At 48.4% G+C, this 143,805-nt stretch overlaps 2 protein-coding genes, 2 long non-coding RNA genes and 5 pseudogenes across 10 annotated transcripts; 8 read left to right on the top strand and 1 right to left on the bottom strand.

Annotated features, from left to right (window-relative positions):
• LOC123822886 overlaps positions 1-20,308 on the top strand; it is a 38,648-nt pseudogene extending 18,340 nt beyond the window's left edge.
• Positions 20,309-24,967: 4,659 nt separating this feature from the next.
• On the top strand, positions 24,968-47,032 carry LOC123822885 (annotated as a pseudogene).
• A 391-nt stretch (positions 47,033-47,423) lies between these two features.
• Positions 47,424-64,674, top strand: LOC123822884 (annotated as a pseudogene).
• Positions 64,675-79,466: 14,792 nt separating this feature from the next.
• LOC123822892 (leukocyte immunoglobulin-like receptor subfamily A member 6) lies at positions 79,467-85,777 on the top strand. The gene is made up of 9 exons (XM_045845055.1): positions 79,467-79,539; positions 79,661-79,696; positions 79,871-80,155; positions 80,298-80,600; positions 80,825-81,121; positions 81,384-81,689; positions 83,220-83,336; positions 83,944-83,996; positions 85,018-85,777. Exons 1-9 carry the CDS (start codon positions 79,506-79,508, stop codon positions 85,162-85,164), a joined length of 1,578 nt encoding a protein of 525 aa, XP_045701011.1. The 5' UTR covers positions 79,467-79,505; the 3' UTR covers positions 85,165-85,777.
• Positions 85,778-86,931: 1,154 nt separating this feature from the next.
• On the top strand, positions 86,932-89,153 carry LOC123822893. Its single transcript, XR_006786446.1, has 2 exons — positions 86,932-87,088; positions 87,982-89,153. It is a non-coding gene; the product is annotated as an uncharacterized LOC123822893 (long non-coding RNA).
• LOC123822894 lies at positions 88,424-93,575 on the bottom strand. The gene is made up of 2 exons (XR_006786447.1): positions 93,464-93,575; positions 88,424-90,136 (listed from the first exon to the last, which is right to left on the bottom strand). It is a non-coding gene; the product is annotated as an uncharacterized LOC123822894 (long non-coding RNA).
• Positions 93,576-112,890: 19,315 nt separating this feature from the next.
• Positions 112,891-120,491, top strand: LOC123822891 (leukocyte immunoglobulin-like receptor subfamily B member 3). 7 transcript variants are annotated; one of them, XM_045845051.1, is made up of 13 exons: positions 112,891-113,448; positions 113,664-113,699; positions 113,874-114,158; positions 114,302-114,607; positions 114,911-115,108; positions 115,400-115,699; positions 116,281-116,331; positions 117,315-117,437; positions 117,777-117,819; positions 117,899-117,936; positions 118,173-118,225; positions 119,016-119,180; positions 119,260-120,491. In XM_045845051.1, the coding sequence occupies exons 1-13, from the start codon at positions 113,340-113,342 to the stop codon at positions 119,404-119,406; spliced, it is 1,854 nt and encodes a 617-aa protein (XP_045701007.1). In that variant the 5' UTR covers positions 112,891-113,339; the 3' UTR covers positions 119,407-120,491. The 7 variants fall into 7 exon arrangements, with proteins under 7 accessions (XP_045701007.1, XP_045701005.1, XP_045701003.1 ...); XM_045845049.1 differs by having other exon boundaries at positions 114,827-115,108; positions 119,019-119,180; XM_045845047.1 differs by having other exon boundaries at positions 114,827-115,108.
• A 396-nt stretch (positions 120,492-120,887) lies between these two features.
• LOC123822889 lies at positions 120,888-129,802 on the top strand (annotated as a pseudogene).
• Positions 129,803-138,026: 8,224 nt separating this feature from the next.
• On the top strand, positions 138,027-142,734 carry LOC123822887 (annotated as a pseudogene).
• The last annotated feature ends 1,071 nt before the right edge of the window (positions 142,735-143,805 follow it).

The following is a 143,805-nucleotide window of genomic DNA, read 5'->3' as shown; positions in this document are numbered from 1 at the left end:
CAGGGTTGCAGGCCACAACCCCCAGCAACCGCACATTCATGTCTCTCTCTCTCTCTCTTTCTCCCTCCCTTCCCTCTCTAAAAAATAAATAAATAAATCTTTTTTTTAAGAGTCCAAACATGTAGAAACAGAGGGTGGAATGGTGGTGACCACAGGGAGTGGGGAGAAAGGAGAGAAGTTGATCAAAAAGCATCGACTTTCAGTTATGAGATTAATACATCCTGGAACCTCACGTACAGCCTGGTGAGTACAGTTAACCAGACTGTGTGATGGACCCGGAAGTTGCTAAGAGAATGTATCTTAAATGTTCTCATCACAAAAAAGTGACAATTATGTGACTCAGATATTTTTGCTCATACCTCTTTTTTTATATTTTATTGTTATTCTATTATGGTTGTTCCGATTTTCCCCCCTTTGCCCTCCTTCTCCCACCCCATGTACCCCCGACTCCCATTAAATCTATGAAGGTATCATATTACAATATTTAAATGTATCAAGTCAACATATTGTCACCTAACACTTTTCTCAATTATATGTCAGTAAAGCTGGAAAAAATTATCCACAGGCTTTATGTAAAAACAACTTACCTGAAAAGCTGGACAACTAATGGGGCTGACCAGAGCAAATGTTGAAAAGTTTAGAATGTATCTACATATGTCTCATTTATCTACTATCTGTGTGTGCTTATACATATAATATAATATATATTATACATAAACATTATATATTTCTATATAATATATAATAAAATATTTAATAAATATATAAATATATATTATATAATATATAAAATTAAAATATAAATATATATTTTATATATAAAATATAAATATGATATATAAATATGTGAGTGTGTAAACACATGAAATATGTTTTATATATAATATGTAAACATATATAATGTATGTGAATATATGAATATATAAATATATACATGCATGCTTATATGTAATATATAAATATATAAATATAACACACATAAATATATAAACATATTTTTATACATTATGAATATATAAATATATAATATATAATATAAATATTTAAATAATGTAGAAATTTATATGTAATATAATATATGATGTTTATAATATATAAATACTACATATTATATCATGTATACTATAGTATATAGTATATAACATATGATATATAGTGCACAATATAATCATATATTATATTATGTTTATTATATAATAGTGTGTAATATAATAAACATTACGTTATATGTTATATATTTATATTATATTATAATTTACATGTCATGGCATTGTACACATTATATATTTATATATTCATATTTTATATTGTACAGTTTTAATATATGATGTTATATTTATATCATATGTACAATATGTTAATATTATATTTATATTTTCATTATATAATTATATATAATGTAATTATATCTGTTATATTATTACATATTTATATATAATTATATAACTTTATTTATATGTGAAATGTATTTATATTTACTAATGTTATATATTTATAGTATATATAATATTCATCTGTCAATCAATTCATGTGAATTGGAATCTAATAAATCTAATTAGATTTATCTAATAAAACTAATAAATAAAACTAATCTGGAATCTAATAAAACTAATTTCTTCTGACCTAAGCCACCCACTTAGCTGTATTTTTATTGTGGCAAACTTACCAAACTAAAAAATTCTCTCTCTCTCTTTCCTTTTCTGTCCCCCTCTCTCTCTCATAGAAGAAAATGGGTTTTGACTCATAGGTAAAAACATGATTTCAACAACAAAAAACAGACTTCATAGGTTTTCTTCTCTTCTAGAAATGCAGAATCAAGCTGTTTACTTTGCTTTATGTTTGGCAATAGAATAAAAATATGCATCTGGTATAAAACCTAATAGATATTAGTAGAGAGAGACTTCATATTTCTCCTATAAATAAGTTGATATCCCTAACCTTTTCCTACATCAGCTTGACCCAGAAATATTAAATACTGTGAACTAAGTTGTAGTTATCACTTTCAAATGGCCACAAACTATGTTAAAATCTATCTCTGACTGTAGAGTTGAGGAAAGACAAACATCACGGCTTAGACACGAGGGGCACTGAGTGATGTGGCTCAGGGTCAGTCCCCTCAGCACCTGCTATGTTTTAGGGTGAGCAGAGCTGGTCCTCTTCCTGTGTGACTGGCACCTTGCACAGTACACACGGTGGTGTGGGGACCCTTCCCACCACATCCTGTCATTTTGATCTTGAGCTTCACCTTAACAACTGAAAAACAAATCATCAAAAGCTCTGCTATAGCATTGTCCACTGAGACTTTATCCTTTTTCCTAATGTAAGAACAGCACAAACCTGATACTGCAAAGTAAATCCACAAAAGTCATCACAGAATCCCCAAGTGAGGACAGCTCATCTACTGTCCAGAGGGTGTGCTGACCAAAACTGAGTCCAGCCTTGAAAAGGAGTGTGCATGTGTATCTAAGAGGCTTTCCTCAAAACCATGGGCCACCTACGTCTCCCCTGATTCTATCCTATTTTGAATATGAATCTCAAGAGGTGGTGAGATTTCAGCACTGGGTAATGGACAGCTACACCCCCTCATCTACAGCCCACCTAGCTATGTCTCATTTCTGTTTCTGTGTGTGTGTGTGCCTGTGTGTTTCAATGTTTTATTGTTGTTTTATTACAGTTGTCCCAATTTTTTCTTTGCCTTCCCCTGCCCATCCCATCCTCTCTTCCTATGGGAATAGACCTAAGAATTCCTATTCACCAACTCAAAAGAAATTATTCACCCCTATGTTCATAGCAGCACTATTTACAAGAGCCAAAGGCTGAAAACAACCCATGTGCAGATCAGCAAATGAGTGAATCAGAAAACTGTGGTACATTTACACAATGGAATACTACACAGCAGAAAGAAAGAAGGAGCTCCTGCCTTTCACAACAGCATGGATGGAACTGGAGAATAGTATGCTAATTAGGTGAAATAAGCCAGTTGGTGAAAGACAAATGTCATATGATCTCACCTATAAGAGGAATCTAATGAGCAAAATAAACTCATGAACAAAGTATAACCACAGGCATGGAATCATGGAACAGACTGACAGTGAAAAGAGCGGGGAGGAGAGGGATAATAGTGGGGAAAAGGGGAAGGGACTAGTCAAAGAACATGTATGAATGGTCAGTGGACATGGACAACAGTGTGGGAATTGACTGTGGGAGTGGGGGCCTGGCATGGGCAGAGGAGGGCAAAGGGGGGGAATTGGGATGACTGTAATAGGATAAAAAAAATTAAAATATTTTTTTAAACAAGCTTCTCTCAAAAGAAAAAAACAAAGACATCTCCTACATATTTTGCTAAAGAAAAAGTAATTAGTTTACTCTTCAGTCCATCGTGAATCTGGCATCCATTTTTTGTATGGAGTGAATTTCATTTGTGGAATGAAGTTCACCTTGTTCCACAGATCGTCCCCCAACTGGCCCAGCACCTGTGACAGAAAGACCAAGAGCTACCAACTGCACTACGAGGATCTCTGTCCTGACTACGTGACCTTGCTCTGTGGTCTGAGTCTGATCCTTTCCTCGGCTCCATTGGATGAGGTATCTCTGCTTTTCAGTTTCTCAAACTTCCAATGTCGCTAAATCTGAATTCCCTGGTTTCCTTTGCCCCCATATCTCAGGCAGCGTGAATTCTGATCACACTTGTGGTGGTGGTGCTGGTATCAGTGAGCTATGAGTGAGAAAAGTGAGAGCAGCAGAGCAAGCAGGCTGCTTAAGGGTCCTTCAGCCATTCAGGATGTAGTATTGAAGCAACCGACATTTAAAGTGTTGGGGGTGTTTTTCTGCCTCTAACAGAACTCACGAATGTCCATTGTTTTCCAAATCCTCAAAGTCTCAACAATTTCAATAAAAGAGTGACACCCAGCATCAACGGTGCTCTGAGGAGGCAGAAATAACCCAAAGGATTAACCCCAAGAAGAAGGAGAGAGAAAGAGACCACGTCTCACAGAGACAGAGTCATGTGGAAACAGTGTGAGATGCAACCCCTGTGTTCCAGGGGCTGGAGGGAGTGCTGAGCTCTCCTGTGGGAGCAGAGTGTGTGCACAGACCCCAGGCTTGTCCCTGCCCCTTCTCGTGGCTCTCTGTCATGAGGGCTCCTTGGGGTCTGCAATCAACAAAGTGGAGAGGGAAGGTCATCCTTCACATCCCGACAGCAATGGCCACATCCACCACCTGCCTGGATTCTGAGCTCTAAGTGCACACTCTCTTCTGCAGTTTACCCTCCTTATCAGTCTCTCCACCTCTTTTTCAGAATCTGTCCATTTCTGCTCAAATCCATCCATGGTCCTCAATGTCTTTAGGGTAAATTTAGACTATTCTGAACTCACAGCTGTTCATGATCATCCACCTGTGACCCTCCATCCTCAGCTCCCACTGCTGCTTCCCTCAACCACACAGGTGCAGTTACTCTGTGAACACACAGTCACACACACACATACACACACTCACACATATACACTCCCACACATATATACTTGCACTCAGAGACACACTCACACCACCTCCTATGGACCATCTGTTCTCCTCCATCTCTGCTTGCTTAGAGTTCTGTAGAATTAGCATATTCTTTCCAAGTTTCCAGCTAAAAGTACAGGATTAGAAGCAACACTGAGATTTCTTCTTCTTATTTCCCTTCTTTGCATGTGTTATGACAGCTAAAAATATGCATGGATTGTGTGGTGAATCCATGGAAGCCTTTCATCTAATATTGTTGGATACACAGGATTGGAGTTCAAGTACTGTTCACATTATACATTAAACACACAGATTACACTGCTCTAGTTCCTCTGTAACACACAGCAACTATGAGATTCATAACCCAGAGTGACTGTAACAGTTCATTCCTGTATATTCCTCTGCCTTACACACTTAATCCAACATCCTTGTGTGGCATAGAGCATTCCCATGACCATCCACCACCTCACCCTCCCTTACTGCTATCAGACAGTCTCTGTTTCTGAATTTCTTTATAATATTCTTTCCTCTCCAGAGTATTCTCAGTCCCACCTTCTAGGGTTCCACCTCATTCAACAGCTCTTCCCTCAGCCCTTGCCCAGTGGCTTACTTGCTTGGGGTGTCATCCCATACACCAAAAGATTGTGAGTTCAATCCCAGTCCAGACGTGTAGGGGAGGCAACTGATCAATGTTTCTCTCTCTCATCAATGCCTCTCTAACTGTCTCTCCCATCATCTCTCTACAAAATCAATAAACATATCCCTCAATGAAGATGAAAAAAAAACAGCTGTTTCCTCAACCACAGACTACTCATGGTCCCAGGAGTTCTCATATTTTTTCTCATTTCTCCTTTGTAAGTAAAGGTATTTCCACTTTAGACTTAGGATGCTTATTTTCTACTAAGAGTTCTCAAAATGCAGAAAATCAGTCTTTTGGATCATGGATGCATTTCTAGCTCTGACACACTCGGCTTTACTAGGTGATCAGTAAACAAGTATATCCTCTTTGTGGGAGGCTGAGACAATGAGTAGCAAAGTTCTATTTAGCATCAGCCTGTGGAGGGTGGATGGAGGACCAGAGCCTGGGTCCCACTCTCTCTGACAGGACCACACACCAGGCAGAGGGTCCTGGCAGTGAGAAGAGACCCCAGATCTGGACTGAGAAATTCCTGAGTGCCTCATGTCCTCCTGACCCCTCATCATAGAAAAACCCCAGAGCCAGGCCCAGGGTGCGGCTGTCCCTTTGCTGTGGGTCCACAGGTGTGGGAACCCGGAAGGGTGGCAACAGCCCCTGACTCACCACATCCTGTGCATCTCTGTCCTCCAGGCTCAGGATTGGAGCCTGGAGGACAGAGAAACACCTAGGGTCTCGTCTACCTGCAGAGCGGGAGCACTCAGAGCAGATGTGCATCCTCCCTGCTCTTCTCTGCCTCTGTCAGTTGTGGACATGGGGATGGGGCAGCAGGAAAGGATGTGGCAGCTTCATAGGCTGGTTCATGGGGAACCTCAGGGCTCAGGCAGCTGGAGCAGATGAGGCCCTAATAGCAGGGAATCAGCTGAGACATTTTGGTGAAAATCTGACAAGGGACTCTCTTCCAGGGCTGAATCTAGGCCAGAAAACCTGTGAGCACAATGGTGAGTCCTCCCCAATTTCCCTGTCCCTCCTCCTACTTCACCTCTGGGGCTCAGGAGGTGACACAGAGGTCCAGGGATTAGGTGATAAAAGAGGAGGGATGTGGGCTGAGCTGGGGGAATGAGGGAGTGGGGGAATGCAGCCTCTGATTCCTTCCAGGGACCCTCCCACAAACCCACCATCTGGCCTGAGCCAGGCTCTGTGATCCCCTTAGGGAACCCTGTGATGATCTGGTGTTCGGGGGACCCGGAGTGTTGTGTGTATGCAGAAGAAGTGGATACACCCTTGGACAGACAGAAACCTCTGGTTCCCGGGAACCAGGCCAAGTTCTTCATGGAAGACATCAATGCAGAGAAATATTTTGTTGTCCCTCTGACTTCTTGGACCACAGTGACCTCCTGGACCTGGTGGTGACAGGTGAGGGGACAACCAGGAGTCCCAGCCTCAGGGTCTTCCCTCAGGAAGGGAGATGCTCTCAGAGTGTCTCCCTTTCACAGCCCAGACCTGGGGGATGTGAGGAAGGTATAAGCCCCATTTAACACACTGCCTCCTTCTCTCCTAGGAGCCTATAGCACACCCAGGCTCTCAGCCCTACCCAGCCCTGTGGTGACCTCAGGAGGAACCTGAGGCACCAGTGTGGCACATGGGAGGAATTTGACAGGTTCATTCTGACTAAGGAAGGAGAAGACAGGCTCTCCTGGACCCTGAACTCACAGCCTCACCCCCAGTGGGACAGATGCTGGCCCAGTTCACTGTGAGTCCTGTGACCCCCAGCCACGGGTGGACATTCAGGTGCTATGGCTGTTATAGGAACACCTCTCCCCAGGTGAGGTCAGGGCCCAGAGACACCCTGGAGCTCCCCATTTCAGGTGAAGGGCCCTGACCCCATCCTCTCTGAGTGCACAGTCAGCTCAGAGTCCTGTCCCCAGGAGATGTCTGGAGTTGGATGAGAGTGAGGGGCTCTGAGTGGTGGTTGCCCAACAGAGATCTGCCCCCAGAGACCCTCCCAGTCCTGCCCACTCCTCCCCTTCATGTGGGTTCCAAAGATGACAGGTGGGCAGGAGGCATGTGTAGGGGGCCAAAGAGGAGATGTGGCAGAAGATCCTGGGTTACTGCTGACTCCAGGGTTAGTCCCCACCCACTTCTGTCTTCATTCCCAGGACCCTCTGGAGGCCCCTGCCCTCTACCCACAGAACCCATCCCCACAGCTGCTGAGTCCCTGAGAACTCTGCTCAGAGGGAGCACAGAACAGCCCAAGGAAGTTCTGAGCATCCATCAGGGGGTCTCATGTCCCCCAGACACTCAGGGATGTGCTTGTGTCCCAGGGACTGGGAGTCAAGCAGAGATGCTGGAACCACAGGGCCCCCAGGGCTCTGGGGCTAGCAGGTGATAGGAGGGGGTGGGCATGGCAGAGGGACATGCTGCATCCAGGCTGCCAGAGGCACAGTCAGATAAAATGGGGAGAAGGCAGCACCCACCTCTCACCCCCATCCTGAATTTCCAGAAGTCTCTGAGAATCGAGAAGCCCCAGTCACACAGTCAGGCCAACAGAGCAGAAAGTGAGAGTCTCTGTGAGGAGGTGGTGGGGGTGTCCATGGGGATAGGGGCTGAGTCCTGTGCAAGCTCAGACACCTCTGAAGGCTCTGACTTGGACACACCCTTCTCTTATGTGCCTCAGTGTCTCCAAGTATAAAAGGAGAGAATTGTGGCTCAGAGCTTCTTCTTCTTTTTTTTTTTTTAATTCTTTCAGTTGTGGCTCTGATATCCTTGAAGGGGGGGCACACAGGGAAGTCCCCTAGAACCTTATGTTTTGGAGACTGTCCTCTCTGTAGCAGTGACAGTGACAGTGCACAGGGAGGGATAAGAAGACAATGTCTGGGGTTTCAGGCTCTGTCCCTCAGCTCAGGTGCTCAGCTCAGAGGAGGGAACAAGGGCTGGAGTCAGGCCTGGTCCAGGTCCTGGCTCTACTGCTTCTGCTGTTAGGCTGGGGGGTCCCTTCTCCCTCTGAGTGTCAGGTTCATGTCTGTTCATCCCTGGTTCCCTCCTCCTCACAGGCCTGTGGTGACATAAGGGGTCTCACAGAGCTCAGGAAGGCAGAGCCCAGCCCAGCCTGAACCTCCTTTCTCTGTCATGGATCCCTCACAGACCATCCCTCTCAGTCCAGCCAGGCCCCACGGTGGTCTGAGGAGGGAACATGACCCTGCTGTGTCAGTCACAGAGCCCGAGGGCCACTTTCCTTCTTTCCATGGAGGGGTCAGCCCATTCCCACCTCACCCAACTCCTAATGAGTCCCTTGACCTCAGCCCATGGAGAGACCTACAGGTGCTTCAAGTCACACCACACCTTCCCATAGCTGTAGGGAACCCTGGAGATCCTGGTCTCAGGGGAGGGGATGCAAACCCTGTCTGTTCGGAGCTCACTCAGCTGAGGTCTCTGTCCCTTCAGTTTGAAACTGTATTACATGGGGGAATTTAAGGAGCTCCATAGAAAAGGATATTCAGGAGCCCGACACACCAACCCCTAATTCATAGAACCTGGCTCATCAGCTTTTTTTTTCTTAGTGGATCTCTCAGCTGTAGGGGAATGAGCTTTTGGGGTCTGCCTCTCAGACAGAACCCAGAACACCCCAACTTAACCATTTCCATATCCTGCCCATTTATTACTAATCCTGAGCTCTGAAGCACAGTAAACTCTAGTCCAAAGTGAATCTGTGCAGACTTCTGGGCCAAGATGGAGATGTAGATGGATACACTTTTGCCTCCTTGAATAACCAAAAGAAGGACAATATAATTTAAAAACAAAAAATAACAAGAACTTCCAGAAAATCAAACTGTGTGGAAGTCTGACAACCAAGGAGTTGAAGAAGAAACATCCATACAGACCACTAGAAGGGGCAGAGACAGGCAGATGGAGTGGAGAGGACTTGCACCAAGTCAGTGGCTGGAAGACCAAATGAGGTGACAGCTGGCAGAGTGAGCAGTCCCACAATTGTGTGCAAATAAACTAGGAGGGACAACTGGGGAGTGAGACAGACAGCACAACCCAGGGTTCCAGTGTGGGGAAATAAAGACTCAAAACCTCTAACTGAAAAAAACCTGTAGGGGGGAAGAGGGAGCAGAAGAAACTCCCAGCCTCATAGGAGAGTTCACTGGAGAGACCCATTGGATGCTAGAAATACACAAAACCACCCACCTAGGAATGAACATCAGAAGGGTCCCAATTTGCTTGTGGGTAGCAGAGGAAGTGATTGAAAGCCCACTGGGAGCACAGTTCCCTCTTGGACTCCCTCTGCCCACATACAGCACCACAACATAACAATATGGATTGCTGTGTCCAGGCAAATACCTAAGGCTCCATCCCTTACTACATAATAGGCACAATGAGACAAAAAAAAATAAATAAGGCCCAAATGAAAGAACAGATCAAAGCTCCAGAAAAGATACAACTAAGTGATGAAGAAGTAACCAACCTATTCAGATGCAGCGTTCAAAACACTGGTAATCAACATGCTCACAGAAATGGTTGAGTATGGTCATAAAATAGAGGAAGAAGTGAAGGCTATGCGAAAGCGAAATAAAAGAAAATGTACAGGGAGCCCAGAGTGATGGGAAGGAAACCAGTATTCAAATCAATGATTTGGAGCAGAAGTTAGAAATAAACATTCAACCAGGACAGAATGATGAAATAAGATTTCAAAAAAATGAGGACTGGATTAGGAACTACCAAGAAAACTTTAATTGATTCAACAACCAAATCATCAGAATGCCAGAAGGAGAAGAGGAAGAGCAATAAATTGAAAACTTATTTGAAAAAAAATATTGAAGGAGAACTTCCCTAATATGGTAAAAAAAATGGCTTCCAGGAACTCTAAGAAGCTCAGAGAGTCCCAAAGAAGTTGGACCCAAGGAAGCACACTCCAAGGCACATCATAATTCATTGCCCAAAATTAAAGATAAGGAGAGAATCTTAAAAGCAGCAAGAGAAAAAGAGACAGTTATATACAAAGGAGTTCCTATAAGACAATTAGCTGATTTTTCAAAAGAAACCCTGCTGGCAAGAAGGGGGGTGGAAAGGAGTATTTGTGGTCATGAAAGGCAAGGACCTACATCCAAGATTACTCTGTCCAGCAAAGCTTTCATTTTAATGGGAGGGCAGATAAAGTGCTTCTCAAATAAGGTCAAGTTAAAGGACTTCATCATCACCAAGCCCTTATTCTATGAAATGTTAAAGGGACTTCATCTAAGAAAAAGAAGATAATCAAAAAATATGAACAGTAAAAGGACAACAAACTCACAACTATCAACAACTGAACCTAAAAAAACAAAACCAAAAACGGACTAAAAATTCAACCTAGAATAGGAACAGATTCACAGAAACAGAGATCACGTGGAGGGTTGTAGGCAGGGAGAAGGAGGAAGAAAAATGAGGGGAAAAGATACAGAGAATAAGCATCAATGGTGGGTACAAAATAGACAGGGGGAAGGGTTAAGAATAGGATGGGAAATGGAGAAGCCAAAAAACTTACATGTATGACCCATGGACATGAACATAGGTGGAGTAATGCTGATGGGAGGGGGGCAACAAGATGTAGGGAAATAAAGGGAAGAAAAAATGAAACAACTGTAATAGCATAATTAATAAAATATATTTTTAAAAAAGAAAGTGAATCTGTGCAGGTTTAGAGACAACAAGGCTGAGATGATCCAAGGAAGAGACAGGAAGCTGGCAGAGTTGAGTCAGGGCTCATGACAAAACCGTGTGAAAGTTACACTCTGAGAAGTGGGGCATCGGGGAGCACAGACCCCAGGAGGGAAGCTGGAGTCTCCCCAGGTCCTCACTCACACCCCCATGTCATGATCCTCAGGGACAGCCGACAGCATCAGCCCATCACAGAACAAGTCAGAACACCTCAGGTCCTGCTGTTTCAGCCTCTGAACATTGAGAGGAGGGCCCACACTACAGCCAGGACGTGAGCACAGAGGGAACAGGGCACCATTCACAGTGGGGGGGAGCCATGGAGCCCACCTGATGACCCAGGAGGTGGTGAATGACAGCTTGACCACAGGTGGGGAAACTGTCTGCTGATGTGTCCGGGAGAACAGAGGTGGCAGATGAGGTTTGGGGACAGGAAACATGAGCCATGTTCCTGGGGAGACATCTCCTGCCTTCCACTGTGGGGCTGTCCCTCCTCATCCTCACTGACTCCCCTTGACAGTCCTGTTCTCACCCCTGTGACCTGAGGGGCTGCCCCACATGGTGGGTTTGGGTTCACATCTACACACCCCTTCATGCTGGATCCCACTCATATAAACAAAATCTTGTGTCTTCATAACCCTGGAGTTCTTTTCTTTAAAAAAAAATTTGTTTATTTTTAGAGAGAGGGGAAAGGAAGGAGCAAAAGAGGGAGAGAAATATCAGTGTGTGTTTCCATCTCACATACTCCACACTGGGGACCCGGCCTGCAACCCAGGCATGTGCCCTAGACTGGGAATCGAACCAGCAACCCCTTGGTTCACAGGCCTGTGCTCAATCCACTGTGCCACATCAGCCAAGGCTGGAGTTCTCTTTTTATGCCATAAAAACAATATACTCACACTTGCTACCTGCTGGGTGAACATCAACATTCTGCAGCTAAGTGACAGAAGCCAGAGAGAAAGGGTCACATTTTCTGTAACTCTGTTTGTATTAAGCGTCCAGGAGGAGGAAACCCACAGAGACAGAAGTCAGGTGGGCTTGTCGGGGGATAATGAGGAGGAGAGATGAGAGACTGACAGCTTTGTGTAATTTGGGGGCAGGATTAAGCAAATTCCTTATTAAAACAACATAAAAGTTGTGATTGAGACACTGTGCACTTACTACATTCCAGTGAATTCCACATTTTAAAAGGCTCAAATCTATGTTATGTGATTTTACCGCATTAATAACAAATGCAAGTCAATAGCCATGGCCCCCAATGGATCCTTTTTGCCTTACAAGTGACCCCATATCCCCAGGCATTTTCATGAGAGACAGGACTCCCTCCAGGTCAGAGGCTCCCAGTGCTCAGGCTCAGCCCATGGTGGGATTCCCACCCTCACTCCTGAGTGTGGTGAGTCCAAGATCCAGGATGAGCAGCGTCCTTCCTGTCTCCTCTCAGTCTGGGCTCATGTGTCAATCAACCAAGGATGCCTTGTAGCTTCTGATGCCCCCCGAGAGCTTAAGGGATTTGTATGTGGCTTCCAAGTAGCCTTTCCTCCCACAAGTCTCAAACCTGTGTCTTAATCAGGACCCAGAAATCACACAGAGGGAACCTGTTCAGGTCTCAGGCTCTACTGATCCTCACAACACCCATGAAAGCTGAGTTCTCACCCTTGTTTGCAATGAGGGAAAAAGGAGAGTGGAAGTGATTGGCTGAGCCGAACATCAAAAATGTTTCCCTTTGTCTTAGATTAAAACCTGTGAGTAGTGTTCAACTGCTACTTTTGCTCAGCTTATGGACACAGAGTGGCCAGTGTCAGATGCAGGGTTACCCCTCACAGAGCAGGGCAGTGAGGAGGCAGACATGCTCAGGGGCTTGGATGGGAGGGATAGAGAGAAGGTCTCCTGCTCACAGAGATGAGGAAGTCTGAGATGGGGGGTGTGAGGCAGAAACCAAATCACACACATGGCTGGGAGGGCAGGTGGCTCTCTCTGTGGATCAGGTGACCATGTTGTAATCCTCTCCCCATGCCTCTTGCCCTTCAGTGGGTGGTCAGTCTGGAGACAGTCCCATTGGCTGCCCAGGCCACCCAGGCAGAGAGCTGATGTGCCCTCAGCTCTTCCCTCTCTTCCCCCCACCCAATGAACACACCCACAGCTCTGACCCTGAGACCCTCTTTCTGTGACCCAGTTCCCCTCCACAGTCATACTCAGGTGAAGACCCAAGACATCGAGTGGGTGCAAACCCATCATCCTCTGCCTGGCCTCCTGTGGACCCTCACTCCCAGTTGAGGAGTTTACTCCCATGGACCTGAACTTACCTGTCACAGGTCCTCCCTGCACACAGTCTTTCCACAGGTCTCCACCTCACCCCAATACACCGAAGGAGCCCCACCTAATGGTCCATGTTGTTGGAGATCAGGCTGAGCTAAACTCTCCATCCCCAGCAGAGCCAAGTCTTTCCTACAAACCAGACCCTTCCCAGTGCCCACCTCCCCTCCCCCAGACTCACACACCTGGGTCGTGGCCACACTGGGTTTGTCATGGGCACCTTCTGAGCCAGTCTGCTCTGTGCAGACTCCACTGCACACCTCCTAGACCAAGAAACACAAGAAGACTTCCAGCACTTCTCACTCAACTCTACACACACTTTTATGTTAGGGATTGCTTAAGATTTCATAACAAATCCTCACAAACCACTTAGAACTCTGACTAACTCATCAACGGGTATCCTATAGTGTTGGAGTTTTATCACTGTTTATTATCCACAAATCTTACTACAGTCTATTCCCACACAATGGTAACTTCTGAAAATACCCATCTGCTCACATGTTTTTTTACTGAGTTCTTTTCTGTAACTTTTAAAGAACAAACCCAATAGTGCCTGTAGGGAGCAGAGGCCCCCATGTGAACAGGGCACCAAATACCTTGGTGACTCACAGCTCTTAGAATAATCACCCTCTTTCTGGTCTATAGTGATGTTCTCTCACCCCCCTGGTGCTGGTCCTGTGCTGGACAGGGCACCTGCTCAGTCAATATCAGCCAGATGCCTGAATGGAGAAAGGCCAGAAGAAACTTTGCATTTACGTTGTCTCAGGAAAGAAAATGAATGCCCATGGTTACCTGGGTTCTGGAAAAGGCAGAGTCAGAACTGCAACAAAAATTGGGCTGCTCCTGCATCCTACCCAGCATCCTCTGCCCCTCATGCTGAGGTGTTACCTACCCTCTGGACTTGAGTGTGACATGACATGGAGGCAGTACATATGGGCGCCTGCTGAGACTCAGTCTGCTGAATCTACTGAAAAGTCCCCAGAACCTGCTGTCTCCTCCACTATCTTTCAGGGAGGGCCAATTGCCACTGAGTAGGAAACTGAGACTTGTCACACGGAGCTACACCCCTGTGGGTCTGTCTGTCCTGCTGAGCTGTGGACATTGTACATCATCTGAACCACTGGGAACCCTGGGAGACAGAGTTATGACCCTGACCTTCATCACTCTTCTCGGGTCTTGCTGAGTTTTGGCAAAAAGAGAGGGATGGGGTGCCTTTCTCTCCCAGGTCCGATTCCCCTGAAGGGCCCTGGGACTGAGGAGGCTCAGTGTGGGACAGACATCCTGGTGGAAGAAGAAGTGACTCAGACCCATGTGTGACTCCCAGTGCTCAGGGGCCCAAGAACAGGCCTGGAGCTTGTGTGGGGGGGATGAAAAATAACTCACAGGAACTCTCTTCCAGGGCTGTGTCAGGGCCCGTGGGACCAGGTCCAGGCAGGTGAGTCCTCCCCCAGACCTCCTGCTTCAGCACAGTGATGTCCCCTAGGGCAGCTGAGGGACACACAGTGGGTCTGGGCTGATGGTGACCAGTGTGGGAGGGGTCTTGGGAATGAAAGCTGGGGAAACTGAGGGGACAAGGACACCCCCTGGCACTGCAGGACTGATTCCTTTCCAGGAATCCCCCCAAACCCTCCATCTGGGCTGACCCAGGCCCCATGGTCAGCAAGGGGAGCCCTGTGACCATCTGGTGTCAGCAGTGTCTGCAGGCAGATCACTACAATCTGTATAAAGACAGGGGCTCTCAGAACTTGGACACAAGGATCCCACAGGCTTCCAGCAACAAGACCAAGTTCCCCATTAAGTCCATGAGCCCCCAACAGTGTGGGGGAGATACCACTGTGCATATTCCAGCTCCAGACACTGGTCTGAGCAGAGTGACCCCCCTGTTGCTGGTGATGACAGGTGAGAGGGTGGAACTGAGTTCCCCTACTCACAGGCAAGGAAGATCAGAGTGTGGCTGCAGGGAGACATCACCCCTCACAGCCCACACCTGGGGAAGGTGCAGTGATTGTCCCACATTTAACACAGATCTTTCCTTCTCCCTCAGGAGAGTACAGTGCACCCTCCCACTCAGCCCAGGCAGGCCCAGTGGTGGCCTCAGGAGGGAGAGTGTCCTTCTTCTGTATCTCAAAGGACACATCAGGCCCTTTCCACCTGCTGAAGGAGGGAGGGGCTGAGCCGCTCCAACACAGGAAAATCTGAGCAGAGACCCTATGATGGGAGCTGGCAGGGCTGTCTTCCCTATGGGCCCCATGAGCTCCTCCCATGGGGGGGGACCTACAGATGCTATGGTTCCTCCAGCTCCAACCCCCAATGTGTGGTCTCAGCCCAGTGCCCCTCTGCACCTCGAGGTCACAGGTGAGGTGGCCCACACTTGGCTTCTATTCTTTCTTGTGCCCAAATAACTAATCTAAACCTTGTGATTAAAAGCCTTGGGGTCACTGGGGTCAGTGACATAGGCTTGTTGGGGAGAGAACCACAGGGAGGAGACTTAGAAAAGCACAAATGACAGCTCTCCCTGCAACCCCCATGGATAGTGTGTGTGTGTCCCCTGGGTGACAATGACCTTCTCCCCAGGTGTGTACAGGGAGCCCTTTCTGTCAGCCCAGCCAGGCCCCCTGCTGCTTCCTGGAGACAGCCTGACCCTCCAGTGTCACTCACAGCCTGGCTTTGACACATTCGCTCTGACCAAGGACGAGGGGACTACACTGCCCCAGAGTCTCCATGGGCAGAACAGCCCCGACTTCCCCCTGGGCCCTGTGAACTTCACCCACAGGGGCCAGTACAGGTGCTACAGCAGACACAACCTCTTCTATGTGTGGTCAGCCCTCAGCGCCTCCCTGGACATCATGATTGCAGGTTAGGAGCCCTGTCCTGCCCCCTGTCCTGACTGTCTTCCTTGGGGCTCTGGCCCAGGGTCACCACTGTGCTGATGGGATCCAGGTGAGGGTCCTGGAGCAGAGGCTGAGAGGGGCTTAGGTCTAAGGGGGAGGGACTGAGAAGCATAAAGATGAAAGGCACTGACTCAGAGGGACTGAGAGGAGCTGACAGAGGGAGTGAGCAGCCCTGCAGAAGGACATGGCCCATCAGCTCACAGTCAAGTGTGTGGGGGGTAGCAGTGACTCTGCACATCACAGCCCTCCTCTCCCCAGGAAATATACGAGAAACCCTCTCTCTCAGCACAGCCAGGGCCCTCAGTGCCCTGGGGAGCAAACGTGATCCTGCAGTGTGGATCTGAGGTCAGGGCTGATACCTTCCACCTGCACAGGGAGGGGTCCCTGGATCCTCCCCAGCAGCTTCATCTGAAGGACACGGCTGCCCCCTCTCAGGCCAACTTCACCATCAGCCCTGTGACCTGGGGCCACAATGGGACCTATAGGTGCTACAGCTCACACAGCTCCTCCCTCTTCCAGCTGTCACAGCCCAGTGACCCCCTGGAGCTCCTGATTTCAGGTGAGGATCCCCAGCTCCTCCACTGCATCCTCATGGTCATTTCAGACTCTGTCCCCACAGGACCTTTAGGCCAGATATGGAGTGAGGGAGTCACCGAAGGAACACCAGGATGAGGAGACTCTTACCTGCCAGGAGGATGGATAAACCAGCACCACCCCACCCCTGCCTCATTGTCCTCTGTATCCCTGGGGCCCAGACAGGGTCTGGGGACAAGGGAAGCTATAGAGGCCTTGGGCTGAGCAAAGAGGAAAGGCCAGGGGCCCCCCATCCTGATCCCACTCCCTCTGCAGCACCCATGGCCTCACCCAGAGACACCAGGATGAGCATGGGGGACTAGCAGAGGCCTTGCTCCCAGAGAGAACAAGACAACCTGTTCTGGAACCTTGTCTCCCTGGGGGTCTGCGAGCCTGGCAGTGATGCACGGGGGGGATCACGGGCCCTCCAGGGCTGTGTGGCAGCCAGATGATGGGTGGGAAGGGTCTTGGCAGAAGGACATGCTGTGATTCCCACCCAGGACAGGGGTAGCCAGGCTCAAGTGGGGGAGAAGGCAGCCCCCCACCCCTCACCCCCCAACCTGAATTTCCAGAACAGTCTGAGGATCTGCCCCTCTCTACCACGGAGTCAGGACCACAGAGTGGTAAGTGAGGGTCTCTGTGGGGAGGTGGTGGGTGTATCCTGGGGGACAGGGGCTGAGTTCTGAGGAAATTCAGGCTCCTCTGGAGGCTCTGACTTGGACAGGCTCTTCCCCTCTTTGTGCCTCAGTGTCTCCAAGTGTAAAATGAGAAAAATTGTGGCTCAGAGCTTCTTTTTTTTTTTTCAAATCATTCAGTTGTGGCTCTGACCCTCAGGGAGGGAGATCTGACAGGGAAGCACCCAAAGACGTGAAGTTATGGAGACTGTCCCCTCTGTAGCAGTGATGGTGACACTGTACAGGGAGGGACATGCAGGACAAGGGCCTGAGACATCCAGGTCCTTTTCTTCGGCTCCCAGACTCACCTCAGGGCAGGGAACAAAGGCTGGAGTCAGACCTAGTTCAGGTCCCAGCTCTGTTGCTCCTGCTGTGGGGCCAGGTGGTCCCTTCTCTTCTCTGAATGGCAGGTTCGTGTCTGTCCATCCCTGGTCCCCTCCTGCTCACAAGGCTGCAGTGACATTAGGTGATGTAAGGGAACTCACAGAGCTCAGGAAGTCAGAGTCCCAGCCCAGCCCCACCATCCCCAGCACGCATCAGGGTTCACCCCATGCCTGCCCACCTGTATCCCTGCTGTGCTGTGGGGCAGGTAATAAGAAGGACGTTCAGCTCCAGGTGAACAGGATGACCCCCACAGATGTGGAGCCCAGAGCTTGGTGCTGGTGTCCACCTGGGAGCAGCATGAGGACAGCAATGAGAGCCCACATCATGGGGTCCAGTCCCAGCCCTGCCCTGGCTAGGCTGGGTGGCCTGGGGAATGTGGCTAGCCTCTCTGAGACACAGTGGACTGGGTGGTCAGGCAGCCATTCCAGGTGCACAAGGGCTGTGAAGTTAGAGCAAATGAATGACAGATGCTAGCACGTGCCTTCCACACTGTAAGTGCTCATTAAATGGAACCATTGGCTCATTCATGATGTCACTCCAGCCCAAGGTCTCCAATGGACCCTGAACATGCTGATTGGGGTCTCAGTGACCCTCCTCCTCCTCCTCTCCCTCTTCCTCTTCTTCCTCCTCCAACACCAGCATCAGAGCAAAGACAGGACATCGGGTGAGTAGGGAATGGGGTGACCTGGGTCACAGGAGAAACGGGCTCAGAGCACCTGCTGCAGGAAGAACAAATAGATGGGGAAGGTCATCTGAGAAAACAGATTTCTCCAGAATCTCACATCAGAAATTCTGGAAAGATTACATTTAATGTCAGTACATATACATAAAATAAGGTAATTTTTCATACTTTTCAATCTCCTGAAATATGAAATGTATGCACAAGTGTGTTAAAGTTTCCTTCTTTCCCCTGCAATCACATGGGGAGAGGCCCCTACACTCCTTGGGCTGTGACTCTCCCTCTTGACTAGCCCAGGGAAAGTCTGATATCTGACCTCCTGCAGGGGCCACAGACCCAGAGCCCAAAGACGGGCCTGTGCACCAAGTAATTCCTGCCCCAAAGACTCCAGACCCCCACCCACACAGGACCTTCTCTACCCCTAACTCCCCTTACTCCTCCCCCAGATCCAACCCAGCTGTGGACACCCAGGAAGAGCCCCTCTGTGGGAGGAAGGGAAAGCTGCCCTGGGAATGGGGGACAAGGATTTTGGGAAGCAATGGGGGAGGGGACAGCCTGAAAGGTTGTGGGGGTCAGGGGTGAGAGAGGCTGAAAACCACACTGGGTGACCAGGCCCCTCACCTCACCCCTGGGTTAGTGACCCATCTGGGAGTTGTCAGGACTGCAGCCCTGAGATCTCAGGGACCATGACAGGAGAAACTCCCTGTTCTGCCCCAGCAGATGCTGCTGTGAAGGATCCACAGCCCAGGGAGAGGGTGGTGCTGGACCCACAGGTGAGACCCCTGCTCCTGTCCAAGACACCAAGGACCTTCGTTTTGCCCAGTTTACTCCAATGGTCATTTCCTGTCCACCTCACCTGTATCTCAGCAGCATCCACACTGACCTCTCCTTAAGGGCACCAGGTCATTCTGCTGTGACTCACTCCTGTACCTTCCCTGTGTCCTCATGACCCCTCCTGGGTGATCCTCTCTGCTGGCTACTCAATCTCTGTCTGACCTTGTGCAGACCCAGGTCTCAGGAGAAGGCATGAAGGAGGGAACCTCCTGCAGGTCCTAGGGTCCCATCACTCATTCACCCAGCATCTGTGACGGGAGATCACCGGTTACCGGTTCCATGTCGGTGCCACAGTGTAGGCCTGAGCAGCCTGTCCCCACACTCCTCAAGCTCACCTGTGGGTGAGCGAGAAACCTGCAAACACACACAGATGGCATCCTGGAGAGCTAGGTGTTGTGAAGGAGAATAACGCAAGAGCAGGGGGGAGGAGTGTGTGGTGAGGGGGAGAACAGAGGAGACAGCAGGTGCAAAGGCCATGAGGCAGGACCTGCTGCTTCAGCCAGATGGACCCTGTGGCTGGAGCCAAATGAGCAAGAGACAGAGCGTTAGGTTAAGAGTCAGATCCATGGAAGCACCAGGAGTCCCAAAGGCTCAGGGAGTCCCTGCAGACTCCATCAGGAGGATGACCTCATCTGATCTGAAGTTTAAGTCGTCACTTTGACACCATGTGGACATGTGACTGGAGGGTTTCAACTGTGGGGTCAAGGAGACTCTGGTTCTGTCTCACTGTCTCTCTGCAGCAGAAGAGGACTCATGACAACCCCCAGGGAGTGACCTATGCCCAGGTGACCCTCTCAACATCAAGGCAGATGCAGAGAATGACCCCTTCTCCTTCCCCCCTGTCAGAGGAATTGCTGGACAGGAAGGGCAGACAAGCAGAAGAAAACAGGCAGATGGACAGTCAGGTGGGTCCTGTCCTCCCCACACCCCAGGCTTCCCCAACCCAAACCACCTTTCACCCCTCTCACTCTCCCCCTGCTCCAGGCTGCTGCATCTGAAGACTCCCAGGATGTGACCTACGCCCAGCTGAACCTCTTGACCCTCAGATGGGAGACCACTGCACCCCCATCCTCCCCATCAGAGGAGCCCCCCAGATGAGCCCACTGTGTATGCTGCTCTGTCCTTCCACTAGCCCAGGGAGGACCCTGATCACACACTCCAGGGAGAGGGTCTGCAGGAACCCCAGAAGCCATGGGAGCTGGGGAAGGACACTCACTAGTGGCCCCCAGTCAGCCTGGGGACCTGACATGGGCCCCCCAGCAGCTTCTGGGACCCTCTGGGAGTCCCCTGATTCTGCAATCACAGATAAGTAATATATCTACACTTTGGAATCAAACAAACTAACTTCTCAAAAATCAATGTGTGAATTTAGATCCAAAACGGAAGTGAAAGAATGCTTTCAATGAATGATCATATAAATATTACACATCAGCCCTACAAAATGGAACATTAACAACCATGAATGAACATCTTAGAGAAGAAAAAAGTGAAGACATAGAAACCACTTAAGTGTCCTCCCACACATGCTGAGATGAAGGTGTGGCAACCTGTGCGATGAAGTGTCACTTGGCCACAGAGATTAAATCCTGTCAGTGCAGTGACACAGAGGCATCGTGAGCATGTCATGCTTCATGGGGTAAGTCAGACCCCACAGCACAAGGACCGTACAACTGCACTCGTATGTGGGTGAGATGTGAAACTCTGCACTGTCGTATGTATTAACTATATTGATCTTGTAATTAAAAATTTTCCTGCAAAGTGAACTCAGAGTCTGAATAGCTTCACCAGTAAGTGCTTCTGAACACATATGCATGTATGAAACACATACACACAGACAGGAACCTATACACAACAGCCTTACACAATCATCTCCTGAGAACAGAGAAGAAAGGCACATGCCCCAGCTGACTTTATCAGGCCAGAAATAAATTGATGACAAAACCAAACGAGGGAGGTACCAGGAGGGGACCTCACAGGAAGCCCTCTCACGTGAATTCAGGTGCAGAGTCCTAAACAAAGTATCACCAAGATACATCAAAGCATAAACTGTGTCATCCATCCCGACCAGGTAGGTATTGATTTCAGGAATGTGGGTTGGTTTCATATTTTTTTAAAAAATCAATCCATAGAATTCAAACATTAAAAGTAATAGCAAAAAAAAAAAAGAAAAGAAAAAAGAAATATCAACAGATGCAAAACTTTTGTTGAAATACGGCACCAATTTATAGTGAAATACTCTTCAGAAATAAAAGACATTTTGTATCATTTATCAAAGCACCTTTCAAAAAGCTTTATAAAGGAAATAATGCTTAAAGATAATAACTTGAAAACGTTTTGCCTGTAACTGAGCCTGGGACAAACACTGTCACCATGGATCTGAGCCTGCCCACAGCCTCGCCACACCCTTTGCCTCCCAGGTTTGCCAGCCCTGCCCTTTGCCCAGGTTTTGCGGGTGGAGGAGGAGCCCCTCTGCAAAAGAGAAATGACGCCCCCACCCCCACTGCCTTCCTCTGTGGGTCAGAGGAGCCCGCCCATCCCAGGACCCTGCCCAGCCACAGGCAGCGCCCAGCAGCCATGGTCCAGAGCAGTTTGCTCCTGCACAGCACCAGCTGTGGGGCAGGTCCCACCCCCACCCTTGCTTCAGATGCCACTCCCACACCTGCCCCTGCACCTGTGCCTCCAGCATCCACCACAGCATCTTCTGATCCTGCACCTGCTGGTGCAACCAAGCAGGAGAACTAGTGGGAACTCCCATCAACAGACAGGACTTCCAGACTTTCTTCCCCATCAAACTGTTTGAAGACACAACAAGTGCACTTGTGACAGGTCAGTTCTCTGAGAATATGGTCACAGAGATTCTGTCGATGGGCTATGAACCAGGGCAAGTGATGGCAGCCTGGACAATGACCCAGGCAGCTGCAATATATCTTTAAAGAGAACACCAGAGACAGAGAAAGTCAGGCTGTGCTTGCTCCCCCTCCAGCAGCTAGTTCTGGGGCTCCTCAGCCCAGGGCCCTGTCCCTGCAGAGTCTGAGACAGTAATAAATGAGGGACCAGGGGGTTTCCATGGACAGGACATTGAGGAGCCCCTGACAACCCCCACCCCCCATGCACCCTGGATCCCCAGCTGTTGAGTTGCTGGTGTCTCTCAGCTTTAGAAGAACAAGTTCATGAGTTCTGTGCCTCCCACTAAAAGCAGAGCACACAGCTCTTAATTATTTCTGGGTGGAGACCATTTTCATCCCTGCCACCTGGTGGGTGAACTTGAACATTCTGCAGCTAAGTGACAGAAGCCAGAGAGATAATATCATGATTTCTGTGACTGCATTTGTATGAAGCATCCAAGAGGAGGAAACCCACAGAGACAGGAGTCAGGTGGGCTTGTCAGGGGGCTGATGAGGAGGAGAGATGGGAGACTGACAGCTTTGGGATATATGGGTGTGTTGTTAGACAAATTTCTTGTTAAAACAAGATAAAACTGTGGTTCAGACACTATGAATATTGCATTCTAGCAAATTCTATATTTGAAAAGGCTCCATTCTATGTTACAGGAACATATCTCACTAAAAAAGAAATGCAAGTCAATTGCCATGGTCCCCTGCTGATCCTTTTTTGCCTTACAAGTGGCCCCCACATCCCCAGGCATTTTCATGAGAGATGGGACTCCCACCAGGTCTGAGGTTCCCAGTGCTCAGGCTCAGCCACTGGTGAAAGTCTCACCCTCACTCCTCAGTGTGGTGAGTCCAGGATCCATGACAAGCAGCGTCCTTCCTGTCTCCTCTCAGTCTGGGCTCACCTGCCATCAATCAAGGATGCCCTCTGGCTTCTGATGCCCCCTGAGAGCTTGGGGGATATATATGTGACTGCCAAGTAGTCCTTCTTCCCCCAAGTCTCTCAAGCCCGTGTCTTAATCAGACCCAAAAATAACAAAGATGGAGCCTCGTCATGTCTCAGGCTCCGCTCTCTTCCTTCTCTTCCCCTGAAATGATGAACACACTCAGACCTCGGACTCCAAGTCCCTATTTCTGTGAACCAGTTCCCCTCCACAGTCACACCCACATGAAGACCCAGGACATTGTGGGGGTGTGACCCCATCAGCCTCCTCTCTGGCCTCCTGTGGACCCTCACTCCCAGCTGAGGGGTTTACTCCCATGCACCTGAACTTACCTGTCACAGACCCTCTCTGCACAAAGCCCTTCCACGGGTCTCCACCTCACTCCAGCACATCCAAGTAGGTCCACCTGACCCTCCATGTTGTTGGGGATCAGGCTGAGCTAACCTCTCTGTCCTAATCAGAAACAACTGGTCCCTACAAAGCAGACCCTTCCCAGTGCCCACCTCCCCTCCCCAGACTCACACACCTGGGTCACAGCCACACTGGGCTTGTCATGGGTGTCCCCTGAGTCCACCGGAACAGAGCACACTCTCTGCACAACTCCTACACCAAGATAATGACAAGGAAACGTTTCCACCTCTTCACTCAGCTTCAATGGTATTTGTGTTATGGGGTTTGTGTTGGGTTTCATGAGAAATTCTCATAAACCACACAGAGTACTGATTAGCTCATCACCTCAGTGTTAGATTCGGGCTGGAGTTTTATCACAGTTCATCATCCATTCCTCACTCCTATAGCCCATTCCCACAGAATGTCATCTTCTCAAAGCAGCAACTGCTCACACCTTCCTTTACTGAAAAGTGTTCCATTACCTGAAAGATCAAACCCAGGAGTCCCTGCAGGGAGCAGAGGCCCCATGTGTCCAGGGCCCAGCACAGCCTGGTGACTCACAGCTCCTAGAATAATCACCCTCTTCCTGGTCGAGGGTCCTCTCAACCCCCTGTGCTGACCCCTAGTGTGTCCTGGTCCCTCCCTCATCTGCAGGTCTCCACACTCCATGGCATCCACCTGTATACAGTCTCTGTGCTCTATTCTTCTCCTTCTCTGAAACTTACCAAAACGACACCCATGTCATCCATTGCATAAATAATGGCACTGTCTGATGTCGCTAAACAACACAGGTGTGTCCATGGGAAATCGGACACTTTCCCTAATGAACCTCATGCCTGGACTGGGCACCTGCTCAGGAAACATGGGCCAGATACTGGGACTGACAAAGGATGGAGGAAAATTCTCATTTACATTGTCTCCAAATAAAGGAAGTGAATTGCCCAAGGTCACACTGGTTTCTGAAGAGGCAGAGTCAGAACTGGAACAGAAACTGGGCTGCTCCTGGGAGCTGCCTGTTGCCCCCCCTAACCTCATGATCTGGACCTGGGTGTCTCATGAGGTGGAGGTAGTGTGTGCAGGGTCTAGTGAGACTCAGATCTGGTCTGAAAGGTCCCAGATCCTGCTGTCTCCTCGACCATCCTTCAGGCAACACAGATTGCAGCTGCAGAGGAAACCGAGTTTTCTCACAGAGCTGGGATCTTGTCACACCCTGTGTCTGTCTATCCACCTGGGCCCTGTGGACTTCATGCATCATCTGCCCCACGGGGGACCCTGGGAGACATGTCATGACACTGACCTTCATTGCTCTTTTCTGTCTTGGTGAGTTTTGGAGAAAAGACAGGAAAGGGTCTCCTCCCCTCCCAGGTCTAGAACCCAGGAGGTTCAATGGGGACAGGACTCCAAGGGGAAGGAAAAGTGGCTCAGGGGCCCAGACCAGGCCTGGAGCTTTGGTGGATGGAGTGAAAGATAATCTCACAGGGACTCTCTTCCAGGGCTGTGTCAGGGCCCATGGGACCAGGTCTAGGCAGGTGAGTCCTCCCCGAGACCTACTGCTTCAGCACAATAATGCCCCTGGGCAGCTGGGAGACACACGGTGGGTCTGGACCGGTGGACACCAATGTGGGAAGGGCCTTTGAGTGACAGCTGGGGAAACTGAGGGGACAAGAACACCCGTTGCACTTGCAAGTCTGATTGCTTTCCAGGAGTTCTCCCCAAACCCTCCATCTGGGCTGACCCAGGCCCTATGGTCAGTAAGAGAAGTCCTGTGACCATCTCGTGTCAGGGGTCTCTGCAGGGGAGTGGCTATATCCTGTATAAAGAGAGGGGCTCTCATCCCATGGAAATGAGGATCCCACAGGCCTCCAGCAACAAGACTGGGTTCCTCATTCAGTCCATAAACTCACAGAACACAGGGCTGTACCAGTGTGCCTGCACCACTGGGGACATGCTGTCTGAGAGGAGTGAGCCCCTGCTCCTGGTGGTGACAGGTAAGGGGGAACCTGGGCCTCCCTACTGCAGGCTCCTCTTCAGAGGATGAAGGGGACAGAGTGTGGCTTTAGGGGGCCTCACCCCTCACAGCCCACTACTGGGGAAGATGGGGTGATGGTTCCCTTTAACTCAGATCCTCCTTCTCCCTAAGAAGTGGACAGCACACCCTCCCTCTCAGCCCACCCAGGCCCAGTGGTGGCCTCAGGAGGGAACGTGTCCCTCTTGTGCAGCTCACAGTCCACATGGGACACTTTCCACCTGCAGAAGGAGAGAAGGGCTGAGCCTCCCCAACAAAGGAAATTGGAGCAGAGATCCTACAGTGGGAGCTGGCAGGCTGTCTTCTCTGTGAGACCAGTGAGCTCCTCCCATGGGGAGACCTACAGATGTTATGGTTCCTCCAGCCCCAACCCCAATGTGTGGTCACAGCCCAGTGGTCCTCTGCACCTCAAGGTCACAGGTGAGGTGGCCCACACTTGGGCTCAATTCTTTCCTGTGCCCCAAATAACTGACCTAAACTTTCTGTCTCTTAAGCCCTGGGGGTTTTGGGGATAAGTGACAGTGGTTCACTGGGGACAGAACCACAGGCAGAAGACTTAATGAGGGACATGTGAGAGATCTCCCTGGAGCCCCAGTGGGTGGTAGGTGTGTCTGTCCCCTGAGTAACAATGACCTTCTCCCCAAGTGTGTATAGGGAGCTCTCCTTCTCAGCCCAGGCAGGCCCCCTGCTTCTGCCTGGAGACAGTCTGACCCTCCAGTGTCACATGGAGCCCAGCTTTAACAGATTCACTCTGACCAAGGACCAGGGGCCCATACCCCCCCAACATCTTCATGTGCAGCTCAACCCCTACTTCCCCCTGGGCCCTGTGAACCTCACCCATGGGGGCCAGTACACATGCTACAGTGGACACAACCTCTTCTATGTATGGACCACCCCCAGTGCCCCCTTGGACATCCTGATTGCAGGTGAGGAGCCCTGCCCCTATCCTAACTGCCTGCTCAAGACTCTGGCCCAGGATGACCATGGCGGTGGTGGGGTCCAGGTGAGGGCCCTAGACCAGAGTCAGAGACAACAGAGGTTTACAGAAGGGAGTGAGAAAGGGGGGTGAGGGGCATGGAGAAAAAAGATGCCCACTCATAGGGACTGAGAGGAGCTGAGAGGGGTCACTGATAGTGTCCCTGGACAAGGACAGTGTTCCTCAGCTAAGGGTCAAGGGTATGGACAAAGAAGTGACCCTCTACACATCACAGCCCTCCTCTCCCTAGAAATATACAGAAAACCCTCCCACTCTGCCCAGCCAGGGCCCTCAGTGCCCTGGGGTGTGAATGTGACCCTGCAGTGTGGATCTGAGGTCAGGGCTGATACCTTTCACCTGCACAGGGAGGGGTCCCTGGATCCTTCTTAGAAGCTTTGTGTGCAGGACACGGCTGCCCCCTCTCAGGCCAACTTCACTATCAGCCCTGTGACCTGGAACCACAATGGGACCTACAGGTGCTACAGCTCACACAGCTCCTACTCCTTCCTGCTGTCACAGCCCAGTGACTCCCTGGAACTTCTGGTCTCAGGTGAGGGACTCCCACCCCATGTCCACTGAGGGAGCAGACTCTGTCCCAAGACAGCTCTGGGCTGGGATGGGAAGGAGGGTGAAATAGTGAGGTCATCAATAAGGGGGAATCCCACCCCATAAAGAGATGGAGAAGATGGGGAGTGTCACACCCTCTCCATGCCTCACCCCACCTGAGAGTCCATCCAGTACTGGTGTGTGCAGGGAGGAGACTGAAGTGTGTGAAGGGACAACATTTGGGGGACATCTATTGACTATAGGAGGCATGAAGGCTCAGGCACACCCACAGCCTTCCATGGTTCCTGTGTCATGCAGCAGCTGGGGTTTGCAGACCCTCCTCCACAGGGACAAACTTCATGTCTGCTGGATAGCAGAGTCCCCTTAGCCTAGAGGAGACACAGACTCCACCAGGCTTCTGCTACTTTCTCACTTCAGCACTTCAACACTTCAAATAGTTCCAGTAGGCCTTGTTTCCTAAAGCCCTGGGGATAAAGGTGGAGATGCAAGGAAGGAGCCTCTCTTTTTTTCAATATATTTTATTGATTATGCTATTACAGTTGTCCCATTTTCCCTCTTCACTCCCCTCCACCCTGCTCAGCCCCTCCCACCCACATTCCCCCCCTTTAGTTTATGTCCATGTGTCATAAGTTTTTTAGCTTCTACTTTCCCATACTATTCTTGCCCTCCCCCTGTCTATTTTCTACCTATTGTCTATGCCACTTATTCTCTATATCTTTTCCCCCTCTCTCCTCCTCCCACTTCCCTGTTGCTAACCCTCCATGTGATCCCCATTTCTGTGGTTCTGTTCCTGTTCTATTTGTTTGCTTAATTTCCTTTTGTTTTAGGTATTGTTGTTACTAACTGTGAGTTTGATGTCTTTTTTTACTGTTTATATTTTTTACCTTCTTTTTCTTAGATAAGTCCCTTTAACATTTCATATAACAAGGGCTTGGTGATGATGAAGTCCTTTAACTTGACCTTATCTGAGAAGCACTTTATCTCCCCTTCCATTCTAAATGAAAGCTTTGCTGGATAGAGCAATCTTGGATGGAGGTCCTTGCCTTTCATGACTTGGAATACTTCTTTCCACCCCCTTATTGCCAGCAAGGTCTCTTTTGAGAAATCAGCTGACATTCTGATGGGAACTCCTTTGTAGGTAACTGTCCCCTTATCTCTTGCTACTTCTAGAATTCTCTCCTTCATTTTTACCTTGGGTAATGTAATTATGATGTGCCTTGGTGTGTTCCTCCTTGGGGAGAACCTCTTTGGGACTCTCTGAGCTTCCTGGACTTCCTGGAAGTCCATTTCCCTTGTCAGAATGGGGAAGTTCTCCTTTATTATTTGTTCAAATAACTTTTCCACTTGTTGTTTTTCCTCTTCCCTTTCTGTTACCCGTATAATTTGGATGTTGGAACATTTAAAGATGCCCTGGAGGTCCCTAAACCTCTCCTCATTTTTTTGAATTCTTGTTTCTTCATTCTTTTCCGTTTCATTGTTCCTTTCTTCCTTCTGGTCCCTTCCATTGATTTGAAACCCAGTTTTCTTTCCATCACTATTGGTTCCCTGTGCATTTTTCTTCATTTCTCTTATAGTAGCCAGCATTTGTTCATCTAATTTATGACCAAAGTCAACCAATTCTGTGAGCATCCTGATCACCAGTGCTTTGAACTGTGCATCTGATAGGTTGGCTATCTCTTGGCCACTTAAAAAAAAAAAAAACTGGTTCTGGGGCTTTTCACTCTGTTTGAGCCATCTTTTTAATTTAATTTAATTTTTTTTCCTTTGATCTGGTCTCACCTGTTAGGTATGAGGGGCGTACCCTTAGGTGTTCCCCAGGGCGGGGTACCTCAGTCGCTGGGTCGTGATGCTGTATGTGGGGGCAGGGTCCAATAGGAAACAATGGTGCCTGTTCTGCTCTCTCTAGGACTTCAGTACCCTCTGCCACTTCCCACAAGCAAATTGGGCCCTTCTGGTGCTGACTCCCAGGCGAGTGGACTTGTGTACTTTCTCGGACTCTGTGGATTTCCCCAAGGAGCCTCCTGTGAGGCTGAGAGAATCTCCCGGCCTCAACTCCCACAGATGTTTTCAGTCGTTGCTTTTAGGTTTTATTTCCCGTTCCTGGGTCCCTGGGTTGCGCAGTCTGTGTTGCTGCCAGTTCTCCCTTAGTTTGTCTGCGAGCAAATGTGTGGCTGCAGACAGCCAGCTGCTTTGTTCACCTCACGGGCTTCTTGTTGCCCACCCCCCAGTGCCCAGGGTCTGCCACTGCTCAGTCAGCTGCCCCTGGGCTTCTGGGGTCCGCCAACTGCTGTTGCACCCTGTGCTCTAGTGTCTGCCAGCCATCAGTTTTTCCTGCCGGTACCCCTCGACCCCTCTCCGAAGGCCTCCAACTCCGCCCCTCCTTAATGGTCTGGATGTATGGTAGTCAGACTTCCATTTGGTTCATTTCTCTCTGTTCTGGTTTTTTTTGTTTGTTTGTAAATTTTTGTTATCCTTACTTTTGGTTGTGTGAGGAGGCACAGTGCGACTACTTATGCCTCCACCTTGTCTGGAAGCTCCAGGGAGGGGCCTCTTGTCTCAAACATCAGACATGGTGGTCTCTGGGTCCCATGTGATCAGTGGGGAGGAAATACATGAAGGGGAAGATGCCCAGCTCAAGTGGGAAGAAAAGAGGAGGAACCACTCCTGCCTCTATCTTCATGCTGATTCTAGGCCCCTATGTTGTCCTGGTCCGTGTGGAATCAGACCCACATATGAGACACAGTCAAAGGGGCCTCCCATTATGGGTCAGGGTGAGTGGGGATCCATTGATAGTCTAAGCCAAAGTGGAGTGGCTCAGCTCCCTTGAGGTGAGTCCCAGTGACAAAATCCCACCTGTATCTGGGACTTGCTTCTCCCATCTATCAGAGCAGAATCCAATCCAGGATTTGAAGAAGTTCAATCAGTTTAGAACTTTGATGCCAGTGAGTTCCTGTGGGAGAAAGAACATGAGCCCACTCTCAGCTTGTCTTGGCTCCACGGGGGGACCACTGTCATTACGTGGATGTGGGAGGACAGCAGGATTTCTGCTCCATTTCCTTGAGCACCAATGGTCAGCTGAGTCAGGTCAGCCTCCAAAACACCTCCCATCAGAACTCTTGTCAGTGCCCCTTTCCCCCTCCCAGAGTTCCCTGTACTGCCTGTGATTTCATTTGTCACATCGACAGAGGCTGTCTGTGATCTACAGAGCTCTGTACGTTCATGCAGGTGTGCATCTAGAGATTTATTTTTTCATTTATCTTTTTGCTACTTTCTTACTAATCTTCCCATTAGATTACAAGCTAAATGAACACTTAGAGGTTATGTTAACTTTGGTAAATCTCAATACCAAAAATATCTATATTGTACATATTCTATCATTTGTTTCTTAAAAAACAAAGATTGATAGAAAGAAGAAAGGAATGTGATGTGGAAATTATGTTCCCAAGTTAGAGACACAAAGAGGTACTTGAGGTGGAGCAATGAAAACATACATCCAGTTGTCACTCTTTCATGTCCTAACATTCAGGACAAATTCAAGTCCCCCATGTGCATATTGGCTTTCCAAAGCAATGCAAGTCCTGACCCCACAGATGCTCACCTCTGGGAATTGAGTTGGGTACCATTAGTTTCAGAGACACATTAAAGATGAGAAAAGAGATGGGCTAAACAACCCTACATCTCTTCTCTCATATCCTATTGGTTCTCTTTTCCTCTGGAGCAGCTGATCCTCTGGGATGATTGGAAAATAAATCAGACTCCAAGAGTAGAGAGTAGGGGAAATTCTCAGTTATGGGTCTGTGCTCAGAGCATCAAAACAAGTCCATAAGATGCAGGTGCCCTGCTGGACATGCAGGTTGACTGGGTTGATCTGAGTCTGTCCTGACTTCTGTGACCACTTTACCCATAATTTCTAGCTGATCAACCCTAGGACTACACAGTGGGGAACCTCATCTGCTTGGGTGTGTCTGGCTTGATCCTCATGGTCCTCGGGGTGCTGCTGTGTGAAGCTTGGCACAGTCAGAGAAGACTCCATGATGCAGCCAGCAGCTAAACACAGGGGACAACAAACCCACCAGTCAGCAAGGTTGAGCCTGGAGAGAGTCTGATGATCCCAAGAAGCTCTGGAGGAAACTGTGGGCACCCGTGGGAAAGAGTCTGTTGAGAATGTGGAGGGTTTGGGCGTGGTTCCCGTGCAGGGAGAGGTGAGGCTGGTGCTGCAGAGGCCTCTCCACAGTTAGACTATGGGCGTCTCACCTCACTGCACTGCTGACTTTCCTTGACTGGCCCCTCTGTCCTCAACCTCGCTCAGCCCACATCACAGGTTCAGATTCACTTTTCTGCTCACCCTCCATCTCTGGTCCACTTTCATGTAGGACATTTTTCTCATTTTTATTGTCCACATTCACAGACTGTGCATGTCTTAGGTCAGACAACAAATCTGTTCTAAACACCTGGTTAAAAGGATAAACACCAGGACTAGTTTAGACGGATGGACACAGACAACAGAGTGGTGTTCACCAGGGGGAAGGGGTCAGAGTGAGACAGAGGAGGGTGGAGACAGTGAGATACAGGGTGAGGAGAGACTTGATTTCAGAAGCTGAATACAATGCCATATACAGATGATGAAACACAGAACTGTGCCCTTGAAACCTCTGTAATATTTTTAAGATTTTATTTATTATTTCTTAGAGAGGGGAAGGGATGGAGAGAGGGATGGAAACATCCATGTGCCAGAGAAACACATTTTTCTTGCCATTTGCCTGGGCCCTGGCCTGAGACCCTGCCGTGCTCCCTGACCGAGAATGGAGCAGGGGACCCTTTGGTTCGCAGGCTGGTGCTCACCCCACTGAGCCACACCAGCCAGGGCTGACACCTGTGGAATTGTATGAACTCATATCACTGCAATAAATATCATTGTAAAAGACAAGTTTGGGAGAAATAAATCCAAAACCATCATGAAAGACACTCCCTCATCCCCTCAAAGACTGCTCTGTGTGTCAGATGATGGACCTCATGTGTTTTCTCCATAAACTCCACAGGTTTGTGAAGTGAGACTCAGGCTGTATGTTTGTAAACCAGCTCCCAGAAAACACCAATTTTATTCATAAGCCCTGATTTGTGGCATTTGTCTAATTCCTGGGTATAAATGCTCCTTTCTGTCTTCCTTCCTTTTTTTTTTTTTTTTGCTTTGGTTTTTTTTGCTGTTACTCATGTGTTTATTTTTTAAATCTTTTCCCCCCCTATGATTCCAGTATAGAGAAAAGGGGTAAAATACAGACTCAAAGGTCTTTTGAAGCATCCACTTGAACTACATATAATTTATTTATTTTAATTGTTTTATTGTTGTTCAAGTACTGTTGTCTGCATTTACCCACCACCACTCCCACCCACCCAAGCCATCCCCACCTCGATCCTCCGTATTTTTAAGATCTTTTAAAATTATTACTGTATTACAGTTCTCCCAATTTCCCCCCTTTGCCCTCCTCCGCTCATCTCATCCCCCCTCGCGCCCCTGCTTCAACACAAAATTCCCTCCCTGTTGTCCATGTCCCTGGGTCACTCATACACTTTCTTTCCTAGTCCCTTCCCCTCTTTCTTCTTGAGGGCAGGAGAACCGTCCACCACTATCTGCCACATCCCCTGGTCTTTCTCCGGTACCATCACTTCACTGAGTCCCAGTCGAGCACCTTTTTGGGCCGATGGGCAAGGTGACCTGTGTGGATTACTTCGCCCCCCTGTGCTCAGGACCCGTCCCTGGGCATAACTTGCCCTTCAGCCCACCAGGCACAGAGCAGGGACCCCATTGTGGGCCCAGGTGTGCACAAGGTGTCTCTCCAGGCCTGAAGCCACTGCCGCACCACTCCTGCTGGCTGCCAGGATGCTGACTGACCTGTGTGGCAGGTCCCGGAGTCCTGGGCAGGCACTGTGCCACCCGTCCTCGCCCCATCCTTGTGCTCCCTGTCCTCTAGCACTTGGGCGGGGTCCTAGGCCTGCACCCCTACCGCTGAGAGCCACCGCACTCCCCTCCCGGGCTAAACCAGAGCTCCTTCAAGTCCGCGCACCGCACATCACCCGTGCCTGCAACACACCTGGCTGGGACAGAGAGTTCGCACGTGGGCAGGAGCTGGTCACCACCGAATGCACCTGGGACAAAAGCTCTTCCCCCTGTCCTCTCTGCTGCAAGCACCTCACCAGCAGCAACCATCTGTCCAAGATCGGGTGCCTCCATCCTGCTTCGGCCTTAACTGCTGAGGAGCGGGGGGGGGGGGGCGGCGCCCCACAGCCTGACCAGAGACCCTTGCAGAGCCCAGTACTTGGCCCAATCACTGCCAGCCTACTGGGCCAGGTGCAGCCCTCCCCATCCTCCCCAGCCCAGAGCACGAGCAACACACCTGTTATCAAGACTCAGTTCTGGAGACCCCTGAGGACCCTAACATGACTCTGATCCTCTCAAGAAACCAAGCAAGAGGCCTGAGAATGCACTGGGGCCAGCTGGAACTTGGAGACGGCATGGGGGACTGGGGCCCGTGTCTGTAAAAGTCATAGCCTATTTTTTAAAATAACATTAAAGAAAAACAAAAAGACAAAGACAGAGTTTACCAACTGGCCAGATATACAGAAAGATGAGGACCAGACTTACAACCTGAGAATCCTGCCACAAGAGGGAGCCAGAAGCACGAAGCTGCTCCATTCACACAAGGTACCAGAAGCCCCAGAACACCAGCAGGGCCAACAGAAACCATCTCTCTCCTGAGGTCAAGCCTGCAGGAGGTGACTGCAACATCAAATACAAAAACAGAACACAGCACTCCAAAGATCAGGAAGAATCAAAGTCTATGCCATCACCAAAGATCATAATAACATCCCAATTGCTGAACCCAAAGACATGGAGAACAGCAGTTTACCCAACACATAATTCAACAGACACTCCATGAGTACAAGACAAAAACAGAAAGACAATTCAATAAAGTCAGGAAAACATGACATGGGCCAAACAGCATTTTCAATAAAGAGACAGAAATCATCAAATAAAACCCATAAATTTCACAGTGGAAAAATTAAGTGAATGAAAGGAGCAATGGTACAGAGGGGTTCAACCAAAGAATACAGCAAGAAAAATACAAGAGGCCAATATTCTTGTTGAACATATATTCAAATATCTCAATGAATATTATCATGAGGAATTCAAGAGCACATTTAACCTTTTGAACACCATGATCAAGTGGGATTTACCACATGGTCCTAAAAATTGTCAAAAACACTCTAACATATGAAAATCAATAAGAGTTGTCACCACAACAATATAGTAAATGATATAAAACATACGCTTGTTTGAACAGATGCAGAGAAGACATTGGACAAAGGACACCATTCACTCAAAACAAACATTTCATAACAAACACTGTCAACAAATTGAGGGTGGAATGAACACACCTCAGCAAAATAAAGGTCACATGAGGAAGCCCACAGTCAACATCAGACTGCACACTGAAAAGCTGAGGGTTTGTCTCTGAGATCAGCGACAGGACAAGGAAGCCCACTCTCCCCACTCCTGTGCAACTCACACTAACCATCCTAGGCAGAGCCCTCAGACAAGGAAAACAAACAAAGGGGTCCAAATTGGAGAGAAAGAAATAAAACTGTGTGTGGGCAATACAATCTCTTATATAAAAACCTCTAAAAACTTCACAAAAAAAATGCTAAAAACTTAAAAACAAACTCAGAAAAGTGGCAGCATACAAAATGACCATTCAGGAATCAGTGGCATTCCTATATGCAAAATATAAAAAAATCAGGAAAGAAAATAAAGATTTAATCCCATTTACAATAACATCAAACACAACAGATGATCAATAAGGTGGTCAAGTTTCTGAACATTGAAAACTCTAGAATTTTGGTAAAAGAAACTGAAAAGACACAAATAAGTGGAACTATATCTGCATTTACAGTTAAGAAGAATTCACTAAAATGTGTATACTACCCAATCTACAAATACAATGCAAGCCCTATCAAAATTTCAAATGCACTTTTCACAGAAATACAACAGCCAATAATAAAATTCATACAAAACCACTAGAGACCCCCAACAGCCAAAGCAATCTTGAAAAAGAACAGAGAGCTGAAGGCATCACACTGCCTGATATCAAATTATGCTACACAGCTATAACAAATAAAACAGCATGGTAACTGCAAAAAACAAACAAACAAAAAAAACACAAAAAAACAAAGACATACAGACCAATGGAAGACAATCAAAACTCCCAAAATAAACCCAAGACTTCCAGCCAAATTGGAGGCATAGGTGTAGACACACTGTGCCTCCTCACACAACCAAAAGCAGGACAACAACAAATTAAAAAACAAAAACAATCAGAACTCACAGAAAATCAAAATGTATGGAAGTCCAATAGTGAAGGAATGAAAGAGATACATTCATCCAGACCACTAGGAGATGAGCAGCCAGGCAGAAAGGACTCACCAAAAGGTGGTAGCTGGAGGACACCACGAAGCAGTGGCTTCTGGCTGGGCAGTACCACATTTGCATGCAGATAAATGGGGAGGCACGCCTGGGAATCAAGATAGACCACACAACCCAGGGTTCCAGTATGAGGAAATAAAGTCTCAAAGCTTCAGACTGAAAACACCTGTGCAGGGTGAGAGAGCAGTGGGAGAAACTGCCAGCCTCACAGGAGAGTTGATTGGACAGACCCACAACATTCTAGAATGTACACAAGCCCAACCACCCAAGAATCAGCAAAAAAAAGGCCCAATTTGATTGTGTGTACTGGGGGAAGTGACTGAAAGCTGGCAGAGAACAGAGCAACCAGCACTGTTCCCTCTCGGACCTCTTCCCCACATACAGCATCACAATGTAAAGACATGGGTGACCCTGCCCTGGTGAACACCTAACACTCTGCCCCTTACTACATAACAGGCACTACAAGACAAAAAAAAATGACCCAAATAAAAGAACATATAAAAGTTCCAGAAAAAATACACTAAGTGATGAAGACATAGCCAACCTATGAGATGCACAGTTCAAAACACTAGTCATCAGGATGCTCACATAATTGGTTGGATATGGTCACAAATTAGAGGAATAAATGAAGGCTATAAAAAGTGAAATAAAGGAAAATGTACAGGGAACCAACAGTGATGGGAAAAACTACAACTTGCATTTGGCAAAGGAAATAGACTTCCAGGAAGCCCAGGAACTCAGAGAGTCCCAAAGAAGTTGGACCCAAGGAGGAAACACCAAGGGACATCATAATTACCTTAGCCAAGATTAAAGATAAGGACACAATCTTCAAAGCAGTAAGAGAAAAGAAGACAGTTACCTACAAAGGAGTTGCCATTACACTATCAGCTGATTTCTCAAAAGAGACCCTGCAGGCAAGAAAGAGCTGGAAAGAAGTATCCATAGTCATGAAAGGCAAGGAACCACATCCAAAATGACTCTATCCAGCAAAGCTATCATTTAGAATGGAAGGACAGATAAAGTGCTTCCCAGATAAGGTCAAGTTAAAGGAGTTCATCATCCCCCAGCCCTTACTATATGAAATGTTAAAGGGTCTTATCCAAGAAAATCACAGAATGACAGAAATGGAGATTACATGGAGGGTTATCATCGGGGGACTGGAAAGGGGAAAGAGGGGGAAAAAGTACAGAGAATAAGTAGCATAGATGGTAGGTAGAAAAAAGACAGGGGGAGGTTAAGAATAGTATAGAAAATATAGAAGCCAAAGAACTTATATGTACAAACCATGGACATGAACTGAAGGGGAGAATGCAGGTGAAGAAGGCAGAGGGGAATAAAGGGAGAAAAATGGGACAACTGTAATAGCATAATCAATAAAATATATTTTTAAACATTAAGCCATGCATTAACTTAATATATACTAGAGGAATCCAGTATTTTAATCCAGTCCTAAAATATGCCATTTCCTTGTGCTTTTACCATTTACATTTAATGTAATCATAAACAAAGTTGTTTTAGCTTTCTCATTTTATTGTTTGTATCTGCATGTCACACCTCCTGCTTTCTCTTCAGGTTTCCTACTACTGCCCTCTTTGTGTTTTGGAATTGTTTTTTAGCATCCATTCTACTTTATCTATGGGAATTCTAACTATGAGTCTTTCTACATTGCTTTTTCAGTGATGGTTGTAAGTACTATAATATACAACCTAATTTCACAGATTCTACACAGAGGAGATAATATTTTACCTCTGCAAGGTCAATGCAGAAGCCTCACAACAGTGCAGTTCCCTTTATGCCCACTGCCTTGCACTGCTGTTGGAATCTCTAGTCCATCCACACACATCACACACCCCACCAGATGATGTGTCCATTTCTGCTTTCAACACACATGCCTGTTTTTTAAAAGTTCAGAGGATAAAAATAGGCATTACATTTACTTAGATATTTACTTAGATATGACTGTTCTTTAACTCTTGAATTTCCAAGTGTCCTTTTTTAATTATCTCCTGTCTTCCTAAAGAACTTGTCTGTTTAAGCAGGTCAGATGCTCAGGTTTCCTTTATTTCACTTCCTTTCCTGAAAAATATTTCCAGAAGAATTTAAGGTGAAATTTTCTCACCTCTCAGGACATTAGAGTCTTCTGACCTTGATGGTTTCTGATGGGAAATGTGGAGTCACTCCATCCTGGTTCCTCCACGTGTGATGTGCCATTTCTGTCTGGGTGGATTCAACTTTCCTTGACTAGTTTGTAGAGGTTCACAATGTGTGTGGGCTTGGTTTTCAAAGATAACATGCCTGAGTTCCTTGGGCAGGTAAACGTATGACTTTCAAGAAATTTATGACATGATCAACTGTTTCTCTCAGTATGGTGTTTCTTCACTGTTATCATTGTCATTTTGCTCCCAGTTCAGGAACATAAACCACCTCACAGATCCCTGAGTCTGTCTGTTTTCATTTAAAACCCTGGCTGCTTTCAACAGGGGCTCTTACCTGATGCTGGAGAGGGAGTTCCCAGTGTGAGGGGAAGAGCTCTGCTCAGGGGAGGAGGGCCCCTGAGGAGGCAGAACTGACCCAGAGGTTTCAAGGAGGGCGATGAAGGTGAGGCTGGTGCTGACTGATCCAAACAGGAAGTCAGTGAAGGGAACTGTTTGGGGAAAGAAAATCCAGGGTCCCAGCAGGGCCATACTTTTTTCTGAGAAACAGTGACCAATCTCTGCAGTTCCTCCCCATGTCACCCTCTCCTCTCAGGTCACCCTACTGGTGACAGCACCAGAGGCCCCTTCAGGCACCAGGAAGAGGGTAGAACATCCTTCCTTTCCCACTCTGCCAGTTTCCGTCCATCATCCACTCCATTCCATGATGCCCCACTGAGCTCCTCTGAACAATGTCCACAATCCATCACAAGATTCAATTGTCTTGTCAGCACATCAGCTTCCCTCCTGCATCTCCAATCCAAGCCCCACACCTACTCCATTTCACTCTTCTCTCCACCTCCTGAGGACTCTTTCTACAAAGGACCTGGTCTGAGCCTGCCTGCTCCCCTCCTCCACAAGTTCCTACTCTCAGAACAGATCCACGTTACACCATCTGACATTCAAAGCTGTCAGTGGTTAGGCAGGAGCTAAACTCACCAGCCCCAGGTACACAACTCACCCTCCTAAACCAAAATCACCAGTTAACCACACTCCCCTCCACCCAAAACCACAATCAGGAACTGAGCTGTTTCAAAATCCTGTGCTTTCCTCTGCTGCTTTCTCAGACACTCTGAACCCAGCCACCTGCTTACCAAGATCAAGACAGGACAGAGAGCCATCCTGTCTCATCCCAGTCAACTCTAAGTGCTGCTTGCATTACAGGTTTGTGTGAATTGTTGGGAACCGCCCTGACTGGTATCAGAAGCTGAAACCCCTGCCTAGGCTAAGGCTAAGGGAACGCCCTTGGAACCCTAAGCCAGCAAGGAGACAAAAGCTTATCTCCCTGGCAGGAATGCTGCTTCTGCTGCTTTATTCATAACTGAACCCCAAAAAGCTTGGTCGGTTAGCCAAAGATGGGTAAGATTCCCCAAGGGGGGAATGACCTAAGACAGGCACGATCACTTGGGAGGCCCCCCAAAAGAAGGACTTGGGGGGCTGCAGCAAAAGGGGGTGATGGACCCTCGCTCCTCGTCTTTGACATAGCCTGAGTTCTCATCGTCTGGGAGAAAATCTCCTTATCTCTTGGTTGCCTTAGTTCCCTTGCTCCACCTAAGCCTGAAACAATGACGGGGTGGTGCAGCTCTGTGCTGAAAAGGGCGGATTCCCCGGGTGATCAGGCCTAAGAAAGAATATGTAAATTACTGTGAAACCTGCTTTGTTTAGAATGCTCTCAGTTGAATGAGAGGGGTCTAAGGAGGAAGTTAGTTTGTTCCTCAGAGTCTTACAGCTCTTTGACCCCGACTCAAAATAGACCAGCAGAGTTCCTTGTTTTCTATGGTTCCTTACTTCCCCCTAATGAGTGCTGCACTTTACCTGTATTATTATGCAAAATGAGCCCAATAAAAGCAGGTTTGAACAGTAAATCGGCGCGCTCCTCACTAGAGGGGGTGGCAATTTCGTCCCTACTTCTCCACAGAAACTAGTTTGTCTCTGTGCATATTTTTTTCTTGCCTGTTTTCATCGAGCCATCTGCAGCGTTCTGTGATCACTGCTGGCCAGTGACCCACACAACAGTGAATGACATAAAATACTGATGGACACACCATCCATGGGCCAGGTGGATGTTGGAATTTTATGACTGATGGAGTTCATTATCAATAGAACCTGCTGGCATGACATTTTCACATCAGAGCAGCCTTTTTAAAACATAAATCTGTTTGTCCCACTGACTCCAAGATAAAATGAAAACTATCTACGTGGTGCTCCAGATCCTCTGTGACCAGGACACAGCCCTCGCCTGACTGAGACCACTACTGAGAACAGCCCAAGCTCTTTCTGGTCAAGGACACTCTCCAGCCCACGGACTCTGCACTGACCCCTGCTAATGTCTTGGGTCAGCAAAGCCCTGAGAAGGACGCCCTAATGTTACAGAACAAACAAGGGGGGCCTGGGACGATATACTATCATTTAAAAGGCCCCAGGTCCGTCATGTCCACCGCCCGAGGAAAGACGTCTCTCAATGCCAGAGATTCATGAAAAGGAAAGGAAATGTTTATTTAATGCTATACAGACTTCAAGTAGTGACCTAATGTCTTTATCAAAAATCCTAAAGTCCCTAAAAAACACCCACAAACAGACACAGTCCTTCCTTCCTTCCCCCTTTGCCCAGTCCAGAGTACTGTATCTCAGGAAAGGAAATAGAAGTCCATGGCTCAGGCAGTCCTCTGGTTCTTAATTAATACTCCATCTCGACTGGGAGACCTCCCTGGGTTCCCAGCACCCTCAGCTGAGTCGCCAGGATCTCTGCTAAAACCAGGTGGTGGTTCCCCTTCTAAAGCTGTGGGGGTCCCCGCTCTGTCCAGGCCTCGTGGTTCTCCCTCTCAGGGCTATGGGAGTCTCCACTCTGTCAAGGCCGCGTGGTTCTCTCTCCTAAAGCAGCACAGTTCTCCTTCTCAGGGCTGCGCATGGTTCTCCCTCAATGGCTGAAGTCCTCCCCATTCTGCTAAAGCCACATGGTTCTCTCCTTCTCAGGGCTGTGCATGGCTCTCCTCCTCAGGGCTGAGTATGGCACTCCTTCCTAAAGCAGCATGGTTCTCTCCCCAATGGCCGCCAAGTCTGGGTTTTAAATCCCCACGGCCAATCTTCCTCTGCAGCCTCATTTCCAACTCCTCCCACACTCGGCTTCACATGCCAGAATTCATATCCTTCCAGCTTTACTGGGCTGCCATCATGAGTCTGGGCAGGTGTGGCCCCGTGTCCTGGAGTCAATCATCTCCAAGCTCCCACGCAGGCGCTGTAACTCAGGGGACCTGCCCCCCAGTTATGTCTTGATGGGAAAGTTACTTCCATTCCCCTGGCTCAGGGCATGGCCACAGCTATTTAACATATCTAAGCGACCAGCCAAAGGCTATAGATATGTTAAATGACCACGCCAGAGGGTAGCTGCAAGGCTGTTGCTATGCAAAACAGCTCTCAATGACCCTGCTCCATTTGTCCCTTCCCCCAACCCACACCAGGGGCGGGGCGGGGGGTGGCGGGTGGAGACATCTTAAAATCTCCTGGACACCTTAAGTTCTGGACCCCATTTCAAATGCCTATTTGGGGTCCCCCCTCTTGGCTGCACCCTGTAACACTAACAGACAGGAAACAGGTTGCATGGTATTCACCTGTTATTGAACTCACTGCCTTGTTCTTTCTCCCGACATTGACAATCTCACAAGTCTGTAACTTATCTGTCTGCCGTCTACATATCTGCCTGTCTGTTTTCATTCCTCTGAGTCCTGTGACTCCAGGGACAGAGTCTGGCAGCTTCAGCAGTGACTCTCCAGGACCTGGCACTGTGACTGCACAGGGTGACTGCTCACCACATGCTTCCTGATGGTCTGGCCTGTGGGAAAGAGGAAGAAAAATGGCATTTACAGGGTCTCAGGAAAGGGAACTGACTTACCCAAGGACACAAAGATCAAGAAAAGGCAGAATCAGAACTGGAACAGAAATTGGGCTGCTCCTGAGTCCTGCCTGGTGTCCTCTATCTTCATGTTCCAGGACAGGTGTAACCCTCTGGATCTGAGTGTCACATGAGGTGGGTGCAGAGCCTGTGGGGTCTGCTGAGACTGAGATAAGGCTGAAAGGTCCAGAGCTTGCTGTTTCCTCTGGCCCAACTTTCAGGAGGGGCTACTTCCCTTCCTGCCAGGCCACTGATGAGGAACCCATGACCTGTCACACAGAGGTGAGACCACGTAACACCCCATTTGTTACTCTGTGTTTCCAGTGAATTTATACATTGTCTGCACACTGGTGACCATGGCAGGAAGCATCACGACCCTGACCCTTACTGTTCTTCTCTGTCTTGTTGAGCTTTGGGAGAAAGATGAGGGATGGCATCCTGTCAATCCCAAGGTCCTCCTAGTCCCAACAGACCCCAGGGATGAGGAGTATCAGGGGGGACACAACTTCTTGGGGAAGAAGAGGTGGTGAAGCCTCAGATATGACCTCAGGACTCAGGGGCCCGGATGAGGCCTTGAACTTCTGTGTCTGGTTTGTAGGATAATCTCACAGGAACTCTCTTCCAGGGCTGTGTCGGGGCCCATGGGACCAGGTCCAGGCAGGTAAGTCCTCCCTGAGAGCTCCTACTTGAGCACAATGATGCCCCTGGGCAGCTGGGGGACACACAGTGGGTCTTGGCTGGTGGTGACAATTGTGGGAGGGGCCTTGGAGTGACAGCTGAAGAAACTGAGGGGACAAGGACCCTCCTGACACTGCAAGTCTGATTCCTTTCCAGGACTTCCCCCCAAACCCTCCATCTGGGCTGACCCAGGCCCCATCATCAAAGAGGGGAGCCCTGTGATATCTGGTGTCAGGGGTCTCTGTAGGCACATGACTACATTCTGTATAAAGAGAGGGGCTCTGATCCCTGGATGAGAAGCAACCTAGGGACCTCCAACAACAAGACCGAGTTCCTCATTCCATCCATGAGCTCGCAGCACACCGGGCTGTACCAGTGTGCATACAGCACTGGGGGCATGCTTTCCGAGCTGAGTGAACCCCTGCTCCTGCTGGTGACAGGTAAAAGGGAACCAGGGTCTCCTCCCCACTGCAGGCTCCTCCTGAGAGGATGAAGGGGACAGAGTGTGGCTTTAGGGGGCGGGCACACCCCTCACAGCTCACACCTGGGGAAACTAGGGTTACAATTCCTTTTAATTGAATCCTTCTTCTCCCTCAGAAGAACACAATGCACCCTCCCTCTCAGCCCACCCAGGCCCCTTGGTGGCCTCAGGAGGGAATCTGTCCCTCCTGTGCAGCTCACAGTCCACATGAGACACTGTCCACCTACTAAAGGAGGGAGGGCCTGAGCCACCCCAACACAGGAAATCGGAACAGAGATCCTATGACAGGAGGTGGCAGGCTGTCTTCCCTGTGGGCCCCGTGAACTCCTCCCATGGGGGGACCTACAGATGCTATGGTTCCTCCAGCTCCAACCCCAATGTGTGGTCATAGTCCAGTGCCCCTCTGCATCTCGAGGTCACAGGTGAAGTGGTCCACGCTTGGCTCCAATTCTTACCTTTGCCCCAAATAACTGATCTAATCTCCTTGTCTGATGAAGCCCAAGGAGATATGGGGGTCACTGACAGGGGTTTACTGGGGACAGAATCACAGGCAGGAGACTTAAGGAGGGACAAGTGAGAGGTCTCTCTGCAGCCACAATGGGCAGTGGGTGTGTGTATCCTCAGGGTGCCAATGACCCTTCTCCCCAGGTGTGTACAGGGAGCCCTCCCTCTCAGACCAGTCAGGCCCCCTGCTGCTGCCTGGAGGCAGCCTGACCCTCTAGTGTCACTCGGGGCCTGACTTTGACCAATTTGCTCTGACCAAGGACCAGGGGCCCACACTCCCCCAACATCTCCATGGGTAGCAGAGCCCTGATTCCCCTTGAGTCCTGTGAACCTCACCCATGGGAGCAGGTAAAGGTGCTACAGTAGACACAAACTATCCTGTATGTGGTCAGCTTCCAGAGCTCCCCTGCATATCCTGATTGTAGGTGAAGAGACTTGGGCCATCATCTGTCCTGACTGCCAGCTTAGGACTCTGGCCTGGGGTCACTGTGCTGGTGACGTGGTCCAGGTCAGGGTCCTGGAGCAGAGGCTGAAGGGGCTGAGGTCTAGGGGAGGGAGTGATAAAATGAGAATGAGGGGCATGGAGAGAGCAGATACCCACCCAGAGGGACTGAGAAGACCTGAGAGGGGTCACTGTCAGTGTTCCTGGGAAAAGTCATGGTCTTTCAGCTCAGGGTCAAGGGCATGGGGGGAGATGTGACCTTCTGCACATCACAACCCTCCTCTCCCCAGGAATGTACAGGACACCCTCCCTCTCAGCCCAGCCGGGACCCTCAATGCCCTGGGGAGCGAATGTGACCCTGCAGTGTGGATCTGAGGTCAGGGCCGACACCTTCCACCTGCACAGGGAGTGGTCCCTGGATCGTCCCCAGCAGCTTCGTCTGAAGGACACAGCTGCCCCCTCTCAGGCCAACTTCACCATCAGCCCTGTGACCTTGGGCCACCATGGGACCTACAGGTGCTACATCTCATGCAGCTCCTCCCCCTTCCAGCTGTCACAGCCCAGTGACCCCCTGGAGCTCCTGGTCTCAGGTGAGGAACTCCCACCCATGTCCATTGAGGGAGCAGACTCTATCCCAGGACAGCTCTGGGCTGGGATGGGAAGGAGGGTGAAACAGTGAGGTCATCAATAAGGGGAATCCCACCCCATAAAGAGATGGAGAAAATGGGGAGTCCCCCTCCCTCTCCATGCCTCACCCCACCTGGGGTCCATCCAGTGCTGGTGTGTGCAGGGAGGAGACTGAAGTGTGTGAAGGGCCAACATTTGCGGGACATCTATTGGACTATAGGACACATGAAGAGGCAGGCTCATCCACAGCCTCCCCTGGTTCCTGTGTCATGCAGCAGCTGGGGTCTGCAGACCCTCCTCCACAGGGACAAACTTCACGTCTGCTGGGTAGCAGAGGCCCCTTAGCCTAGAGGAGACACAGACTCCACCAGGCTTCTGCTACTTTCTCACTTCAACACTTCAACACATCAGATAGTTCCAGAAGGCCTTGTTTCCTAAAGTCCTGGGATAAATGTGGAGAAGTAATGAAGGGGCCTCATGTGTAAAGCAGCAGGGAGGTCACTGGGTCCCATGTGGTCAGCGGGGAGGAAATACATGAAGGGGAAGATGCCGAGCTCTGATGGGGAGAAAAGAGCAGGAGCCACGCCTGCTTCTGTCCTGCCGCTGATTCTAGGCACCTGAGCTGTCCTGGTCCCTGTGGAATAAATCCCACATAAGAGATAGAGTCAGGGAGGCCTCTCCTTTATGAGTCAGGGTGATGGAGATCCTCTGATAGTCTAAACCCAAGTGGAGTTGACTCAGTCCCCTTGAAGTGAGCCCCAGTGACAAAATCCCACCTGTATCTGGGACTCGGTTCTCCCATCTATCAGAGCAGAATCCATTCCAGGATTTGAAAAAGCTCAGTCAGTTTAGAATTTCTATGCCAGTGAATTCCTGCAGGAGAAAGAACATGAGTCCTCTCTGAGCTTGTCCTGTCTCCATGGGGGGCCACTCATATTACGTGGGTGAGGGAGGACAGCAGGACTTTTGTTCCATATCCATGAGCACCAAGTAGTCAGCTGGGTCAGGTCATCCTCGAAATCACCTCCCATCAGAACTCCTAGCAGTGTCCCCTTCCCCCTCCCAGAGGTCCTTGTACTGCCTGTGATTTCATTTGTCACATCATTGGAACCTGTCTGTGATCTATAGAGATCAGTATTTTCATGTAGGTGTGCACCCGAAGATATTAGTTTCTTATTTATCTTTTTGCTACTTTTTACCAATTTTCCAATTAGATTACAAACTGAATGAACACTTAGAGGTTATGTTAAGTTTGGTAATTCTCAATACCCAAAATGCCTGGGTTGTACACAGTCAATTGCTTATTGTTTAAAAAGGAAAGACTGATAGAAAGAAGAAAGGAATGAGACACAGTAATTATGTTCCCGAGGCAGACGTACAAGGAGCTAGCTGAGGTGGAGCAATGAAAGCGTAGATCCTGACATTCAGGACAATGTGAAGTTCCCTGTGTGCATCTGGGCTTTCCAAAGCAATGCAAGACCAGACCCCAGAGATGCTTACCTCAGGGAATCGAGTTGGGTACCACTAGTTTCAGAGACACATTAAAGAATTAAAGAGATGACCTAAGCCATCCTACATCTCCTCTCTCATATCCTGTTGGTTTTCTTTTTCTCTGGAGCAGCTGATCCTCTGGCATGATAAGAAAACAACTCAGATCCAAGAGTAGAGAGTAGGGGAAATTATCAATTATGGAACTGTGTTCAGAGCATCAAAACAGGTCCATGAGATGCAGGTGCCCTAGTGGACATACATGGGGACTGGGGTGATCTGAGTCTGTCCTGACTTTTGTAACCTCTTTACCCACAATTCCTAGCTTATCCACCCCAAGGCTACGCAGTGGAGAACCTCATCCACTTGGGTATGTCTGGCTTGATCCTCATGGTCCTCGGGGTGCTACTGTGGGAAGCTTGGCACAGTTGGAGAAGACTCCACAATGCAGCCAGCAGCTGACCACAGGGGACAACAAACCCACCAGTCAGCGAGGTGGAGCCTGGAGAAGAGTCTGATGATCCCAAGAAGCCCTAGAAGAAACTGTGGGTGCCCCTGGGAAAGAGTCTGCTGAGACTGTGAAGGGTGTGAGTGTGGTTCCTGTGCAGGGAGAGGCAGGGCTGGTGCTGCAGAGGCTTCTGCACAGTTAGACTGTGGGCGTCTCACCTCACTGCACTGCTGACTTTCCTTGACTGGCCCCTCTGTCCTCAACCCCTTGACCTGGGGCTCAGCCCTCATCACAGGTTCAGATCCACACCTGGGCTCACCCTCCATCTCTGGTCCACTTTCCTGTAGGACATTTTTTCTTGCTCTTATTTTTTACATCAGCTGACTGTGCATGTCTTTGGGTCAGACAGCAAATCTGTCTTAAACACCTGGTTAAAAGGATAAATATCAGGACTTGTTTGTATGGATGGACACAGACAAAGGAGTGGTGATCACCAGGGGGAAGGGGTCAGAGTGAGACAGAGGAGGGTGCAGAGAGTGAAATATACGCTGATGAGAGATTTGACTTGGGAAGGTGAACATAATGCCATATACAGGTGACATATCATAGAATTGCATGCTTGAAACCTCTGTAATATTTTTAAGATTTTGTTTATTATTTCTTAGAGAGGGGAAGAGGACAGAGGGAGAGAAACATCCATGTGCCAGAGAAACACAGATTTGTTGCCTCTGACATGCCCTCTGCCTGAGACCCAGCCTCCTGCCCTGACCAAGAACGGAGCAGGGGACCCTTTGGTTTGCAGGCTGGTGCTCCTCACCCCACTGAGCCACAGCGGCCAGCGCTGACACCTGTGTATGAACTAATAACACTCCAATAAATTTCATTGTAAAAGACTAGTTTGGGAGAAATAAATACAAAACCATCATGAAAAACACTGCCTGGTCTCATCAAGAACTTCTCTGAGCATGAGATGAGGGACTTGGTATTTTCTCTAGAAACTCCATGAGACTGAAAGAGCAACTGGGATTTGAAATGACAGTCAGGTGGTGTGTTTGTAAACCAGCTCCCAGAAAACACCGTTGTTGTTGTTTATTTTCAGAAGCATGTGCCTAATTCCTGGGTGTACTTGCTCCTGAGGGCAGTGAGAGCCGCCACCACCTTCTCTCCTGTGGTCTGGTCCTTCTCCCCTTCCATCAGATTCACCGAGTCCCAGCTGCGCACCTTTATGGAGCAGTGGAAGGTGGTGACCTGCGTGGATTACTCGCCCTGCCCCGACATGCTCAGGGCCCTCTCCTCGGGCGCACTGAGCGCTGCGGCCCAATGGGCCTACAGCGCTAGCCCCACCAAGGGCCTGAGGGTGCGCAGGGTGTCTGGTCCTCCCGATCCTTGTCTCTCTGGTCTCCATCCTCCCTCACCGGGTCCCAGCGTTGTACCTGCCCAGCCGCAGCCAAGGGCCACCACACTCCCTTCACCAGCTTCGCCAAAGCTCGCACAAGTCTTCGCCCCTCGCAACGCCCTACAACCTCTCAAAGGTGAGCGCCCTCTGCCTGCACAGGCCAGGCTGCTGCAAGAAGTCCGTGCGCTCCCAACAGCTGCCCACCACCACCAAGCACACCGGGAAGAAATGCTTCCCCTGCTCCCTCTGCTACAAATGTTTCACCCGCAGCGACCACCTGCCCAAGATCCAGCACCGCCACCATGGTTTCCACCATCACTGCTCCGGTGCCCCCGGGACTCCCAGGACCTCGCCCAGCCACTCGCCGCCCGGCAGTCTGGCCAGAGCCCTGTGCCTGTCCCAGCGCTCAGCCCAGCTCCCGCCAACCTGTAGGGCCCCGTGTAGCCCGCCTGGAGCTAGCCAGCCCAGAGCAGCAGCAACACGCTTATTGTCCAGGCACTCTTCCAGTGATCCCCTGAGGACCCTAAGTTGCCTCGGATCCCCTCAAGAGAGCTAGGAGGAGTCCTGAGACTGGACTGAGGTCAGCTGGACCTTGAAGATGGCCATCCGACATGGGTGGCTAGGGCCCTTGTCTGTAAAAGAGATGGCCTATTTAAAAAAATAAAAAATAAAAAAATAAAATAAAATAAAATATAAAATAAAATAAAATAAAATAGCCCTGGCTGGCATAGCTCAGTGGATTGAGCACGGGCTGCAAACCAAAGTGTCGCAGGTTCGATTCCCAGTCAGGGTACATGCCTAGGTTGCAGGCCATGACCCCCAGCAACCACACATTGATGTTTCTCTCTCTTTCTCCCTCCCTTCCCTCTCTAAAAATAAATAAATAAAATCTTTTTAAAAAATAAAAAATAAAATAAAATAAGGCAGTTTACCAACAACTGGCCAGATACACAAAGATGGGGACAACCTACAACCTGAGATCCTGCCACCAGGGGGAGCCAGAAGCACGAAGCCAGTCCATCCACACAAGGTCCCAAAAGCCCCAGAACACACACAGGACCAACAGAAAACATCTCTCCCCTGAGGGCAGCTGGTCAAGCTTGCAGGAGGTGACTGCAATGTCAAATGCGAAAAGAGAACACAGCACTCCAAAGATCAGGAAGAATCAATCTCTGCCATCACCAAAGATCATAATAGCGCCTCAGACCTGACTAGTGTGGTTCAGTGTACTGAGAACCCGACTGCAAATCAAAGAGTCGCTGCTTCAGTTCCCAGTCAGGACACATGCCTGGGTTGTGGGCCATGCCCCCAGTGGGGGGTGAATGAGAGACAACCACACATTGATGCTTCTATTTCTCTTTCTCCTCCCTTCCCCTCCCTCAAATAAAAAAATAAAATCTTTTTCTTAAAAAAAGCACCTCAATACTGAATCAAAGCCATGGAAACTGCAATTTACCCAACAGATAATTCAAAAGAAACTCGATGAACTAAAGACAAAAACCAAAACACAATTCAATAAAATCAGGAAACCTTTACATGGACCAAATAGCAAATTCAACAAGGCAGAAATCATAAAATAAATCCCATAACTTCCAAGGTTGAAAAATTAAGTGAATGACATGAACAATGGCACAGAGGGCATCAACCAAAGAACAGACAGACCAAGTAAACAAACAAGACACCAATATTCTGATTGAATATACATGCAAAATTTCTCGATGAAATATTAGCATGACAAATTCAAGAGCACATGAAAAGTTTTGTGCACCGTAATCAAATGGGATTTAACACAGGGCCCTGAAAATTGGCAAAAACATTTCAACATGTGCAAATCAATAAAACTTTTCACCAGAATAGTAAATAAGTGATATAAAACATAGGCTTGTTTGAAGTGATACACAGACGGCATTGGAGAATATACACCATTCTTTCAAAGTCAACATTTCATAATAAACATTATCAACAAATTGGGGATGGAATGAACACACCTCAGCAAAATAAAGGTCATGTGAGGAAGCGCAGTCAACATCAGACTGAACACTGAAAAGCTGAGAGTTCGTATGCTGAGATCAGTGACAGGACAAGGATGCCCACTCTCCCCACTCCTGTGCAACTCACACTAACCATCCTAGGCAGAGCCATCAGACAAGGACAAGAAACAAAGGGATCCAAATTGGAAAGAAAGAAATAAAACTATCTGCAGATGATACAATCTTAGAAAAAAATCCTAAATCCTCCACCAGAAAGAAAATGGTTAGAACTAATTAAAAAATTCAATAAAGTTTCTGCATACAAAATGACAGTACAGGAATCAGTTGCATTTCTACACACAAATGATGAACGTTCAGAAAAAGAAAGAAAGATAGTGATTGCATTTGCAATAGCATCAACAAGAATAGACTATGACTGAGGAGGTGAAAGATCTGGACATTGAAAACTCTAAGACTTTGATAAAATAAACTGAAGACACAAGTAAATGGAAATATACCACTATTCACAGTTGGGAACCATTCATTAAAATATCTATACTGCCCAATCTCCAAACTCAATGTAATCCCTACCAAAATTTCACAATCTCTTTTCATAGAATTAGAAAATGAAATGATAAAATGCATTAAAAAAACAAAAACTCACAGTAGCTAAGGCAATCTACAAAAAGAAAAAAGAACAAAGTTGAAGGCATCACACTGTCTGTTATCAAATTATACTACAGAGCTGTAATGATTAAAACAGCATGGCAATTGCAAAAAAAATACATGCAAACCAATGGAATAGAATCAAGACTCTGGAAATAAACCCATGCATTAATGAAAAATGCCAGAGTAAAAGCATTTGGCAATAGCCAACAAAACTCTGGGACCTCCAAAACTTGAAGGGAACTTCCTCAGTCTGACAAAGGGACAGGTACAAAGCCTACACTGAACACCACATCCAAGGGGGGAAGCTAAATGCAGGTGGAAAGCGTAGAGGAGGTGGCTGGAGACAAGGACCTGAAGCTCAAGAATGGATCCTTGTGTGGAGAGGGCCCTAGGTCTTGAAAGGCATTTGTCTTCCTACATGTAGCCTCCCCCTGTGGCCATCAGAGGGCACATGAGAGTCCCCACAGAGCCTGTCCTTTTCACAATGAGACACAGCCTAGACCGTCTGTGGAACAGGGACAATAGTTCACCCAAATAGGAGTCTTGCCCTCAGGAAAAGCCAGGTGAGTCCAAGAGAGATTGTGCACCTACTGGCCCAGCAGGGGATCTTCAAGGGCTTTCAGTCGGGAGTCCTCACCCTTGACTTCCCTGAGTCTCCCTGCTGGTTAAATGCACCTTTTCTTAAATCTTTAACTTCCACAGCCCTGCTGTCTCTCAATGTGTGAGACTTCAGGTGATAGATGTGGGTGGGAATGGCAGGGGACTGGGAGTTTGAACCATCAGTCCCAGCTAAGAGGGCCACAGGTTGGCATGTGGAATGTGGACAAGTCACATTTCCTTTCTTAGGCAGAGTTTCTGCCTCTGTTTAACCAATGAGGTAAGTATTACTCCACGGAGTAGCTGTGAAGCTCACGTGAGATGATGCATGGGTCACAGAATACAAACATGATTACTTTGCAATTATTAACCATCTGCAACTTTTGGGACTGTCCCTCTCATACCACTGAGAACAAGGAGAATCAATGTATATTTTCCCCTCATTGTGGGTCCTTGAAAGGCTAAACTTCCCTGGAAATACACAAAACATAAATGTTTTCTTACAGAAGGTCGAGGGGGCACCCTGATAGCACCCACGTATCAGAGGCAGTGTTATCTACTTGTTACAGAGGGGAGCCTTGGAGCTCTTAGTGAGTGAATGAGACCCTGTCTCCCTCATCTCTAAAATGTCCAATCATTTATTTCTGGAGTTTTAACTAAATGTCATGCTCACTTCTTTCCTTCTCACACCATAGATATGACATTGATCCTCCTCATTCTAGTCCCTAGTAATGTAAATCCCCACTTCTGGCCTCACCATGCTACATTTTGGAAATTTTCTCAATATTGCACTCTACCGTCATAATTGGAACTTCAGCTGTATCTCATTCTTCATGAGAAAAAATTGTTTTTAAAGACATATATTTTATATATTTATTTTTAGAGAGGGAGAAGGGAAGGAGAAAGAGGGCAAGAAACATCAGTGTGTTTTTGCTTCTCACATGCCCCTACTGGGGACCTGGACCAAAAACCAGGCATTTGTGTCCTAACTGGGAATCAAAGCAGTGACCCTTTGGTTCATAGGCCAGCTCTCAATCCACTTAACAACAGCAGTCAGGGAGGAAGAATTTTTTTAATGTGTCCGTTCAATTGGGTATTTCTTCTCTCAGATTTCTAACTCATTATATTCTTCTGTAAAACAGTTTTTGGCCCAAAATTTGAATCCTCCCTTTCCTTTTCAGATATTTACACATGATCATCTCCCATTGCTCTCATATTTCCCACTGATTCTCTTTCATTGTGTGAGACAGTCCCCAGTATCAGCAGAAGGTGTCCATAGCAGTGTCTGTCATCATTAGGATTTCTCCACTGTCCACTCTTGTAGGAATCTCTCTCATCACACACCTGGTCTCCCACAAATTCTTCAGGGCTGTCTTCAATTCAGGGCGACCAGGGGCTGTAGCCACTGCTTCTGCCCCATGCAGTCCACTCACTGAGGTTCAGCACCTGCTCAGCATTCTGCACACCAGTGCTAGTCCAATGGGAGCCTCACACGCACACACGGGACAGACACCCACGACTGACATAGTGGACTCAGTCTGTTTCAGGACACACAGGAGAGACTGCTCACTGCTGACCATGAACTTGAATGAGTGGGCAAAGACATCCCAGAGCCCACACAGAAACACGGGGCAAGGACCACACATCCAGTCTTCACCTGCTCCCTGACCCCCCTTCCTGTGAGGATCTGGGGTTCCCCTCTGTCCACAAAGGGGAAAATCCCTTTTACATGGTCCCAAGAACTAGGGGCCACTCTGCTAAAACAAAGATGGTATATTATAATATATGAATGTATCAAATGCAAACATATTACATTTTATACCTATACAACACTATATATCAATCTTATTTCAGGAAAGCTGCATAAATATCTTTCTTCTAGCCTGATGTTAAAAAAACTTACTGAGACAGAAGACAAGGTAATGGTGTCTGTTGATGGCAAATGTTGGAGATGTTGTGTATCTACCACTCTATCTCTGTATCCAGTCATCTGCATCTGTGTGTTTATGCACCTGTGTATCAGTCAGTGTGTCTATTTATCTTCATCTGTCAATCAATCTCTCTGGCCTCCAGAATGTGAGACAATACAAGAAATTTCTGCTATAGTAAACCACCCCGTTTGTTGTCTTTGCTGAGGCAACCTTGCCAAACTAATTCTCCCCCGCCCCTCTCTCTCTCTTCCCTGTCTCCTCTCTCTCTGCATATATATAATTTGTCTCTGTATCCATAGTAACTCATAGAATGAGAAACTGAGTGTTGACTCATATGCAAGAAATGATTTCAGCTAAAACAATAAAAGCAGATTTTCCATATTTTGTCATGTTCTAGAAATACAGAGTCAAACTGTCCAAAACATTGATTTCTGCTAGACAGGAAAGTAAAAAAATATGCATCTGGTACTAGGCTTAATGAATACTAGGTGGAAGATGGATTTCCTGTTTCTTCTGAAAATTGTTTCACATTAGTAACCATTTTATATATTAGCTTGGCCCAAGAATATTGCATGTCATAAATGGTATAATCGGTATGCATTTCAAGTGGCAGGGAGCAATGCTAAATCAATATGTGATTGTAGAGTTTAGGAAAACCAAATGTGACCCTTGAGAACTGAGGCAAGTTGACTAATGTGGCTCAAGTGAAACCCCCCACACCTGCTATTTTTAGTGTGAGCAGAGCTGGTCCTCTTCCTGTGTGGCAGGCCCCTTGCATGGTGTGCACTGTGGTATATGGACCCTGCCCACCACATCCTGTGACTTTGCCTCTTCAGATTCACTTTAACAACTGCAAGACAAATTCTCAAGAGCTCTGCTGGAGAACTTGCAGTGGGACTGTCCCACATTCCCTGGTGGATGAGTAGCACCAACCTGAGGATGCAAAGTAAATTCAAATTTCTTATCATGGAATTTGAATGTCAGGACAGCTGTCTGGTTTCAGACCTGGTCCAACCTTAACCAGAAATGTGCATGTATATCTAGAACATTTCCCTTAAGACCATGGACCCTCACCACCTATAATAATGACGTCTCCTTTCTTCTGTTAATCCTGAGAGGCTGGGTGTGAATTCAGCACTGGGAGGCAGACGGCTCCACACATTTAGGGGTCAGCCAGCCTCTATATCTTATCCAGGAGTCCTTGAATTTAATGTACAAGGGGAATAGAAGTAGGACTACATGGTTTCCACGTTTTGTGCAGGATATTGTATAGGTACACACTTTCTTCCATGGTTGACATGCACAACAACTTCATTTTAACCATATGTAGACATTTGCTCTTTGGGTGGATTGAGAAGCCAGAACACATTCCACAGCACAAAGCACATCTTGCTTCAATAGACATAACAGGAACTTGGAGTTCAGTTAAGGCCCAAGGATGGAGACTCTTGGATGTAAGGTAGTAATTCATCTGAAGACAATGGGAAGATAGACTCACCTTGTCCAAGAAATGAGATTTCTCCTCATACTCATTTCAGTCATAGCAAAGTACCCATGTGTGCCTGGGGGCTGATTCATTGTTGATTTCCATCAAACACATCAAAAAGATTAGTTGTAGCCTAAAAATTTGAAATACTCCTGTTTCACAAACAGTGCCCTGTTGGGAAGGAGGTGAAACTCTGCTGGGTAGAATGGAGTGTCTGGGTGGATGAGCCTGAGATACATGAGTGACCCCAATTCTGCATTTTCCAGGACAAAAAAGTCAGACCCTCAAATCCTAGTTTCAAGAGTAAATATCTTCTCAGGGACCTTTTGAAAAATGTCCAGTTTAGATGAAGCACCACAAGATTATGCTTTTAATACTGACCAGCTGACTCTAATATTTATATGAAAGAGAAAATTACTGTAAGAGTCATTCTATGCATGTACTGATGTGATGCTGTGGGTTAATGTTCACTCTCTGGTGAAAGATGAAGCTGAAAAACTTTTTAAAGGTCACCTTACATGTGAAAAGCAAGTTTTGTAATTTGCATTTTAAATGTTTTTACTTGTTTTTCTACTGCTGTCTGGTGTTGTCTTACACATTTCTATTTCTTAAATCTTCTCAGTGCCAGTCCTTCTTTCCTTCTTGTTATAGCCTTTGTTGGAAAGAAGGTTTCATCTGCTGTAATATTGCTACCCTGATTTCTTTTGGTTTTTATTTTCCAAACATTCATTTTTCTATCCTTTTGCTCTCAGTCTGTGTGTATGTTTCCACCTGAAGTGAGTCTTTAGCGAACAGTGTGTTTTGCTTCCTTGTTCATTCTGCTGCCCTATAGTTTTTGAATGGAACGTGTTCTCTGTTAGCATTGAAACTAATGGCTCATAGACATATACTTATTGCCATTTTATTTCAAAATTTTAGTCTTTTTCTTTTTCTATCTGAAGAAGACCCTTTAGAATTTCTTGTAATACTGGTTTGGAGATGATAAACTCCTTTGGCTTCCTCTGGGCTGGGAAGCTCTCTATCTGTTCTTGGATTCTAAATGTCAGCTTTTCTGCACAGAGTAATCTTGGTTGTAGTACTTGCCTTTCATTGCTTTATATATTTCATGCCAGTCATGGCGGGCTTACAAAGATGCTGCTGGCACATCAATGGGAGGAATTCACTCAGGCTGGTGAACAGCAAGGACAGAGCCAGAAACCACAGCAGAGGAACAGCTGGGAAGGGGTGGACCCCATGGGGCAGAACTCACTTCAGCAGGGCTCTGGTGTCTGCTGACTCCACCCCTTGAGTGTGTCACTGGTGGGGGAGATCAGGTGGTGCTCTGGTGTTGTCTGAAGCTGTCCACTGGGTATATTGGCTCCCAGGCCTCCCGGGATGTGCAGGCCAAGGTCAGCTACCATCTGTGCCCATCCTGAGGACACCTAGCATGAGCTGCCAAGAAATCTGCTAATGGCTGCCACTTGTGCTGGGTTTGTAGGTGGCAGGGAGAGGCCACACTGTCCCCTGAGGCTGGCCGCCACTGCTGCCTGGCCTAGGGACACTTAGCTGAGGTACAGGGCACACTGAGCCCAGACACTGCTGGTTTGGGTTTTTCAGACTCTGAGGGACTTTAGTGTGAGCCAAGGCAGGCTGTTTGCATGGCAATCCCCTGGAAGTGGCTGGAGTGTGCTGACAAGTTGGGTGGGCAGAGCCCCAGGGAATCACCAGGGTGGGGTGAACAGTGGGAGCCAGGTTGATAGAGACTCAGATTTGGCACCTGCCTGTGCCTGTGGGGAGCACTCAGCATGTCTGTCTGGTTTGTCTGGGAGAAGCTGACCCTCCAGTCTGGGCCCCAAAGTCAGACAATTCACTTCCTCCTCATATGTCCCTGATGCCTTTCACCATGCTGCCCCAGTGCTGGAGTTCTGAGGGACTGAGTCAGAGTAAGTCCACGCACAGGCCCATTAATAGGACACTTGAGGCTCCAGTTGCCTTGCCTCACTTGGCCACCATCCCTGATGGTTTCTACAACCAGAAGTGATGGGGACATCACTTCCCATCACTGGACCTCTGGGCTGGGGAAACTGGTGTGCAGCTGGGACCTCTTACTCCATAGGGGGAACCTCCACAGTAAAGATATAACCCCCGAATTTGAACTGTCTACATGGGTGTGGCTCCAGCTCATTGCATGCCTGCAGCCCTCCTACCTGTCTCAGTGTGGCTTCTTTTTAAACCCTTCATTGTGAAACTTCCATTCAGCTACCCTTCAGGTGACTCTGAGGGATAACTGTTGTGCAGTTTAGTTGTCATTTGGTGGTGGTTGTGGGAGGGTGTGAGTTCCGTGTTTACCTTTGCCACCATCTTGTGCAGAAGTCTCAATATCTGATGATAAATAAATCATTTTGAATGTTTGCCAATTTTTTATTTAAATAATAAGTAAGTTTGATTTAAAATAGTTTTTTTTAAAAATTTTCCAGACCAATTTTGAATTGACTGTGTTATACATTATTAAATTAACCAGTTTGGATGCTGTATGTGCATTTCTAATTAGGGTAGTTTCCACCACTGTTAGTATTGGAATTTATGATTGCGAACCACTTTTGCTCCCTCCTCTCCTCTGTATAAGAAAAGGTTATTACACATTAACTTAATTCTTGATATCTAATTCCCAAAGCTCTGTGTGTGTCTATACCATTTCTTTCTCACTCACACACACTCCAAATATTTTAACCCATCTTAAATGTAAATATATATGTGAATGTATATACACATGTACTTTTGCAAAGTTTATTTCTTTTGTAATTATTTTTCTAATGTGTGCATCTCACTGACTCCAATCTTCTCTGTTATTCTTCTGGTTTAGGTGCCTATTTTCATTTGCTTTCCATAAGCATGTAAACAATAAAGTACTGGAGACCTGGTATGTCTGAGAATGTCTTATTTTCAGTAGGATAGTTGAAGACATTAACTTTTTTTCAAATAAAGGATATAATTCCAATACAAGGTGTGGGCCTTCCCTGTTGGTTTTGATTCTACACGCCAAGCCCTCAGAAGCCAGAGCCTGATGTGGTGGATTTGACACCAGAGACCAGAGTTCCAGCAGATCAGACCTGACTCCTTCTTGTCATACTAATGGGTCACTCCCCTCTGACCCTTTCACCTGGCCTTTTAATAAAAATTTGGGTCAGTAGAGAATTCTACATTTACAATCAAATCCATGAATCTATTCCCCCATCTTTAGTATTGTGTTTGTTTGAAAGTCAGCTCCCATCAGTATCCCCCTCCTGCCATGAATAAAAAGACACACATTTCATCCTATACCACACGCATGCTCCCTGACCCTGCAGGGGCCTCTCTGCCCCTCTGTGAAATGCCCAAACCTTGGTCTCTAGGGTGAACACAGGCATCAGTCTCCCTGCTTCTCCTGAAACTCCAAGGATCCATTGCACACCCTCTTTCTACTCTCCATGTACCTTAGTTTTCTATTCCAGTCTCTCAGAATTACATCCTGCAAAGTGGACTCTGTGCTGGGGGCCACTTAGTCACAGTTTCTGTCCTCCATGTGGGTCTCTTCCATTTGGGAAACTTCATTTCCCTTTTCCCATACATGTCTGTGCCTACATGCTTTAAAGCTATCATGACTACCTGTGCTTGGTATTCAGTGAAGATAAGGTCTGAAGTGAATGAAACAATCCTGTCCTTGACCCTGGTCACCTTGGTCTTCTCATGTCCCAGCCCACTCATGTCTCCATGTGGTCTGGAAATGGAAGTCTCACCCCACTGAACCAGCACCATGAACCCACAGCCACACTGACCCACAGCCCCACTGAGAACTGGGATTTGGGACAAGATGGTCCAGATGAGGAAACTGAGTCAGACACAGGACATTACCACACAGATCACTCAGGCATTAACTGATGGGTATTCCAATAATATTTGTTAAGAGTAAAAATCAAAGCCTAGTCCCAATCAATGGCCCCTGAAGCTTGTAGGCAGAACCACAACATGAGGAGGAGGCTTGAACCAGGAAACAAGGGGCACTGAGGGGGCAGGAATCATTCAGAGGCTTGTCCCCAGGAAGGTGGGTGGATGCTGTTGCTAAGAAAACATGAGAAGTTGGTCAGGGTGGCTGTGATAGAGAAAAAAACACACTCTGGGGCCAGGGGAAGGGGCGTGTGTCCTTTCCTCACTTCCCTGTGTCTGTCCTTTGTGCTCATTGTCACACTGACACTTGCCTGAACTGCACAGTGAGGAGGGGACCATGTCTCTGCTGATCTGACCTCTGCAGGCACAGGGACCCTCATCTTCCTGAAGCATCTCCAGGGCCTGGATGACCACTGTCCATGCGGAGGACCCACAGGGAGGGGCTGATGGTCAGGCGGGGAGGGAACAAGAACCCATGGGGGAGGCTCTGATCTGGAAGGACATGCCCTGGGTCCCCTCACCTGCAAGGGACGTCTCAGGAGACTCCAGCTTTAATTCTTCCTGCATCAAGAGAATGAGAGCCAGACCCTGGGGAGACACTGTTCCCCTTCCTCAGGGTCTGCTGATGTAACAACCCCATGATAGCGACGGACAACCTCCCACTGGCCACACCCTGTCAGTCTGTCTACACTGAACACACCGTGGACTCTTCCTTCTGCACAGCTGGGTTCAGAGAGGAGACACCATGCCCTCCACCCTGAGAGCTCTGCTGTGTCTTGTGAGATTTGAGTGGGGAGGGGAAGCCCTGATCTCTCATGACCCAGGACTCAGGAGGCTCCTGGGGATTAGGGTTCTGCTGAGAATTCAGGGCAACTCTCTCACAGGGACTCTCTTGCAGGACTGAGCGTGGGCCTGAGGACCCCAGTGCAGGCAGGTGAGTCTGTTCCCAGGGGTCCCAGGACCCTCTCTACATAAAGGACAAGGGGTGTTATCATCAGGCATCTGAGGATAGAGAACATAAGGTCTGGCTTAATGGGTGGGGACATCTGGGAATGTCCTGGGGCTGAGATCTGGGCACTGGAGCTGACCCAGGCTCTGATTCCTTCCAGGGACCCTCCCCAAACCCACCCTCTGGGCTGAGCCAGGCCCTGTGGCCCTGTTGCGGAGCTCTGTGACTATCTGGTGTCAGGGGACCCTGCAGGCTCTTGAGTTTCATCTGAATAAAGAGGGAAGCCCACAGCCATGGAGCAGACAGGAGCCACTACATTCAGCAGACAAGGTCAAGTTCTCCATCACACACATGACAGAGTATGATGCAGGGAAATATCACTGCTCCTATCTCAGCCCCACTGGCTGGTCAGAGCGCAGTGACCCCCTAGAGCTGGTGGTGACAGGTGAGAAGACACTCAGGGGTCACAGCCTCAGGATCTACCCTAAGGAAGGGGGACACTCTCAGAAGGTCTCCCCCTCACAGCTCAGCCCTGGGGGATTTGAGGAAGGTGTGATCCCATTTAACATGCTTCTTCCTTCTCTCCTAGGAGCCTACAGCAAACCCAGCCTCTCAGCCCTGCCCAGCCATGTTGTGACCTCAGGAGGGAACGTGACCCTCCAGTGTGGCTCTGAACTAGCATTTCACAGGTTCATCCTGACTAAGGAAGGAGAAGACAGGCTCTCCTGGACCCTGGATTTGCAGCGACAGGCCAGTGAGCAGGTCCAGGGCCTGTTCCCTGTGGGCCCGGTGACCCCCAGCCACAGGTGGACATTCAGATGCTATGGCTGTTACAGGGGACAGACCCCCAGATGTGCTCACTCCCCAGTAATGAACTCAAGCTCCTGGTGTCAGGTGAGGAAGTCCCAAGCTGGTCCTTCCATGTTTCAAGGTACCAAACAGGTTATTGGGGTCTTTGCAAGGAAGGGAGCCCCATGTGAGAGGTGGGGTGAGGGGAGCACAGGGGCTTCTGGTTCAGAAACACAGAGATAGAGAGACAGGTGGACCTGGGGGCCAGGCCAGGAGGAGGGTTCATGGGAGGAGCAGCCCTCTCACTCCTGTCTGGTCCCTGCAGGTGGCTCAGAGAAGCCCTCCCTCCTGACCCAGCAGGGCCCCATTGTGGCCTCTGGACAGAACCTGACCCTTCAGTGTCTCTCTGACCTTGGCTATGACAGATTTGCCCTGTCCAAGGAGGGGGTAGAGGCCCTCCAACAGAACACTGCCCTGAATCCCCAGTCTGGGTTCTCTCAGGCCAACTTCCCCCTGGGCACTGTGAACAGTACCTATGGGGGCCGGTACAGGTGCTACGGTGGACACAGCCTGTCCTCTGAGTGGTCGGCCCCCAGTGACCCTCTGGACATCCTGGTGGCAGGTGAGGAGCCAGCAGTTTCAGTCAGGGATCCAGAGTCTGCTCAGGCCCTGCTGGGGGTCTCAGGTGGTGATGGTCAGGATAAGGGGTGTGGGATCCCTGAGGATACAGAGAGAGAAATAGGTGATGGCAGGGGAGGGGGAAATGCAGAGAAAACAGAGACAGACAGCAAGGAGGGTCCTCAGAAGAGACCTGGTGAATCTTAGGGCAGACCTAGGTGGATGGCAGCCCCTCAACTGCTCTCCTCTCTCTAGGATGGCTCCCTGACAGACCCTCCCTCTCAGTGCAGCCGGGACCCTCAGTGGCTTCAGGAGAGAACGTGACCCTGCTGTGTCAGTCATGGAGCCTGAGGGACACTTTCCTTCTGTCCAAGGAGGGGACAGCCAATCCACCCCTGTGTCTCAGATCACAGTCCCGAGCTCAGAAACACCAGGCAGAGTTCACCTTGGGTCCTGTGACCTCAGCCCAGGAGGGGACCTACAGGTGCTACAGCTCACTCAGCACCTCCCCCTACCTGTTGTCACAGCCCAGTGAGCCCCTGGAGCTCCTGGTCTCAGGTAAGGCCTCTGGCCCTGTCCTCTCTGTGCTCATTCAGCTCAAGGCCCTGTGCCTAGGAAAGTCAGGGATAGAAATAAATGAGGAGTGCAGGAGGCTCCACAGAAGGGAACAGCCCCTGAGAGGGGGAAAGAGACAGGGCCTCCTACCCCTAAGCCCCCTGTTCTGAATTTCAGCAGAAAAAGAGCAGGAGGGAGGAGTGAGATGTGTGAGAAGTGAGGAGAAAGGTGATTAGACTGAGCAGAGAGGACAGATCCCCTGCCCCACTCACCTCCTGCATCTTCATCTCAGAGTCTGAGCCCCTGGAGTCCCAGCCCCCACTGGGCCCTCTCCCAGAGAAAGCAGCTTCCTCTCCCCTGAGTGTCCAGCTCTACAGGCCTCTGAGCTCACCTAGAACCTCCATCACTCAGTGCTCACCTGAGAGTGAGGAGGGGCTGTGCCAGACTCTGGAGGAGCTGGGGGCTCCAGCCCACACTGAGGGCTCCCTTGTCTGCTCCGTGGTTCTGGGGGCCCTTGTCTGTTCCTGCTCTTCTCTGAGGACTTCCTGGCTGTGTGTCAGTATACAGAGTAACATTTTAATTTACATTATATGAGGTCAACCTTCAAATGTCTATCATGATCTTCCTATTTTCATAGGAAAGACTAAATTCATACACTTGTTGTGGAGAATTATTTCTTATTACTATTAAGTCTTTGTATTACACACATTTCAAATGAGGTTTTAGTGAATTTCAGAAGCACATTGATGAGTATTTGTGAAACTGAGTAAATGTACACCCAACTTTCAGAACTGCACATCTAATAATGTAATTTGTGTGTAAGCTCTTTGATTCCTTTATACAGTCTAAATAGTAGTAAGTACACGTAGGAAAGCCATTGGTTTGGGCATATTTATTTCATGACCAGTATATCTTCCTAAAATCCTCTCCTTTTGGACTGTTTTTCAATTGATCTCATTGATACAATGAGAAAATTATAATAACTACAAGTCAAAGGTCATTTCACTTATTGCACACTGTATACCTATTTTTCTCTCTCTAAATTCCTCATGATAAAAAGACTAAGTAAAATGTTCCACAGCTTTACCTCTGAAAAAGTTTCATTCATTAGGCAAATTATTTCAAGGCAAACTCATTAGATATCCACATTTTATATCAAATGCACTATCGACCTTTATGTTTCAATGTGTTTTTCTGTTTCATTAGAGTGTTATTAGGAATGCTTTTTTAACTGACATATACTGATCTCCTAAAATTTATCTTTTCTGTCTGATTTATAAGCACTGGAGACACAATTACAGAAGTTTCTTGTTTTTAAACACTTGCATATTAGTGCAAATGAATAACATTTATTGTCCGTGTGCATTTTCTGAATTGTGTGAGCTGATATTTGAAATTTTTGTATACATCTTTGGAATTAGGACAAGACAATAATTTTGTTACATCTTGTTTTCTATATCAAGTGGGGAAGCAGATTCCCATAATTTCCTATTTTTGGTGCTCACAAAATAGTACAACTTGGGGCAACTTTTCTGTTCCTTAAAGTTTGAAAATCACAACTGTGGGCTTCCTTGGTTAGCAGCATTGATAAGCAGTGAGTGGAGATTGTGTTTTGGGGTAAAAATCACATGATTAGCTGTCCATCCAAGAAATCTTGCCACACTTCCTAGAGTTTGTCCAAGAGGAGAAGAAGGTGGTTCCTGCCCCTTCCAGCACCTCACCTGAACTTCAACCCCATGTTCTAAGACCTTGAGTCCCAGCTCCCCTTCTTCTCTGCCCCCTCCCTACATCCTGCAGAGGAGAATTCATTCCCCATTGAAGACCAGACTGGACCCTACAGGGGACCTCCCTCCTTATCACCTGTCCCCTTCATGTCCCTCTGTCCTCACACACACAACAATAATTATTGGTGCCACACAAATATATGTACATACAGATGATGATGTATGAGTTAGTATTTATGTAAGAGTGGATATATGTGTAACTATATATACAGATTCATTTTATATGACATTTTATAACATACTCTATAAATGTACATAGAAAGGGTGAAACAAAAGTAGGATTAAAGTTGTTTGTATAAAAAATAATACAACAATTAATACTAAAAACACAATAAATAACTCTGTATTTCATGAATTCACAACTGTAAACCTACTCTTCTCTCACCCCATATTTACTCTAAAAGAGATATTAAATTTATGTGTCTACACTATATCTACAAATGTTCATCCACATGCCCATATATCTAATCTGGTCATTATATCTCCTGTGGTAGTTTTGTCATCATATAAAATGAACTAATGAAACAATAAACACATGAAAATGTCCAGGTGACGATTAAACAGCAGACCCCAGAGAGTGGGGGTGAAGGAGATGCTGCCCCAGACTTTCACCCTTTTGTGCACCTGCCACTCAGGAGCCCTCGACACCACCCCTCCTCCATGGACCTGGGCCCCCACTTGTGGAATACTCGGGATCTCTCAGCTCCAGGGCAGTAAGCTTCTGGGTCTTCAGTTTCACATTGAACACAGAACTCACAGCAGCTCTACATTGTCCCTGAACTGAGACCATTTTTTCACTGATCCTGAGCTCTTGGGCACAGCTCACTCTTGTCACGCTGCCGCAGAGCCAGAGCTGAATTCAGACATCCCAGCAATGGTGACATCCACGGGAGGAGGGACTGTGGGAGAGATATTAGAATCCTGGGCATTTGGGGCTGCCTGACCATGGTGGCCTCTGTCTCCCCATTTTGCAGGCTCCCGAACCACAGTAGAGACCCTGATCCGCATGGGTGTGGCTGGATTGGTCCTGGTGGTCCTCGGGGTGCTGCTGCTTCAGGCTCAAGACAGCCAGAGGAGGACCCATGCTGCAGCCAGAACGTGAACGCAGAGGGCACAGGGCATCGTTCAGAGAGGGAGGAGCCGTGGAGTCCATCTGATGACCCAGGAGGTGCTGAAGCACAGTCTGACTGCAGGTGAGGAAACTGCTGATTTGTCCAGGAGAGGACACAGGACAGACGAGGTTTGGAAACAGGAAACTTGAGCCATGTTCCTGTGGAGACACTTCCTTCATTCCACTGTGGGCTGTCCCTCCTCATCCTCATTGACTCCCATGGACTTTCCTTCTGTTCTCACCACTGTGACCTGAGAGGCCGCCCCACATAGCTGGTTTGGGTTCACATCTACACACCCCTTCATGCTGGATCCCACTCATATAAACACAATCTCGTGTCTTCTTAACCCAGGAGGGTTTTTTAAGTCATAAAATGGAAGTACCAACACCTTCCACCAGGTGGGTGAATATCAACATCCTGCAGCTAAGTGACAGAAGCCAGAGATAAAAGATCACCTTTTCTGTGACTGCATTTGTATGAAGTGTCCAGGAGGAGGAAACCCACAGAGACAGGAGCCAGGTGGGTTTGTCGGGGGCTGACGAGGAGAGATGGGAGACTGAAGGCTTCATGTAATTTGGGTGTGGGGTTACACAAATTTGTTACTAAAACTAGATAAAATCTGTGGTCCATCTGTTGTGTATTTACTACATTCCAGTGAAATGTATAGTTTGAAATGCTCAATTCTATGTTATAGAAACTTATTAAAAAGAAATGTAAGTCACCATGGTTCCCTATGGATCCTCTTTGCCTTACAAGTGGCCTCATATCCCCAGGCAGTCTCATGAAAGATGAGACTCCCACCAGATCCGAGATGCCCTCAGTGCCCAGTGCTCAGCCCCTGGTGGGATTCCCACCATCACTCCTGAGTGTGGTGAGTGCGGGATCCAGGATGAGCAGTATCCTTCCTGTCTCCCCTCAGTCTGGACTCACCTGCTATTCAACCAAGGATGCCCTGTAGCTTCTGATGCCCCCTGAGGGCTTGGGGGATATGTGTGTGGCTACCGAGTAGCCCTTCCTCCCAAACTTTCTCATGCCCTCCTCTTAATCAAGCCCAGGAATGACACAGATGGAGCCTTTTCATGTCTCAGTCTCTGCTGATCCTCACAACACCCGTAAGAGCTGAGCTTCCACCCTTGTCTGCAGTGAGGGCAAAGGGAGAGGGGAAAGGACTGACTCAGAGTAGATGGTCAATAATGTTTCCCCTTGTCTTAGATTAAAACTTGTGAATTGTCTGCAACTACTGCTTTTATCCAGCACATGGAGACAAAATGACCAGTGTCAGATGAAAAGTTACCCCTCACAGAGCAGGGCAGTGAGGACGAAGACATGCTCAGGGCCCTGGGTGGGAGGGATGAGAGAAGGCCTCCTGCTCACAGAGATGAAGAAGTCAGAGAGAGAAAGTGGGAGGAAGAAAGAAAATCACACACTTGGACAAAAGGTGGGTCACTCTCTCTGTGGGTCAGGTGACAGTGCTATAATCCTCTCCCCATGCTTCCTGCCCCACACTGGGATGGTCAGCCCAGGGAAAGCCCCATAAGCTGCCCAGGCCACCCGAGCAGAGTGCAGACAAACCCTCATCTCTTCCCTCTCTTTCCCCCACACAATGAACACGCCCACAGCTCTCTTTCTGCGATCCAGCTCCCCTCCACAGTCACACTCAGGTGAAGACCTAGGACATCATGGGCATGTGACCCCATCAGCCTCATCTTTGGCCTCCTGTGGACCCTCACTCTCAGCTGAGGAGTTTACTCCCATGCACCTGAACTTACCTGTCATGGACCCTCCCTGCACAAAGCCTTTCCACAGGTCTCCACCTCATTCCAGCACATTCAAGGACCCCCCACCTGAATTTCCATGTTGTAGAAGATCAGGCTGAGCTAACCTCTCCATCCCAAACAGAGACAACTGGTCCTTACAAAGAAGACCCTTCCCAGTGCCCACCTTCCCTCCCCAGACTCACACACCTGGGTTATGGCCACTCTGGGCTTGTCATGGGCACCCTCTTAGCCCATCAGAACAGAGCACACTCTCTACACACCTCCTAGATTGAGACAATGACAAAGAAATGTTCCTGCCTCTTTTCACTCAACTTCAAATGTATTTGTGTTGTGAGAGTTATGTTGGGATTCATGAGAAATTCTCATAAACCACACAGAGTACTGATCATCTCATCACCTCTGTGCTAGATTAGGGCTGGAGTTTTATTACAGTTCATCATCCCTTCTTCACCCCTACAATCTTTTCCCAGACAGGGCTATCTTCTCAAAGCAGCAACCGGCTCACTCATTTCCAGCTGAGGGGTTCACTCCCAGCTGAGGGGTTTACTCTCAGAGCCTCTTGATATGATTTTCAGTTCAATGCACATAAAATAAAACTTACCTTTTTTAATGTGTACAATCCAATTTAAAATACAAGTTTTTCATTTTAATTCATCCTTCATTTGCTTCAATTACCACAAGGACAAGATACAGATTTTATTTTTATATACATACACCCTGTCACTTAGCTGGTCTTCCTCATCTCTGTAAAATGTTTGATTATTGTTCTCTGGAGCTGTTACTAAACACCATGCTCTCTTCTTTCCTTCTGACACCATAGATATGACATTGGCCCTCCTCATTCTAATCCCCAGGAACTTAAATCCCCACTTCTGGTCTCCCCATGCTGCATTTTAGAAATTTTCTCAATATTGTACTCCACTGTCATGATTCGAACTTCAGCTGTGTCTCATCATTCATGGGAAAAATTGTTTTTATTTTAAAAAATATTTTTCATTTAGTTATTTTTAGACAGAGGGTAAGGGAGTGAAAAAGACAGAAAGAGAAACATCAATGTGTGGATGCCTCTCATGCACCCCCTACAGGGGACCTGGCCCACAACTCAGGCATGGTCCTCACTGGAAATCTACCCAGTGACCCTTTGGTTCAGAGGCCAGCACTCTATCTACTGAGCCAAACCATACAGGGAGGAAGAATTGTTTTAATGTGTCTATTCAATTGGGTATTTCCCCTCTCAGATTTCTAACTCAAAGATTTCCCACCAAGATCGAGCTGTAGGTAGACACACTGTGCTTCCTCACACAACAAAAGAAGTACAACAACAAATTTAAAAACAAAACACAACCAGAACTGACAGAAAATTAGACTGAATGGAAGTCGGACAATCAAGGAGGTAAAGAAGAAACATTCATCCATACCTGTGGGAGGGGCAGAGATGGGCAGCCCGATGGAGAGGACTAATGGCAAGGTAGCGACTCGGGAGCAGGCAAAGCAGTGGCTTGTAGACTGGGCAGTCCCACATTGACAGGCAGATAAACTGGGATGAACAACTGGGGAGTGAGAGAGACCACACAACCCAGTTTCCCAGCACAGGGAAATAAAACCTTAATGCCTCTGACTGAAACACCTGTAGGGGTTGAGGGTCCAGTGGGAGAAACTCCCAGCCTCAGAGGAGAGTTGATTGGACAAACCCATGGGTTCCTAGAATGTACACAAACCCACCATCCCAGGAATCAACACCAGAAGGGCCCAATTTGATTGTGGGTAGCTGGAGAATTGACTGAAAACCAGCAGAGAGCAGAGCGAGCAGCACTGTTACTGCTCAGACCCCTCCCACACACACAGCATCACAACACAGCCATGTGGGTTGCCCTGCCCTGCTAAGGCTCCGTCCTTTACTGCAGAACAGGTGCACTGAGACAAAAACAAAAATGGCCCAAATGGAAGAATAGTTCAAAGCTCCAGGAAAAATACAACTAAGCAATGAAAAGATAGCCAACCTTTCAGATGAACAGTGCAAAACACAGGTTATCAGGGTGCTCCAGGAACTCATTGGGTACTTCAAAAGCATAAAAAAGACCCAGGCAGCAATGAAGATTGCATTATGTGAAGTGAAGAAAAATCTACAGGAAACCAATGGTGATGGGAAGGAAACAAGGACTCAAATCAATGGTTTGGAGCAGAAGGAAGAAAGAAACATTCAACCAGAAAAAAATGAAGAAACAAGAATCCAAAACAATGAGGAGAGGCTGAGGATCTTCCAGCACATCTTAAATGTTCCAACATTTGAATCATAGGGGTGCCAAAAGGAGAAGAGGAAGACCAAGAAATTGAAAACTTATTTGAAAAAAAAACAATGAAGGAGAACTTCCCCAATCTGGCAAAGGACACAGACTTCCAGGAAGTCCAGGAAGCTCAGAGAGTTTCAAAGAAGTTGGACCCAAGGAGGAACACACCAAGGCCCATCATTCTTACATGACCCAAGATTAAAGATATGAAAAGAATCTTAAAAGCAGCAAGAGAAAAGGAGATAGTTATGTACAAAGGAGTTCCCATTAGACTACCAGTTGATTTCTCAAAAGAAACCTTGAAGTCTTGAAAGGGCTGGAAAGAAGTACTGGAAGTCTTCAAAGGCAAGGATCTACATCCAAACTACTCTCTCCAGCAAAGCTGTCATTTAGAATGGAAGGGCAGATAAACTGCTTCCCAGATTAGGTCAAGTTAAAGGAGTTGTTCATCATCAAGCCCTTGTTATATGAAATGTTAAAGGGACTTATCTAAGAAAAAGAAGATCAAAACTATGAACAGTAAAATGATAAGAAGTTCACAACTATCAGTATCTGAGCATAACAAAAAAAAACAAAGAAAAATGAACTAAGAAAACCACTAGAACAGGAACAGATTCACAGAAATAGAGATCACATGGAGGGTTATCAATGGAGAGGCGGAGGGGGAGAATTGGGGAAATGATACAGGGAGTAAGAAGCATAAATGGTAGATAGAAAATAGACAGAGGGAGGTTCGAAATAGTATGGGAAATGGAGAAGTCAAAGAACTTATAAGTACAACTCACAGACATGAACTAAGTTGGGGGAATGATAGTGGCAGGGGTATACAGGGCAGAGGGGAATAAAGGGAAGAAAATGGGACAACTGTAATAGCATAACCAATAAAGTATATTCAAGAAAGAAAAAAGATTTCTGACTCATTATATTCTACTGTAAAACAATTTTTGGCTCAACATTTGAATCCACCCTTTCTTTTTCAGATATTTACATATGATTATCTTAAATTACTCTTATATTTTCCTACTGACTCTCAATAAAGCTGGATAAATATTTTCTTCTAGCCTGATGTTAGAAAAACTTACCAAGACAGAAGACAAGGTAATGGTGTCTGTTGGTGGCAAATGTTAGAGACGTTGTGTATCTGCAAATCTATCTCTGTATCCAGTCATCTGCATCTGTGTATCTATGCCCCTGTGTATCAGTCAGTGTGTCTCTTTATTTCCACCTGCCAATCAACCTCTCTGGCCTCCAGAATGTGAGACAATACAAGAAATTTCTGCTATATTAAACCACCTGGTTTGTTGTCTTTGCTGAGGCAACCTTGCCAAACTAATTCTCTCTCCCTCTCTCTCTCTCTCTCTCTCTCTCTCTCTCTCTCTCTCTCTCGCTGTTGCGCGTGGGTCACCGGCCAGCAGTGACCACGGCACACTGTGGATGGCTCGACAATACGCGAGAAAAAACACACATGCACAGAGACAAACCAGTTTCTGTGGGGAAGTAGGGACAGAATGGCCACCCCCCTAGTGGGGAGCGCGCTGATTTACCGTCCATACCTGCTTTTATTAGGCTCTTTTTGCATAATAACTCAGGTAACGTACAGTACTCATTAGGGGAAGTAAGGAATATAGGAAACAAAGAACTCTGCCGGTCTATTGAGTTGGGGGTCAAAGAGCTGTAAGGCTGAGGAACAAACTAGCTTCCTCCTAAGACCCTCCTCATTCAACTGAGAGCATTCTTGAACAAAGAAGGTTTCACAGTAATTTACATGTTCTTTCTTAGGCCTGATCACCCCGGGAAATCCGCACTTCCCAGTACCGAGCTGTACTTCCCCGTCATTGTTTCGAGGCTTAGGTGGAGCGCGGGAACTAAGGCCACCGAGAGATAAGGAGATTTTCTTCCGGACGCTGAGAACTCAGACTTTGTCAAAGCCGAGGAGTGAGGGTCCATCACCCCCTTTTGCTGCAGCCCCCCAAGTCCTTCTTTTGGGGGGGGCCTCCCAAAAGTGATCGTGCCTGGCTTGGGTTGTTTCCCCCGTGGGGAATCTTACCCGTCTTTGGCTAACCGACCAAGCTTTTTGGGGGTTCAGCAGCAGAAACAGCATTACTGCCAGGAAGATAAGCTTTTGTCTCCTTGCCGGCTCACGGTTCCAAGGGCGTTCCCTTAGCCTTAGCCTAGGCGGGGGGTCTCAGTTTCTGATACCAGTCAGGGCGGTTCCCAACATATCCCCCCTTTTTTTAGTTTTTTAAAATCAATTGTGGTCGTTAAGCCTGTGAAACCTACTTTTGCTGTTTTTCGAATGCAAATCAGAAGAAAAGCAACATCTACATACATCATAAGGCAATAATAGAAATATAAAGCAGAAACTAAATTCTATGGGTGGTGAATACCTAAATTTCTAAATTCAGTGCAAGAAAACATATTAAGGGAAAAAACAAAAGTAATAGGTCTGATTACATTTCAATCTTTGAGAGAAATTACATAGATATCAGGAAAGGCAAATCACAAGGCAGTTTGAGCATAATGCAAGCCTGACTTCTTACGAGAGGATTTCTTAACAGGTGCAGTTCTGCGCACCGACTCATCACCTACTTTCTTACGTGGGTGTTGAGTTTTAATTTTACGCCTGCCAGAGTGGTTTCTCATACCTTCTCCCTTGTTTTCAGTTAGGACTGCTAAGGGTTCCATAAAGGTGGCTACCTGCTGGTCTCTGATACGACCCTGGGAAAACAATTTGCAAATACACCGAAGTACACAAATCAATATCACAATCAGTAAACAACCAGCAGCTCCAAAAACCCAAATTCTCAAATTAATTCCATCAAACCATGTTTTAGGATTCAGCCAATTAATATTTTCATTAAGGGCTCGAAAAAAATGTCCTGTTTGGTTAAACGTTGAATGTCCTGCAGCTGATGATGTAACTCCAACTGCAATTTATCAATTTGTCCTTTTAAGTTAGTGGAGAAAGCTCCCCTCAAGCGATGTTGTATATCAGTCCAAGTATGTTGGCTGGAATTCCACTGTAGCGGTGTGACACACAGTCTGGAGAAACCAGGGTCACAGGTTAGGTGTTGACGAATCACGAGAGCGTCCTGGCGTTCGCCAATCCAGTCCAGTGCTGATTCAACTGCAGAAAGGCGGGTCAGGATCTCCTGATCTATTTGAGCCTGTTGGACTAATTCTAAAGTAGCATTGATTAAACAATAAGTGCAACCAGGTGTTAACAAACTGTCGGACTCATAAGGAGAGCAGTGCATTGTTAAATGCTAATAATGCCATTTGGATTCATTCATTTTTCTGGTCATATTCTGGAGATAACAGATTTGGAAAGAGTTGGAAGACACAATTAAATCATAACCACTATTAACGACTGGTCTTGTTAGATTTATGCAAAGAAACCTTATGTCATTACTTACTCCTTTAGAATGCCAAATTCTGGAGGGATCAGGTAGGGAGAAAAAATATAAAGTGTGAAGGAAAATCCTTTTCCTTCTGCTATCTACCAGGCTTCTTAAAACTTTCACTTCCACAGACCTTCTGCAACATTCACAAACTCTCTATTCTTTTTCATTCACTTTCTGATATCCACCAAGATTGCATCTCCATGCCTTAGACCTTCCATTACTAACACACACCACATAATTCTTTCTTAAAACATTTACTTCCACAGACTTTCTGAAACATTCACAAACCTTCTAATCTGTCTTTCATACCCCCTTCTGATATTCACCAAGATTGCATTTCCATGCCTTATACCTTCAATTATTAACTAACATCACATAACTTCTTTCCTAAAACATTTTACTTTTCCATTTATCTTTACAGTTTCCCATTTACATTCCTAGAGTGTGAAGTTTCAACCTTCCCTGGAATCCTCAATTTCCTTTTTCAGAGCAGATACAGAGTAAAATCCATCCTTCTCTGTGGGGGGTGAAGGTGGGGCCTCCGTGATCTGCTCACTCAATTTGCACACCGTTTCACTGTCAGAATCAGATTCCTCATCATCTAGCTCTGTTTTCTTTGCCCAAATGAACTCGAGAGAATCCCTGACAAGCCTCCAGGTTACAAAGGTGTGTGCACCAATAGATATACCACTGTTTTGCAAAGATTTCAACCTTTCACCCACTTTTTCCCAAAACATCAATGTCTAACGTCCCTCTATCAGGAAATGAAGGACAACATTTTCTTATAGATTGCAAAAGCTGCACCAAATGCTTTTCTTTCTTATACTTTGTTATACTTTCTTATACTTCCTTATACTTTGCTTCTTTAAGAACTTGTTGTAATATACGCAGAAAAGATTTCTGCCCTTTAGATAAGTTACAACCTATGTTTACCTCCCTTCTTTTTTTTTTTTAAAGAAAAAGCTTACTTTTATTTACTTTTAATTGGCCAAAACAAATCACCTGATTACTTTTTTCAAGGCAAATCTTTTTTTTTCCCCAAACTTGAGAATTAAATTACTATTTACCCAATTATAGGCGGTCGCGAAGAGAGAAACGACCTAGAAAAGAAAGACCTACTTCCCTGAAAATTCAACGCATCCCACGACATGCCCGAGAAAGAGTTCGGGGTCGTCGGCCCTTACCTGGGCTGTTAGCGCGCAAATCCACCCAAAGTTGATGCGTTGTCCACAGCGACGGCTCGTAGCCGCTGGTTCCAAGTGGTCTCGAACGGGGTCCCACCTCTGTGGTCCCGAATCGCTGCCCCACGTTGGGCGCCAGCTGTTGCGCGTGGGTCACCGGCCAGCAGTGACCACGGCACACTGTGGATGGCTCGACAATACGCGAGAAAAAACACACATGCACAGAGACAAACCAGTTTCTGTGGGGAAGTAGGGACAGAATGGCCACCCCCCTAGTGGGGAGCGCGCTGATTTCACCGTCCATACCTGCTTTTATTAGGCTCATTTTTGCATAATAACTCAGGTAACGTACAATACTCATTAGGGGAAGTAAGGAATATAGGAAACAAAGAACTCTGCCGGTCTATTGAGTTGGGGGGTCAAAGAGCTGTAAGGCTGAGGAACAAACTAGCTTCCTCCTAAGACCCTCCTCATTCAACTGAGAGCATTCTTGAACAAAGAAGGTTTCACAGTAATTTACATGTTCTTTCTTAGGCCTGATCACCCCGGGAAATCCGCACTTCCCAGTACCGAGCTGTACTTCCCCGTCATTGTTTCAGGCTTAGGTGGAGCGCGGGAACTAAGGCCACCGAGAGATAAGGAGATTTTCTTCCGGACGCTGAGAACTCAGACTTTGTCAAAGCCGAGGAGTGAGGGTCCATCACCCCCCTTTTGCTGCAGCCCCCCAAGTCCTTCTTTTGGGGGGGGCCTCCCAAAAGTGATCGTGCCTGGCTTGGGTTGTTCCCCCGTGGGGAATCTTACCCGTCTTTGGCTAACCGACCAAGCTTTTTGGGGGTTCAGCAGCAGAAACAGCATTACTGCCAGGGAAGATAAGCTTTTGTCTCCTTGCCGGCTCACGGTTCCAAGGGCGTTCCCTTAGCCTTAGCCTAGGCGGGGGTCTCAGTTTCTGATACCAGTCAGGGCGGTTCCCAACATCTCTCTCTCTCTCTCTCTCTCTCTCCTCTATCTCTCCTCTCTTCCCCTCTCTCCTCTCTCTCTCTGCATATATATAATTTGTCTCTGTCTCCATAGTGACTCAAGGAACTGAGGAACTGAGTTTTGACTCATATACAATAAATGGTGTCAGCTAAAATAATAGAAGCAGATTTTGCCGGTTTCATCCTGTTCTAGAAATGCAGAATCAAACTGTCCAAACATTGATATCTGTTAGACAGGAGAGTAAAAATAAATATGCAACTGGTACTAGGCTTAATAAATACTAGGTGGAAGATGGATTTCCTATTTCTTCTGAAAATAGTTTCACATTAGTAACCATTTTATATATTAGTTTGGCCCAAGAATATTGAATGTCATACACAGTATAATTGATATGCATTTTAAGTGGCAGGAAGTGATGTTAAATCAATATGTGATTGTAGAGTTTAGGAAAACCAAATGTGATGCTTGAGAATTGAGGCACATTGACTAATGTGGCTCAAGTGAAACCCCCCACACCTGCTATTTTTAGTGTGAGCAGAGCTGGTCCTCTTCCTGTGTGGCAGGCCCCTTGCACAGTGCACACTGTGGTGTGGGGACTCTGCCCACCACATCCTGTGACTTCACCTCTTCAGCTTCACTTTAACAACTGCAAGACAAATTCTCAAGAGCTCTGCCGGAGAACTTGCAGTGGGACTGTCCCACATTCCCTGGTGGATGAGTAGCACCAACCTGAGGATGCAAAGTAAATTCAAATTTCTAATCATGGAATTTGAATGTCAGGACAGCTCTCTGGTTTCAGACCTCCTCCGACCTTGACCAGAAATGTTCATATGTATCTAAAATGTTTTCCTTAAGACCATAGATCCCCACCACGTATAATAACCACCTCTCCTTTCTTCTGTTAATTCTGAGAGACTGGGAGTGAATTCAGCACTGGGTAATGGACAGCTCCACACATTTACGGGTCCGCCAACCTCTATATCTTATCCAGGAGTCCTTGAACTTATGTACAAGGAGAATATAAGTAGGACTACCTGGTTTCCATATTTTGTGCAGGATATTGTATAGGTACACACTTTCTTCCATAGTTGATATACACGACAACTACATTTTGACCGCATGTAGACATTTGCTCTTTGGGTGGATTGAGAAGCCAGAATACATTCCACAGCACAAAGTACATCTTGCTTCAAAAGACGTAACAGGAACTTAGAGTTCAGTTAAGGCCCAAGGATGGAGATTCTTGGATGTAGGGTAGTAATTCAGCTGAAGACAATGGTAAGATAGACTTACCTTGACCCAGAAATGACATTTCCCCTCATACTCATTTCAGTCACAGAAGAGTACCCATGAGTGCCTGGGGGCTGATTCTTTGTTGAATTCTGTCAAATACATCAAAAGGATTAGCTGTAGCCTAAAACTGTGAAATACTCTTGTTTCACAAACAGTGTCCTGTTGGGAAGGAGGTGAAACTCTGCTGGGTAGAATGGAGTATCTGTGTGGATGAGCCTGAGATACATGAGTGACCCCAATTCTGCATTTTCCAGGACAAAACAAATTCAGACCCTCAAATCCCAGTTTCAAGAATAAATATCTTCTCAGGGACCTTTTGAAAAACACCCAGTTAACATGAAGCACCACAAGATTATGCTTTTAACACTGACAAGCTGATTCTAACATTTACATGAAAGAAAAGTACTGTGAGAGCAACTCTATGTATGTATTGATACAATGCTGTGGGTTAATGTTCACTCTCTGGTGAAATATAAAGATGAAAAACCTTTTAAAGTTCACCATACATGTGAATAGCAACTTTTGTAAGTTGCATGTTAAAGATTTTTGCTTTTTTTTCTATTGCTGTCTGGTGTTGTCTACACATTTACACATTTCTATTTCCTAAATCTTCTCAGTGCCAGTCCTTCTTTCCTTCTTGTTATAGCCTTTGTTAGAAAGAAGCTTGTGTCAGCTTTAAGTATTGGTACCCCAATTTCTTTTTGTTTTTATTTTCAGAACATATATTTTTCTATCCTTTTGCTCTCAGTCTGTGTGTGCATTTCCACCTGAAGTGATTCTTTAGCAGACAGTGTGTCTTGTTTCCTTGTTCATTCTGCTCCCCTATGGTTTTTTAATGGATTGTGTTCTCTGTTAGCATTGAGACTAATGGTTCATAGACATGTATTTATTTCCATTTTATTTCAAAATTTTAGCTTTTTTCTTTTTCTACCTGAAGAAGACCTTTTAGCATTTCTTGTTTAATACCGGTTTGGAGATGATAAACTCCTTTTGCTTCCTCTGGGCTTGGAAGCTCTCTATCTGTCCTTGGATTCTAAATGTCAGCTTTTCTGCATAGAGTAATCTTGGCTGTAGGTTCTTGGTTTTCATCTCTTTGTACATTTTGTGCCAATCATGGCAGGCTTGCAAAGATGTTGCTGGCACGTCAACGAGAGGAATTCCTGCAGGCTGGTGATCAGCAAAGGCAGGGCTAGAAACCACAGCAGAGGAACAGCTGGGAGGGAGTGGACCCCATGTAGCAGAAGTCACTTCAGCAAGGCTCCGGTATCTGCTGACTCCACCCCTTGAGTGTGCCCCGGGTAGGGGTGATCAGGTGGTGCTCTGGTGTAGTATGAAGCTGTCCACTGGGTGTGTTGGCTTTGAGGCCTCCTGGGACGTGCAGGCCAAGGTCAGCTACCATCTGTGCCCAACCTGGTGACACCTAGCATGACCTGCCAAGAAATCTGCTAATGGCTGCCACTTGTGCTGGGCTTGTAGGTACCAGGGAGAGGCCACACTGCTCCCTGAGGCTGGCTGCCATTACTGCCTGGCCTAGGGACACTTAGCTGAGGTTCAGGGCACACTGAGCCCAGACACTGCCAGTTTTGGTTTTGCAGACTCTGAGGGACTTTAGTGTGAGCCAAGGCAGGCTGTTTGTATGACAGCCCCCTGGAAGTGGCTGGAGTGTGCTGACAAGTTGGGTGGGGCAGAGCCTCAGGGAATCTCCAGGGTGCGGTGAACAGTGGGAGCCAGGTTGATGGAGACTCAGATTTGGCACCTGCCTGTGCCTGTGGGGAGCACTCAGCATGTGTGTCTGGGAGAAGATGACCCTCCAGCCTGGGTCCCAAAGTCAGACAATTCACTTCCTCCCCATATGTCCCTGATGCCTTTCACAGTGCTGCCCCAGTGCTGGAGTTCAGAGTAACTGAGTTCCAGCAAGTCCATGCACAGGCCCATTAATAGGACACCTGAGACTCCAGTTGCCTTGGCCTCACTCGGCCACTATCCCTGCTGGTTTCTACAACCAGAGTGATGGGGACATCTCTTCCCATCACTGGACCCCTGGGCTGGGGATCCTGGTGTGAGGCCAGGACCCCTTACTCCATAGGGGGAACCTCCACAGTAAAGGTATAACCCCCAAATATGAACTGTCTACATGGGTGTGGCACCAGCTCATTGCATGCCTGCAGCCCTCCTACCTGTCTCAGTGTGGCTTCTTTTTAAACCCTTGGTTGTGGGACTTCCACTCAACTACCCTTCAGGTGACTCTGAGGGATAATTGATGTGTAGTTTAGTTGTCACTTGGCATTGGTTTTGGAAGGAGGTGAGTTCCGTGTTAACCTCTGCCACCATCTTGTGCAGAAGTCTCAATCTCTGATGATAAAATTATTCAAATTATTCAAATTATTTTGAATATTTGCCAATTTTTTATTTAAATAGTAAGTTTGATTTTAAATAGTCCTTTTTAAAATTTTCCAGACCAATTTTGAATTGACTGTGTTATATATTATTACATCAACCAATCTGGGCCTTGTATTTGCATTTCTACTTAGGGTAGTTTCCACCACTGTTAGAATTGGAATTTATGATTGTGAACCACTTTTGCTTCCTCCTGTCCTCTGAATAAGAAAAGGTTATTACACATTAACTTAATTTAACTCTTGGTATCTAATTTCCAATGCTCTGTGTGTGTCTATATCCTTTCTTTCTCACTCACACACACTGCAAATGTTTTAAACTGTCTTAAATGTAAATATATATGTGAATGTATATACACATGTATTCTTGCAAAGTTTATTTCTTTTGTAATTATTTTCCTTATGTTTGCATCTCACTGACTCCACTTTTGTCTATTATTCTTTTGGTTTAAGTGCCTATTTTCATTTGCTTTCACTGAGCATGTAAATAATAAAATACTGGAGACCTGGTGTGTTTGAGAATGTCTTATTTTCAGTAGGATAGTTGAAGACATTTCCCTTTTTCAAATAAAGGATATAATTCCAATACAAGGTGTGGGCCTTCCCTGTTGGTTTTGATTCTACACGCCAAGCCCTCAGAAGCCAGAACCTTTGACACCAGTGACGAGTTCCAGCAGATCAGACCTGACTACCTCTTGTCATACTAATGGGTCACTCCCCTCTGACCCTTTCACTTGGCCTTTTAATAAAAATTTAAATCAGTAGAGAATTCTATATTTATAATCAAATCCATGAATGTATTTCCCCGATCTTTAATATTGTGTTTATTTGAAAGTCAGCTCCCATCAATCTCCCCCTGTTGCCATAAAGAAAAAAACACATGTTTCACCCTACACCACATGCATGCTCCCTGGCCCTGCAGGGGCCTCTCTGCCCCTCTGTGAAATGCCTAAACCTTAATCTCTAGGGTGAACACAGACATCAGTCTCCCTGCTCCTCCTGAAACTCCCAGGATCCATTGGACACCCTCTTTCTAGTCTCCACATATCTTCGATTTCTAATTCCAGTCTCTCTGAATCACATCCTGCAAAGGGGCCTCGGTGCTGGGGCCCATTCAATCACAGTCTTTGTATTCCATGTGGGTCCCTCTCCATTTGGGGAACTTTAACTTCTCTTTTCCCACATGTGTCTCTACCTACATACTTTAGAGCTATTGTGAGTAGCTGTGCTTGGTATTCAGAGCAGACAAGGTCTCGAGTGGATAAAACAATCCAGCCCTTGACCTGGACACCTTGATCCTCTCATGTCCCAGACCACTCACATCTTCATCTGGTCTGGAAATGGAAGTTTCCCTGCCATGAACCAGCACCACTCACCCACAGCCACTGTGGGGACTGGGCTTTGTGACAATAGGATCCAGATGAGGAAACTGAGGCAGGGACTGAACATTACCACTCAAGGATACACAGACATTGGATGATGAATATTTAAGTAAGTATCTGCTTTAAGTAAAAATCAGGACTGTAACCCAAATCAATGTCCCCTGAAGCTTGAAGGCAGGACCACAGCATGAGGAGGACGTTTGAACCCGGAAACAAGGGACACTGAGGGGGAAGGGGTCTCTCAGAGGTTTGTCCCCAGGAAGGCGGGTGGACACTGTTGCTAAGAAAAAATGAGAAATAGGTGAGGGTGGCTCGGATAGAAAGAAAACCATACTCTGGGCCAGGGAAAGGGGCATGTGTCCTTCCCTCACTTCCCCAAGTCTGTCCTTTGTGCTCATTGTCACAGTGACACTCGCCTGAACTGCACAGTGAGGAAGGGACCCTGTCTTTGCTGAGCTGAGCTCTGCAGGCACAAGGATCCCCATCTTCCTGCACTGTCTCCAGGGCCTGGGTGACCACTGTCCATGGGGAGGAACCACATGGAGGGGCTGATGGTTGGGTGGGGAAGGAACGGGATCCCATGGGGGAGGCTCTGATCTGGAAGGACATGCCCTGGGTCACCTCACCTGCAAAGACGTCTCAGGAGGCTCCAGGTTTAATTCTTCCTGCATCGAGAGAATGAGAACCGGACTCCTGGGGCCACACTGTACCCCTTCCTCAGGTCTGGTGACGTAACAACCTCGTGATAGGGACAGACAACCTCCCACTGGCCACACCCTGTGAGTCTGTCTACACTGAACACACCCTGGTCTCTTCCTTCTGCACAGCTGGGTCAGACAGGAGACGCCATGCCCCCCAGCCTCACAGCCTTGTTGTGCCTTGGTGAGATGTGAGGGGGGAGGAGATGCCCTGCTCTGTCAGGACCCCAGGTCTCAGGAGGCTCCTGGGGAGGAGGGTTGTTCTCAGGATTCAGGGCACATCTCTCATAGGGACTCTCTTGCAGGGCTGATCGTGCACCTGAGGACCCCAGTGCAGGCAGGTGAGTCTGTCCCCAGGGGTCCCAGGAGCCTCTCCACATAAATGACAAGGTGTTTCCCCATTAGGCAGCTGGGGATGGAGAACAGAAGTTCTGGGTTAATGGATGAGGGATGTCTGGGAAGGTTGGGGCTGAGATCTGGGCACTGGAGCTGACCCAGGCTCTGATTCCTTCCAGGGACCCTCCCCAAACCCACCCTCTGGGCTGAGCCAGGCCCTGTGGCCCTGTTGCGGAGCTCTGTGACTATCTGGTGTCAGGGGATCCTGCAGGCCCAGGAGTTCCGTCTGGATAAAGAGGGAAGCCCACAGCCCTGGAGCAGACAGGAGCCACCTCATCCAGGGGACAAGGTCAACTTCTCCATCACACACATGACAGAGTATGATGCAGGGAAATATCACTGCTCCTATCTCAGCCCCACTGGCTGGTCAGAGTGCAGTGACCCCCTGGAGCTGGTGCTAAAAGGTGAGGGAAAAGCAGGGGTCCCAGCCTAATGATCCATCCTCAGGGAGGGGGATGCTCTAGAGTGTCTCCCCCTCACAGTCCAGCCCTGGGAACACGAGGGAGGTGTGAGCCCCATTTAACATGCTGTCTCCTTCTCTCCTAGGATCCTACAGCAAACCCAGCCTCTCAGCCCTGCCCAGCCCTGTTGTGACCTCAGGAGGGAACGTGACCCTCCAGTGTGGCTCTGGACAAGGATTTGACAGGTTCATTCTGACTAAGGAAGGAGAAAACAGGCTCTCCGGGACCCTGGACTCAAAGCGACAGCCCAGTGGGCAGGTCCAGGCCCTGTTCCCTGTGGGCCCTGTGACCCCCAGCCGCTGGTGGACATTCAGATGCTATGGCTGTTACAGGAACAGATCCCAGGTGTGCTCACTCCCCAGTAACGACCTCAAGCTCCTGGTGTCAGGTGAGGAAGTCCCAAGCTGGTCCTTCCATGTTTTGAGGTAGCAGACAAGTTACTGGGGTCTTTGCTGGCAGGGGAGACTTCCATGTGAGAGGTGGGGTGAGGGGAGCACAGGGGCTTCTGGGTCAGAGACACAGAGAGAGAGAGAGATGGTGGGACCTGGGGACCAGGCCAGGAAGAGGGTTCATGGGAGGAACAGCCCTGTCACTCCTCTCTGGTCCCTTCAGGTGGCTCAGGGAAGCCCTCCCTCCTGACCCAGCAGGGCCCCATTGTGGTCTCTAGACAGAACCTGACCCTCCAGTGTCATTCTGACATCGGCTATGACAGATTCGTTCTGTCCAAGGACGGGGGACAGGACCTTCATCAGAGCTCTGTCCTGCAGCCCCAGGCTGGGCTCCCTCAGGCTAATTTCCCCCTGGGCACTGTGAATAGTACCCATGGGGGCACATACAGGTGCTATGGTGGACACAGCCTCTCTTCTGAGTGGTCACGCCCCAGTGACCCTCTGGACATCCTGGTGGTAGGTGAGTAACCAGTGGGCTCTGTCATGGACCTAGAGTGTGCTCAGGCCCTTCTGGGGGGTCTCAAATGGTGATGGCTAGGAGAAGGGGTGTGGGGTCCCCAAGGAGAGGGGGGTGGAGAGAGAAAGAAATAGGTGATGAAATGGGAGGGGGAAATGCAGAGAAAACAGAGACAGCAATGAGGGTCCTAGAAAGGGAGCTGGTGACTCTGAGGTCACAACTAGGTGGACGGCAGCCACTCACCCACTCCCCTCTCTCTCTCTAGGATGGCTCCCTGACAAACCCTCCCTCTCAGTGCATCCAGGCCCATCAGTGGCCTCAGGAGAGAAGGTGACCCTGCTGTGTCAGTCAAGGAGCTGGAGAGACACTTTTTTTCTGTCCAAGGAGGGGGCAGCTGATCCCCCTCTGAGACTCAGATCACAGTCCCGAGCTGGGCAGCACCAGGCAGAATTCTCCATAGGCCCTGTGATCTCAGCCCATGGAGGGACCTACAGGTGCTACAGTGCAAACCACAGCAGCCCCTACCTGTTGTCACAGCCCAGTGAGCCCCTAGAGCTCCTGATCTCAGGAGGTAAGACCCCTGACTGTCTTTCTGAGCCATTAGCTCAGGGTCTCTTCCTCAGAAGAATTGTGGGCTACAAGGGGAGGGACAGGGCTCCAGGGATGGTCACCCAGACAAGATCTGCCCCTCACAGACCCTCCTACACCTGTCCATCCCTCTCTCTCACCTGAGTACAGAGGATGTCAGGTGCTCAGAATAAGGGGCTTCAGTGGGCCACAGCACAGCTGCATGGGAAGAGACTGAGAGATGTGGGACCCCAAGGTCCACACCAGACTCTAACTCACTTGTGTCCTCCTTCCAAGAACCCTCTTAGGCCCCAGTCCACCACCCACTGGGCCCCTTTCCACAACCAGTGAGTTAGTGGGGCCCTTTGTTCAGAGAGAGCACAGCCTACTTAAGGGCCATTCTGACTGTCTCAGGGAATTCAATGCCCTCAGATGTTAGAGATGGACAGACTGAGTCCCAGGTGGGCAAGAAGTCAAGGACAAATCTAAGGGGAACAACAGGGTGGCAGGGGCTCCCAGGTTTGGCACATTGCCCTTCTTTCCAGGAGAGTCAGGCCTGCAAAGCAGTAAGTGAGGGTCTCTGTGGGGAGGTGATGGGTGTGTCCATGGGGGGTGGGGCTGAGTCCTGTGCAAGTTCAGGCACCTCTGGAGGCTCTGACTTGGACACACCGTTCCCCTCTGTGTGTCTCAGTGTCCCCAAGTGTAAAAGGAGAGAATCGTGATCCAGAGCTTAGATTTCCTTTCAGTTCTGGTTCTGACCTCCTCAGAGCAGGGGAGCCATGAAGGGAGGTACCCAGGACATGATGTTATGGAAACTGTCCTCTCAGTACCAGTGACAGTGACACTGGACATGGAAGGACAGGAATAACATAGGTTTGGGGCATCCGGGTCTATTCCTTAGCTCAGGTGCACACTCAGAGGAGGGAACAAGGGCTGGAGTCAGACCTGGTTCAGGTCCCAGCTCTGCTGCTCCTACTGTGGGGCCTGTGGTCCCTTCTCTTCTCTGAGTGTCGGGTTCATGTGTGTTCACCCCTGGCCCCCTCCTGCTCACAGGCTGACAGTGATATTAGGTGACATGAGGGGCCTCACAGAGCTCAGGAAGGCAGACCTTCCAAGGGGGCATCAGGTTCACCACACACCAAAAACCTTTCTCGTGTCCCTGCGGCATCCATGCTGTGCTGGGGGACAAGTAATAAGGAAGGACCCTCAGGTCCAAGCAAGAGAGGACTGGCCCCTGCAGATGAGGAGCCCAGAGCTCAGAGCTGGTGTCCACCTGGGGGCAGCAGGAGGACAGCACAGGCAACCCATGTCCTGGGGTCCAGTCCCAGCCCTGCCCTGGCCAGTCTTGGTGACCTGGGGCACATGGCTAACCTCTCTGAGCTGCAGTGGACTGGGTGGTTTATCATCCATGCCTGGTGCACGAGGGCTGTGAGGTCAGAGTTGATGAACGACAGACCCCAGGCTGTGCCTCGCACACAGTACGTGTTCATTAAATGGCAATTTTGGCCCATTCATGTCATCATTCCTGCCCAAGGTCTCCAACAGTCCCTGAATGTCCTGATTGGGGTCTCAGTGGCCCTCATCTTGCTGCTTTCCCTCCTCCTCTTCCTCTTCCTCCGACATTGGCGTCAGAGCAAAGGCAGGACATTGGGTGAGTAAGGAAGGGGTTGACCTGGGTCACAGGAGAGAGGGACTCAGAGAACCTGCCACAGGAAACAAGTAGATGGGGAAGGTCAGCTGAGAAATAGAGTTCTCTAGAATCTCACATCAGAAAATCTAGAAAGAAAACACTCAATGTCAGCACAGATGTACAAATGAGTGTAAGTTAATTTTTTATTGTTTTTAATCTTCTGTAACATGAAATGTATGCACAAGCAAGTATTAGTTTCCTTCTTTCCTCTGGAATCACACTGGAGGGGGCTCTACCTTCCCAAAGCTGAGACTGTCCCTCTTGACCAGCCCAGAGAGAGGCTTTGGTCTGTCCTCCAGCCCAGCTGCAGAGACCCAGGAAGAGCCCCTCTGTGAGAGGAAGGGACAGCTGCCCTCAGGAAGGGGGCACAGGGATTTCAGGAGGCGATGGGGCAGGGGACAGCCTGGGAGGCTGTGGGGGTCAGGGATGAGAGGGACTGAAATCCACACTGAGTGACCTGACCCCTCATCTCACCCCTGGGTTAGTGACCCATCTGGGAGTTGGCAGGTCTGTAGCTGTGAGATCTCAGGGACCATGACAGGAGACACTCCCTGTTCTGCTCCAGCAGATGCTGCCATGAAGGATCCACAGCCCAGGGAGAAGGTGGTGCTGGACCCTCAGGTGAGACCCCTGCTCCTGTCCAAGATGCCTAGGACCTTTGTCTTGCCAGTTTACTACAATGGTCACTCCCTGTCCACCTCCCCTGATTCTCAGCAGCATCCACACTGACCTCTCCTTCTGGGCACCAGGTCACCCTGCTGTGACAAACTCCTCCCACTTTCCTATGATCTCATGACCCCTCCTGGGTGGTCCCCTGTGCTGGCTCTTCATCCTCTGTCCCTATGCAGCTACAGGTCTCAGGAGGAGGCATGAATGAGTGAACTACCTGCAGGTCCCAGGTTCCCATCCCTCATTCACACAGCAGCTGTGATGAGAGATCACTGGTTACAAGCTGCATGTCAGTGCCACAGTGCAGCCCTGGGCAGCCTGTCCCCATCCTCCTCCAGCTCACCTGTGGGTGAGGGAGACACCTGCAGACAGGCAGATGGCATCCTGGAGAGCCAGGTGCTGTGAAGGAGAATAAGGCAAGAGCAGGAGGAGGAGTGTGTGGTGAGGGGAGAACAGACGAGACAGCAGGTGCAAAGGCCATGAGGCAGGACCTGCTGCTTCAGCCAGATGGACCCTGTGGCTGGAGCCAAATGAGCAAGAGACAGAGCGTTAGGTTAAGAGTCAGATCCATAGAAGCACCAGGAGTCCCAAGGCTGAGGGAGTCCCTGCAGACTCCGTCAGGAGAGTGACCTCATGTGATCTGAAGTTTAAGTCTGACACCATGTGGACATGTGATTGGAGGGTTTCAACTGTGGGGTCAAGGACACGCTGGTTCTGTCTCACTGTCTCTCTGCAGCAGAACAGGACCCCATTATGACTCCCAAGGAGTGACATGTTCCTAGGTGACTCCCTCAACATCAAGGCTCAGGCAGGAAATGGCCACCTCTCCTTCCTCTTTTTCATGGGGATTGCTGGTCATGAAGGGCAGAGAAGCAGAAAATGACTGACAGTCAAGTGTGTCCCGTCCTCCCCAGGCCCCAGGCCACCCCAGCCCCAACCACCTTTCACCCCTCTCACTGTCCCCCTGATCCAGGCTGCTGCATCTGCTGCCCCCCAGGATGTGACCTACGCCCAGCTGAGCCTCATGACCCTCAGACAGGAGACAAGGACACCCCCTTCCTTCCCATCAGGGAAGCCCCCAGATAAGCCCAGTGTGTATGCTGCTCTGGCCATCCACTAGCCCAGGGAGTACCTGGACCCCCCACTCCATGGAGGGGGCCTGCAGGGACCCCAGAAGGTACAGATATGCCCCCAAGGATTCTCAGCTAGTGGCCCCAAGCAGCCTGGACAACCGATATGGACCCCCAGCAGCTTCTGGGACCCTCTGGAAGTCCCCTGATTCTGCAATTAGAAATAACTAACATCCATACACTTTGGAATCAAAGAAACAAAATTCTCAAGCATCAATGTGTGAATTTAGACCCAAAATGGAAGTGAGAGAATGCTTTCAATGAATGATAGTGTAAATACTACACATTAAACCTACAAAATGGAACATTAACAACCGTGAATGAACATCTTAGAAAAGAAAAAAGCAAAGACATAGAAACCACCTAAGTGTCCTCTCACACATGCTGACATAAAGGTGTGGCAACCTGTGTGATAGAGTGTCACTCGGCCACAGAGATGAAATCCTGTCAGTGTGGTGACACAGAGGCGTTGTGAGTGTGTCCTGTTACATGGGGTAAGTCAGACCCCACAGCACAACGACGGTACGACTTCACTCATATGTGGGTGAAATGTGAAACTCTGCATTGTTGTATGTATTAACTATATAGAACTTGTAATTAAAAATTTTCCTGCAAAGTGAACTCAGACTCTGAAAAGCTTCACTGGTAAATGCTTCCGAGCATGTGTGCATGTATGAAACACATACATACATAGACACACAGAGACACAAACATACACACAACACAAGCATCACAGCCTTACACAACCATCCCCTGACAACAGAGAAGAAAGGCACATCCCACAACAGAGTTTATCAGGCCAGAAATAAATTGATAATGAAACCAAACAAGGGAGCTACAAAGAGGGGAACTCACAGGAAGCTCTCTCATGTGAACTCAGGTGCAGAGTCCTAAACAAAATTTCACCAAGATGCACCAAGGCATAAGCTGTGTCATCCCTCCTGGCCAGGCAGGTATCTGGTTTCAGAGATGCACGGTTGGTTTCATATCCAAAACATCAATCAGTACAACTCAAACATTAGAAGAAAACGAGAAAGTCCTGGCTGGTGTGGCTCGGTGGACTGGGCGCCGACCTGCGAACCAAGAGGTCCCAGGTTTGATTCCTGGTTGGGACACATCCCTGGGTTGTGGGTTGGGTCCCCACTTGGGGGCATGTGAGAGGCAGCCATGCATTGGTGTTTCTCTCCCTCTCTTTCTCCTTCCTTTCCCCTCTCTAACAATAAATAAATAAAATATTTTTTTAAAGAGGAAATGAAAAAAAATCCTATTAACAGATGCAAAACTTTTATTATACTACAGCATCAATATATAATGAAAAACTCTTCAGAATTGAAGGGAATTTTGATCATTTATCAAAGCATCTTTGAAAAGCTTTACAAAGGAAATAATGCTTAACAGTAAATTCTTGAAAACCTTTGGCCTGCAACTGAGCCTGGTACAAAAACAGTCACGATGGGACTGCGCATGCGCACAGCCTCTCTGCAACCCACGCCTGAGCGATTTAGCCAGCCGGCCCTATCCCCCAAGTGTTTCTGGTGGGACAAGAGGCCTCTCTGCACTGCAGATGTGACACCCCCATGCCCACCACCTTCCTCACCATGGCGCTAAGAACTTGGCCACCCTGGGGCCCCGCCCAGCCACAGGCTCCGCCCAGTGGCCAGCACCTGGAGCAGTTGGCTCCTGCACAGCCCCAACTGTGGTCAGGCCCCACCCCCCGCGCCTGCTTTGGCTCCCACTCCCGCCCCTGCACCTGTCTCTCCAGCGTCCACCACAGCTTCTTCTGATCCTGCACCTGCTGGTGCCACCAAGCAGGAGAACCCGGCAGAAGAGAGGAACTCACATCAACAGACAGGACATCCAGACACTCTTCCCTGTCAAAGCTTTTTGAGAACACAACAAATGCGCTTGTGACAGGTCAGTCTTCTGAGAATATGGTCACTCAGAGTCTGTCAATGGGCTATGAACCAGGGCAAGGGATGGCAGCCTGGGGAGCCAGAGTCAATGACCCTGACAGCCCCATTGTGTATCTTTCATGGAAACCCTGGACACAGGGAAAGTCAGGGTGTGCTTGCTCCCCCTCCAGCAGCTAGTTCTGGGGTTCCTCAGCCCAGGGCCCTGTCCTTCTAGAGTCTGAGGCAGTAATAAATGAGAGGACCCAGGGGGTTTCCATGGACAGGACACTCAGGAGACCCTGACACCAGCCCCTCCCCCATGCACCCTGGGTCCCCAGCTGTTGAGTTCCTGGGGTCTCTCAGCTGTAGGGGAATAAGCTCATAAGTTCTGTGCCTCCCACTAAATGCAGAACACACAGTTCTTACTTATTTCTGGATGGAGATCACTTTCATCCCTCATCCTGAACTCTCGGGTATAGCTCCTACAGAAGTGACTCAGAACAAGCTCTGAATCCAGAGATGCCAGCAGGCTGAGATGATCCAAGGAGGAAACAGGGACCTGGCAGAGTAGAGTCCAGGCTCATGACATGACTGTGTGAAAGTGACAGTCTGAGAAGTGGGGCATCGGGGAGCACAGACCCCAGGAGGGAGGCTCGTGTCTCCCCAAGTCCTCACTCACACCCTCATGTCATGATCCTCAGGGGCAGCCGACAGCATCAGCCCATCACAGAACAAATCAGACCCCAGGAATGAGGAGTGGGAGAAACTCTCAGTTATGGTGCTGGGTGCAGAGGGTCATGTCCTGCCAGAAGGAGGCAGGTGTCCTGGGTGGACAATCAAGGCCCTAGGGTGTCTTTGGTCTCCTCTGACTTCTGTGACTTTTTTGCCCACATTTCCTAACCTTCCACCCCCAAGATGTACACTGAAGACTCTCATATGAATGGGTGTGGCTGGATTGGTCCTTGTGGTCCTTGGGGTGCTGACCTTTGAGGCTCGAGACAGCGAGAGGAAGACCCACACTGCAGCCAGGATGGGAACACAGAGGGGACAGGGCACCATTCAGAGTGGAGGGAGTCGTGGAGCCCATCTGATGACCCAGGAGGTGGTGAAGGACAGTCTGGACCACAGGTAGGGAGACTGCCTGCTGATGTGTCCAGGGCAGTGAACAAGATTTGGGTGCAGGGAGTGTCTGAGTGCTCCCTATGCAGGGCTCTTCCTCCATTAAATGTCTGTTTTCTCTCTTTATCTGTGCCAAATGTCTGTAATGACCCACCTTGTATTCTCACATGAGCATCCTTCCCACATGGCTGTATTGAGAGTCCACACATCAAAAACCTCATGCCCTCTTCCACTGTTTTGTAATAAAACATTCTTTATTTCTAATCACATTACCAGATGAGCATTATTGAATCTATATCTCATGAGTTCACAAGGTTAACATGGATTCAATAACTGATTAAATGAACTATGTCAGATAGATGCAAACCGATGCCACCACCCTCTCTGTTTCCAAAGTCCCTACCGTCTCCATGAGATGCCCTGTGTGCCATTTCCCCAGAAAGATCATCCCTTGAAGGGACAGCCTGGTGGTGTGCTGCTCTGATAACACCTGTTTAGAGATTTCTGACTTGTGGTGTTTGCCAATTAGCGTGGTGTAAATTCTCCCTTCATGACCAACCCAAAATGCCAATGTGACTTCACCGAGTACAGAGTTGGGAGATGGCAGAATCACTGTCACCACCGAGTAAGAGCCATCTGCCCCACACCTCCCCACATGCTCTCTGTTGACCTGCATTTCATCATCTTTTAGATAATGATCATTTCTATTGCATTGTGAGTGCAGTGTCAGTGAAATTGTGACAACAGAATCCCAGATAATCACACAACAGTCAAGAGAAAAGATATCAATTTTGAGACAAATGGATGCAGAATTCAAGTACACTTGTGGTGGAGGTAAAAATTACTTCAACTGTTTGGGGAGTACATTGGAATTATCTATGTAAAAGGAGGGGACACAGAGTTATAATCATAACATACAGATGGTGGAGAAGCTGTATATGAAGGCACCAGTTGCACTCACAAGAACATGGACCAGTGTGACCCTCATAAAGCAAGCACAGGTCACAAAACTCCATGAATAAAAAAAAAATGGGTGGTATTTGTTCACCATGACCTACTGCATGGCAGTGCAAAAGCACAAATTAAATCACCAAAATAATGCACGTCAACCTTCAAACGTGCTGGTGAGTCAATGAAAGAAGATTCTCAAAAGAAGGCAGGCAGGGTCATTCCTTTATGCAACCTTCAGAAAGAGACGCCATTTGTCACTCAGGCAGAGACCCCTAAGAGAAGCCCTACGAACAAAAGTGAAAATAGATCCCTTGTGATCTGTTTAGGGGTTAAACATACAGCAATGTTGAGGGTTTGTTCAAATGTCCTTTGTGACTTTCATTTGGTGACTTCAAAGTCCAGTTTTCATTATAGGAAATGCTGCCTTTCTATTTGGTGACTTATCTATATCTTCACACAATTTAGTGAGCTGTCATGAAGTAAGGTGGTAAAGTCCATAGGCTAACCTAAGCTGTGCACTTCCTAAAAATGGCTGTTGATGTGTTAGAGGAAAAGTGTTGGGTTGGCAATACAGTTCCATCAAAACACGATCAGCACCTGCCCCACCAGCTGCACTAAGTCCAACCAAATGAGGAGTCCCTGCTGGAGGCAGACACTGGATCTCAGAAGACACCCTGTGCATCACCACCTGACATGCAACTGACCATGTTAAATGTCCACAGCAGCTTCTGATCCCACGTTGCTTCAACCATCTGGATGTTTGTAGGTCACCAATATGGACATGGAGGTTATTTCACAGAATGGGGTTCAACTCCATCAGGCACTCATTTGGGATCGCACAGGTTTTGGCTGCAGACTGAACAGTATTCAGGATTCCTCATCTCCTCCTGGACCCCACTGGGGAGGACTCAGGGGAAGGCAGCAGTGGGCAGGAGATGCCAGATGTTGAGGTCAGGCTTGACTTCATTCCATTCCAGATGGAAACTCCCTGGGTGCCTGACTTTGAAAAAACAGACCCAGTATCAATAAGACCCATGGTGGTTGACAAATGGTGTTGGATAATTGAATGTACAAAAAATGCAAAAGAATGAAGTTGGCTATGTACCACACACCCCACACCAAAATGACCTCAAAATGGATCAGTATAACAGCTAGTATTACAAAACTTAGGATCAAATGGGTAAACCTTCATGAGTGTGGGCTTACTTACATTGTCTTAGAAATGACACCAAAAGCATAATAAACAAAAAAAGTTAGATTTTATCAAAATAATAATGTATGTGAATCAAAGAACACTATCAAGTGAGTGAAAAAAGTGACATACAAAACTGAAGAAAATATTTTCAAATTATATCTGATAATGATCTGGTCCAGAATACCTAAAGCATACTTATAACTCAAGCACAAAAAAAAAATCCAACTCATAAAAATGGTCAAAGTACTTGAGTAGGCATTTCTACCCAAAAGATATTCTGCAAAGAAGACAAGCTCTGTAAATGGAAAAATGAGCTCAGGAAAACATGCTCCCCCATGGTCAGTCATTAGGAGAATGACCATGAAAATGACAGTGACCAAAGTCAGCAAGATGGTGGCAAGATAAGAAGTCTGGGCTCTGTTCACCCACAGAAGCCACAATTTAACCACCATCCATGGACAAAACTACACTCACACTCTGAGGTGAAGGTATGAAGTCCCAGCACCAGCATCCTGTGGAGTAAAAAACCCAAGCACAATCACGTTGAAAAGGGTGAGAAGAACAGCTTCACTTTACCCCCATCAGCCCTCCCACCTGCAGATCCAGCTCTGCACGGAGAAACTCCCTCCACATGCAATTTCTCCTGTGGGGGTGGGGAGGAAGGGAGCCCCCTCCCCCACAGCCTTTCCATCACTGCCCAAAGAGCCAGCCCCTGTCTGGCTGAGGGGTCTGCAGGCTGGATCCTCTAGGGGCAGCTGAGAATGAGGAAATGGGGAGGGTTCAGGGTAATTGATGTGTGGCTCTGAACAGCCAGCCCACCCACAGACCCTGCAGCTGGTGTTGAGTTCCTCAAAAATTGAAAATAGAACTTTCTTTATTTAATTATATGTTATTGTTTGTGCTATTACAGTTGTCCCAAGTTTTTCCCTTTGTCCCCCTCAACCCAGCACCCCTCAAGTCCCTCAGGCAGTCCCCACACTGTTATCCATGTCCATGGGTTTATGATGCATCTATGTCTTTGGCAACTCTGTTCCCTAGACTGTACTTAACATCCCCATGACTATCCTGTAACTACCAGCATGTACCTCTTAGAACTTTTATAGGATCCAGCACTTTCACTGTGAGTTTCAATTCAGAGGACATGAAACCAGGATCACAAAGAGATATCTGCACTCCCAGGTTCACTACAGGGTGATTCACGACAGCAAAGACATGAAACCACGTCAGTTTTCCACCAGCAGACAATGAATAAGGCAGCCATGGTGTATAGATACACAATGGAATACTCTTCAGCCATAAGAAGCAGGAAGTGCTGCCATTTGAGACAACACGGATGCACCAGGAGGGCATTATGCTGAGTGGCATGAGCCAGACACAGTGAGGTAAATGCTGCATGATTTCCTGTATATGTAGAATAAATTTTTTAGAGATCTGAACTCAAGTAAAATAAGAGAGAGTGGTGATTACCAGAGGCTGGGAATTGGAAGAAGAAAATAATGATCAATACATGTAAACTTTCTGTTGTATGATAAATACATTCTGGAAACCTAATGTACGGAGTGCTGATCATAGTTAAAAATAATGAATTACACACTGGAAATTTTCTGTATTCTCCACACACACACAGAAAAAATGGAAACTGTGTGAGGTGTTGTATATGCTACTATTTCGAGTGTGGTGCTCTTTTCAGAGTGTACATATATACCAAAACACCAAGATGTACACCTTAAATATACACAATTCCTGTTATTATTCCTCAAAAAGCTGTGGAAAAAGAAAAAATTTCTGGTTAAATAATATGGCATTTTTCTTTCTTTGTCTGAATTATTTCACTTGGCACAATGAGTCTATGACCATTCATGTTTTCCCAAAGGGCCAGAATTTATTATTTTTCATGCCTGAGTAATAGTGCATTGTATATATGTACCACTTCTTTTCTATTCATCTATTGATGAGCACCTGGGTTGCTTCCATATCTTAATTGTTATAAATAATGCTGCAGTGAACATGGGGATGCATGTCTCCTTTCAAATTAATGTTTCATTTCTTTGGATAAACACCCAATTAAATAAATTTGTAACCTTAGTTCCCCAGCCACACTAGCCTGAACCCAAGTTCTCAGCAACTGCATATTCATGTCACTTAGGAATGCCATATACCACAGAGCAACTACAGGAGTGGTCATCTTTGCAGCGTGTGATAGCTGTTGTAGACTGATGATGCCCACAAAGAAAGAGTCCACATTCTTGTGGGTCTCAGTGTGATGCAAGAGACCTGCAGGAAATGGTCATACTTATCTGTCATGAGATGACCATCTCTAGTGAAATGTGAGCAACAAGGTCAATGTCCTGGAATGTCTTATCATGTCTCAAATTCATAAAAATTTCTGCCATGTATAGTGTCCCACAAATTCTGAGACTCCACCTGCTGTTTGTGCACTTTTTTTTTTGGTGACCACTGCCTTCTGGAGAAAATCCATACATCTGTTCTTAGCACTCAGTGCACCTGCAAACATTGAATTCTGTAGACCTCCCTGTCTTACCCTTTATTCCTTTACTTTCTAATTGAATCAGCATTTACAGAAACAACCCACAGAGTGCTAAATACAATAAAAAATCCTGCTCGGCTCTTGGAGTTAGAATGTGCTGTTTCTCCACTGGACACATTCCTAGATATCTAGAGCATTTCAGTACAGATGTTACTTTCACTGCAGCATCTCTTCCTCATGGTCATAGTTACTCTTGTCCCCAGAGGCTCTGTGCCACCACACTCACATGCCCAACAGGCTGACTTCTACTTGCTGGCTCTCCACACTCCATCATGCTGGACCTCGAGGTGCATGAAGCAGCACCAGGACAATTCTTGGAACTCTGTGATCCTGGCACAGGTCTCCCTGTGCACCCTTGTGGTGGGTCCACTCAGGGATCTGTGGGACCCTGACGAGAACAAGGGTCATCAAGGCCATGGTGCCTCCAGCATGTTCCAACCACAGGGCACACCAAGCATTTTCCTCTCTGAGAGTCGTCCACCCACCCGTCCCCAACACCACCCAATCAAATGAGGAGGTCTTCAAAGTAGCCAAGCTCCTGGCAGGTCCATGGCTTGTCCCCTGAGCAGAAGTTTTTAACAAACCTGGGATGACAATCTTGTCCAAGGGTGGCTATTGAGAGAACCTCTTTGTCCATGTGCTCGGACACCCAAGCTTTTTCTGGACCTTCGATCTGTTTTTTCATTTGGAACGTATTTTTTGTCTTGGCACAAGTGTTACATAGTAAGGGGCGGAAACTTAGGTATTCACCAGGGTGGGGCAACCCACATGACCATATTGTGGTGTTGTATGTGGGGGAGGGGTCCGAGAGGGAACACTGCTGCTTGCTCAGCTCTCAGTGGGCTTTCAATCATTTCCTCTGCTACTCACAAGCAAGTTGGGCCCTTCTGGTGCTGATTCCAAATCAGATGTTTTTGTGCACATTCTAGGACCCTGTGGGTCTTTCCCACAGACTCTCCTGTGAGGCTGAGAGTTTCTCCTGAGGCTTTGAGGCTTTCTTTTCCTGTACTGGAGCCCTGGGTTGCGTGGTCTCTTTCACTCCCCAGTTGTTTCTCCTGGTTTATCTGCATGCACATGTGGGACTGCCTGCTCCACCAGCCGCTGCTTACCTCACCCACTCCACCAGCCACTGCCTCATCCAGTCCTCCAGCCACCACCTTGCCATGAGTCCTCTCTGCCCCAACTGCCCATCTCTGCCCCTCCTAGTGGTAGGATGAATGTTTCCTTTTTAACTTCTTGGTTGTTGGACTTCCATACAGTTTGATTTTCTGGAAGTTCTGCTTATTTTTTGTTTTTAAACTCGTTGTTGTCCTTCTTTTGGTTGTTCGAGGAGGCAAAATATATCTACCTATACATCCATCTTGGCCAGAATCCACCCCCCCAGGGATGTCTTGTGCTCTTAGCTTTGCTGAATCCCTATAGTGACCACCGTGGCTCCCCCACAGGCTGCAGTAAAGGTGCAAAATTAACATCCATGCAGCACCTGAGCCCTGAGGTGAGGGGATCCACAAGCAGTGTGAATGCTCTCCTTTCCCTGGAACACAAGTAAGGGCTCACGGTCCACCATGCTGAATACAAAACAACCGTGTTGACAGACAATAATCCATAGGAAGAGGAAGCTCCAAATACGAAGCTCAGCCTGGAAGACGTATTTAGGCAGAACAGTGTTTCTGTATCATTTGAAGGTGGGCTCCACGGTCCAGTGAGAAGCAGGCTCACCTGTGGGCTACAGAACTGACTGGGAGTGAAAGGAAACTTCTGAGTGGCTACCTCAGAGCAGGGTTACCGGATGCCCCAAAAGTCTGTAGAGAGAAAACCCTTTAACACAGTCCATGCGGAGTGGACCACACTGACAAGGGCAAATTTATTACCAGCTGCCCGGAGACAGAGTCTTGCTGACCCCTCCACCTTTCTCTTCTAAGTCATGATGCTATTTTACTTTGACCCCATTTCCCTTTTTTGTTGGTTTATTTGCCTGTTTTCTAGAAAAGGTATTTGGGACCTGTAACTGTTTTAGGAAGATGTTGGTAATCTTAACATCTTTTCTTTTCCCTTCCTTTGTTGTAAAAGAGCATTTGAACAAACCCACCCAGTGCATCCTGTCCAGGAACAACACAGCTTGTGTTTGGGGACTGACCAGAGCCCTGAGCTTAGGACCCAACACCCTGTGACCTGGAAACGCATCCCAGCTTGGGTGACAGGCCCTGCTTGACCGTGTGTTGTATGAAACTTGAGGAAAGTGCACACAATTCTGGGACTTGAGTAATTCCATCATCACAGGCAGTTATGGAAACTTACTGTCCCTAACAGTGTACACTCCAGTACCTTATCAAAGACGAGTGACATTTTCAAAAATGGCAGTGTCCCTTATAAGGTCACCATGGTTTGCTCTCTGCATGCTCACACAGGAAGGCCCACAGAGACAACTGTCCGCAAACCCCGCTGTTGTTATTCTAACGTTCATACCACAGAAAAGGCGAGCTTGCTGTTTCCTGGACATGCGGGCAGGCTTGGGGGTGGGGGTGAGTGTGTCTGGGTTTCTGTCTGTGCTTGTGAGCATGGGTGTGTGTGGGGAATCAGGGTGTGAGTCCAAGCACAACCAGGCAGATGGTCGTGCGAGAGCATGGCTCTCTGTCCAGGGGACCTTGTGGGTAGGGAGACCCTGAGTTGATGCTTTAGGACACCAAGCCTGGAAAATAGCCTTTGCTGTGAGACACTGTCACCCCCTTCTCTAACCCAGATCCTGGCATCCTGGGCTGCAGTGGGTGGGGGACCACAAATGGACCCCATACAATGCCTTGAAAACACGCAATGACACTGTGGTAAAAATATTACTGGAGTGCCCTGGTTCCACCTCCGCCTGGCTCCAGTGCAGGAACCCCCCTGCAGCTTTATTCCTTTGGAGGACAGGCTGGGCCTGGACGGGTGGGATGCCCCTCACAAAACCGTGTCTTCCCTCCTCTTACCTCCAGGATATCTGGCCCCTGGGCAGGTGTCTGGCAGGCTGCAAACAGATTGGAAGGCATTAGCTTCAGTAAGTTTTCAAGAATAGGCCCTGGCTAGTGTGGTTCAGTGGACTGAGTACTGGCCTGTGAACTAAAGGGTCTCTGGTTTGATTCCCAGTCAGGACACATGCCTGGGTTGTGGGCCAGGTCCCCAGTGGGGGGTGTGAGAGACACAACCACACATAGATGTTTCTCTCCCTCTCTTTCTCACTCTCTTCCCCACTCCCTAAAAATGAATCAATAAAAATCTTTTAAAAATAGTAATTAATGAGCAATATATACATTTTAGCTGTAAGTACAGCACAACATGGCAGGGTTGGAAGTAAAGAAGAAAGGTTAATGGAGTAAGGCAGGTATGAAGTCAGTTGTGTTCCCCAGACTCCCCCAGCTGGCCCTGCACCATGTGGTCATATGTCTACAGTCTGCTCCCTGCACTTGGATGGTCCCTGTCATGATCATTTGTCCCCGCACTATGGTCTGATTCCGATCCTTCCTTCACTGGTCAAGGTATCTCTGCTTTTCAGGTTCTGAAACCTCCAATGTCTCCATGTAGATATGAATGTCTGGTTTCCTTCCCGCCATATCTTAAATAAGGTGAATTCTGACCACGTCTGTAGGGGTGGGGCTGGTACCACTGGGCTATAAATGAGGGAAGTGACAGCAACAGAGGAAGCAGGCTGCTCAAGGGTCCTTCAGCCATTCAGGAGATGGTATTGCAATAATTGGTATTTAAAGTGTGTGTGTGTGTCTATGTGTGTTTGTCTTTACTGCCTTCTAATGAAAACCCTCATGAATGTCATTCTTGTCTGAATACTGAAGACTGTCCAGAGGTTGAAGAGGAGAGTGAACCCCAGCATCAAAAGTGCTCTGAAGAAGCAGAAATGACCCAAATGGTTCACCCCAAAGAGAGGGAGAGAGAAAGAGCCCACTTCTCACAGAGACACAGACTCAGGTGGAAACAGTGTGAGATGCAGACCCTGCGTTCCAGGGCCAGGAGGGAGTGCTGAGCTCTCCTGCTGAAGCAGAGTGTTTGCACAGACCCCAGGCTCGTCCCTTCCCCTCCCCATGGCTCACTGTCATGAGGGCTCTTTGGGGTCTGCAGTCAATGAGGCAGAGAGGGAAGGTCACCATTCTTGTCCCCAAGGCAGTGGCCACATCCACCACCTGCCTGGATTCTGAGCTCTAAGTCCTCATTCCCTTCTCCTGTTCACCATTCACATATGAGTCTAACTTCAGTTTCAAAATCTGCCCATTTTCTGCTGAAAATTCTTCCATGGTCCTCACGGTCTTCAGAACAAATCCAGACAATTCTTACTGAACTGAAAACTATTCATGATCATCCAGATGTGACCCTCCATCCTCAGCTCACACTTGTTTCCCTCAACAAGACACATGCAGTTACCTGTGAGAACATGCAGTCACAGGCACATGCACTTATACACACACAAATCTATACATATAAATTCACACACACATACTCAGATCCAAACATGCACATTCACATGCATACACATGTTTACACTATCTACTCACACAGACTCACACATAATCTCCCACTCCATACTTCTCTCTTTTTTTCATATAGGCTGTTCTAGAGCCATGTAGACCCAGTAATCACTCCAAGCCCCCAGAGATAGTCACAGAATGAGAAATACCAATGGGCTAGCATCTTTTTATTTCTCTTCTCTAAAGGTGTTCATGACTCTAAATGTGTTCATGACTGGGTATGTGAGAATCATGTGATATATTCAGGAAAGATATTTATGGAACATAGTTGAAGACACACTGTTGGAGTTCAGCAAATACTGATATTTCCTTTTTCCTAACAAATACTGCATGTCTCCAGTCCTTTTGTGACACAGGGCACATAGGACTTTGATGACACAAGCTGTCCATCACAGTCCATTCCTCACATACTCCCCTTGTCCTACAGATGTGATCCAACATCCATGCACCATGGACAACACCCACATGACCAGCCACCACCTCAACCTCTCTGCCTCCCTTTCAGACAGTCTCCATGTCTTGAGGGTTCTCTGGAATGTTTCTTCCTCTCTAGAATGTTCTCTAATTCACCTGTTTAGCTTCTGCCTCTTCAGACACCCATTCCCCCAACCATAGTTCTTCTAGTCATGGTCACCAGTTGTTCATACATTTTCACTTATTCCTCCTTTGCAAATAATTTAATTAAAAGATTAGCTTTAGACTTCCCATATTCTTCTAATCAGAGTTTTAAAAAACAGGAAGTGGGTCTCCTGGATCACAGATGTATTTCTGGTTCTGGTACAAATACCTGGCAGAGAGTAGGTGATCACTAATTATTTGTTCCTTGACTAGTCAAAGTTGAAAACTCTATTTCACTTGTGGAGGGCTGAGAAAAGTAAGTGATTGTCCTACTTACAGCAAGGCAATCAGAGTCGAACTGAGGACCAGAGCCTGGGTCCCACCATCTCTGAGCAGGAGTGCAGACCAGGCAGAGGGTCCTGGCAGTGAGAAGAGACCCCAGATCTGAACCTAGCATCTTCTGAAAGGAGAAGAGTACCCTGAGCCCTCATCATGGAAAAACCCAGAGCCAGGCCCAGGGTGGGGCTGTCCCCTTGCTGTGGATCTATATGGGTGGGAACCCGGAAGAGTGACAGCAGCCCCTGACTCACCACATCCTGTGCATCTCTTTCAGTCCCAGGGTCTTGCCCACCTACAGAGCCGGAACACTCAGAGTGGACAGCATGATGTCCATCCTCCCTGCTCTTCTCTGCTTCAGTCAGTTGTGGGGACATGGGGATAGGGCAGCAAGAGGGACTGGGGAGGCTACACTGCCTTGTTTGTGGAGAACTTCAGCTTCAGGAAGTTCCAGACTCTCTTTCAGGGCTGAGAGTGGGTCAAAGGAGATGGCAGGGGGATGTCCCCAAGCTCCATGCCCCATCCCTTCTTCAGCTCCTGGGGCTGAAGATGCTTCCTCCACTCAATGTGTATTTTCTCTCCCTGCCATGGCTCCCTTCATTCTCAGCCCTGTGACATGAGGGCGCATCCCCCATGGCACCGTGGGTTCACACATCTAAAACCTCATGCCCTCCTCCAAATTCACCTAATACAATTTTTTTTAAATTTCTAATAACCACATTATCAGATGAATGTTATTGAACCCTCAACAGCTCAGTTCACAGGACTTGACATAAATTCCATCACTAAATAAGTGGGAAAGTGAGACACACGTGGAGAAAATAAACCTTCCAGGCTCTCTGGACCCCACAATTCTTTCTTTCCCAGTGGCCACCTGTCTCATTTTTGCAGAAATCCCATCACTTGGGGTCAACCCACTGGCATGTGAAAGAACAGGTGGAGGAGAGTTGCCTTGGAGAAAAACACTTTCAGAATGCTCTCATGGGTGGCATTTGGGAATGTCTGGGTGTCTGTAGAATGAAATGTGATTCAGCCACAAGTGAGAAGGAAATCTTGCCCTTCACGAGAACACTGATGGAACCTGAGGGCACTATGCTAAGTGAGATCCATTGGGCAGATAAAGAGAAAGACTGAATCATCTCACGAATATGTGGAATCTAGAGTCCAAACATGTAGAAACAGAAGGTGGAATGGCAGTGACCATGGGGAACGGGGGGAAAGGAGAGAAGTTGGTCAAAAAGCACCAACCTTCGGTTATGAGATTAGCACATCCTGGGACCTGACATACAGCCTAGTGAGTACAGTTTACCAGACTGTGTTATGCACCTGGAAGTTGCTAAGAGAATGTATTTTAAATGTTCTCATCAAAAAAAAGTGACAGTTATATGACTTTTTGCTCAAATTTCTTTTTTATTTTTTATTGTTATTCTGTTACAGTTGTCCCGATTTTCCCCTCTTTGCCCTCCTCCTCCCACTCCATGTATCCCCACTCCCATTAAAGCTACAAAGGCATCATATTACAGTATTTAAATGTATCAGATCAACATATTGTCAGCTAGCACTTTTGTCAATTATATGTCAGTAAAGCTGAAAAAAATTATCCTTGGGCTTTATGTAAAAACAACTTACATGAAAAGCTGGACAAGTAATGGGCTGACCATAGCAACTGTTGGAAAGTTTAGAACGTATCTACATATGTCCCCATTTATCTACTACCTGCATGTCTATGTATCTTTGTGTGCTCACATATATAATATAACAGTATATATAATATATAAACATTATATATTTACATATAAATATATAATATTTATATAATATAAATATATAAATAAAATATCTATTTATATAATATATAAATATTTAATGTGATGTATAAGTATATAATATATGAATATATGGCATACATAAATATATAAATATGTGTAAATATGTAATATAAATATTTAAATAATATAAAAGTTATATATAACATAATATATGTTTATAATATATAAACATTATATATTACATAATATCATGTGTCATATAATATGCATTATATAACATATAATATATAATACACATTATAATCATAATTATATGTTTATTATGTGATAATACATAATATAATAAACATATTATAAGTTATATATTTCTATTATATTATAGGTGTTTACATATCATGGTGTTATATATTATATATTTATATATTCATATTTTATATTATACAGTTCTAATATATAATATGATATATTTATATTGTCATAATATATTTATTGATTATATTTATATTTCCATTATATAATTATATATAATGTAATTATATCCATTATATTATTATATATTTATATGTAGTTATATAAATATATTTATATGTGAAGTGTATTTATATTTACTAATATTATATATTTATAATATATATAATATTCATCAGTCAATCTATCTGATATCTGGAATCTAATAAAACTAATTTCTTCTGACCTAAGCCACCCACATAGTTATATTTAATTGTGGTAAAGTTACCAAACTAATAAATTATATCTCTCTCTCTCTTTCCCTTTCTGTCCCCCTCTCTCTCACAGAAGAAAATGGGTTTTGACTCCTATGTAAAAACATAATTTCAATAAAACAACAAAAAAACAGACTTCATACATTTTCTTTTCTTCTAAAAATGCAGAATCAAGCTGTTTACTTTGCTTTATGTTTGGCAAGAGAATAAAAAATATGCATCTAGTATAAAACCTAATACATATTAGAAGAGAGAGACTTCATATTCCTCGTGTAAATAATTTGATATCACTAACCATTTCCTACATCAGCTTGGCCCAGAAATATTGAATACTGTGAACTAAGTTGTTGTTATCAGTTTCAAATGGCAGCAAACTATGTTAAAATCTATCTGTGACTGTAGAGTTGAGGAAAGACAAATGTCACAGCTTAGACACGAGGGGCACTGAGTGATGTGGCTCAGGTCAGTCCCTCAGCACCTGCTATTTTTAGGGTGAGTAGAGCTGGTCCTCTTCCTGTGTGACTGGCACCTTGCACAGTAAACATGGTGGTGTGAGGACCCTGACCACCACATCCTGTGATTTTTATCTTGAGCTTCGCCTTAACAATTGAAAAACAAATCATCAAAAGCTCTGCTATGGCATTGTCCACTGAGACTTGACCCTTTTCCTAATGTAAGAACAGCACAAACCTAATACTGCAAAGTAAATCCACCAAAGTCATCACAGAATCCCCAAGTGTGGACAGCTCCTCTACTGTCCAGAGGTTGTGCTGACAAAGACCGAGTCCAGCCTTGAAAAGGAGTGTGCACGTGTATCTAGGAGGCTTTCCTCAAAACCATGGGCCACTTACGTTTCCCCTGATTCTGTCCTATTTTGAATGTGAATCCCAGGAGGTGGTGGAGATTTCAGCACGGGGTGGTGGACAGCTCCACCCCTGAATCTCCACCCCCCTAGCTGTGACTGTGTGTGTGTGTGTGTGTGTGTGTGTGTCTGTGCCTGTGTCTGTATGTTTCAATGTTTTGTTGTTTTAATACAGTTGTCACAATTTTTTCCTTTCCCTTCCCATGCCCATCCCATCCTCTCTTCCTATGGGAATAGACCTAAGAATCCCTATTCACCAACTCAAAAGAAATTATTCACCCCTATGTTCATAGCAACACTATTTACAGTAGTCAAGAGCTGAAAACAACCCACGTGCCCATCAGTAAATGAGTGAATTAGAAAACTGTGGAACACTTACACAATGGAACACTACACAGCAGAAAGAAAGAAGGAGCTCCTACCTTTCACAACAGCATGGATGGAACTGGAGAATAGTATGCTAATTAGGTGAAATAAGCCAGTTGATGAAAGACAAACGTCATATGATCTCACCTATAAGAGGAATCTAATGAGCAAAATAAACTCATGAACAAAGTATAACCACAGGCATGGAATCATGGAACAGACTGACAGTGAACAGAGCGGGGAGGAGAGGGATAATAGTGGGGAAAGGGGGAAAGGACTAGTCAAAGAACATGTATGAATGGCCCGTGGACATGGACAACAGTGTGGAAATTGACTGTGGGAGTGGGGACCTGGCATGGGCAGAGGAGGGCAAAGGGGCACAACTCGGATGACAGTAATATGATAAAAAAAATTAAAATATTTTAAACAAGCTTCTCACAAAGAAAAAAATACATCTCCTACATATTTTGCTAAAGAAAAAATAATTGGTTTACTCTTCAGTCCATCGTGAATCTGACATCGATTTTGTGTATGGAGTGAATTTCATTTGTGGAATGAAGTTCACCTTATTCCACAGATGCCCTAGGTGGCCCAGAACCCGTGACAGAAAGACCAGGAGCTGCAAACTGCACTGCGAGGGTCTCTGTCCTGATTATGTGACCCTGCATTGTGCTCTGAGTCTGATCCTTCCCTCGGCTCCATTGGATGAGATATCTCTGCTTTTCAGTTTCTCAAACCTCCAGTGTCTCCATCTAAATCGGAATGCCTGGTTTCCTTTTCCCCATATCTCAGGCAACATGAATTCTGATCACACTTGTGGTGGTGGTGCTGGTATCAGTGAGCTATGAGTGAGAAAAGTGAGAACAGCAAAGGAAGCAGGCTGCTCAAGGGTCCTTCAGCCATTCAGGATGTGGTATTGCAGCAACTGACATTTAAAGTGTTGAGGGTGCTGTTCTGCCTCTAACAGAGCTCTCACGAATGTCCATTGTTTTCTGAATTCTCAAAGTCTCCACAGTTTCAACAGGAGAGTGATGCCCAGCATCAAAGCTCCTCCGAGGAGGCAGAAATAACCCAAAGGATTCACCCCAAGAAGATGGAGAGAGAAAGAGCCCATGTGTCACAGAAACAGAGTTAAGTGGAAACAGTGTGAGATGCAGCCCCTGTGTTCCAGAGCCAGGAGGGAGTGCTGAGCTCTCCTGTGGGAACAGAGTGTTTACACAGACCCCAGGCTTGTCTCTGCCCCCACTGGCTCTCTGTCATGAGGGCTCCTTGGAGTTTCCAGTCAATGAGGCAGAGAGGGAGTCGTCCTTCACATCCCGACAGCAGTGGCCACATCCACCACCTGCCTCGGTTCTGAGCTTTAAGACCTCACTCTCTTCTGCAGTTCACCCTCCTTATCAGTCTCTCCACCTCCTTTTCAGAATCTGTCCATTTCTGCTCCAATCCATCCATGGTCCTCACTGTTTTAGGGTAAATTTTGACTCTTTCTTCTGAACTCACAGCTGTTCATGATCATTCACCTGTGACCCTCCATTCTCAGCTCCCACTGCTGCTTCCCTCAACCACACAGGTGCAGTTACTCTGTGAACACATAGTCATACACACACATACACACACTCACACATATACACTCCCACACATATACACTTGCACTCAGAGACACACTCACACCACCTCCTATGGACCATCTGTTCTCCTCCATCTCTGCTTGCTTAGAGTTCTGTAGAATTAGCATATTCCTTCCCAAGTTTCCAGCTAAAAGTACAGGATTAGATGCAACACTGAGATTTCTTCTCCTCATTTCTCTTCTCTACATTTTTTGTGACAGCCAAAAATATGCATGGATTGTGTGGTGAATCCATGGTAGCCTTCCATCTAATATTGTTGGACACACAGGATTGGAGTTCAATTACTGTTGACATTATACGTTAAATATACAGATTACACTGCTCTAGTTCCTCTGTAACACACAGCACCTATGAGATTCATAACCCACTGTGACTATAATAGTTCATTCCTGTATGTTCCTCTGCCTCACACACTTAATCCAACATCCTTGTGTGGCATAGAGCATTCCCATGACCAGCCACCACCTCATCTGCCCTTACTGCTATCAGACAGTTTCTGACTCTAGATTTCCCTATAATATTGTTTCCTCTTAAGAGTATTCTCACTCTCACCTTCTAGAGTTCCACCTCATTCAACAGCCCTTCCCTCTGCCCTGGCCCAGTGGCTCACTTGCTTGCAGTGTCATCCCATTTACCAAAAAGCTGTGAATTCGATCCCTAGTCAGGACATGTACGGAGGAGCAATGAATCAGTTTCTCTCTTTCATCAATGTCTTTGTCTGTCTGTCTCTCCCTTTCTCACTCTATAAAATCAACAGACATATTCTTTGATGAGGATAAAAGTAACACAGCTATTCCCACAACCACAATCTAGTCATGGTCCCAGGAATTCTCATTTTTTTTTCATTTCTCCTTTGTAAGTAAAGGCATTTCCACATTAGACTTAGGATGCTCATTTTCTGCTAAGAAGAATTCTCAACATGCAGAAAATCAGTCCCTTGGATCATGGATGCATTTGTAGTTCTGACACAAATACTCGGCTTTACTAGGTGATCAGGAAGCAAGTAAATGCTGTTTGTGGGAGGCTGAGACAGTGAGTAGAAAATTCTATTTAGCATCAGCCTGTGGAGGGTGAAAGGAGGACCAGAGCTTGAGTCCCGCCCTCTCTGACAGGAGCACAGACCAAGCAGAGAGTCCTGACAGTGAGAAGAGACCCCAGATCTGGGCTGAGAGTCTCCTGATGCCTCGTGTCCTCCTGAGCCCTCATCATGGAAAAACCCAGAGCCAGGCCCAGGGTGGGGCCATTCCCTTTGCTGTGGGTCCACAGGTGTGGGAACCCGGAAGGGTGGCAGCAGCCCCTGACTCACCACATCCTGTGCATCTCTGTCCTCCAGGCTCAGGATTGGAACCAAGAGGACAGAGACACACCTAGGGTCTCATCCACCTGCAGAGCAGGAGCACTCAGAGAAAATGTCCATCCTCCCTGTTCTTCTCTGCCTCAGTCAGTTGTGGACATGGGGATGGGGCAGCAGGAAAGGATATGGCAGCCACACAGGCTTGCTCATGTCGAACCTCAGGGCTCAGGCAGCTGGAGCAGATGAGGCCCTAATAGAAGGGAATCAGCTGAGACATCTGGGTGAAAATCTGACAGGGACTCTCTTCCACGGCTGAGTCTGGGCCAGAAAACCTGTGAGCAGAATGGTGAGTCCTCCCCAATCTCCCTGACCCTCCTCCTAATTCACATCTGGGGCAAAGGAGGTGGCACTGAGGTCCAGGGATTAGGTGATAAAAGAGGAAGGATGTGGGCTGAGCTAGGGGAATGAGGGAGTGGGGAATGCAGCCTCTGATTCCTTCCAGGGACCCTCCCCAAGCCAACCATCTGGCCTGAGCCAGGCTCTGTGATCCCCTTAGGGAACGCTGTGATGATCTAGTGTTTGGGGATCCAGAGTACTGTGTGTATACAGAAGATATGGATACACCCTTGGACAGACAGAAACCTCTGGTTCCCAGGGACAGGGCCAAGATCTTCATGGAAGACATTGATGCAGGGAAATATTTTATACATACCTCAGCACCTCTGACTATTTAGACCACAGTGACCTCCTGGACCTGGTGGTGACAGCTGAGGGTACAACCAGGGGTCCCAGCCTCAGGCTCTGCCCTCAGGAAGGAAGATGCTCTCAGGGGGTCTCCCCCTCACAGCACAGCCCTGGGGGGGCATGAGGGAGGTGTGAGCCCCATTTAACACACTGCCTCCTTCTCTCCTAGGATCCTACAGCAGACCCAGCCTCTCAGCTCTGCCCAGCCCTGTGGTGACCTCAGGAGGGACTGTGACCCTCCAGTGTGGATCATGGCAGAGATTTGATGGGTTCATTCTTACTAAGGAAGGAGAAGACAGGCTCTTTTGGACCCTGGACTCACAGCCTCACCCCAGTGGGCAGTTCCTGGCCCAGTTCACTCTGGGCCCCATGACCCCCAGCCACAGGTAGACATCCAGGTGCTACAGCTGTTACAGAAACAGCCCTCCCCAGGTGTGGTCAGAGCCCAGAGATGCCCTGGAGCTCCCTGTCTCAGGTGAGGGGCCCTGACCCCATCCTCTCTGAACACAGTCAGCTCAGGGTCCTGTCCCCAGGAGACGTCTGGAGTTGGGTAAGAGGGGATCTGAGTGGTGGTCACCCAGCAGAGATCTATGCCCAGAGACCCTCCCAGTCCTGCCCACCCCTCCCCTTCATGTGGGTTCCAAAGATGACAGGTGGGCAGGAGGCATGTCTAGGGGGCCAAAGAAGAGATGTGGCACAAGATCCTGGGTTATCTCCAACTCCAAGGTTAGTCCCAGACCCTCACCATCTTCTGTCCTCATTCCCAGGACACTCTGGTGGCTCCCACCACCTACCCACAGGGCCCATCCCCACAGCTGCTGAGTCCCTGAGAACTCTGCTCAGAGAGAGCACAGAACAGCCCCAGGAAGTTCTGAGCATCCATCAGGGGGTCTCATGTCCCCCAGACACTCAGAGATGGGCTTGTGTCCCAGGGGCTGGGAGTCAGGCAGAGATGTTCAAACCAAAGGGCCCCCAGGGCTCTAGGACTGGTAAATGATGGAGGTGGGTATGGCAGAGGGACCTCCTTTCCCTTCCAGGGGGAAGGACAACCAAATAAAGTGGGGAGAAGGTGACCCCTTCCACTTAACCCCATCCTGAATTTCCAGAAGTCTCTGTGGATCGAGAAGCCCCAATCACATAGTCAGGCCCACAGAGCAGTAAGTGAGGGTCTCTGTGGGGAGGTGGTAGGTGTGTCCATGGGAACAGGGTCTGAGTCCTGTGCAAGTTCAGGCTCCTCTGGAGGCTCTGACTGAGACACATCCTTCCCCTCTCTGTGCCTCAGTGTCTCCAAGTGTAAAAGGAGAGAATCGTGGCTCAGAGCTTCTTCTTCTTCTTTTTTTTTTTTATTCTTTCAGTTGTGGCTCTGATCTCCTGGGAGTGGGGGCCTCATAGGGAAGTCCCCTAGAACGTGATGTTTTGGAGACTGTCCTCTCTGTAGCAGTGACAGTGACAGTGCACAGGGAGGGATAAGAAGACAATGTCTGGGGTTTCAGGCTCTGTCCCTCAGCTCAGGTGCTCAGCTCAGAGGAGGGAACAAGGGCTGCTGTCAGGCCTGGTTCAGGGCTGGGTTCAGGGCCTGGTTCTGCTGCTTCTGCTGTTAGGCTGGGAGGTCCCTTCTCCTCTCTGAGTGTCAGGTTCATGTCTGTTCATCCCTGGTTCCCTCCTCCTCACAGGCCTGTGGTGACATAAGGGGTCTCACAGAGCTCAGGAAGGCAGAGCCCAGCCCAGCCTGAACCTCCTTTCTCTGTCATGGATCCCTCACAGACCATCCCTCTCAGTCCAGCCAGGCCCCACAGTGGCCTGAAGAGGGAACATGACCCTGCTGTGTCAGTCACAGAGCCCGAGGGCCACTTACCTTCTTTCCATGAAGGGGTCAGCCCATTCCCACCTCCCCCAACTCTTAATGAGTCCCTTGATCTCAACCCATGGAGGGACCTACAGGAGCTACAACTCACACCACACCTCCCCAAGCTGTAGGGAACCCTGGAGCTCCTGGTCTCAGGGGAGGGGACACAAACCCTGTTGGTTCTTAGCTCACTCAGTTGAGGTCTCTGTCCCTTCAGTTTGAACCAGTAATACATGGGGGAATTTAAGGGACTCCATAGAGAAGGATATTCAGGAGCCCTTCACACCAACCCCTAATTCATAGAACCTGGTTCATCAGTTTTTTATTTAGTGAATCTCTCAGCTATAGGGGAATGAGCTTTTGGGGTCTGCCTCTCCGACAGAACCCAGAACACCTCACTTAATCATTTCTATACCGTGCCCATTTATTACTAATCCTGAGCTCTGGGGCACAGTAAACTCTAGTCCAAAGTGAATCTGTGCAGACTTCTGGCCAAGATGGAGATGTAGGTGGATACACTTTGCCTCCTTGAACAACCAAAAGAAGGACAACATAATTTAAAAACAAAAAATAACAAGAACTGCCAGAAAATTGAACCTTGTGGAAGTCTGACAACCAAGGAGTTGAAGAAGGAACATCCATACAGACCACTAGAAGGGACAGAGATGGGCAGATGGAGTGGAGAGGACATGCAGCAAGGCAGTGGCTGGAAGACCAAGTGAGGTAGCCGCTGGCAGAGTGAGCAGTCCCACAATTGCATGCAGATAAACCAGGAGGAACAACTGGGGAGTGAGACAGACAGCACAACCCAGGGTTCCAGTGTGGGGAAATAAAGACTCAAAACCTCTTAACTGAAAAAATCTGTGGGGGCAGAGGGAGCAGGAGAAACTCCCAGCCTCACTGGAGAGTTCATTGGAGAGACCCATAGGATGCTAGAAATACATAAAACCACCCACCTGAGAATTAGCACCAGAAGGGCCCAATTTGCTTGTGGGTAGCAGAGGAAGTGACTGGAAGCCCACTGAGACCTGAGCAAACAGCATTGTTCCCTCTTGGACCCCTCTCCCACATACAGCACCACAACATAAGAATATGGATTGCCCTGTCCAGGCAAATACCTAAGGCTCAGTCCCTTACTACATAATAGGCACAATGAGACAAAAAAAATATGGCCCAAATGAAAGAACAGATCAAAGCTCCAGAAGAAAAATACAACTAAGTGATGATGAGGTAACCAACCTATTCAGATGCAGAGTTCAAAACACTGGTAATCAAGATACTCACAGAAATGGGTGAGTATGGTCACAAAATAGAGGAAGAAGTGAAGGCTACGCAAAGTGAAATAAAAGAAAATGTACAGGGAGCCAAGAGTGATGGGAAGGAAACCAGGATTCAAATCAACGATTTGGAGCAGAAATGAGAAATAAACATTCAACCAGGAGAGAATGATGAAATAAGATTTTAAAAACTGAGGACAGGCTTAGGAACTTCCAAGAAAATTTTAAACGATTCAACATCCAAATCATTAGAGTACCAGAAGGAGAAGAGGAAGAGCAATAAATTGAAAACTTAGTTGAAAAAATATTGAAGGAAAACTCCCCTAATATGGCAAAAAAAAATGGTTTCTAGGAAGTCCAAGAAGCTCAGAGAGTCCCAAAGAAGTTGGACCCAAGAAAGCACACTCCAAGGCACATCATAATTCATTGCCCAAAATTAAAGATAAGAAGAGAATCTTAAAAGCAGCAAGAGAAAAGGAGACAGTTACCTACAAAAGAGTTCCCATAAGACTGTTAGCTGATTTTTCAAAAGAAACCCCTGCTAGCAAGAAGGGGGTGGAAAGGAGTATTTGTGGCCATGAAAGGGAAGGACCTACATCCAAGATTACTCTGTCCAGCAAAGCTATCATTTAGAATGGGAAGGCAGATAAAGTGCTTCCCAGATAAGGTCAAGTTAAAGGAGTTCATCATCACCAAGCCCTTGTTTTATGAAATGTTAAAGGGACTTAATCAAAGAAAAAGAAGATGATCAAAAATATGAACAGTAAAATGACAACAAACTTGCAACTATCAACAACTGAACCTAAAAAAACAAAACCAAAAATGGACTAAAAAAAAACAACCTAGAATAGGAACAGATTCACAGAAACAGAGATCACGTGGAGGGTTGTAGGTAGGGAGAAGGAGGGGGAACATGGGGGAAAAGGTACAGAGAATAAGAAGCATAAATGGTGGGTACAAAATAGACAGGGAGAGGTTAAGAATAGGACAGGAAATGGAGAAGCCAAAAACCTATATGTATGACCCATGGACATGAAAGAAGGTAGGGAATGCTGATGGGAGGGGGCTACAAGGTGGAGGGGAATAAAGGGAAGAAAAAATGAAACAAGTGTAATAGCATAATCAATAAAATATATTTTTAAAACAGAAAGTGAATCTGTGCAGGTTGAGAGATAACAAGAGGCTGAGATGATCCAAGGAGGAGACAGGAACCTGGCAGACTTGAGTCCGAGCTCATGACATGACCGTGTGAAAGTTACAGTCTGAGAAGTGGGGCATCAGGGAGCACAGACCCCAGGAGGGAGGCTCGTGTCTCCCCAGGTCGTCACTCATTCCCTCATGTCATGATCCTCAGGGGCAGCCGACAGCATCAGCCCATCACAGAACAAGTCAGAACACCTCAGGTCCTGCTGTTTCAGCCTCTGAACATTGAGAGGAGGGCCCACACTGCAGCCAGGACGTGAACACAGAGGGGACAGGGCATCATTCAGAGAGGCAGTTCATGAAGCTCATCTGATGACCCAGGAGGTGGTGAAGCACATTGTGACCACAGGTGGGAAACTGTCTGCTGATATGTCTGGGAGAACAGACAAGGCCGGTGAGATTTGAGGACAGGAAGCATGAGCCATGCTCCTGTGGAGACGTCTCCTCCCTCCCACTGTGGGGCTGTCCCTCCTCATCCTCACTGACTCCCCTTGACTGTCCCTCTGTTCTACCACTGTGACCTGAGGGGCCACCCAAATGGCTGGTTTGGGTTCACGTCTACACACCCCTTCATTTTGGATCCCACTCATATAAACAAATCTGGTGTCTTCGTAACCCTGGAGTTCTTTTTTAAAAAGAATTTATTTATTTATTTTTAGAGAGAGAGGAAAGGAATGAGCAAGAGAGGGAGAGAAACATCAATGTATGTTTGCATCTCCCACATCTCCCACTGGGGGCCCGGCCTGCCACCCAGGCATGTGCCCTAGACTGGAAATCAAACCAGAAACCCCTTGGTTCACAGGCCTGCATTCAATCCTCTGTGCTACATCAGCCAAGGCTGGAGTTCTTTTTTTATGCCATAAAAACAATATACTGACACTTGCTACCTGGTGGGTGAACATCAACATTCTGCAGCTAAGTGACAGAAGTCAGAGAGAAAAGATCACATTTTCTGTGACTGCGTTTGTACGAAGTGTCCAGGAGGAGGAAACCCACAGAGACAGGAGTCAGGTGGGCTTGTCGGGGGCTGACGAGGAGGAGAGATGGGAGACTGACAGCATCATGTAATTTGCGATGTAGTTACACAAATTCCTTATTAAAACAACATTAAAGTTCTGGTTGAACCCTGTGTATTGACTACATATCAGTGAATTCTACATTTTTAAAGGCTCAATTCTATGTTATGTGATTTTACTGCATTAAAAAGAAATGCAAATCAATAGCCATGGTCCCCTGTGGATCCTTTTTGCCTTACAAGTGGCCCCACGTCCCCAGGCAGTTTCATGAGAGACAGGACTCCCACCAGGTCAGAGGTTCCCAGGGCTCAGGCTCAGCCCCTGGTGGGACTCCCACCCTCACTCCTGAGTGTGGTGAGTTTAGGATCCAGGATGAGCAATGTCCTTCCTGTCTCCTCTCAGTCTGGGCTCACCTGCCAATCAACCAAGGATGCCTTGTAGCTTCTGATGCCCCCTGAGAGCTTAGAGGATTTGTATGTGGCTTCCAAGTAGCCCTTCCTCCCACAACTCTTTCAAACCTGTGTCTTAATCAGAACCCAGAAATCACACAGAGGGAACCTGTTCAGGTCTCAGGCTCTGCTGATCCTCACAACCATGAGAGGTGAGTTATCACCCTTGTCTGCAGTGAGGGAAAAGGGAGAAAGGAAGTGACTGGCTCAGAACCAAAGGTCAATAATACTTCCCCCTGTCTTAGATTAAAACCTGTGAGTAGTTTGCAACTGCTACGTTTGCTCAGCTTATGGACACAGAGTGACCAGTGTCAGATGCAGAGTTATCCCTCACAGAGCAGGGCAGTGAGGAGGCAGACATGCTCAGGGGCCTGCATGGGAGGGATGGAGAGAAGGTCTCCTGCTCATAGAGATGAGGAAGTCTGAGATGGGAAGTGTGAGGCAGAAATCAAACCACACACATGGCCAGGAGGGCAGGTGGCTCTCACTGTGGATCAGGTGACCTTGTTGTAATCCTCTCCCCATGCCTCTTGCCCTTCAGTGGGTGGTCAGTCTGCAGACAGTCCCATTGGCTGCCCAGGCCACCCAGGCAGAGAGCTGATGTGCCCTCAGCTCTTCCCTCTCTTCCCCCCACCCAATGAACACACCCACAGCTCTGACCCTGAGAGCCTGTTTTTGTGACCCAGTTCCCCTCCACAGTCACACTCAGGTGAAGACCCAAGACATCCGAGTGGATGCAAACCCATCATCCTCTGCTCTGGCCTCCTGTGGACCCCAACTCCCAGTTGAGGGGTTTACTCCCATGGACCTGAACTTACCTGTCACAGGTCCTCCCTGCACAAAGTCTTTCCACAGGTCTCCACCTCACTCCAGCACACCCAAGGAGCCCCACCTAATGGTCCATGTTGTTGGAGATCAGGCTGAGCTAAACTCTCCATCCCCAGCAGAGCCAAGTCTTTCCTACAAACCAGACCCTTCCCAGTGCCCACCTCCCCTCCCCAGACTCACACACCTGGGTCATGGCCACACTGGGCTTGTCGTGGGCACCCCCTGAGCCAGTCTGCTCTGTGCAGACTCCACTGCACACCTCCTAGACCAAAAAACACAAAGAAGACTTCCAGCACTTCTCACTCAACTCTACGCACACTTTTGTGTTAGGGATTGCTTAAGATTTCATAAGAAATCCTCACAAACCACTTAGAATGCTGATTAACTCATCAACGGGTATCCTATGGTATTGGAGTTTTATCACCGTTTATTATCCACAAATCTCACTGCAGTCTATTCCCACACAGTGGTATCTTCTGAACACACCAATCTGCTCGCACATTTTTTTTACTGAATTCTTTTCTGTAACTTTAAAGATCAAACCCAACAGTCCCTGTAGGGAACAGAGGCCCCATGTGACCAGGGCACCACATACCTTGGTGACTCACAGCTCTTAGAATAATCACCCTCTTTCTGGTCCATGGTGATGTCCTCTCACCCCCTGGGCTTGTCCTGTGCTGGACAAGGCACCTGCTCAGTCAACATCAGCCAGATGCCAGAATAGAGAAAGGCTGAAAGAAACTTTGCATTTATGTTGTCTCAGGAAAGGAAATGAATGCCCATGGTTACGTGAGTTCTAGAAAAGGCAGAGTCAGAACTGCAACAGAAATTGGGCTGCTCCTGTGTTCTACCCAGCATCCTCTGCCCTCATGCTGAGGTGTTACTCTCTGGACTTTAGTGTCACATGACGTGGAGGCAGTGCGTGTGGCGTCTGCTGAGACTCAGAGGTCTTCTGAAAAGTCCCAGAACCTGCTGTCTCCTCCACTACCTTCCAGGGAGGGCAGATGGCGGCTGAGTAAGAACTGAGACTTGTCACACGGAACTACACCCCATGGGTCTGTCTGTCCTGCTGAGCTGTGGACATTGTACGTCATCTGCACCACTGGGAACCCTGGAAGACAGCATTATGACCCTGACCTTCATCACTCTTCTCGGTCTTGGTGAGTTTTGGCAAAAACAGAGGGATGGGGTACCCTTCCCTCCCAGGTCTGCTCCCTCGAAAAGCCCTGGGACTGAGGAGGCTCAGTGGGTCAGACCCCCTGGTGAACAGAGAAGTGCCTCAACCCCACGTGTGACCCCAGTGCTCAGGGGCCCAGGACAGGCCTGGAGCTTGTGTGTGGGGGGTGAAGGATAACTCACAGGAACTCTCTTCCAGGGCTGTGTTGGGGCCCGTGGGACCAGGTCCAGGCAGGTGAGTCCTCCCCCAGAGCTCCTGCTTCAGCACAATGATGCCCCTGGGCAGCTGGGGGACACACAGTGGGTCTTGGCTGGTGGTGACCAGTGTGGGAGGGGTCTTGGAGTGAAAGCTGGGGAAACTGAGGGGAAAAGGGCACCCTCTGACACTGCAGGTCTGATTCCTTTCCAGGACTCCCCCCCAAACCCTCCATCTGGGCTGACCCAGGCCCCAGGGTCAGCAAGGGGAGCCCTGTGACCATCTGGTGTCAGGGATCTCTGCCGGCGGATCGCTACAGTCTGTATAAAGAAAGGGGCTTTCAGCCCTTGGATACAAGGATCCCACAGGCCTCCAGCAACAAGGCAGGGTTCCCCATTAAGTCCATGAGCCCCAACAGTGCAGGGAGATACCGCTGTGCATATTCCAGCTCCAGACACTGGTCCGAGCGGAGTGACCCCCTGTCGCTGGTGATGACAGGTGAGAGGGTGGAACTGAGTCCCCTACTCACAGAAAGGAAGATCAGAGTGTGGCTGCAGGGAGACCTCGCCCCTCACAGCCCACACCTGGGGAAGGTGCAGTCATTGTCTCACATTTAACACAGATCTTTCCTTCTCCCTCAGGAGAGTACAGTGCACCCTCCCTCTCAGCACACCCAGGCCCAGTGGTGGCCTCAGGGGGGAGAGTGTCCCTCTTCTGTATCTCAAAGGACACATCGGGCCCTTTCCACCTGCTGAAGGAGGGAGGGGCTGAGCAACTCCAACACAGGAAATCAGACCAGAGATCCTATGCTGGGACATGGCAGGCTGTCTTCCCTGTGGGCCCCGTGAGCTCCTCCCATGGGGGGACCTACAGATGCTATGGTTCCTCCAGCTCCAACCCCAATGTGTGGTCACAGCCCAGTGCTGCTCTGCACCTCGAGGTCACAGGTGAGGTGGCCCACACTTGGCTTCAATTCTTTCTTGTGCCCAAATAACTGATCTAAACCTTGTGATTAAAAGGCTTGAGGTCACTGGGATTTGTGACATGGGCTTGTTGGAGACAGAACCACAGGGAGGAGACTTAGGGAGGCACAAATGACAGCTCTCCCTGCAGCCCCCATGGATAGTGTGTGTGTGTCCCCTGGGTGACAATGACCTTCTCCACAGGTGTGTATAGGGAGCCCTCCCTGTCAGCCCAGCCAGGCCCCCTGGTGCTGCCTGGAGAAAGCCTGACCCTCCAGTGTCACTCAGAGCCCGGCTTTCACAGATTCGCTCTGACCAAGGATGAGGGGACCACACCCCCTCAGAGTCTCCATGGGAAGCACAGCCCCAACTTCCCCCTGGGCCCTGTGAACCTTACCCACGGGGGCCAGTACAGGTGCTACAGTGGACACAACCTCTCCTATGTGTGGTCAGCCCCCAGCCCACCCCTGGACATCCTGATTACAGGTAAGGAGCCCTGCCCTGCCCCCTATCCTGACTGTCTTCCTTGGGGCTCTGGCCCAGGGTCACCACTGTGCTGATGGGATCCAGGTGAGTGTCCTGGAGTAGAGGCTGAGAGGGGCTGAGGTCTAGGGCAAGGGAATGAGGGGCATAAAGATGAAAGGCACCGACTCAGAGGGACTGAGAGGAGCTGACAGAGGGAGTGAGCAGCCCTGCAGAAGGACATGGCCCATCAGCTCACAGTCAAGTTCGTGGGGGTAGCAATGACTCTGCACATCACAGCCCTCCTCTCCCCAGGAATATACGAGAAACCCTCCCTCTCAGCACAGCCAGGGCCCTCAGTGCCCTGGGGAGCAAACGTGACCCTGCAGTGTGGATCTGAGGTCAAGGCTGACACCTTCCACCTGCACAGGGAGGGGTCCCTGGATCCTCCCCAGTGGCTTCATCTGCAGGACACGGCTGGCCCCTCTCAGGCCAACTTCACCATCAGCCCTGTGACCTGGAGCCACAATGGGACCTACAGGTGCTACAGCTCACACAGCTCATCCCCCTTCCAGCTGTCACAGCCCAGTGACCCCCTGGAGCTCCTGGTCTCAGGTGAGGATCCCCAGCCCCTCCACTGCATCCTCATGGTCAGGTCAGACCCTGTCCCCACAGGACCTTTAGGCCAGATATGGAGTGAGGGGGTCACCAAAGGAGTGCCAGGATGAGCAGACTCTTACCTACTGGGGGGATGGAAAAGCCAGCACCACCCCACCCCTGCCTCATCATCCTCTGCATCCCTGGGGCCCAGACAGGTTCTGGGGACAAGGGAGGCTCTAGAGGCTTTGGGCTGAGCAAAGGGAGGAAAGGCCAGGGGCACCCATCCCGATCCCCCACCCTCTGCAGCACCCATGGCCTCACCCAGAGAGACCAGGATGAGCATGGGGACTAGCAGAGGCCTTGCTCCCAGAGAGAACCAGACAACCTGTTCTGGAACCTTGTCTCCCTGGAGGTCTGCGAGCCTGGCAGTGATGCAGGGGGGATCACGGGCCCTCCAGGGCTGTGTGGCAGGCAGATGATGGGTGGGAAGGGTCTTAGCAGAGGGAAATGCTGTGGTTCCCACCCAGGGCAGGGGCAGCCAGGCTCAAGTGGGGAGAAGGCAGCCCCCACCCCTCACCCCCAACCTGAATTTCCAGAAGGCTCTGAGTATCTGCCCCTCCCTACCACGGAGTCAGGACCACAGAGTGGTAAGTCAGGGTCTCTGTGGGGAGGTGGAGGGTGTGTCCTGGGGGGACAGGGGCTGAGTCCTGAGGAAGTTCAGGCTCCTCTGGAGGCTCTGACTTGGACATGCCCTTCCCCTCTCTGTGCATCAGTGTCTCCAAGTGTAAAAGGAGAGAATTGTGGCTCAGAGCTTCTTCTTTGGTTTTTTTTTTTTAATCTTTCAGTTGTGGCTCTGACCTCCAGGGAGGGTGGTCTGACAGGGAAGCACCCCAGGACATGATGTTATGGAGTCTGTCCCCTCTGTAGCAGTGATGGTGACATGGTACAGGGAGGGGCATGCAGAACAAGGGCCTGAGACATCCAGGTCCTCTCCCTCAGCCCCCAGACTCACCTCAGAGCAGGGAACAAGGGCTGGAGTCAGACATGGTTCAGGTGCCGGCTCTGTTGCTCCTGCTATGGGGCCAGGTGTTCCCTTGTCTTCTCTGAGTGTTGGGTTCCTGTCTGTCCATCCCTGGTCCCCTCTTGCTCACAGGGCTGCAGTGACACTAGGTGATGTAAGGGGCCTCACAGAGCTCAGGAAGGCAGAGCCCCAGCCCAGCCCCACCATCCCAAGTGTGCATCAGGGTTCACCCCATGCCTGCCCACCTATATCCCTGCTGTGCTGGGGACAGGTAATAAGAAGGACCCTCAGCTCCAGGTGAGACAGGACAGACCCCTGCAGATGAGGAACCCAAAGCTTAGTGCTGGTGTCCACCTGGGGGCAGCATGAGGACAACAATGGGAACTCACATCCTGGGGTCCAGTCCCAGCCCTGCCCTGGCCAGGCTGGGTGACCTGGGGAATGTGGCTAACCTCTCTGAGTCACAGTGAACTGGGTGGTGGGTCAGCCATCCTGGGTGCACAAGGGCTGTGAGGTTAGAGAAGATGATTGACAGACCCCAGCATTTGCCTTGCACACTGTAGGTGCTCATTAAATGGCACCATTGGCTCATTCATGATGTCACTCCAGCCGAAGGTCTCCAACGGTCCCTGAACGTACTGACTGGGGTGTCAGTGACCCTCCTCCTCCTCCTCTCCCTCTTCCTCTTCTTCCTCCTCCGACACCAAAATCAGAGCAAAGACAGGACATCGGGTGAGTAGGGAACGGGGTGACCTGAGCCACAGGAGAGAAGGGCTCAGAGCACCTGCTACAGGAGAAACAAATAGATGGGGAAGGTCATCTGAGAAACAGATTTCTCCCGAATCTCACATCAGAAATTCTGGAAAGATTGCACTTAATTTCAATACATGTATATAAAATAAGGTAATTTTTCATAGTTTTCAATCTCCTGAAATATGAAATGTACGCACAAGTGTGTTAAAGTTTCCACCTTTAACCTGCAATCACATGGGGAGGGGCCCCTACACTCCTTGGGCTGTGACTCTCCCTCTTGACCAGCCCAGAGAAAAGCTGATATCTGACCTCCTTCAGGGGCCACAGACCCGGAGCCCAAGGATAGGGGCCTGCACCCCAGGTAATTCCTGCCCCAAAGACCCCAGATCCCCACCCACACAGGACCTACTCTGCCCCTAACTCCCTGTCTCCTCCCCCAGATCCAACCCAGCTGTGGACACCCAGGAAGAGCCCCTCTGTGAGAGGAAGGGACAGCTGCCCTAGGGAGGGGGCACAGGGATTTCAGGAAGCAATGGGGGAGGGGACAGCCTGGAAGGCTGTGGGGGTCAGGGGTGAGAGAGACTGAAAACCACACTGGGTGACCAGGCCCCTCACCTCACCCCTGGGTTAGTGACCCATCTGGGAGTTGGCGGGTCTGTAGCCCTGAGATCTCAGGGACCATGACAGGAGACACTCCCTGTTCTGCCCCAGCAGATGCTGCCATGAAGGATCCACAGCCCAGGGAGAGAGTGGTGCTGGACCCACAGGTGAGACCCCTGCTCCTTTCCAAAACACCAAGGACCTTTGTTTCACCCAGTTTATTCCAATGGTCACTTCCCTGTCCACCTCACCTGTATCTCAGCAGCGTCCACACTGACCTCTCCTTAAGGGCACCAGGTCATTCTGCTGTGACTCATTCCCATACCTTCCCTGTGTCCTCATCACCCCTCCTGGGTGATCCTCTCTGCTGGCCACTCACCCTCTATCTGACCTTGTGCAGCCCCAGGTCTCAGGAGGAGGCATGAATGAGTGAACCATCTGCAGGTCCTAGGGTCCCGTCACTCACTCACTCAGCAGCTGTGATGGGAGCTCACTGGTTACGAGCACAATGTCAGTGCCACAGTGCCACCCTGAGCAGCCTGTCCCCACACTCCTTGAGCTCATCTGTGTGTGAGGGAGACAGCTGCAAACAGGCAGATGGCATCCTGGAGAGCCAAGTGCTGTGAAGGGGAATGAAGTAAAACCAGAGAACAGTGTGTGATGAGGGGAGAGAACAGAGAAAACAGCAGGTGCAAAGGTTGAGGCAGGACCTGCTGCTTCAGGCAGATGGGCCCTGTGGCTGTAGCTGAATCGACAACAGACAGAGCGTTAGGTTAAGAGTCAGATCCATAGAAGCACCAGGAGTCCCAAGGCTGAGGGCGTCCCTGCAGACTCCATCAGGAGAGTGACCTCATGTGATCTGAAGTTTAAGTCGTCACTCTGACACCATGTGGACACGTGATGAGGGTTTCAACTGTGGGGTCAACACACTGTTTCTGTCTCACTGTCTCTCTACAGCAGAACAGGACCCATGACAACTCCCAGAGAGAGACCTATGCCCTGGTGACCCTCTCAACATCAAGGCAGATTCAGGGAATGGTCCCTTCTCCTTCCCCCCTGTCAGAGGAATTGCTGGACAGGAAGGGCAGACAAGTAGAAGAAAACAGGCAGATGGACAGTCAGGTGGGTTCTGTCCTCCCCAGACCCCAGGCTTCCCCAACCCCAACCACCTTTCACCCCTCTCACTGTCCCCCTGCTCCAGGCTGCTGCATCTGAAGACTCCCAGGACTTAACCTACGCCCAGCTGAACCTCTTGACGCCCAAGTGGGAGACAAGTACTCCCCTGTCCTCCCCATCAGAGAAGCCCCCCGATGAGCCCAGTGTGTACGCTGCTCTGTCCTTCCACTAGCCCAGGGAGGACCCTGATCACACACTCCAGGGAGGGGGCCTGCAGGAACCCCAGAAGCCATAGGAGCCACCAAAAGGACACTCACTAGTGGCCCCAGCCACCCTGAGGACCTGACATGGACCCCCAGCAGCTTCTGGGACCCTCTGGGAGTCCCCTGATTCTGCAATCACAGATAAGTAATATCCCTATACTTTGGAATCAAAGCAACAGACTTCTCAAGAATCAATGTGTGAATTTAGAACCAAAACGGAAGTGAAAGAATGCTTCCAATGAATGATAGTGTAAATACTACATATTAAACCTACAAGATGGAACATTAACAACCATGAATGAACATCTTAGAGAAGATAAAGGCTAAGACACAGAAACCACCTAAGTGTCCTCCCACATGTGCTGAGATGAAGGTGTGGCAACCTGTGTGATGGAGTGTCACTAGGCCACAGAGATGAAATCCTGTCAGTGTGGCGACATGGAGGCATCGTGAGCATGTCATGCTACGTGGGGTAAGTCGGACCCCACAGCACAAGGACTGTACAACTTCACTCCTATGTGGGTGAGATCTGAAACTCTGCACTGTCGTATGTATTAACTATATTGACCTTGTAATTAAAAATTTTCCTGCAGAGTGAACCTGGAGTCTGAGAAGTTTCCCTGGCAAATGCTTCACAACACTCATGCATGTGTGAAACACACACATATAGGAACATACACACAACAGCCTTACACAAGCCTCTCCTAAGAGTAAAGGAGGAAGGCACACACCCCAGCACAATTTATCAGGCCAGAAATAAATTGATGATGAAACCAAATGAGGGAGCTACCAAGAGGGGACCTCACAGGAAGCTCTCTCACGTGAACTCAGGTGCAGCGTCCTAAACAAAGTATCACCAAGATGCATCAAAGCATAAACTGTGTCATCCATCCCGACCAGGCAGGTATCTGATTTCAGGAATGCAGGGTGGTTTCATATGTTTAAAAAATCAATCAGTAGAATTCAAATATTAAAAGTAATAGCAAAAAATAAAAATAAAAAGAGATTATTGACAGATGCAAAACTTCTGTTGAAATACGGCACCAACTTACAGTGAAACCCTCTTCAGAAATAAAAGAGATTTTCTATCATTTTTCAAAGCAACTTTCAAATAAAGGAAATAATGCTTAAAAAAAATAACTTGAAAGCGTTTTGACTGTGATTGAGCCTGGGGCAAACACCCTCAGTGTCGAGCTGAGCCTGCCCACAGCCTCGCTATGCCAAACACCTGCGTGTTTTGGCAGCCCGGCCCTTTGCCCAGGTTCTGCTGGTGGAGCAGGAGCCGCTCTGCGAAGGAGAAGTGACACCCCCACCCCCATTGCCTTCCTCTGCCTGTCAGAGGAGCCCGCCCACCCCGGGCCCCGCCCAGATACAGGCCCCGCCCAGCGGCCATGATCCAGAGCAGTTAGGCCCTGCATAGCCCCAGCTATGGGGCAGGACCCACCCCCACCTTTGCTTCAGATCCCACTCCCACACCTGCCCCTGCACCTGTACCTCCAGCGTCCACCACAGCATCTTCTGATCCAACACCTGCTGGTGCAACCAAGCAGGAGAACCAGTGGGAACTCCCATCAACAGACAGGACTTCCAGACTTTCTTCCCCGTCAAACTGTTTGAAGATGTAACAAGTGTGCTTGTGACAGGTCAGTCCTCTGAGAATATGGTCACTGAGATTCTGTCGATGGGCTATGAACCAGGGTAAGTGACGGCAGCCTGGGGAGCAAGGGTCAATGACCCAGACAGCCACACTATATCTTTAAAGAGAACCCCAGAGACAGAGAAAGTCAGGGTGTGCTTGCTCCCCCTCCAGCAGCTAGTTCTAGGGCTCCTCAGCTCAGGGCGCTGTCCCTGCAGAGTCTGAGACAGTAATACATGAGGGGACCCAGGGGGTTTACACAGACAGGACACTCAGGAGCCCCTGACACCAGCCCCTCCCCTGTGCACCCTGGGCTCCCAGCTGTTGAGTTCCTGAGGTCTCTGAGCTGTAGAACAAGTTCATGAGATCTGCGCCTCCTACTAAAAGCAGAACACACAGCTCCTACTTATTTCTGGATGGAGACCATTTTCATCCCTGCCACCTGGTGGGTGAACATCAACATTCTGCAGCTAAGTGACAGAAGTCAGAGAGAAAAGATCATGTTTTCTGTGACTGCGTTTGTATGAAGTGTCCAGGAAGAGGAAACACACAGAGACAGGAGTCAGGTGGGCTTGTCAGGGGCTGACGAGGAGGAGAGATGGGAGACTGACAGCTATGTGATATGTGGGTGAGTTGTTAGACACACTTCTTATTAAAACCAGATAAAATTGTGGTTCAGACTCTGTATATTGGATTCTAGTAAATTCCATATTTGAAAAGGCTCCATCTATGTTACAGGAACATATCTCATTTAAATTAAATGCAAGTCAGTTGCCATGGTTCTCTGTGGATCCTTTTTGCATTAGAAGTGTCCCCATGTCCCCAGGCAGTTTCAAGAGAGACGGGACTCCCACCAGGTCAGAAGCTCCCAGTGCTCAGGCTCAGCCCCTGCAGGGATTCCCGCCCTCACTCCTGAGTGTGGTGAGTCCAGGATCCAGGATGACCAGCGTCCTTCCTGTCTCCTCTCAGTCTGGGTTCACCTGCCATTCAGCCCAGGATGCTTTGTAGCTTGTGATGCCCCCTGAGGGCTAGGAGGGGATATATACATGGCTGCGAAGTAGCCCTTCTTCCCTCAAGTCTCTCAAGCCTGTGTCTTAATCAGGCCCAGAAGTGACACAAATGGAGCCTCTCCATGTCTCAGGCTCTGCTGATCCTCACAACACCCGTGAGAGCTGAGCTTCCACCCTTGTCTGCAGTGAGGGCAAAGGGAGAGGGGAAGGGACTGGCTCAGAACAGACTGTCAATAATGTTTCCCCTTGTCTTACATTAAAACCTGTGAATTGTCTGCAACTGGTGCTTCTGCCCAGCACATAGAGACAGAGTGACCAGTGTCAGATGCAGGGTCACCCCTCACAGAGCAGGGCAGTGAGGAGGCAGAGATGCTCAGGGGCCTGGATGGGAGGGATGGAGAGAAGGTCTCCTGTTCACAGAGATGAGGAAGTCACAGAGAGGAAGTGAGAGGAAGAGACCGAACCACACAACTGCACCAGGAGGGTGGGTGGATCTCTCTGTGAGTCAGGGGATTGTTTCATAACCCACTCCCCATGAATCCTGCCCCTCACTGGGGTGGACAGTCCTGGGACAGCTCCATGTGCTCCCCAGGCACCCAGGCAGGAAGTGGATGAACCCTCAGCTCTTCCTTCTCTTCTCCTGAAATGATGAACACACTCACAGCTCTGACCCCAAGTCCCTGTATCTGCAACACAGTTCCCCTCCACAGTCACACTCACATGAAGACCCAGGACATCATGGGGGTGTGACCCCATCAGCCTCCTCTCTGGCCTCACTGTGGACCCGCACTCCCAACTGAGAGTTTTACTCCCATGGACCTGAAATTACCTGTCATAGACCCTCCCTGCACAAAGTCTTTCCACAGGTCTCCACCTCACTCCAGCCCACCCAAGTAGCTCCACCTAATGCTCCATGTTGTTGGACATGAGGCTGAGCTAAACTCTCCATCCCAAGCAGAGCCAACTGGTCCCTACAAAACAGACCCTTCCCAGTGCCCACCTCCCCTCCCCAGACTCACACACCTGGGTCATGGACACACTGGGCTTGTCATGGGTGTCCCCTGAGTCCATCGAAACAGAGCACACTCTCTGCACAACTCCTAGACTGAGATAATGACAAAGATACATTCCCACCTCTTCTCACTCAGCTTCAATCATATTTGTGTTATGGGGTTTCTGTTTGGATTTCATGAGAAATTCTCATAAACCACAGAGAGTACTGAGCAGCTCATTACCTCAGTGTTACATTAGTGCTGGAGTTTTATCACAGTTCATCATCCATTCCTCACTCCTATAGCCCATTCCCACAGAACACCATCTTCTCAAAGCAGCAACCTGCTCACACCTTCCTTTACTGAAAAGTGTTCCATTTTCTGAAAGATCAAACCCAGGAGTCCCTGCAGGGAGCAGAGGCTCCATGGGACCAGGGCCCAGCACAGCCTGGTGACTCACAGCTCCTAGAATACTCACCCTCTTCCTGGTCGAGGGTCCTCTCAACCCCCTGTGCTGACCCCTAGTGTGTCCTGGTCCCTCCCTCACCTGCAGGTCCCCACACTCCATGACATCCACCTATATTCAGTCGCAGTGCTCCATTCTTCTCCTTCTCTGAAACTTACCAAAACAAGACCCACGTCATCTGTTGCCTAAATAATGCCACTGTCTAATGTCACTAAACAACACAGGTGTGCCCATGGGAAATCGGACACTTCCCCTAATGAACCTCATGCCTGGACTGGGCACCTGCTCAGGAAACATGGGCCAGATACTGGGATTGACAAAGGATGGAGGAAAATTTGCATTTACATTGTCTCAAAAAAAGGAAGTGAATTGCCCAAGGTCACACTGGTTTCTGAAGAGGCAGAGTCAGAACTGGAACAGAAACTGGGCTGCTCCTGGGAGCTGCCTGGCGCCCCCTAACCTCATGATCCAGAGGTGTCACCCTCTGGATCTGTGTGTTGCATGAGGTGAAGGCAGTGTGTGCAGGGTCTGCTGAGACTCAGATCTGGTCTGAAAGGTCCCAGATCCTGCTGTCTCCTCGACCATACAGGCAATACAGATTGCAGATGCAGAGGAAACTGAGTTTTCTCACAGAGCTGGGATCTTGTCACACCCTGTGTCTGTCTATGCAGCTGGGCCCTGTGGACTTCATGCATCATCTGCCCCACAGGGGACCCTGGGAGACACGTCATGACACTGACCTTCATTGCCCTTCTCTGTCTTGGTGAGTTTTGGGGAAAAGAGAGGAAAGGGTGCCCTCCCCTGCCAGGTCTAGGACCCAGGAGGCTCAATGGGGACAGGACTCCAAGGGGAAGGAAAAGTGGCTCAGGGGCCCAGACCAGGCCTGGAACTTCTGTGGGTGGAGTGAGAGGTAATCTCACAGGATTCTCTCTCAGGGCTGTGCCAGGGCCCATGGGACCAGCTCCAGGCAAGTGAGTCCTCCCCCAGACCTCCTGCTTCAGCACAATGATGCCCCTGGGCAGCTGGGGGACACACAATGGGTCTGGGCTGATGCTGACCAGTGTAGGAGGGGCCTTCGAGTGACAGCTGGGGAAACTGAGGGGACAAGAACACCCCTTGTACTTGCAGGTCTGATTCCTTTCCAGGAGTTCTCCCCAAACCCCACGTCTGGGCTGACCAAGGCCCCATGGTCAGCAAGGGGAGCCCTGTGACCATCTGGTGTCAGGGGTCTCTGCAGGCAGATGGCTACATCCTGTATAAAGAGAGGGGCTCTCAGCCCTTGGATACAAGGATCCCACAGACCTCCAGCAACAAGACTGGGTTCCTCATTCAGTCCATGAGCTCACAGAACACAGGGCTGTACCAGTGTGCATACAGCACTGGGGACACACTGTCTGAGAGGAGTGAGCCCCTGCTCCTGGTGATGACAGGTAAGGGGGAAACTGGGTCTCCTCCCCACTGTGGGCTCCTCCTCAGAGGATGAAGAGGACAGAGTTTGGCTTAGGAGGACCTCACCCCTCACAACTCACTCCTGGGGAAGGTGGGGTGATGGTCCCCTTTAACTCAGATCCTCCTTCTCCCTCAGGAGTGGACAGCACACCCTCCCTCTCAGCCCACCCAGGCCCGGTGGTGGCCTCAGGAGAGAACGTGTCCCTCTTGTGCAGCTCACAGTCCACATGGGACACTTTCCACCTGCTGAAGGAGGGAGGGGCTGAGCCCCCCCAACAAAGGAAATTGGAGCAGAGATCCTACAATGGGAGCTGGCAGGCTGTCTTCCCTATGGGACCAGTGAGCTCCTTCCATGGGGGGACCTACAGATATTATGTTTCATCCAGCTCCAACCCCAATGTGTGGTCACAGCCCAATGGCCCTCTGCACCTTGAGGTCACAGGTGAGGCAGCCAACACTTGGCCTCAATTCTTTCCTGTGCCCCAAATAACTGACCTAAACTTTCTGTCTCTTAAGCCCTGGGGGTTTTGGGTATACGTGACAGTAGTTCACTGGGGACAGAACCACAGGCGGGAGACTTAATGAAGGACATGTGAGAGGTCTCTCTGGAGCCCCAGTGGGTGGTAGGTGTGTCTGTCCCCTGAGTGACAAGGACCTTCTCCCCAGGTGTGTACAAGGAGCCCTCCCTCTCAGCCTAGCCAGGTCCCCTGCTTCTGCCGGAAGACAGTCTGACCCTCCAGTGTCACTCAGAACCGGGCTTTGACAGATTCACTCTGACCAAGGATGAGGGGCCCAAATCCCCCCAGCATCTCCATGGGCAGCTCAACCCCGACTTCCCCCTGGGCCCTGTCAACCTCACCCACAGGGTCCAGTACAGATGCTACAGTGGACACAACCTCTCCTATGTGTGGTCTGTCCCCAGCATGACCCTGGACATCCTGATTGCAGGTTAGGAGCCCTGCCCCCTGTCCTGACTGCCTGCTCAAGGCTCTGGCCCAGGATCACCATGGCGATGGTGGGGTCAAGGTGAGGGTCCTAGACCAGAGTCAGAGACAACAGAGGTTTATAGAAGGGAGTGAGAAAGGCGGGTGAGAGGAATGGAGAAAAAAAGATGCTCACTCAGAGGGACAGAGAGGAGCTGAGAGGGGTCACTGATAGTGTCCCTGGGGAAGGACAGTGTCCCTCAGCTAAGGGTCAAGAGTATGGACAGAGAAGTGACCCTCTGCACATCACAGCCCTCCTCTCCTCAGAAATGTACAGGAAAACTTCCCTCTCAGCCCAGTCAGGGCCCTCAGTGCCCTGGGGTGCAAATGTGACCCTGCAGTGTCGATAATGAGGTCAGGGCTGACACCTTCCACCTGCACAGGGAGGGGTCCCTGGATCCTCCCCAGCAGCTTTGTCTGCAGGACATGGCTGTCCCCTCTCAGGCCAACTTCACCATCAGCCCTGTGACCTCAGGCCACTATGGGACCTACAGGTGCTACAGCTCACACAGCTCCTCCCCCTTCCAGCTGCCACAGCCCAGTGAACCCCTGGAGCTCATGATTCCATGTGAGGGACTCCCACCCCATATCAATTGAGGGAGCAGACTCTGTCCCAGGACAGCTCTGGGCTGGGATGGGAAGGAGGGTGGAACAGTGAGGTCATCAAAGGGGGAATCCCACCCCATAAAGAGATGGAGAAAATGGGGAGTGTCACACCCTCTCCATGCCTCACCCCACCTGGGGGTCCATCCAGTGCTGGTGTGTGCAGGGAGGAGACTGAAGTGTGTGAAGGGACAACATTTGGGGGACATCTATTGGACTATAGGAGACATGAAGGCTCAGGCACACCCACAGCCTCCCCTGGCTCCTGTGTCATGAAGCAGCTGGGGTCTGCAGACCCTCCTCCACACAGACAAATTTCATGTCTGTTGGGTAGCAGAGTCCCCTTAGCCTAGAGGAGACACAGACTCCACCACACAAAGTGGCTACTTTCTCACTTCAACACTTCAACACATCAAATAGTTCCAGAAGGCCTTGTTTCCTAAAGTCCTAGAGATAAAGGTGGAGATGCAAAGAAGGGCCTCTTGTCTCAAGTAGCGTGGTCGTCACTAGGTCCCATGTGGTCAGTAGGGAGGAAATACATGAAGGGGAAGATGCCCAGCTCAGGTGGGGAGAAAAGAGGAGGAGCCACTCCTGCCCCTGTCCTGATGGTGATTCTAGGCCCCTAGGTTGTCCTGGTCCCTGTGGAATCAGACCCACATATGAGACACAGTCAAAGGGGCCTCTCATTCTGGGTCAGGGTGAGTGGGGATCCACTGATAGTCCAAGCCAAAGTGGAGTGGCTCAGCCCCCTTGAGGTGAGTCCCAGTGACAAAATCCCACCTGTATCTGGGACTTGCTTCTCCCATCTATCAGAGCAGAATCCAATCCAGGATCTGAAAAAGCTCAGTCAGTTTAGAACTTTGATGCCAGTGAATTCCTGTGGGAGAAAGAACATGAGCCCACTCTCAGGTTGTCTTGGATCCACGTGGGGACCACTGTCATTATGTGGGTGTGGGAGGACAGCAGGATTTCTGCTCCATTTCCTTGAGCACCAATGGTCAGCTGAGTCAGGTCAGCCTCCAAAACACCTCCCATCAGAACTCTAGTCAGTGCCCCCTTCCCCCTCCCAGAGTTCCCTGTACTGCCTATGATTTCATTTGTCACATCAACGGAGCCTGTCTGGGATCTATAGAAATTTGTATTTTCATGCAGCTGTGCCTCTAGACATTTATTTTTTCATTTATCTTTTTGCTACTTTCTTCCCAATCTTCCAATTAGATAACAAGCTAAATGAACACTTAGAGGTTATGTTAACTTTGGTAAATCTCAATACCAAAAATATCTATATTGTACATATTCTATCATTTGTTTCTCAGAAAACAAAGATTGATAGAAAGAAGAAAGGAACATGATATGGAAATTATGTTCCTGAGTCAGAGACAGAAAGAGGTAGTTGAGGTGGAATAATGAAAACATACAACCAGCCATCACTCCTTCATGTCCTGACATTCTGGACAAATTCAAGTCCCCCATGTGCACATTGGTTTTTCAAAGCAATGCAAGTCCAGACCCCAGAGATGCTCACCTCGGGGAACTGAGTTGGGTACCATTAGTTTCAGAGACACATTAAAGATGAGAAAAGAGATGGGATAAACAGTCCTATATCTCCTGGCTGGCGTAGCTCAGTGGATTGAGCGCGGACTGCGAACCAAAGTGTCGCAGGTTCGATTCCCAGTCAGGGTACATACCTGGGTTGCAGGCCATGACCCCTAGCAACCGCACATTGATGTTTCTCTCTCTCTCTCTCTCTCTCTCTCTCTATCTCCCTCCCTTCCCTCTCTAAAAATAAATAAGTAAAATTTTAAAAAAACAATCCTATATCTCTTCTCTCATATCCTATTGGTTTTCTTTTCCTCTGGAGCTGCTGATCCTCTGGGATGATTGGAAAATAAACCAGACTCCAAGAGTAGAGAGCAGGGGAAATTCTCAGTTATGGGGCTGTGCTCAGAGCATCAAAACAGGTCCATGAGATGCAGGTGCCCTGGTGGACATGCAGGGGGACTGGGGTGGCTTGAGTCTGTCCTGATTTCTGTGATGTCTTTACCCACAATTCCTAGCTTATCAACCCCAAGATTACATAGTGGAGAACCTCATCCAATTGGGTGTGTCTGGCTTGATCCTCATGGTCCTCAGGGTGCTGCTGTGTGAAGCTCGGCACAGTAGAAGAAGACCCCACGATGCTGCCAGGTGGTGAACACAGGGGACAACAAACCCACCAGTCAGCGAGGTGGAGCCTGGAGAGAGTCTGATGATCCCAAGAAACTCTGGAGGGAACTGTGGGCACCCCTGGGAAAGAGCCTGCTGAGAATGTGGAGGGTGTGGGTGTGGTTCCCATGCAGGGAGAGGTGGGGCTGCTGCTGCAGAGGCTTCTCCACAGTTAGACTGGGCATCTCACCTCACTGCACTGCTGACTTTCCTGGACTGGCCCCTCTGTTCTCAACCCCGTGACCTGGTGCTCAGCCTACGTCACAGGTTTGGATCCACACCTGGGCTCACCCCCCATCTCTGGTCTACTTTCATGTAGGACATTTTTCTCACTTTCATTTTCCACATTCACAGACTGTGCATGTCTTAGGTCAGACAACAAATCTGTTCTAAACAACTGGTTAAAGGGATAAACACCTGGTTAAGGGATAAACACCAGGAATAGTTTGGACAGATGGACACAGACAATGGAGTGGTGGTCTCTAGGGGGAAGAGGTCAGAGTTAGACAGAGAAGGGTGGAGACAGTGAGATACAGGGTGAGGAGAGACTTGATTTCAGAAGGTGAACACAATGCCATATACAGATGATGAAACATAGAACTGTGCCCTTGAAACCTCTGTAATATTTTTAAGATTTTATTTATTATTTCTTAGAGAGTGGCGGGGATGGAGAGAGGGATGGAAGCATCCATGTGCCAGAGAAACACAGATTTGTTGCCATCTGCCTGGGCCCTGGCCTGAGACCCAGCTGGGTGCCCTGACCAAGAATGGAGCAGGGGACCCTTTGGTTCTCAGGCCAGTGCTCACCTCACTGAGCCACACAAGCCAGGGCTGACACCTGTGGAATTGTATGAACTCATATCACTGCAATAAATGTCATTGTAAAAGACTAGTTTGGGAGAAATAAATCCAAAACAATCATGAAAAACACTGCCTTGTCCCATCAAGGACTGCAATGTGTATCAGATAATGGACCTGGTGTGTTTTCTCCCAAAACTCCACAGGTGTGTGAAGTGACATCAGGCTGTATGTTTGTAAACCAGCTCCCATAAAACACGAATTTTTTCATAAGCCCTGATTTATGGCATTGGTCTAATTCCTGGGTTTAAATGTTCCTTCCTGTATTCCTTCCTTTTGTTTTGGTTTTGTTTTTTTGCTGTTACTCATGTTGTTATTTTTTAAGTCTCCCCCCTCCATGATCCCAGTATAGAGAAAAGGGGTAAAAGACAGACCTAAAGGTCTTTTGAAGGATCAACAGGAACTATATATAATTTATTTATTTTCATTGTTTTATTATTGTTCAAGTACAGTTGTCTGCATTTACCCCCCACCACTCCCACCCACCCCAGCATCCCTACCTCCCTCCCCCTTATTCTTAAAATCTCTTAAAATTATTATTGCATTACAGTTCTCCCAATTTCCTCCCACTGCCCTCCTCCACCAATTTCACTGCCCCTCTCCCCCATCCTGCTGCAACAGAAAACGTCCTCCCTATTGTCCATGTCCGTGGGTCATTCATACACTTTCTTTCCTAGTCCCTTCCCGTTTTTCATTCTTGAGGGCGGGGGAGATGCCCACCACCATCTCCCGCACCCCTGGTCTTTCTCCGGATACATCATCCTCACCGAGTCCCAGCCGCATACCTTTTCTGGCCTATGGGCTTGGTGACTTGTGTGGATTACTTCGCTCCATTGTGCTCAGGACCGGCTCCCTGAGCATAATGTGCTCAGAGACCAGCCAGGCCCAGAGCAGGGACCCCATCGCAGGTCCAGAAGTGCACAGGGTATCTCTCCCAGGACAGAAGCCACTGCTGGGCCACCCCTGCTGGCCGCCAGGATCCTGTCCGACCTGCATGGTGGGCCCACAGTCCCAGGGAGGCGTTGTGCCACCCATCCTCTCCCCATCCCTCTGGTCCCTGTCCGCCCACTCCTGGGTGGTATCCTAGGCCTAGGCCACCGCTGCCAAGAGCCACCGCACTCCCCTCCTTGGCTGCACCAGAGCTCCTTCAAGTCTGAGCTCCTCGTATCACTCGCGCCTGAGACACACCTGGCTGCCACAAGAAGTTCGCATGGCAGAAGGAGCTGGTCACCACCGGATGCACACAGGGCAGAAGTCCTTCCCCTGCACTCTCTGCACCAGCAGCAACCACCTATCCAAAATCGTGCTCCTCCACCCTGCTTCTGCCTTAACTGCTCAGGAGCCTGGAACACGCAACACATTGCCTGGAAGCCTGGCCAGAGAGCCATGCACAGGGCAGCCCTTGGCCCAACTCCGGCCGGCTTGCCAGGGTAGGTGCAGCCCACCCAGTCCTCGCCCTGCCCAGAGGTGCAGCACCCTTGGTTATCAAGGCTTAGTTCCAGTGACCCCTTCAGACCTTAACATTCCTCTGATCCCCTCAAGAGCACAAGAAGGAGGTCTGAGACTACACAGGGGTCAGCTGGACTTTGGAGATGGCATGGATGGCAGGTGCCCCTGTCTGTAAAAGTCGTGGCCTATTTTTAAAAAATAACAAAGAAAAAAAAGAGTTTTTTCCAACTGGCCAGATACACTGAAAGGTGAGGACCAGACCTACAACCTGAGAATCCTGCCACAAGAGGGAGCCAGAAGCACGAAGCCAGTCCATCCACACAAGGCCCCAGAAGCCCCAGAATACAGGCAGGACCAACAGAAACCATCTCTCCCCTGAGGGCAGCTGGTCAAGCTTTCAGGAGGTGACTACGACATCAGATACAAAGAGAGAACACAGCACTCCAAAGATCAGGAAGAATCAAAGTCTATCCCATCAGCAAACTTTCTAATAACATCCCAATAACTGAACACAAAAACACAGAGAACAACAGTTTACTCAATATATAATTCAAAAGAAGCTTAATGTAGTATAAGACAAAAATAGAAATACAATTTCACAAAGTCAGGAAAACCTTACATGGGCCAAATAGCAAATTCAACAAAGAGACAGAAATCATCAAATAAAACCCATAAATTCCACGGTGGAAAAATTGCGTGAATGAAATGCACAATGGTACAGGGGGGCATCAACCAAAGAATAGAACAAGAAAAATACAAGAGGCCAATATTCTTATCAAACATAGATGCAAATATCTCAATGAATATTATCGTGAGGAATCCAAGAGCACATTAAACTTTTGGACACCATGATCAAATGGGATTTAAAACAGAGTCTTGATAATTCTCAAAAATGCTTTAACATGTGAAAATGAATAAGAGTTTCCACCACAACAATAAATTAAATGATATAAAACATATGTTTGTTTGAATAGATACAGAGAAGACATTAGACAAAGTATACCATTCATTCAAAACAAACATTTCATCATAAACACTGTCAACAAATTGAGGATGGAATGACCACACCTCAGCACAATAAAGGTCACATGAGGAAGCCCACAGTGAACATCAGGCTCAACACTGAAAACCTGAGAGTTTGTCTTCTGAGATCAGCAACAGGACAAGGAAGCCCACTCTCCCCACTCCTGTGCAATTCACACTAACTGTCCTAGGCAGAGCCATCAGACAAGGAAAAGAAACAAAGGGGTCCAAACTGGAAAGAAAGAAATAAAACTGGTTGCGGATGATACAATCTTTTATACAAAAATCCTTAAAAACTCCACAAAAAATGGTAAAAACTTAAAAACAAATTCAGTAAAGTGGCAGCATACAAAATGACCATTCGGGAATCAGTGGCATTTCAATATGCAAAATAGAAAAAAATTAGAAAAAAATAAAGATTTAATTCCATTTACAATAACATCAAACACAACCGATAATCACTAAGGAGGTGAAAGATCTGGACCTTGAAACGTCCACAACTTTGGTAAAAGAAACTGAAAGGACACAAATAAGTGGAAATATGTCCTGCGTTTACAATTAGCAAGAATTCACTATAATGTGTATACTGACCAAACTACAAATTCAGTGCAACTTCTATCAAAATTTCAAATGCACTTTTCACAGAAATAGAAAAGGCAATAATAAAATTCATACAAAACCACTCAAGCCCACCAATAGCCAAAGCAATCTTGAAGAAGAAGAGAGAGCTGAAGGCACCACACTGCCTGATATCAAATTTTGCTACAGAGCTATAATAATTCAAACAGCATGGTAATTGAAACAAGCAAACAAAAAAAGACATACAGACTAATGGAACAGAATCAAAATTCCCAAAATAAACCCATGTCTTCAAGCCAACATGGAGGCGTAGGTAGATACAGTGTGCCTCCTCCCACAACCAACATAAGGACAACAACAAATTTAAAAATAGCCCTGGCTGGCGTAGCTCAGTGGATTGAGCGCGGACTGGGAACCAAAGTGTCCCAGGTTCGATTCCCAGCGAGGGTACATGCCTGGGTTGCAGGCCATAACCCCCAGCAACCGCACATTGATGTTTCTCTCTCTCTCTCTATCTCCCTCCCTTCCTCTCTAAAAATAAAAACAAATAAAATCTAAAAAAAAAAAAAATTTAAAAATAAAACACAACCAGAACTGATAGAAAATCAAACTGTATGAAAGTCCAACAACCAAGGAGTGAAAGAGAAACATTCATCCACACCAGTAGGAGGGACAGAGATGGGCGCCCATGTGAAGACATCTCACAGCAAGGCAGTGGCTAAAGGACCAGGCGAGGTGGAAGTTGATGGACTGGGAGATCCCACATTCGTGTGCAGATACACTGGGAAGAACAACTGAGGAGTGAGACAGTCCACGCAACCCAGGGATCCAGTGTGGGGAAATAAAGTCTCAACACCTCTGCTGAAAACACCTTTGGGGGGTGAGGTGGCAGCTAAAGAAATTCCCAGCCTCACAGTAGAGTTTTTTGGAGAGACACACAAGGTCCTAGAACATACACCAACCCACCCACCCAAGAATCAGCAACAGAAGGGCCCAATTTGCTTGTGGGAAGTAGGGGAAGTGACTGAAAACCAGCAGAGAGCAGAGCAAGCAGCACTGTTCCCTCTCGGAACTCGCCCACACATACAGCATCACAATGCAAAGACATGGGTGGCCCTGCCTTGCTGAACACCTAAGGCTCTGCCTCTTACTACATAACAGGCACTAAAAGAGAAAAAAAAATTGCCCAAATGAAAGAAAACATAAAAGCTCCAGAAAAAATACAACTAAGTGATGAAGAGATAGCCAATCTATCAAATGCACAGTTCAAAGACCTGGTCATCAGGATGCTCACAGAATTGGTTGGATATGGTCACAAATTAGAGAAATAAATGAAGGCTATGAAAAATGAAATAAAGGAAAATGAACAGGGAATCAACAGTGACAGGAAGGAAACCAGGACTCAAATCAAAAGTTTGGAGCAGAAGGAAGAAACAAACATTCAACCACAACAGAATGAACAAACAAGAATTCAAAACAATGAGGAGAGGATTGGAAACCTCCAGGACAACTTTAAAAATTCCAACATCTGAATCATAGGAATGCCAGAAGGAGAAGAGAAAGAGCAAGAAATTGAAACCTTATTTGAACAAATAATGAAGGAGAACTTCCCCAACCTGGCAAAGGAAATAGACTTCCAGGAAGTCCAGGAAGCTCTGAGAGTCCCAAAGAAGTTGGGCCCAAGGAGGAACACACCAAGGCACATCACAATTACCTCACTTAGCCAAGATAAAAGATAAGGACACAATCTTCAAAGCAGTAAGAGAAAAGGAGACTGTTACCTACAAAGGAGTTCCCATTAGACAGTCAGCCGGTTACTCAAAAGAAACCTTGCAGGCAAGAAGGGGCTGGAAAGAAGTATTCCAAGTCCTGAAAGGCAAGGAACTACATCCAAGATTACTCTACCCAGTAAAGCTATCATTTAGAAGGGAAGGGCAGATAAAGTGTTTCCCAGATAAGGCCAAGTTAAAGGAGTTCATCATCACCCAGCCCTTACTATATGAAATGTTAAAGGGACTTATCCAAGAAAAAGAAGATAAAAAATATGAACAATGAAATGACAACAAATTCACGGCTATTAACAACTGAACCTAAAAAAGACAAAAGCAAAAACAAACTAAGCAAACAACTAGAACAGGAACAGAATCACAGAAATGGAGATCATGTGGAGGGATATAAACAGAAGTGGGAGAGGGACAGAGGGAAAAAAGTACAGAGTATAATTAGCATAAATGATAGGTAGAAAATAGACAAGGGAAGGTTAAGAATACTATGGGAAATGTAGAAGCCAAAGAACTTACATGTACAAACCATGGACATGAACTGAAGGGGGAGAATGTGGGTGAAGGGGGTGTGCAGGGCAGAGGGGGATAAAGTGGGGGAAATGGGACAATTATAAGAGCATAGTCAATAAAATATATTTAACCAAAAAGAAATAAACCCATGCATTAACTAATATATACTAGAGTAAAGAAATCCAGTATTTTAATCCACTCCTAAAATCTGCCATTTCCTTGTGCTTTCACCATTTACATCTAATCTAATTATAAATAAGGTTGTTTTAGGTTTCCCGTTTTATTGTCACATCTGCTGCTTTCTCTTCAGGTTTCCTATTACTGCCCTCTTTGTGGTTTTGGATGGTTTTTTAGCATCCATTCTACTTTATCTATGGGAATTCTAACGATGAGTCTTTCTACGTTGCTTTTTCAGTGACGGTTGTAAGTATTATAATATACAACCTAATTTTACAGATTCTACACAGAGGAGGTAATATTAACCTCTACAAGGTCAATGCAGAAGCCTCACAACTGTGCAGTTCCCTCTACACCCACTGCCTTGCGCTGCCGTTGGAATCTGTAGTCCATCCACTCATGACACACCCCACTAGATGATGTGTCCATTTCTGCTTTCAACAGCCATGCCTGTTTTTTTAAAGTTCAGAGGAGAAAAATAGGCTATTGCATTTACTTAGATATTTACTTAGATATTATTGTTCTTCTCTAATTCTTGAATTTCCAAGGATCTCTTTAGAATTATCTCCTGTCTTCCTGAAGAACTTGTCTGTTTTAAGCAGGTCAGATGCTCAGGTTTCTGTTATTTCACTTCCTTTCCTGAAGAATATTTCCAGAAAAATTCAAGGCAAAATTTTCTCACCTCTCAGGACTTTAAACTCTTCTGGCTGTGATGATTTCTGATGGGAAATCTGCAGTCATTCCATCCTGGTTCCTCCATGTGTGATGTGCCATATCTGTCTGGGTGCATTTAATTTTCCTTGACTAGTCTGATGATGCTCATGATGTCTGTGGGCTTGGTTTTCAAAGATTCATAGCTGAGTTCCTTGGGCAGGTAAACTTATAGATTTCAAGAAATACATGACATGATCAGCTATCTATTTCTTCCAACATCCTGTTTCTTCATTGATATTATTCTCATTTTGTTCCTAGTTCAGGAACATAAACTGCCTCACAGATCCCTGACTCTGTTCCTTTTCACGTAAAAAGCCTGGCTGCTCTCCACAGGGGCTCTTACCTGATGCTGCAGAGGGGGTTCCCAGTGAGAGAGTAAGAGCTCTGCTCAGGGAGGAGGGGCCCTGAGGAGCCAGAACTGACCCAGAGGTTTCAAGGGGTATGATGAAGGTGAGGCTGGTGCTGACTGATCCAAACAGGAAGTCAGTGAAGGGAACTGTTTGGGGAAAGAAACTCCAGGGTCCCAGCAGGGCCAGACTTTCTTGTGAGAAACAGTGACCAGTCTCCTCAGAACCTCCTCATGCCACCCTCCCCACTGGGGGTCATCCTGCCAGTGACAGCCCCACTGACCCCTCCAGGCGCCAGGAAAAGAGTGGAACAGCCTTCTATTCCCACTCTCCCACTTTCCTGACAGTCATCCACTCCACCCCTGATGTCCCACTGAGCCCCTCTGGACAATGTCCCCCATCCATCACAAGACTCAATTGTCTTATCATCACATCAGCCTGCTTCCTGCAGCTCCAATCCAGGCCCCACACCTTGTTCAAGTCTGCTCCTCTCTCCACCTCCTGAGGACTCTTCCTATAAAGGACGTGGTCTGAGCTTGCCTGCTCCCTTCCTCCAGCAGTTGCCACCCTTAGAGCAGATCCACGTTGCACCATCTGACATTGAAAGCTGTCAGTGGTCAGGCTGGAGCTAAACTCGCCAGCCCCAGGAAACACCAGTCACCCTCCTAAATTGAAACCACCACTTAACCACACTCCCCTCCACCACAAACCACCCACAGAAACTGAGCTATTTAAAAATCCTGCGCTTTCTCTGCTGTTCCTCAGCCACTCTGAATGTAGTCACCTACTTCCCAAGATCAAGAAAAAACCAACAGCTGTCCTGCCTCATCCCAGTCAACTGTAAGTGCAGTTGGCATTACAAGTTTGTGTGAATGACTTAAAATACTGATCTACATGCCATCTGTGGGCCAGGTGAATGTTGGAATTTTATTTCTGATGGAGTTGATTATCAGTAGAGCCTGTTGGCATGATGTTTTCACAAAGGGGTAGCCTTTTGAAAACATAAATTTGTTTGTCCCACTGACTCCAAGATACAATCCAAACTATCTGCACGGTGCTCCAGATCCTGTGTGCCCAGGACACAGCCTTTGCCTGACTGCGGCACCTTCTCAGAACGGCCCAAGCTCTTTCTGGTCAAGGACGCCCCACTGCCCATGGTCTCTGGACTGATCCCTGCTCATGCCTTGGGTCAGCCCATCCCAAAGAAGGACACCCTCACAGCCAGGACCCAGGTTGCATGACTGTCGTCCTGTTACTGAACCTCACTGCCTTGTTCTTTCTCCCAACATGGACAGTCTCACCAGACTGTAACTGATCTGTCTGCCGTCTACATATCAGCCTGTCTGTCCTCATTCCTCTGAGCCCTGTGAGTGCAAGGACAGAGTCCAGCAGCTTCAGCAGTGACTCTCCAGGGCCTGGCACCAGGACTGCAGAAGGTGACTGCTCACCACATGCTGCCTGATGGTCTGGCCAGTGGGAAAGAGGAAGAAAGACGGCACTGACAGGGTCTCAGTAGAGGGAAGTGACTTAACAAAGGACACAAAGATCAAGAAAAGGCAGAGTCACAACTGGAACAGAAATTGGGCTGCTCCTGAGTCCTGCCTGGTGTCCTCTACCCTCATGTTCTGGGACAGGTGTCACCCTCTGGATCTGGGTGTGATACAAGGTGGGTGCAGAGCCTGTGGGGTCTGCTGAGACTCAGATCAGGCTGAAATCTCCAGTTTGCTGACTCCTCTGGCCCCTCCTACAGGGAGGGGCTACTTCCCTTCCTGCCAGGCCACTGATGAGGAACCCATGACCTGTCACACAGAGCTGAGGCTGTGTTAACACACCATTCGTTACTCTGTGTTGCTGCTGATTTTATACATTGTCTGCGCACTGGTGACCATGACAGGGAGCACCACGACCCCGACCCTCACCATCCTTCTCTGTCTCGGTGAGCTTGGGGGAAAGATAAGGCATGGGATCCCATCATCTCCCAGGTGCTGGTTCCAAGGGGACCTGGGAATGATGAGTCTCAGTGGGAACACAACTTCTAGGGAAGAAGAGGTGGCTCAGCCCGAACTCTGACCTCAGGACTCAGGGGCCTAGAACAGGTCAGGAGCTTCGGTGTGTGGGTGAAGGAAAATCTCACAGGGACTCTCTTCCAGGGCTGTGTTGGGGCCCGTGGGACCAGGTCCAGGCAGGTGAGTCCTCCCCCAGACCTCCTGCTTCAGCACAATGATGCCCCTGAGCAGCTGGGGGACACAGAGTGGGTCTGTGCTGATGGGGACCAGTAGGGAAGGGCCTTGGAGTGACAGCTGGGCAACTAAGGGGGACAATGACACCCCCTAACACTGGAGGTCTGATTCCTTTCCAGAAGTTCTCCCCAAACCCTCCATCTGGGCTGACCCAGGCCCCAGAGTCAGAAAGGGGAGCCCTGTGACCATCTGGTGTCAGGGGTCTCTGCAGGCAGATGGCTACATCCTGTATAAAGAGAGGGGCTCTCAGCCCTTGGATACGAGGATCCCAGAGACCTCCAGCAACAAGACCAGCTTCCTCATTCAGTCCATGAGCTCACAGTACACAGGGTTGTACCAGTGTGCATACAGCACTGGGGGCACGCTGTCTGAGAGGAGTGAGCCCCTGCTCCTGGTGGTGACAGGTAATGGGGAAATTGGGTCTCCTCCCCACTGTGGGCTCCTCCTCAGAGAATGAAGGGGACAGAGTTTGGCTTTAGGGGGGCCACACCCCTCACAGCACACACCTGGTGAAGGTGGGGTGACTGTCCCCTTTAACTCAGATCCTCCTTCTCCCTCAGGAGTGTACAATGCACCCTCCCTCTCAGCCCACCCAGGCCCGGTGGTGAACTCAGGAGGGAACGTGTCCCTCTTGTGCAGCTGACAGTCCACACAGGGCCCTTTCCTCCTGCTGAAGGAGGGAGGGGCTGAGCCACCCACACGCCGGAATTTGGAATGGAATTACAGTGCTAGGAGATGGCAGGCTGTCTTCCCTGTGGGCCCCGTGAGCCCCTCCCATGGGGGGACCTACAGATGTTATGGTTCCTCCAGCTCCAACCCCAATATGTGGTCACAGCCCAGTGCCCCTCTGCACCTCGAGGTCACAGGTGAGGTGGCCCGCACTTGGCTTCAATTCTTTCCTGTCCCCAAATAACTGACCTAAACCTTGTGCCTAGTAAAACCCTGGGGGTTGTGGGGTCACTGATAGGGGTTTACCAAGAACAGAACCACAGGTAGGAGGCTTAATGAGGGACATGTGAGAGATCTCCCTGGAGTCCCTGTGTGGGTGGTAGGTGTGTCTGTCCTCTGGGTGACAATGACCCTTCTCCCCAGGTGCGTACAGGGAGCCCTACCTCTCAGTCCAGCCAGGATCCCTGCTGCTGCCTGGAGATAGCCTGACACTCCAGTGTTGCTCAGAGCCCGGCTTTGACAGATTTGCTCTGACCAAGGGCAAAGGGCTGACACTCCTCCAGCATCTCTATGGGCAGCACAGCCCCGACTTCCCCCTGGGCCCTGTGAACCTCACCCATGGGGGCCGCTATAGGTGCTACAGTGGTCACAACCTCTCCTATGTGTGGTCAGCCCCTAGCACCCCCCTGGACATCCTGATTGCAGGTGAGGAGTCCTGCCTGCCCCACCTCCTGTCCTGACTGCCTGCTCAAGGCTGAGGCCTAGGTTCACCTTGGTGTTGATGGGGTCCAGGTCAGGGTCCTTGACCAGAGGCAAAGAGGACTGATGTCTAGGGAAGGGAGTGAGAAAAGGGGAGTGAGGTACATGGAAAAAAAGATGCCCACTCAGAGGGACTGAGAGGAGGTGAGAGGGGTCACAGTCAGCATCCCTGGGGAAGTACATGGTCCCTCAGTTCAGGGACAAGGGCATGGGGGGAGGGGTGACTCTGCACACATCACAGCCCTCCTCTCCTCAGGAATGTATGGGAAACCCTCCCTCTCAGCCCAGCCAGGATCCTCAGTGCCCTGGGGAGCGAATGTGACCCTGCAGTGTCACTCTGAGGTCAGGGCTGACACCTTCCACCTGCACAGGGAGGGGTCCCTGGATCCTCCCCAGCATCTTCATCTGGAGGACACAGCTGGCCCCTCTCAGGTCAACTTCACCATCAGCCCTGTGACCTGGGGCCACAGTGGGACCTACAGGTGCTACAGCTCACACAGCTCGTCCCCCTTCCAGCTGTCACAGCCCAGTGACCCCCTGGAGCTCCTGATCTCAGGTGAGGGATTCCTGCCCCATGTCCTTTAAAGGAGCAGACTCTGTTCCACGACAGCTGAGGGCTGGGATGGGAAGAAGGGTGAAACAGTGAGGTCATCAATAGGGGGAATCCCTCCCCATAAACAGATCAAGAAGATGGGGAGTCCCCCTTCCTCTCCATGCCTCACCCCACCTGAGAGTCCATCCAGTGATGGTGTGTGCAGGGAGGAGACTGTCATGTGTGAAGAGCCATCATTTGGGAGACATCTGTTGGACTACAGGGGACATGAAGAGACAGGCACACCCACAGCCTCCCTGGTTCCTGTGTCATGAGGCAGCTGGGGTCTGCAGACCCTCCTCCACACAGACAAACTTCATGTCTGTTGGGTAGCAGAGTCCCTTTAGCCTAGAGGAGACACAGATGCCACCAGGCTTCTGCTATTTCTCACTTTGTACTTCAACACATCAAATAGTTCCAGAAGGGCTTGTTTCCTAATGTTCTGGGGATAAAGGTGGAGACATAAGGAAAGGGTCTCATGCCTCAAGCAGCAGGGCGGTCACTGGGTCCCATTTGATCAGTGGGAGGAATTATGTGAAGGGGAAGATGCCCAGCTCAGGTGGGGAGAAAGGAGCAGGAGCCACACCTGCCTCTGTCTGTGTTGCTGCTTCTAGGCCCCTGAGTTGTTCTGCTACCTGTGGAATAAATCCCACATAGGAGATGGAGTCAGGGAGGCCTCTTCTTTATGGGTCAGGGTGATGGAGATCCTCTGACTGTCTAAACCCAAGTGGAGTTGGCTCAGCCCCCTTGAAGTGAATCCCAGTGACAAACTCCCACATGTATCTGGGATTCGGTTCTCCCATCTATCAGAGCAGAATCCAATCCAGGATTTGAAAAAGCTCAGTTTACAACTTTAATGCCAGTGAATCCCTGTGGGAGAAAGAACATGAGTGCTCTCTGAGCTTGTCCTGTCTCCATGGGGGACCACTGTCATTATGTGGGTGTGGGAGGATGGCAGGGTTTCTGCTGAGTTTCCATGACACCAGGTGGTCAGCTGGGTCAGGTCATCCTCCAAATCACCTCCCACCAGAACTCCTGGAAGTGCCCACTTCCTCCTCCCAGAGTTCCCTATATTGCCTGTGATTTCATTTGTCACATCATCAGAGCCTGTCTGTCATCTATAGATATCTGTATTTTCATGCAGGTGTGCATCTGAAGATATTATTTTATTATTTCTCTTTTTGCTACTTTTTTACCAATCTTCCAATTAGATTACAAACTGAATAAACACTTAGAGATTATGTTAACTTCGGTAATTCTCAATACCAAAAATGCCTGGGATGTACATAGTCAATTACTTATTGTTTAAAAAAGACTGATAGAAAGAAGACAGGAATGAGACAGGGAAATTATGTTCCCCAGTCAGGCACACAAAGAGCTAGGTGAGGTGGAACAATGAAAACATACATCCAAACATCGCTCCCTCATGTCCTGAAAATAAGGACAAATTGAAGTCCTCCAAGTGCATCTGGGCTTTCCAAAGCAATGAAAAACCAGACCCCAGAGATGTCACCTCAGGGAATCCAGTTGGGTAGCACTAGTTTCAGAGACACATTAAAGAGTTAAAGAGATGACCTAAGCCATCCTAAATCTCTTCTCTCATATCCTATTGGTTTTCTTTTTCTCTGGAGCAGCTGACCCTCTGGGATGATAGGAAAACAATCCAGATTCCAAGAGTAGAGAGTAGGGGAAATTCTCAATTACAGTGTTGTGTTCAGAGCATCAAAACTGATGAATGAGATGCAGGTGTCCTTTCTGGTGGACATGCAGGGGGGACTGGGATGATCTGAGTCTGTCCTGACTTTTGTAACCTCTTTACCCACAATTCCTACTTTACCAACCCCAAGACTACACAGTGGAGAACCTCATCCGCTTGGATGTGTCTGCCTTGATCCTCATGGTCCTCGGGGTGCTGTTGTTTGAAGCTTGGCACAGTTGGAGAAGACTCCACGTTGCAGCCAGCAGCTGAACACAGGGGACAACAAACCCACCAGTCAGTGAGGTGGAGCCTGGAGAAGAGTCTGATGATCCCAGGAAGCCCTGGAAGAAACTGTGGGTGCCCATGGGAAAGAGTCTGCTGAGAATGTGGAGGGTGTGGGCCTGGTTCCCATGCAGGGAGAGGTGGGGCTGGTGCTGCAGAGGCTTCTCCACAGTTAGACTGTGGGCGTCTCACCTCACTGCACTGCTGACCTTCCTTGACTGGCCCTTCTGTTGTCAACCCTGTGACCTGGGGCTCAGCCCACATCACAGGTTCAGACTCCCACACCTGGGCTTACGCCCCCATCTCTCGTCCACTTTCATGTAGGACATTTTTTCTCACTTTCATTCTCCACATTCACTGACTGTGCTTGTGTTTGACCCTCAGAAAAGATTCCCATCAACAACTCCTCTGTGTATCAGGGAATGTACTTGGTGCTGGTTCCTCGAGAAACGCCATGAGTCTGAAAGAGCAACTGGTGTTTAAAATCACCCTGAGATGTTGTGTTTGTAAGGCAGCTTCAAGAAAACACCGGTTTTCCTCCCAAAAGCCCTGATTTCTGGCATTTGCCTAATTCCTGCAGTGTAAATGCTCCTTGAGGGCTGTGAGAGCTGCCCACCACTCTCTCTCCTGTGACCCCCCTCCCCCATCAGCCTCCCTGAGTCCCAGCTGAGCACCTTTGCAGTTACCTGCGTGGATTACTTTTCCCGGATGTGCTCAGGGCTGTCTCAGTGGGCATTCAGTTCGCTGTGGCTCCTCGGGCCCAGAGCGAGGGCCCGCCTAGGGCCTGGTTTGTGCAGCGTGTCAGCCTGGGGCCCCAAGCGAAGGCCATGCCTCCTTTCCTAGCCTCAACTACCTGGCCAACCTGTGTGGGTAGCCCGAAGTCTCGAATGCACCCCACTCCTGGTCCCGGTCCCCACCCCCTCCCTGCCTTCCTGCACCTGGTCCGGGTCCTGTGCCTGAACTGCCAAAGCCACTGCCACCAAGAGCCACCGCTGTCCCTTCCTTGGCTGCCTCACCCTGTGAACATCCCTACTTCCCTCCCCCTGCGAACGCACACAGGTGAGCACCCTGTGCCTGCCATACCTCTGGCTCAGACTACAAGTTAGTGCGCTGCAACCACTGTAACGAGGTGTCCACCACCAGTGGATGCACAGGAGGCAGAAGCATCTCCCTCCCCCTGCCCTGTCTGCTCCAAGCGCTCCACCAGCAGCGACCCCCTGGTCCAGGCTCCCTCTCCACCTCCCCTGGCTTCCACCTTAACTGATCAGGGCCTGGGATCCACAGCACCTTGAATAAATCAAGAAAAAAACACAGGCCGATAATCTTGTTGAATATAGGGGCA

The sequence above is a fragment of the Phyllostomus hastatus genome, unplaced genomic scaffold (assembly GCF_019186645.2).
Source record: "Phyllostomus hastatus isolate PE091 unplaced genomic scaffold, TTU_PhHast_1.1 phas_contig_459, whole genome shotgun sequence".
Lineage (NCBI taxonomy): Eukaryota > Metazoa > Chordata > Mammalia > Chiroptera > Phyllostomidae > Phyllostomus > Phyllostomus hastatus.
The sequence above is the reverse complement of the archived record's forward strand: the minus strand, read 5'-3'. Positions and strand labels throughout refer to the sequence as shown.

What these genes read in the sequence shown, in the direction of transcription:
- LOC123822892 (XM_045845055.1), top strand. Translation starts at nt 79,506, where the DNA reads ATGCCCCCCAGCCTCACAGCCTTGTTGTGCCTTG. An exon ending in CCTGGAGCTGGTGCTAAAAG is followed by an intron (nt 80,156 to 80,297) that starts GTGAGGGAAAAG and finishes CTTCTCTCCTAG; the next exon opens with GATCCTACAGCAAACCCAGC. An exon ending in GAGCAAAGGCAGGACATTGG is followed by an intron (nt 83,337 to 83,943) that starts GTGAGTAAGGAA and finishes CTGCTCCAGCAG; the next exon opens with ATGCTGCCATGAAGGATCCA.
- LOC123822891 (XM_045845047.1), top strand. Translation starts at nt 113,340, where the DNA reads ATGGGTCTGTCTGTCCTGCTGAGCTGTGGACATTGTACGTCATCTGCA. An exon ending in CCTGGAGCTCCTGGTCTCAG is followed by an intron (nt 115,700 to 116,280) that starts GTGAGGATCCCC and finishes CTGAATTTCCAG; the next exon opens with AAGGCTCTGAGTATCTGCCC. An exon ending in ACAGGCAGATGGACAGTCAG is followed by an intron (nt 119,181 to 119,259) that starts GTGGGTTCTGTC and finishes CCCCTGCTCCAG; the next exon opens with GCTGCTGCATCTGAAGACTC.